This window comes from Bubalus kerabau, chromosome 9 (assembly GCF_029407905.1).
Source record: "Bubalus kerabau isolate K-KA32 ecotype Philippines breed swamp buffalo chromosome 9, PCC_UOA_SB_1v2, whole genome shotgun sequence".
Classification (NCBI taxonomy): domain Eukaryota; kingdom Metazoa; phylum Chordata; class Mammalia; order Artiodactyla; family Bovidae; genus Bubalus; species Bubalus kerabau.
In genome coordinates this window covers 108,124,629-108,268,807 of record NC_073632.1, presented here as the reverse complement: position 1 = coordinate 108,268,807, position 144,179 = coordinate 108,124,629, and the positions used below count along the sequence as shown (strand labels likewise).

General features: G+C 39.2%; 1 pseudogene; it reads right to left on the bottom strand.

Moving 5' to 3' along the window:
* Positions 1–48,426: 48,426 nt before the first annotated feature.
* Positions 48,427–136,095, bottom strand: LOC129659939 (regulator of microtubule dynamics protein 2-like; annotated as a pseudogene).
* Positions 136,096–144,179: the final 8,084 nt, after the last annotated feature.

Sequence of the window (144,179 nt, the reverse complement as noted above, 5' to 3'; positions counted from 1 at the left end):
TGGTGTTGGCCCTGGCCCTTGGTGTTTTCTTGGCACTGTATCCCTCTGATCGCTGCTGCTCTGGTCACAGGACACTCTACCTGTGTGTCTTCTGTCTCTTCTTAGAGACGCTCATCCATCATATTGGGCGTTCGTCATGGCTCAGTGGTAAAGAATCTGCCTGCAGTGCAGAAGATGCAGATGTGGCTTTGATCCCTGGGTCAAGAAGATCCCGTGGAGGAGAAAATGGGCAACCCACTCCAGTATTCTTGCCAGGAAAAAAATCCCATGGACAAAGGAGCCTGATGGGCAAGGATCCACGGGGTCCCCAGGAGTAGGACACGACTGAGTGACTGAGCACTCACGCGTATCACATTGTATCAGGGCCCACTTTCCCCCGTGTGACCTCATTCTAACTCGGCTACATCCGCAAAGGCCCTTTCTCCTCATAAGGTCACCTCCCCTGGTGCTAGGATCTGGATTTCAAGGTGTCTTCTAGGAGAAACAATTTAACCTAAAAAAGTATGTGACCCGGTGAAGACACATATGCTGTTTAGAGGGTGTATTAAATGTATTTCTCATCTCCTAGTCTCCTGCTCACCAATAAATTGGCATCTTGGGAGTTCTTCCCTCCCCTACTTTCTTAAGTTTTATGCTTTCAATCTCTCTTCGTATTTAACTTGGGAATTCAAGCACGTTTCCCACCAGAAAGAATAACTTTTATCTTTGTGTGCGAGAAAAAGCTAAAGATGCTTTGGCAACTAGTTGCATCTCCATGCCTCCTCCATCACCACGAAGAGACACTGCATCTCAACTCTTGGCACCATTTCTTGATTCAGACCTCCTCCTCCTTCTCCTCCTCATGGTCTAGAAATAGAACCGCACAAACAAGAGACCTACATACTGTCTAGAGTCTTATGAGCCTGTCTCCTGGACGAGTTGCTTCATTTCTTTCTCTTCTCTTCTAGCTCCTCTGAATACATCACCTTCCCCAACACAGTAAAGAGAAAACATCTGGAGAGGAGTTAAAATGAATGCAGCGATGAGAAGAGGAAAAATGATGCTTTCACTCTGCTGCCAAGGAATTCCTTCCTGGATTGAACCCCTTTCTTAGTCGAGGGCTGACGTGAAGCCCCTGGACAGAAACAAATTCACAGGCCTGCCCCTCAGGCTGTAGACAGAGACGTGTTTGATTTGCATGTTTGCTGAAACTTGGTTAACAGGCAGGATCTTTTCTTTAGCCTCTGAATAGACACTGAGGAATCTGCTAACGCAGAGAAGGAAAAATTCCACCCTGCTCACAAGTTGGTTTTCCCTCGCACCCATCCTATTTCTTCAGCCTGTGAGGTGCTGTTTGGAAAGACAAATGGATCATCACCCGGGAAGCTTTCCAAACTGCCTACAAACAGAAAAGAAAGAAAAGATAATCAGCCATATTAGGCTGGCCATATTAGCAAGCAAACTGCCTTCCCTCCCCTAACCACAGTGTCTGGGCTGAGGCGAGACAGAGCAGAGTTTTCTAGTTTCTCCTGGAGGGTTAGCTGTCTAGTCTGTGCATTTTCTTGGAACTGACCTCTATGTGTTCCCACCACTGGCTGTGCGGGTACACCAAGATCTCATCCATTCGCTGCACTAACAGGGAGTGAACGTGAGGGATGACAGGCAACCCTGGGTGTCAGGCATTTCTGCATCTTGGATTATTTGCTCCAAGTTAAAAAAAAAAAAGTATGCATGGTCATTTCCACTCCTCACACTCAATAGTAGCTAATGACACATCGCATGGCTCAGCTGCAGTCCTAAATGTGGTCGTAAACGACCGGACAAGTAACTAATGTAAAGGTCTTTGGAAAAGTTTCAGAACAGAGTCCCTGTGAACTATGGCTGTAAGCCTATGACATATTCCTTTAACTCAGAATTTACTTTGTGCTAGACACAGTGTAAACACTGGACAGCCGCTAGACAAATTATGGTTTTTCCAGTAATTATGTGCTGATGTGAGAGTTGGACCGTAAAGAAGGCTGTTTGTGTGTTAAATCTCTTCAGTCGTGTCTGACTCTGCGATCCTATGCGCTGTAACCCACCAGGCTCCTCTGCCCACGGGACTCTCCAGGCAAGAATACTGGAGTGGGTTGCCATTTCCTACTCCAGGGGACCTTCCTGACACAGGAAACTCATGTCTCCTGCATTTCCTGCATCGGCAGGAAGGTTCTTTACCATAAAGCCACCTGGGCTTCCCTGGTGGCTCAGATGGTAAAGCATCTGCCCACAGTGCTGGAGACCTGGGTTTGATCCCTGACTTGGGAAGACCGCCTGGAGGAGGGCATGGCAATCCACTCCAGTATTTTTGCCTGGAGAATCCCATGGACAGAGGAGCTTGGTGAGCTACAGTCCATGGGGTCACAAATAGTTGGACAAGCCTGAGCAACTAAGCACAGCACAGAACCACGTGAGAAGCCCAAAGAAGTCTGAGCACCAAAGAATTAATGCTTTTGAACTATGGTGCTGGAGAAGACTCTTGAGAGTGCCTTGGACAGCAAGGAGATAAAATAAAAACAGTCAGTCCTAAAGGAAATCAATCCTGAATATTCACTGGAAGGACTGATGCTGAAGCTGTAATCCTTTGGCTACCTGATGTGAAGAACTGACTTATTGGAAAAGAGCCTGATGCTGGGAGAGATTAAAGGCAGGAGGAGGAGGAGGGGATGACTGAGGATGAGATGGCTGGGTGGTATCACCAACTCAATGGACATGAGTTTGTGTAAACTTAGGGACATAGTGAAGGACAGGGAAGCCTGGCATGCTGCAGTCCATGGGGTTGAGAAGAGTCAGGTATGACTTAGCAGCTGAACAACAAGAGCACCTCTTTTGATCTTCAGCAAATGTTCATAAGAGTGGAACTGTTATCTGGGAAGAAATTGTGAATTAGAAAGATCAATCAATTTGCTCAAAAACACAGAGCTAAGTCCTGGGAAACTTGAAAATTAGGACCTCAGACTCAAAAATTCTTAAGTGAATCCCATAGAGATATAGAGATAATCTGAACTTGGGTAGGTCATTCCAAAACCTGTAGTTCTGGAGGTAATGGGGTTGGGGGCTGAGAATAGGAAAATACAGTTTTATTTGAGTGAAAGGCTCATTTGTGAGTCACAAATGACTTTTAAATGAACTTTTGATAATTTACATCCTCCAGAGCAAAAACCAGAAATAGAAGAAATTTTTCATTGCCTGAATTGTTTTTTTTTTTTTTTTTTAACTGGAGGCAGGGAAAAATTTGGAATGACCTGAAGACCACTTTCTTTGTGTGTATTTGAAAATAAAATGGGATCTTTGTCTAGAGCCGAGAGTGCAGGAATCATAGCCTGATGCCCATTCCTGAAGAGTTGTGCTAAACCTTTGAGGCAGGAACAAGACAAGATGACAGCTGAAATTCGGCCTGCTAGCTTGGAAGGTAGTTATTATGGGATGCGAAACCTATACTTTGAAAGCGCGACTGTTTTTATGTTTCCTGCCTTTTCTTGGCTGTTTCTCTTTATTCTCTGTCTCAGAGTTAGTTAAAAGTCCTTTGGAGAATTCTAACCTGCCTCAAATATTTTAAAGGGAACTGTTAAAGACGGTGCTGGCCTATATTTGGGAAGGTTTGTTTTAAACCACTGTAGTACTGGGTTTTTTTTTCTTTTTTAATTCACTTGCATTTCCATACTAAAAATGTGATATATGTTATTTGCAGGGAAGCAATGAAATAAAAGTAATATATGTATATTATATATAGGCTTCCCAGGTGACTCTTGTGGTAAAGAATTCACCTGCCAATGCAGGAGATGCAAGTGACTTGGGTTCGATCCCTGGGTCAGCAAGATCCCCTGAAATAGGAAATGTCAACCCACTCCAGTATTCTTACCTGGAAAATTCCATGGACAGAGGAACCCATGGGCTACAGTCCCCGGGGCCACAGAGACTCAGACACGACTGAGCGACTAAGCACACAGAACACTATGTAAATAAATATATATACATATATACGTATAACTCTTCCGTTTCTGTAAAACCTTTGTGAATATTGTGATGCGTATTCATCCAGGATTGTGTGCACATAAGTCTGAGTGTGCTTGTTTATTTAGCTAGAATGATAGCCCGGTGACAGACTAAATCATATAGCACACATTTTTTGTGACCTCTTTTTCATAAACATATTTTAGAAAATTAATTTAAATAACTACAGAGAGGTTAGTCCTATGAATATAATTTATTTTATTTATCTGATTCCTCACCTTTTCCAATCTAACTTGATATGTAAAGCTGTGAGGAACATAGATTGATTTCGGTATATGTTGCTTTTATATTCTAAGTAGGTTATTAAAATTTTCTCTGAACATCCTAGAATTCTCATTATTATCTATCTAAGTAAAACATCTTTTTAAAATGTGCGTGATTTTGTCGTTATAATTCCAGTGTTCCCCTTTCTCCATCTAGAGAGCCACGGTGACTGATCTCATTATACACCTTGTTCAGTGCAGGGATTAACACATCTGTTAACATGGTAAGAGTTGAAGAAATTGTTAGAGACTGTCGAAAAGTGTAGTCACTGCTAATAGTTACCAACTGTCATAATGCATTTAGCTTAATTTGTATGGAAAAGTGGTGTGTGCAACAGCACTTGCCAAGATGAGGTTTTGCCAACAATCATGATCGTTGTGGCTCAAAAGGTGTGATGGATTCCCACCTTGGGTCAGCTCGGACGTCTCCCCGTGCTTTCATTTCCGACGGTTAGCTCCGTCCTGGGGGCTTTCAGCTTTCCTCTGGAACATCTGGCACCAGCTACTGTCACACGCGCAACTCCTGAGTCAATGGGCCATTAGTTTTTGTGCAGAAATATGTGTGAATTTAGAAAAGGCACTCAGGAGCATCTGTAATGGGGGCCATGTGTTATCAATTGGAGAGCAGGGGGAAACTGGTTTTGCTCAGATCACGATCTTTCCCCACGTGGAAACCTCTGTCCTAAAGTAAACCAAGCACACAGAGGGGCTGTGTGCACAAGCGGATCGTCAGAGGTCTCTACCAGGCCGGTCCGAAGTGAACGCCATCACAGCATCATCAGGGGAGGATTCCCCATTCCTCAGGCATTCACAAACCCTGAGTAGAAGCAGACTTCCCTGACAGCAGAGAAAGCAGCTGCTTCTTGGAATAAATTTAGGAGTGCTGAGCAACTCCCCGTGACCCTAATAATTCCCCCTTTAGCAACTCATTCCCAGCATCGAATTATTTTCCAACCTCAACAGTCCTTTGCTTCTGTGCTGAAATAGTGATGCCCTTGGGAAAAATCATGTCTAACCTAATGATGACTATTTATACTGAATAAAATTAGTTTGTAAGATTTCTTGGTTTCCCAAGACAGCTCTGTGTATATGAATCAAATTTAGGAAAATGGGTGGATATACACTGCATTCTGATGGGATACATGAAATGGGGGTGGAGAAGTTGCAGCATGTATCCTATAGGGAGTCTGGAATGGACTGGTCACTCAGTTGAGAGCCTCAGGGTCCAAAAATCACATAGGCTCTGGTATTTGGGAGGGGGGATGGCTCCTGAAGAATAGTGTTGCCTGCTTTAAAGTTATCTTCCTTTGAAACTTTCTTCTATCCTCACCCTCCCTGGGAAGAGTTATCCTTCCCTCCAATTTGCTCCACAGTGCAACCCTGTGTTATAAGGTATTGCTGTGTTGTTCAGTCGCTAAATCATGTCTAATTTGTGCCTTCATGGACAGCAGCACACCAGGCTTCCCTGTCCATGCAATTTTCCAGGCAAGAATACTGGAGTGGGTTGCCATTACTTCCTCCAGGGGTTCTTCCTGACCAGGGATCGAACCTGAGTCTTCTGCATTACCTGCACTGCAGGTGGACTCTTAACCTGCTGAGCCATTGGGAAATCGGCAAATGAAGGGGAAAAAGTAGAAGTAGTGACGCATTTTATTTTCTTGGGCTTCAAAATCACTGCAGACAGTGACTGCATCCAGGAAATTAAAGGACATTTGTTCCTTGGAAGATGTAGTAGGGAAGGGGTTGAGCTGAGGGAAATCAGTAAGTTTCCCCAAGTTCTCCATTCAGGTGAGCATAAAATATTTCCAACTTCCCTTGGGTTTTCCCTCCCCACCTAGAAAACATTTCAGATTTTCTGCATATTTGGAGTGTACAAAGCAAGACTTTAATATCTGTGTTTTGATTCATTTTTCTGATTTCTCTATTCTGGGCAGAGGACGTCAGAGAGGGAAAGGTTGGGTTGTCTGTCCTAGACTTGCAAGGAGGTTCGGCTCCACCAGCATCTGTTCCATGACCTTGAGCAAAGCATGTAAGTGCATAATGGGTAATTGTAACAGGTCTGCAGAGGTATTTTGAAGGTATTTTGTCAACTAAACAAATATGCACAGCCTAAAAGTTGAGAGTTAGGTTTTACTCAGTGGGAATGTTAGGACTCAAGCCCGGGAGACACAGTCTCGAGTGATGTTGAGAGAGCTGCCTCTGAGGAAGCAGGGGAGGAGCCAGGCTGTATGCAAGTGTGCAGCAAGGGGCGGGAATATGAAGAGATTATTCATATTCCTCAGAATATTCCTCTTCAATCCGAATATGAAGAGATTATTGGAATTAAGAGAAAAGTGATCTTCTATGTATGAGAAGATGCAAATGCCTGGGCTTGCCAAAATCATTTCTTTCATATATATCCAGCTATCTGGGGCCAGTCTGGCTTTCTTTACGGTTCCCTCAGTAATTCCTTGTTTACATCCAGAGATGGCAAATGTGGTGGAAGATGGCTCCTCGCATCATCCCCACTCCTCAGCTCTTACGGGGGAAGAAGGAGCCGATGGCTTCCAACTAGCTGCTTTGCTTCACCTGGGCTCAGGAATTTGCAGTGGGAAAGGCTTGTTTACTAGTAGAGCCTAGAGCAGAAAATAGTTCATTTCACACACATAATGTACATGAAGTACAAAAGTTCAGGATAAATGTGGCGCCAGATAAAATGTAGCTGATGAAAGTCTTCACTTATTGAGTGCTTGCTACATGGCAGATACTGTGCTAATAATTTATGTATATTTACTCACTTATTCCTTACAATAACCTCCTCATACTATTATACTTTTACATATACTATTACCCTATTGTATAATATAGAATACTATTATGTATGGTACGTACTCTTATACTTTTATACCATTATAAATGTGCTATTATACATTTATATATTACAATGTACTATTATTAGCACTATTATACTTGCCATTATAAAGTACTATTGTAACTGCCATTTTATAGAAGAAGAAATTGAGATTCATAGGAGAAATGTGACCTCCTGTAGCTGTACAAGTAAGGTAGCAACATTGTTTTTCAAACTTTTGCAGGTTGAGTTCAGAGTCCTAGACCTCTACCCATACTGATTAATACCAGCATCTTTCTGGCTCATCAGCTGTGCTTATGCCTGCCTTGGTTTCAAATCACAGTAATCTAAAAGTCAGCAAGAAGATAATGAAAGGAATTTATGTTTATCATTAAGGAAAAAACAAAAAAAACAAAAAAAGGCTTTCAAGAGTGCCAATGTATTTTTTTTTTAATATAAGACATTCCATGAGATGAAATATACTCATAGTTTGAAACTGGCAAGTTTTAAATTGTGAGCCTGATACTTTTTAAATTTCAAACTTTGAAAATGAAGCTTTGAAACAGGAAAATTGGTCCTGTATACAACAATGAAAAGGAATCAGGATGAGTTAAATAAAGCCATGAAAAATTAAAAATGCAATTCTTCAAGTTTGTGAGAGCAATTCTTAGCTTTCATGGTATAAACATATGCACAAGAAAGAAAATCAGAACTGCAGAAGTACGGAAGAAAGTATAGTGAGTAGTAAAAAATGATCAGGAGCTATAGAAGTTTCATAGAGCAACACAAAAATTTCCAGAGAGTTCTTGAATTTTTAAAGATGTTTACAAAGTAGAGCTGGAAGGTCTAAAAATCTGTATCCTCTTAGTATTCCACTGAGGCTGTAACTGCATTAAATAATGAGTTAGACATTTGTAGGAACCACTTTGTGGCAATTGCAAAGCCTAAAGCATATTTAATTAAATTAAGTAATCTCTATCTAGATGAAAATAAATCATTTTAGTGCTGACTGTTTTTAATGATTCAGGCTGTCATTCAAAAAAAAAAAAAGATCGGAAGCTGGTAAAGTACTTAGAAGTCCATTTACAAGACTTTCATAGCAAAGCACTAATGGGATTTTTCTTGCCAGGGAAATGCCATATTTTATTAACAAATGATTCTGAAGCACTCCCAGTAATTACTAACATATATCACAAAATTTGCCAAAAAGGTGGGAAAAATACTTTAAACATATAAGCATCTTTTGAAAGGATAAAAACAGCTTTAGGGTATTTTAAAAATTATGATTACTTAATCCACACATAGGTAAACTTCTAAAAGAACATTGACAAGAGCCAGAAGAGATCTTTACTAAAATTTCTTTCATTTTGAGGTAACTAGACCTGCCTTTTGGTTTCTCAACAGAATAAGCACCCAGCAGTGAGGACTTAGGGTTGATATCAGAGTAGGAAGCAGCAGGAATGAGCCTCCCTATCTAGATAGCACTTACACTGGCAGAATCTCTGTGATGTAAGTACTTTGGAAACCTGGGTCCATTGAATGCTAACACACTCCAGAGGAAGACTTGGAAGGCAAATTGTGGCTAATGTGGTCTATTTTATCTCTTAGCACAGAAGCAGCTACTCATCCTCCACCCTACTCACGCCCATCACCTACCCAAGGTGGGCAAAGAGGCCCCTCCCTCTGAATATCGTGGGTGTGTGCCTCGATCACTGATAGCTGCCTCTGGTCAGAGAAGTGCAGGCAATGGCTGGGGAACCCTTGTTGTTGCATCTGCCCTGCATTGTGGAAAGGCCTCTCAATCAGACTAAAGTGACTTCCAGGGGAGTTAAAGGGCCAGTGACCTTTATTTTCTCTCACATTTTTGTCCCCTTTTGGGAGCCAGACATTAAAAAATGAGGACATTCCAAAGCTTCTGCATACATAAAGAAAATTAGATATCAATCATGTCTGTCCAGGGAAAGGCACAAGCTTAGAAGGAACTTGAGAAGACCTTAAGTTCATATATCAGGTTGATCCTTGGTACACTAGTAGCCTATGAAAAGTTTAAAGACACACACACATTAGTAACAAAGGCAGCAATCCCTAGAAGAGATGGAGATCTGATTTCCAGTTCCCACATCGTTACACTCAAATGTGTAGTTTTGAACAAAAAATCAGAAGTCAGACAAAGAAACAAGAAAGTGTGGCCCATTCAAAGGAGACCAAAAATCAACAGAAAATAACCTCTGAAAATGACTGATGATATAAAACAGCTGTCATAAAAGCTCAAAGAACTAAAGAAAATATGAAGAAAGCCAGGAAACCATGTATGGATACGGTGGAAATATCAATAGACAGACCACCTAAAATAGACATTCTGGAACTGGAAAGTACAATGAAATGAGAAACTGCCTAGAGAGATTCAAAGCAGATTTAAGCAGAAATGAGAAAGAATTGATGAACTTAAAGATATTAATAGGACCGAATTGATGAACTTAAAGATATTAATAGGACAGCAGAAATGGAAAGAAAGAGAAAGAGGAAAATATTAAAGAAAAGTGACCAGTGCCTAAGGAATACATGGGCCGGAAACAGATCCACGTGCACGCACACTGTGGGAGTCCCAGAGGAAAAGAGGGAGAGACAGGGCAGAGAGGACGTTAGAAGGAATGATGGGTGGAAATCTCTCAAATTTGATAAATAGTGAATATAAACAACTGAGAAATTTAAAGAGACTCAAATAAAATGAACTCTCCTTTCTTAAGCTCAATGACATCTTTAAAAACAAGTTGCCCACTGTCCCAGTGAAAACCAACAGCCTCAGAGCTCCCAAAGGTGCACAGCAACATGGCTGAAACTCCTGCAAAATTCAATTTTCATATAAATATCATCTTTAGAGTTCTCCAGTATTTCCCTCGGAGGAGGCAATGGCACCCCACTCCAGTACTCTTGCCTGGAAAATCCCATGGATGGAGGAGCCTGGTGGGCTGCAGTCCATGGGGTCGCTAAGAATTGGACACGACTGAGCGACTTCACTTTTACTTTTCACTTTCATGCATTGGAGAAGGAAATGCAACCCACTCCAGTGTTCTTGCCTGGAGAATCCCAGTCGCACAGAGTTGGACACTACTGAAGTGACTTAGCAGCAGCAGCAGCAGCAGCAGCAGTATTTCCCTGGAAAACCACGCTCATGAAGTTCGTCTTTATTTGACTTGACTTAGAGTTCACCCTGGGGTTTCCCTGGTGGCTCAGATGGTAAAGAATCTGCCTGCAATGCAGACGTGGGTTCGATCTCTGGATTGGGAAGATCTCCCGGGGGGAGGGCATGGCAACCCACTCCAGTATTCTGGCCTGGAGAATCCCCATGGACAAAGGAGCCTGGTGGGCTACAGTCTATGGGCTCACAAAGATCTGGGCACGACAGAGCAATAAAGCAAACACACATACACACAAACACACGCACAGAGGTCACCCTACGGGGACAGCCTTTCCTTGAGGGTGTTTTTTGAAAAAAATCAGCAGGAACTAATTAATATTGCAGCTGCCTATGTGGGTGATGACAACTGGGGAAAACAAGGAGCTGGAAAAGAATCTGTGAAGGAAACAGTGGAGAATGAGCTGTCCATAGGGAGTAGGTATGTACAAGGTCACACTCACTCCATGCACTTTGCACATGCCCAGGGCTGTGTGCAAAGGGGAAGTAAAGGCTAAGACCAAAGTGTAGGGCAGTTTCTGCCTCCAGGCTTCTGCGTCAAGGATTTCTGATTCTTGATCTGTTTCTCCATTCCTGCAGGAAGCTGTTCTTCCTGTGACCTCATTTCTCTGACAAATCTAAGAAGAGCTGTTGGTTTTCAGTTTGTTCAGCTCTTTTGTCGTGAGGATGGAAGGGAGAATGTCTGAGATCTTCGCCCACCGCAGGAGAGTATGAATGAGCTTTGAACACTCTCCAGCAAAGAGGATCAGTTATTAGTAAATCCCAAATTTGAATCATATCAACAAATCAGTGATTGGAGCACCTCACCTTTAAAAAATATATACATATATTTATTTCTCCCTGGTTGTGCTGGGTCTTCTCTAGCTGCTGCTCGTGGGCTTTCTCTAGCTGTGGCAAGTGGGAGCTATTTTCCACTTGTTCTCTTATGAAGAGAAGAAATGAATAAGGGGCTTCCCTTATTGTAGAGCATGGGCCCCAGGTGCAAGAGCTTCAGTAGTTGGGGGCATGGGCTTCGTTGCCCTGTAGCATGTCAAATATTCCCAGACCAGGGATCAAACCCATGTCTCCTGCATTGGCAGGTGAATTCTTTACTATCAGACCACTGGGGAAGTCCCAGAGCATTTCAGCTTTTAATATACATTCAATACATTAATAATAATTTAATGTGTCACAATAATTCAACTTTTCAATGTTTTTTAATCAGTTTTTCTTAATTTTCTATAGCATACATATGTATTCTGTTTCCAAGTTATCCTCATTGTAAAATCAGACTTTTAAGAATTTTGGGAAAAATGGAAGATGGGATATAATTTGTTGTTAATATTTTTGAGGAGAGGCCCAAACTGTTTCTGTATGATAAATTTATAATAAATTTATAAGTGCTTTAAAATCCATGTCTAAATGACATAAATAATTAAAGCATTCAACCAAAAAATGCATAATGACTTGTATTTCTATGACAAAAGCAGTAAAAATGGGAATATTGTTGCTCTGATGGATGCCTAAACATCAATCATGTATTTAATTTGGAAAATATTAATAAAGTGTATTGCTGCCCATCTCTAATAGTATTAATATTCTCAATTTGCTTCATATATTATTTATTACTTTTTTCCTGCTGCCCATCTCTAATAATATTAATATTCTCAATTTGCTTCTTATATTATTTATTACTTTTTTTCTGCTAAGAGTTTTTTTAATTTTTAATTTACTTTTAAAAATTTACAGTGGACTATAAATACCAAATCCTGTTCTGAGGCAGATGATGTCTTTCCTTTTTTTAAATTGGAGTATAGTTTATTAACAATGATGTGTTAGGTCAGCAGTCATCTGGACTAGATGCAATCTGAGCACACACATCATTGTGTTTATAACGAGGCATTTGATAACCAGTCACTTTACAGGTAATACAAAGGCAAGGGAGTTTCGAACGGGTAGGGATGATCAATGAGCAGAAGGGAGAAACCACCAAAGACAAATCAAATTGTGTTGCTCGGGGCAGGCCCTGAAGTGATGGAGTGACGTCTCCTACTGACATTGCTGCCGGGGGTTCGGTATGGTCATCGGCTCTGCTGGTGCGCTGCTCCAGGCCAGCCCCGGGAGTCTGGCGTCATTCACTGAGAAGTCATCGCCGAGCAAGGCCATGTCATCAGCAGTGTCAAATACCCCTTGGCTGTCTCTAGTGCCCAGAAAAGTTGTCCGACTTCATTTACTCACCTGTCCAGGCAGAACAACAAAGGAGGTGATGGTAACAGTGGTCCCTGTACTAGAATAGTCAGCCTTCTTAAGGAGAAGGAGAGATCAAGATTAGATAGCGAGTGAGACAAAGAGCATGTTTGGACAGATTCTTGCCACCCTATGGGCTGTGTAGCCCGCCAGGCTTCTCTGTCCCTGGGATTCTCCAGGCAAGATTACTAGAGTGGGTTGCTATGCCCTACTCCAGGGGATCTTCCTGACTTAGGGATCAAACCCACATCTCTTAGGTCTCCTGCCTTGGCAGGAGGGTTCTTTACCACTAGTACCACCTGGGAAGACCAAATAATATTTAGATACCACTAATAAAAATCATATACCTCGTGGAAAAATTGGGTTATATTTTTACTTATGATACTTGTTATGGTAGAACAGTAAACTTGATATAAATATATAAATTAAATTAAATATTGCAATTATATTACATATTTGAATACTGTTACACTTCTATTTGTATATGGTTATGCTTTTAACTTATGGTTTATTTCTGAGAAAAAATTATAAAAGTAATTTTTCTAGAAATTATTAAAATTTTACAGATGAAAGTGAAAGAGGAGAGTGAAAAAGTTGGCTTAAAACTCAACATTCGGAAAACTAAGACTATGGCATCCGGTCCCATCACTTCAAGGCAAATACAATGGGGAAACAATAGAAACAGTGAGAGACTTTAATTTTTGGGGGCTCCAAAATCACTGCAGATGGTGACTGCAGCCATGAAATTAAAAGACGTTTGCTCCTTGGAAGAAAAGCTATGACCAACATAGACAGCATATTAAAAAGCAGAGACATTACTTTGTCAACAATCCATCTAGTTAAGGCTATGGTTTTTCCAGTGGTCATGTATGGATGTGAGAGTTGAACTAAAAAGAAAGCTGAGCACTGAAGAATTGATGCTTTTGAACTGTGGTGTTGGAGAAGACTCTTGAGAGTCCCTTGGACTGCAAGGAGATCCAACCAGTCCATTCTGAATGAGATCAGCCCTGGGATTTCTTTGGAGGGAATGATGCTGAAGCTGAACTCCAGTACTTTGACCACCTGATGCAAAGAATTGATTCATTGGAAAAGACCCTGATGTTGGGAAAGATTGAAGGCAGGAGGAGAAGGGGATGACAGAGGATGAGATGGCTGGATGGCATCATGGACTTGATGGACTGAGTCTGAGCAAGCTGCAGTCCATGGGGTCGCAAAGAGTCAGACACAACTGAGTGACTTTCACTTTCACTTTAAACATTTCAAAATATATTGAAAATTTTCCATATCTTGTACTGGTGGAGAAGTTTTTTTTAAAACAAATAATATAATTCTTACTTGGGACTATAAAGCTTTGAAATATGCACACCCACAAAGACAAGGAGAAAGAGTTAAAGACAGGCAGAGTTTCTGAGTAACAAGGTTTTAAAGGAGATTTTTAGCATTTTTTAAATGGCAATAAGACTTTTCTTACTATTATAGGATGTTGTGGAGGAAATCACTCCTTTGCAACAATTAAAGAAGTAAACATAGTTTAAAATATATTTTTAGAAGATATGAAAGTCTGAATATTTAAGAGGACCAGAAATACTATAACATTTGTGCTCAGTCATGTCTGACGCTTTGTGACCTCATCTTCTCCACATGGGGATTCTCCAAGCAAGAATACTGGAGTGAGTTGCTCTTTCCTTCTCCAGGGGATCTTCTCAACCCAGGGATCAAACCCATATCTGTTGTGTCACCTACATTGGCAGGTGAGTTCTTTACCATTGAGCCACCTAGGAAACCCATTGAAATACTATAATTCCAGGTAGAAAAATGTTTTTCCTTAGTAGAAAGAATATTGGAAACATTTTCTTTCAGAGAATTTCTTGAAGGAGAAACAGGCTAAGAATCAGGCTTGCCATAGGCCGAAGGTCACTAAAAAGTTCTGATGGCCTCCAGGACTGACATAATGAATTAACATTAGAGGAACTCCAAATGCACACCCATGTTTCTTCCTGGAATATTTGGTAGATGTGGAGAAATGCAAACCTTCAGAATGGACTGGAAATGCAGATTAAATTATCTGTTCACAATGCTTAAGAAACAAAGTCTCAATAAAGAGACTCAGCTCCAAGGTATTTGAAAAAAGAACTGGACTGAAACTCATTAAAACTGGAATCCAACCTGGACACAACAAAATACATGACTCTATTGAATTAAACAGTCCTCATTCTGATCTGTCTAAAGAATAAATACAAAATAATGTATCTGTGGAGAAAAAACATTGATTTTCTTCTGTATAGTCTATTGAAACATGAACTCCACTGTAAATAATTCCAAGAAATGCAAAGATGTGGGAAAACGGAACATACACTTGAGCAAAACAAGTAATGGAGGCAAATCCACAGTTGGCTCAGAAGCCAGCCAGCGAGGACTTTAAAATAGATAATGTAAATGTGTCAAACTATGGAGACTGCTGTAGAAAATGGATTAAAAATACAGATTTTAATGAGGAGTTGTAATCTATAAAAATGGACCAAAAGAATATTATAGAACTAAATAATAAAACGTATCAAATGAGTGGTATTAAAATCATCCTGGAAATAGTTTTAAACAAAATTAGTAAAGCTAATTTTACTAGATCAATGGAAAATACACAAATTAAAGCACCAAAGGAGAAATAAAATAAAAGACAGAAGAAAGTAAAAAAAAAGGATAGCTCTGGTAAAATGGTCTCAGTTTCAGTTCGCTCTGTCCTGTCCAACTCTTTGCGACCCCGTGAACTGCAGCACCCAGGCCTCCCTGTCCATCACCAGCTTCCAGAGTTCACTCAGATTCATGGACATTGAGTCAGTGATGCCATCCAGCCATCTCATCCTAGGTCTTCCCCTTCTCCTCCCACCTTAAATCTTTCCCAGCATTGGGGTCTTTTCAAATGAGTCAGTTCCTCGCATTAGGTGGCCAAAATATTGGAGCTTTAGCATCAGTCCTTCCGATTAATACTCAGGACTGATTTCATTTAGGATGGACTGGTTTGATCTCCTTGAAGTCCAAGGGACTTTCAAGAGTCTTCTCCAACACCACAGTTCAAAAGCATCAATTCTTTGGTTCTCAGCTTTCTTTATAGTCCAACACACATCCATACATGACTACTGGAAAAAACATAGGACTAGACAGACCTTTGTTGGCAAAGTAACATCTCTGGTTTTTAATAAGCTGTCTAGGTTGGTCATAGCCTTTTTTCCAAGGAGCAAGAGTCTTTTAATTTCATGGCTGCAGTCACCATCTTCAGTGATTTTGGAGCCCCCCAAAATAGTCTGTCACTGTTTCCACTGTTTCCCAATCTATTTGCCATGAAATGATGGGGCCAGATGCCATGATCTTAGTTTTCTAAATGTTGAGCTTTAAGCTAACTTTTTCACTCTCCACTTTCACTTTCATCAAGAGGCTCTTTAGTTCCTCTTCACTTTCTTCCATAAGGGTGGTGTCATCTGCTTATCTGAGGTTATTTATATTTCTCCTGGCAATCTAGATTCCAGTTTGTGCTTCATTCAGTCAAACATTTCTCATGATGTACTCTGCATATAAGTTAAATAAGCAAGGTGACAATATACAGCCTTGACGTAGTCCATTCTTGATTTGGAACCAGTCTGTCGTTCCATGTCCAGTTCTAACTGTTGCTTCCTGACCTGCATACAGATTTCTCAGGAGGCAGGTCAGGTGGTCTGGTATTCCCATCTCTTGAAGAATTTTCCACAGTCTATTATGATCTACACAGTCAAAGGCTTTGGTGTAGTCAATAAAGCAGAGGTAGATGTTTTGTTTTTCTGTAACTCTCTTGCTTTTTTGATGACCCAATGGATGTTGGCAATTCGATCTCTGGTTGCTCTGCCTTTTCTAAAACCAGCTTGAACATCTGGAAGTTCACAGTTCATGTACTGTTGAAGCCTGGCTTGGAGAATTTTGATCATTACTTTACTAGCATGTGAGATGAGTGCAATTGTGTGGTAGTTTGAGCATTCTTTGGCATTGCCTTTCTTTAGGATTGGAATGAAAACTGACCTTTTCCAGTCCTGTGGCCACTGCTGAGTTTTCCAAATTTGCTGGCATATTGAGTGAAGCATTTTCACAGTATCATCTTTTAGAATTTGAAATATCTCAACTGGAATTCTATCACCTCCACTAGCTTTGTTCATAATGATGCTTCCTAAGACCCACTTGACTTTGCATTCCAGGATGTCTGGCTCTAGGTGAGTGATCACATCATCATGATTATCTGGGTCATGAGATCTTTTTTTGTACAGTTCTGTGTATTCTTGCCACCTCTTCTTAATATCTTCTGCTTCTGTTAGGCCCTACCATTTCTGTCCTTTTTCGAGCCCATCTTTGCATGAAATATTCGCTTGGTATCTCTAATTTTCTTGAAGAGATCTCTAGTCTTTCCCATTCTATTGTTTTCCTCTATTTTTTTGCATAGATCACTGAGGAAGCCTTTCTTATCTCTCCTTGTTATTCTTTGGAACTCTGCATTCAAATGGGTATATCTTTCCTTTTCTCCTTTGTTTTTCCCATCTCTTCTTTTCACAGCTATTGTAAGGCCTTCTCAGACAACCATTTTGAGCTTTTGCATTTCTTTTTGTTGGGGATGGTCTTGATCACTGCCTCCTGTACAATGTCACAAACCTTCGTCCATAGTTCATCAGGCACTCTATCTATCAGATCTAGTCCCTTAAATCTATTTCTCAGTTCCACTGTATAATCATAAGGGATTTGATTTAGGTCATACCTGAATGGTCTAGTGGTTTTCCCTACTTTCTTCAATTTCAGTCTGAATTTGGCAATAAGGAATTCATGGTCTGAGCCACAGTCAGCTTCTGGTCTTGTTTTTGCTGACTGTATAGAGCTTCTCCATCTTTGGCTGCAAAGAATATAGTCAATCTGATTTCAATATTGACCATCTTGTGATGGTCAGTGGAATTCTCCAGGCCAGCATAATGGGGGCGGGATTAGCCTTTCCCTTCTCCTGGGTATCTTCCCAACCTAGGGATCAAACCCAGGTCCCCAGAATTGCAGGCAGATTCTTTAACAGTTGAGCCACAAGAGAAGCTCAAAATGGTCTCACATATGTACAATTACAGGCTGAGAGATAGATTAAAACAAAATGAAATACCTAATATTTGACTGTACAATAATAATCAAATGTTAAAGCACTTTTAGACACATGATAGTCAATGTTGAACATTAAAAGTAAATTTCAGGAAGAAATGATACTGGAAAATGGAAATTTGTACACAAAGATGAAAGAATATTGGTTGTTTAAACAGAAAACAATAAGTTCATCTATTTAGATTTATAAGCTGTAGAAATAAAACACATGACAACATTAATGAAAAGATCCAAAGGAGGTAAAAATATTTAAACTGCTATAAAATGCTTGTAGTACTGTGCATGTGGAGAAGATAATAAATTAGGAAATCATTGAATAAGTTAAAGCATATACTTTAATTCTAGACTTTCAATTAGAAAATAATGATATGAAAAGTTATAAAGCAACACTGATAGAAAAAATATAATGAAATGATGAAAAATGCATGATTATTTCAAAAGAAAACAGGAAACAAGAAATTAAAAAAAAGATTTGGCAGTTAACAGGTTAACAGAGGAGCATGTTTAGGAGGAAGATTTCAGAAATGCTGAATTCTGTTGAGAGGAACAAGATGAGAATAGGATAGGATTTCCTGGATTTAAATAAGTAGCCTGGTCTTTGGATCTTTATAAGTGGTATTCATTTGCACTTGGGGAGAAAAAACATGAAAAAACTGGATAAAAAATGAGAGGTGAGGATAGGAACCAACTGCACTGATAACACTTTTTTAGAAGTTTATCTATATTTTTAGAAGCTAAGACGTTATCTGTGCAGAGATACAGATAAGAGATTCAGTACCAAGAGGCCATAAGAGATGGTGGGGGAAAAACCACAAATACTGGAGGTGTAGGTAGGTAATTTCTAACAGTTAAGACACTTGTGAAACCAGTCCTGCTTTTTTAGGCATACAGCACTACAAAAATACCCAGAAACATCTTTCCAGCTTCTTTGTGGTCATCACCTTTTACCAAAAATGTCAGCTCTCCATATTACCGTCACCACCACTTAGTTTGGCATATTATTGAACATTACATAAATGAAATCAGACAGCATGTGTTTGCTTATGTCTAGCTTCTTTCCCCCATTCCTCTATTTGTGAAGTTCCTATATTTCATGGCATTTTATAAAACACTTCATTCACTTTCACTGCTATATCGTATGCATTTTCCCCAATATACCACATTTTTCTGTTGCGTTCTATTTTGATAGACATTAGGTTGTTTCTGGATTTGTTCAGTAATGAATGAGATGCTCTAATATTCTCTAACATCTTTCTTTTGTAGAAAAATACTTTTATTTTTCTTGATTAAACACCAAGGTACAAAATTACTCCTCAAATGTTTGCATATATCTAGCTTAAAAAGACACTGCCAAACTTTATTTCCAGAATAATTGTACTGTTTTCAATTCCTGACAGCTTTAGAAAGATTTCAATTGATTCACGTTTCTACTAAAACTTTGTAAGATATTTCCTGTTTTCATTTTTATGATTCTAATAGGTAGGTAGGGGTATCTCGTTACAGTTTTAAATTGCCTTTCCCTGCTGAACTGTGAATGGAGTGACTGCTCATGGATTTGCTGTCCATTTGCCAGTCTCCTGTTGTCTAACATCTTACTGCAGAGGCTGGTTTTGCATCTGGCTTTGCATTTCCCACCATTGCTATAGAGCTGGGGACCATGTTAAGTGTGTGCCTGCACCACTTTCCTTCCCCCATTCTATTTGTCAGCCCACAGGCTGTGTTACTCTCTTAGAGACTGCAGGTATGCAAGTCCTCCTTTCTACTTGTGTAAGACCTCTACATTTCTGCTTCTTATCTCAGACCTCTGGATTTCTATAAAAATGTTGGAGTTGGCTGGTCAGTTTTCACACTCTTCTAGAAAAATTCTAGAATTTTAGAATTCCAGAATTCTGGAATTTTGTTTTGAATTGCCATGAATTTACAAATTATTTTGGGAATGATTTTTTTATAACATTGAAACTTTAATGCATAACGTGTACATTCATAAGTTTTAATCTTCTTTGACTATTTTTAGTAATGTTTTGTAAATTTCAGAGTAAAACCTACATACATCACTTTGTAGATTCATTATGACATTGTAGATATTTTTATATTGTCAGTGATACTGATTACATTTCAAAATTTATTTTATTCACATTTATTGACTTTAATTTGCATATTTCTTTATACTTAAATTTATTTGCTTATTGCTACTACAGGGAATATTTAATTTTTATTTTGAACTTACATGCAATGATACTGTTAAATTCACATATAAATTACTGTAATTTATCTACAGATAAATTATCTATGATTTATTGATTGTCTTTTGATTTCTATGTACACAAATATTTCATACACAAATAAAGACAGTTTTTATTTTTTACTTTTTATATCTTACATTTTAGTTATTTTCCCTGGTGTTGGATTTAATTTTCTTTCAGCTAGCAGGAAATGCAGGAGGTATGGTTTCAAGCCCTGGGTTGGGAAGATTCCTGGAGAAGGAAATGGCAACCCACTCCAGTATTCTTGCCTGGGAAATCCCATGGACAGAGGAGCCTGCTGGGCTACAGGCCATGGGGCCCCAAAGAGTCAGACACGACTGAGCAACTGAGCAGCAGTAGCAAGAATTGAGATGTTTTGGATTGGAGTTTCAGACTTTGTGAGTACTGGTCCGTTTTCATAGGCCCTGTCTCTCAGAGAAAAGCCACTCAGAGGTCTCAGCAGAAAACTCAGGGCATTTTTCAGGACCCTTCCTCTTTCAGTGGATCCGAAGGCCTGGTTTTGTTTATCTGAGAGAATTTATTTGTTTATTTGCTGTTGTTGTTGTTGTTTTTTTCCCTGAGAGAATGCCTAAAGCTCTTCTTGGGTTTCTAACCTCTATGCAGCAGCTTTCTCCTTATTTTCTCAACCTCTGACCCTTGAGCATTTTAGGAGTTAGACGTGACCTCCAGGACACAAGCCTTGGAGAACATGCATTGCGCGTGAGTTGGTTAGTGCTCTAATGGGGGGAATAGGAGAAGCTGCGAGCATGGAAGCGTGCAGTTGTACTGATGATGAACCAGGCGGTCCTGCTGCTTTCTCCATAAAGGAAGAGAAACATCAACCGAGAGTGGAAACTGGGCAGCCAGTAAAGTAAGGGTTCAAGAGAGTTTGGACAGAATGGATAAGTCTGAGAACTAGTAATCTTCACATGTCTGAAAGTGCACTTAATATAAAAGGCTGGTGAATTGCCAGACATGTTAATGTAATTTTCGTAAGGCAGTTTTCTCACCTGTTTTATTTATCCAGTTCATCTTGCAAGATTGATGTCATCTTAAAAAGAGTATCTATAAAATGTCTTTAAGAGCTACAAAGTGCTATAAAAATATTAAGATACAAAAAAAAATCAAGAGTAGTAATAGAAAAAGTGGGGTTTGGAAAATGTCAAGGGAAGTAGAATAGTGAGGAAGACCTAAATTCTAAATCTGTCTTAGAAGATAAATGGAGACCTAATCAAACATCTGTGTCTTACGGAACCGAATTTTCTGTCTTCAGTGAGGAGAAAGTGTACGTTTAATGCTTGCTTAAGGGTCAAGTCAGAGACCTGCTGTATCCACGCTAAGTCACCTCAGTCGTGTCCAACTCTTTGCAACCCCATGGACTGTAGTCTGCCAGGCTCCTCTGTCCATGAGATTCGCCACGAAAGAATACTGGAGTGGGTTGCGATGCCCTCCTCCAAAGGATCTTCCCAACCCAGGGATCAAACCTGAGTCTCTGAAGTCTCCTGCATTGGCAAAAGAGTTCTTTAGCACTAGCCATCTGGGAAGCCCACCAGAGGCCTGCTATGTACTAGGGAAGGAGTTTGGAATTCTAAACACCTAAGTGCCATTTTTAAGAGACTGTCTATTATTGATTTATTTTTGCCATTAGAGCATCTGAATATTCTGCATCTCTGAAGCAAAGATAAGATGAAAAAACAAGAGTTAAGATTCATTATTGTTATTATTGTTAGTGTATGTTTTAATAAATGCAAACTCTCAACCTACTGTCCCCAAAGGATTCTGCAATCACGAGGCATTCAGCCAAACAGTCATGTATTATTCATGAGGCCGGTTTGTTTGCTTTAAAAGAAATTTAAGAGCTGTTCCAACTGCATACTGCACCCAACCTCTGTATAGCATCTGTGAGCATTCAATTCTTCTTCGGTAGCCCTTTCATCTTGAAGGCTAAAGACTACGGTCTTTGCCCTCACTAGGCTTCTTGGAGCCCTGTACCATGTCTTAGTGTGTTCTCTCTGCAATGTGTTATCATTAAAAATGTTAACAACCACTTCAATCATGTTGAATTCCACCCTTGGGTTGAGTTCCCTGTGCATAACTCTGCTGTTTTATGAACTGCGGGAGACCTGCCTCTTGAAGTAGTTTCTGGAGGACAGGATCTATGTGTTCTTGTTCCTGTGCATGTGCTCAGTCATGTCCAACTCTTCTCAACCCCATGGACTGTAGCCCGCCAGGCTCTTCTGTCCTTGGGATTCTCCAGGTAAGAATACTGGAGCAGGGTGCCATTTCCTTCTCCAGGGGATCTTCCTGATGCAGAGATCAAATCTGTGTTCTTACATCTCCTGCATTGGCAGGTGGGTTCTTTACCACTAGCACCACCTGGGCATCATAGAAGGATTCAGGATTTTCTGAAAGCTACCGGATATGTCAGGTATCCAGGCAATAGGATTTATCAGTGCTTTCAACAGTGTATGTGCTGGGGAATATTCCATTGGCTGAATGTTTAGCCCATTTGATAACATATGAACTAGCACTTGTTTAGACAGTATGTATTGAGCATCTATAGACTGTAATATTTTATGCTTCTATTAAACTTCCAATAAGTCAATGGAGTATAAAGTATGGTTACTCCCCATCAATAATTTTTAATTAGCTAAAGAAACAAGCCAGGTGCACATAAAACAGTTTTCATAATGAAAACTCACTTTGCACAGAACTTAATAATTTACTAAGAACTTTTGTCTCATGGGAGCCTCATAAAACTTTTCTAAATTAAGTCAAAGCAAGTTCCAGAGTCTCTGCTTTAAGGGTTCTGAGAAACTGAGTTTCTGAAGTGCATACACATCTGGTAAACAGCAGAGCGGGGCCTCTAGTTCCATATGATTGACACCCCTCCCCTGGGGCTGTGTGACAGAGAAGGTCTGTCAGCGCATGTTCAAAGCAGTACATGCAAAGACACACCTGTGGGCTTGAACTTGGGGTGGCTGAGGAAATGCCATGTCATGTGACTAGAAGCAACATATCCTTGAGAAATGAGTTTAGACCCGAACTTAGGAAAGCATGCAAGCTTCTTGAGAGAAACATAAGTTGGAGAGGATATTCTAATTCAGAATATTGCAAGCTTGATCTTTTACTCAAGACTCCATTCTCCATGGAGAGCCCAGGGCTCTACCCCACGAAGCAGAGGTCTGGGCTTTGGATGTAGTAGATACAAAATTGGGAAAGAAAATAGGGGTGAATGAAGGTTTGCAGACAATGAGAGTCATTGCTGGGCTTAACTAGGGGATGGACAGTGTCAAAAAGGTTTCAGTTCAATTCACTGAAAGACGCTGGCAAAAGAGTGTTGATTCTATGGTGTCATATGCAGACCAAGATACATTACTTTCATAAAGTTAAAACATATTTTTAATCATCACCTTAGGAGAGCTGTCATTTTACTCAAATCTAAAAATCTGAACCCCAATTTCTCTATATATTTAGATTAGAAAGATGCAGCTGGGCTTTAAAATTGGCCCCATGCATTTTTTCCTTCCTTAATTTGGCAAAACTATAGCAACCAACTCTCGAACATTGGCCGACTTCCTTGTTTTCCCACAATGGAAGCTTTCACATCTCTTCCAAAAGGCTTATTCACAATTATGCAACCTTTTATGGAAGCTTCCTACAGAAAGTCACACAGAGCGATGCAGGCACCCCGTTTGTCTGGGTTCCTGAGGAGAGGCAGCAATTTAATGAAAACAAGGAAGCCAGACCACAACGTGAGTCCAATTTTAATGTGTGAGGCCAGTATACTAAAATATTAACAAGCCTGATCTCATCATCCACATTAATGAAAACGCAGTTAGCTAACATTCTAAATGCGCTTAATTTTAAAAGCACTCCTCATTCCTATACTGACCACATTATACTATTTTTTAATCTTTCTTTTTTCTTGAACCTAAGGTGATGGGTCAGAGAAAAATATGCTTCTTGCATTTACATTAAACAAAAGAGAATTCTTGAAAATAGCAATGAAATATCATATTTCCACTCTAAAATATTTAACATTATTCAGAGAAATATATTTAAATGAGGCTAGCAATGAAGCATGAAATATTTATTTCCCTGATACTGCAGCATTAACTCCCTTATTGTTTTGAGAACAACCTTCCAGAAGTTGCATTCAGACGAAAAGTTTAACCCCTTTAGATTTGCTGGCTGTTTAATATATTTCAATAATCATGTAATTAGCTCATCATCCCTTCCACATTCAGCATTTCCCTTCTAGCTACTTGCTTTGTTTACTTTAGGGACTTTCTGAAGTTCTGTGTACAGAATTAATAAGTGCAATAATTTATCTCCTTGCAGTTCACAAGAAGCCGTTCTGACTGAACGCCTTTATCCAATCTATGGTGTGCGATACCAAGGATGCTGTGATTCTTAGTGTTACTGATTCCAGGGATCAACTTAAAATATAGTTCACTTTTATTCTGTTACACTGTGATTTCTTAACCTATAGATTTTGTATCTGAAGTCATTTCCAAAGAAACTTTCAGTCCAGGACATTAAATAACTAATTAAAAGATCATGATATGTAAAATACATATTTTACATACATATTTGCAGATTTGAGATTGACAAAAAACAAGAGGACACTTTAAACATGTTTCTCGAAGAGATAATGACAAAAGTAAGTGGAATTCAGCAATTTTACATGAAAACAGATGATAACGCTCTAGGACTGTCTCTTCTTTCTTCTATTTAAAGTGTGTTCAGAGACTGAGAAGTTATGGAGGTTAAGCAAACAATATATCACAAATGTATTGCCAGAGACACTCAAGGGAGGGAGAAGTTCCTCTGATTCAAAAAGGTGGATGAAGAGACAAGTGGATACTTCCTTTGAATGAGACAAGGGTCTCAACAGAGAGAAAAATTTCCTAGTGATGAGAGAGGGTGACCCAAGCAACTGTGCCCAGGGTTAAGGCTACCCATATTAAGAAATGATTAAGATTGAAGGCGGAAGGAGAAAGGGCATGGCAGAGGTTGAGATGGTTAGATAGCATCACCGACTTAATGGACATGAATCTGATGAATTTGAGCAAACTTCTGGAGATGATGACGGACAGGGAAGCCTGGCGTGCTGCAGACCCTGGGCACAAGGGTCAGACATGACTTAGCAATTGAACAACAACAATAACAAGACATTAAGGTAACTATGATTGAGTCATAAAACCCAGTGAAGAATTTAGGGGGGAAAATGTATATAGATTTATTAGAATTTCCCCCAACTCTAAGAAGCCAAACTAAGAAAGTACCACATATTAAAAATGAAATTGAAATATGTTTCAGGTTAATTAAAAGAACTCTGAAATAATCAGAAATGTTCTAAAAATGTAATACACTGCCCCAGCAATAACACACCTGTCATAAATTGAGATGTTCAATTATAATTTATCATCCTTTGCCAGGTTCATTTCAGAACAGACTCAGAGAGTAACTGTGTGATTATGCATTACCTCAAAGTTCTGTTTTAATACTTCATCACTGGTTCTAAGTTTTCTTCTTTTTTTGCTTACTTTTTATGTGTTATGATAAATAGGTACTATCTTTGCAAGTTTTATAAGATGAAAGGATGATGCCTGACTTCACGTCAGTGAAGCACTTTGTAGCTTGAAACGTGACCAATTGATAATGCTCATCTAGTTCAATAAAACAAGTAAAGGAACCACTTCTGAAAACTGCATTTAGACTCACCATTATTGAAAATGCAGACATGACAAAACTGTCAACATTTAATTGCCAAACCTGAGTTGTTAATATTAGCATATTTATAATAGCTGTAGTGATTCTGCTGATAAAATAAGGCAAAGGGACCCTAAAATCAAGACATGATCAATATAGGCATGAAAAACAACTGAGGAAATTAAATGAGAGAGGTACATAAAATCCTGGTGCAATAACCATGTATCTCATTATTATTTTTACTTTAATTTGGTTATGACCTCCCAAGTAGACAATCTTAAACTTCCTTATGTAAAGTAATGGAAAAATTCCAATTGACATATTGTATTTTCATTTCTGTTCAATTGTTCATATTTTATATTTTTATTTTAGGTTGACCCAATGGCTTATTTAGAAGTGTGTGCTTAATTTCCAAGTATCTAGAGATTTTTACATTGTCTTTCTATTATTGAGTTTTAGTTCGATCGCATTATAGTAGAAGAACATACTCTATGTGGCTAAATTTTTTTGACATGCACTGAGATTTGTTTTATAAGCCAGAATATGCTCTATCTTGGTGAATGTTCCAACAGTGCTTGGAAAGAAGCTGTTTTCTGCTTTTGTTGGTAGAATGTTCTGGAAGGGTAAATTGGAACCTATAGATTGATGGTTATTCACAGTCTATGGAAAACCTCCTCTTTAGGCTTTTTGTTATGCTTTGCATCTTAGATATTTTAAACATCTTAGATATTTATATAACTTTCTTTTAAAAATGCAAGATGCATTGCACTCTATGTATAAGTTTAATATAGTCTTAATTACAGTGTAGATTCCCACACAGGTCTCCCAGGGGATTTTTCCAAAGGATCTTAAAGTTGCTTAAATGATTCCACTGCTGTGAGCAAAGGATTTCATTATCAAATGGCAAAATAAATGTAGAATCAGGTGATGGTAGTGAATTTCTTTACGGCTTTTCCAACCATTAACAGGCTAATATTGATGTTGATATGAAGAGGCGTGGTGGTCACTACAGAGTCAATAACTTATCTTCCAGTTGGGAAGGGTCTAGTACGTTCCTCGTACGTTCCTAGAAAGTGAACGTGTCTCGTTCACTTTCCCTAGATTCCAGATTTCACTTCCCCTAGTTCTAGATTCCCTGTGTCTAGTACGTTCCTAGAAAGTGAAGGTGTTAATGGCTCAGTTGTGTCTGACTCTTTGCAACCCCATGAACTGTAGCCTGCCAGGCTCCTCTGTCCATGGAATTCAGAATACTGGAGTGGGTTGCCATTTCCTTCTTCAAGGGATCAAACCCAAGTCTCCTGCATTGCAAGCAGATGCTTTTTCACCGAGCCCCAAGTAGCCACAAAACCTATTGGGAAGTCCAGTAAGTTGGAAGCGGCATCAATTTTCATGCTTCTTGTTTTTAAGGAGAGGAGGTGGGGAGAAATCTGGAAGGGCAAACAGATGATGCTGTTGTCCATGCTGCGATGGCCCATGAACTTTTGCCCATCACTGCTCCTTGATAAGAAAAGCTGCTGCGGTAAACTTGTGTGGCTGCCACCTCACGTTGGGTCACCACTGGGAGCCATTGTGCCTCCAGGAGCTCTGAAAGTGTCTTGTTCTTATCAGCCTACAAACTCCAGATGGATTTCTCCTGTCTTGTCACCAGAGGGCTTCCTTTGCTTTGTCCATTGCAGCAGGTTGAGAGCCAAAATGATAGTTGTATATTCTTTTTCCTTCCTTTTCTTTTCCATTTCAGGTGAAAGAAGTGGCAGAATAGGAAAGAAATACAAACATCCCTAGAGTCTCTCGTCCAGATTCTGAGAGGGACTGCTGCTTTCCACAGACCTATATTTCAGAAAGCTTTCAGCATTTTAAATGCATTCAATGTGTCTCACAATGTAAATGCCAGCAACTGCCACAGAAGTATCTCATAACAAAGCGTCTCCAAACTCAATGAGTTCATGAATATTCAGGACATTTGGCTGATCTAGGAAGTGTCTGCCCAGCTAAGCCCTACTTCAGGTTGTTGGTTTCCTAGGCTTGGTTCCATAGGATAGCTGGCTCAGGTGTGTTCCAAGTGTCTGTTACTGGACTAGAGTGAAGATGCAGCAGCTCTCTGGGCTGTGGTTTCCACTGTGAATCACTGTAGTGCAAGAGCAAAACCATCCAAAACAGCATCTTAGAGACTCTGCTCACATCTACTAACATTTCACTGACCACAGCAAGTGATGTAGCCCAGCGCCATCTCACATGGTGAAGAAGCAGGATGGGTGTGGGAAAGCTAGCAGTGGCAACCTGCTGAGCAATAACCTAAACTATTACATAAATCAGAGCATTTCCTGGTCTTTTCAATACACTTCTAATCTAACTTTCCTTACCAGATTCAAACAATTTATTTAAGGGGGATGTAAAAGGGAAGGAGATATTACACATATATAGAAAGAAGTCAATCAGTCAGTTCAGCCACTCAGTCATGTCCAACTCTTTGCAACCCCATGGACTGCAGCACACCAGGCTTCCCTGTCCATCACCAACCCCCAAAGCTTGCTCAAACTCATGTCTATCAAGTTGGTGATGCCATCCAACCATCTCATCCTCTGTTGTCCTCTTCTCCTCCTGCCTTCAATCTTTCCCAGCATCGGGGTCTTTTCCAATGAGTCAGCTCTTCACATCAGGTGGCCAAAGTACTGGGGTTTCAGCTTCAGCATCAATACTTCCAATGAATATTCAGAACTGATTTCCTTTATGATGGACTAGTTGGATCTCCTTACAGTCCAAGGGACTCTCAAGAGTCTTCTCCAACACTGCAGTTCAAAAGCATCAATTCTTTGGTTCTCAGCTTTCTTTGTAGTTCAACTCTCACATCCATACATGACCACTGGAAAAACCGTAGCTTTGACTAGACAGACCTCTGTCAGCAAAGTAATGTTTATGTTTTTTAATACACAGTCTAAGTTGGCCATAGCTTTCCTTACAAGGAGCAAGAGTCTTTTAATTTCATGGCTGCAGTCACCATCGGCGGTGATTTTGGAGCCCCCCCAAAATAAAGTCTCACACTGTTTCCACTGTTTCCCCATCTATTTGCCATAAAGTGATGGGACTGGTTGGCATGATCTTCATTTTTTGAATGTTGAGCTTTAAACCAACTTTTTCACTTTTCTATTTCACTTTCATCAAGAGGCTCTTTAGTTCTTCTTTGATTTCTGCCGTAAGGGTGGTGTCATCTGTGTATCTGAGGTTATTGATATTTCTCCCGGAAATCTTGATTCCAGCTTGTGCTTCATCCAGCCCAGCATTTCACATGATGTACTCTGCATATCAGTTAAATAAGCAGGGTTACAATATACAGCCTTGATGTACTCCTTTTCCTATTTGGAACCAGTATTATTCCATGTCCAGTTCTAACTGCTGGTTCTTAACCTGTATACAGGTTTCTCAGGAGGCGGTAAGGTGGTCTGGTATTCCCATCTCTTGAAGAATTTTCTACAGTTTGTTGTGATCCACACAGTCAAAGGCTTTTGCATAATCAAAAAGCAGAAGTAGATGTTTTTCTGGACATGCTTGTTCCATGTCCAGTTTTAACTGTTGCTTCCTAATCTGTACACTGGTGTCTCAAGAGGCAGGTCAGGTGGTCTGGTATGCCCATCTCAGAATTTTCCACAGTTTATTGTGATCCACACAGTCAAAGGCTTTGGCATAGTCAATAAAGCAGAAATAGATGTTTTTCTGGAACTCTCTTGCTTTTTCGATGATCCAAGTGACGTTGGGAATTTGATCTCTGGTTTCTCTGTCTTTTCTAAATCCAGCTTGAACATCTCTTGAGGTTCACGGTTCATGTACTGTTGAAGCCTGGCTTGGAGAATTTTGAGCATTACTTTACTAGCATGTGAGATGAGTACAACTGTGCAGTAATTTGAGCATTCTTTGGCATTGCCCTTCTTTGGGATTAGAATGAAAACTGACCTTTTCCAGTCCTGTGGCCACTGCTGAGTTTTCCAAATTTGCTAGTATATTGAGTACAGCACTTTCATTACAGCATTATCTTTTAGGATTTGAAAGAAAAGGAACACCATAGTTTCCTTATGATGACTTACAGGAGAGAGAATTAATTCAAGATAAATGATAGATGAAATAATTATAGTTGGGTAGAAAATTAGGGTGTAGATAATGCTTTTCCAAAATAAGTAAACAGGAAAGAGTGGGTAATTTGTTTTTCCTTTAGATTATCTCGTCTTTTATTAAGGTATTTAGATTAGTTGACAACAGGCAAGCCTAATGACGGTGCAGTGAACATGCCCTTATGTAAACCTCATGCATATCTATCTTGTTCTCTTCTGGCAAGTAACTGACTTATTTCCTTTTCTTCAAATGCCTTTAGTTTATTTCTTAAACTGAAATTTGTTCCTCCTGTGTTCAATATTTGATTGGATTTACTGCCTGAGGAAAAATAGATTATAAAAAGATCATCTAGGTTGTAACATTTTTAAATTGTGGAAAACAGTTAATTTCTCCCATAAAAAGTAATATATGGATTGATCAGAGGGATGACTGAACTCATGAATCTACCAGTCTCCCCCAGATATAATTTCTGGAGTGGGTGGAGGGGCGTGTTTAGAAAGATAAATCCAAAATAGCAAGGGAGAATGGACTGTCTTTAGGGGACCCAGAGTTATCGGTAATTTCTGAAAGGTGAGAAGAAGGTAAATAGGGCTGCAGAGGAGACCAGTGGAGGGGAGGACCAGTTATGAGCTGTGAGGCTGGCAGGTGGACAAGCGGGAAAGAGCAGTGTTCCCCGGGTGGAAGCCAGATGGCGGATCACTGGGAAGTAGAGATATATGTGCATAAAATAAAGAAGAGTGAATATTACTACATAGAATGATGTGTACGATTTCTGTTTCATAATTTTGCACATACATGCATTGAAAATGCCTAAGAAAATATGAAGAAAACATAAAGCACAAATTTTAGAACCACAAATATAATAGGAACACATTGTTTTTAAACATGGGATTATACATTTTCATTCAAATATAAAACTGAAGACAGAACCTGGAGTAAAGTTCTGAACAAAGCATTCTGTGAAGGAGTGGACTCAGACTTGAGAAGTCAAGATTCAGGTAATAATTTCACGTTATATCATATGACTTGTTAACAATGACAATGTCTGTGTATATATTTCATGTACTGAAGAACCATATAAAAGAGCAAAAATTAACACAAATACAAATCAATAGAAAGATATTTAGCAAATACAGAAAAACAGAAAATGAGCTTCTAAATATCTCTATTACTGAAAAAGGAGACCATAAGTATTTTGGTATGATTCTTTGATTACTTGAAGATTTTACATTATTTGGTTGTTTTTCTTGCTTTTTTTTTCTTTACAGTTTTGGCGGCGGTCACACTCATGATTATATGTGCTCCCGTCTAGTACGTACTGAACACATCCTGCTTGGTGTGCTACTTCCTAAACGTCATGACTAATTCCCAATTTTGCCAATTGAAATTCTGCATTTAAATCTTAATCCAGTCTTTCTTGCAAACCTACCTCTAATATATGGATTTGTATGTAATACAAATACACAGTTCATCAGCAATTAATTCATGTACCAATTAACTTGCCATTGAATTCCATTCCCTCTTGCTAAGTTTTCTTAGCAAGAGTGTGTGGAGTGTGTGTGTGTGTGTGTGTGTGTGTTCTCTTCACATGGAGGGCGAGTACTCTCCTCAGGACTGTGGTTAAAGTTGTAGTACCCAGGAGGTACAGAGTGGATCATTCTTGATGAAAAGCATGGATGGAAGGGAGGGGTAAATACAGGAAAGAGAAATGGAAGGAGAGAGGTTATTTTAATAAAAACAAGTAGGACCACATGGCTGTTAATGAAGGTCTGAGGACAGTGGAGTCAAAATTACCCGTCGGAAAATTTTGAGATGTGTCCCCCAACCTTCTATTAACCAGGGATTCGAGGCCAAGATAATGCGTGCATTTGGAAAAAACTCCAGACATCATTCCCGCAGACATCTTGACTTCTCTATTTTGTGATGTTTATTTTTATTTGTTTCGCTGCACCAGGTCTTACTTGGAGCACGAGGCATCTTCAGTCTTCACCGTGGCATGTGGGATCTCCTAGCTCAGCATGAGGGATCTAGTTCCCGGATCAGTGATTGAACCCACACATCCTGCATTGGGAATGCAGGGTCCTAGCCACTGGACCACCAGGGAAATCCCTTCACTCCTCTTTCCATCTTCCTTACTCGCCAGCTGAGGACCACTAACTCACTGAGGTCCATGCGCAGGAAGACTCGACATGCAGTGGCTGAAAGGACACGCTGAGGAGACAGGGTCACATCAGTCCTTGCCTCTTCCACCAGAACAAAACCCAAACACCTTTCCAGTGAGCTAATTGCCTGCAGGAATATTACCAACCAACTTAATATTTTAAGATCATATAAAGTATGTTTGCTGTCCAAAATAAAATTATATGAAATATAAATAATAAAAAGGCATCTAGATAATCTCTAAATACTTGGAAGCTATGCAATTCAATTCTAAGTATCTCAGAGGTCAAATGAAAATTGTTGTGGTTCAGCTGCTAAGTCATGTCCAACTCTTTGTGATCCCAAGGACTGCAGCACGCCAGGCTTCCCTGTCCTTCACCATCTCTCAAAGTTTGCTCAAATTCATGTCCACTGTGTCGGTGATACCATCCAATCATCTCATCCGCTGCCACCCTCTTCTCCTTCTGCCTTCAACCTTTCCCAGTATCTGCGTCTTTTTCTGTGAGTCAGCTGTTCGAATCAGGAGGCCAAAGTATTGGAGCTTCAGCTTCAGCATCAATCCTTCCAATGAATATTCAGGGTTGATTTTTTTTAGGACTGACTGGTTTGATTTCCTTGCTGTCCAAGGGACTCTCAGGAGTCTTCTCCAGCACCACAGCTCAAAAGCATCAATTCTTCAGTGCTCAGCCTTCTGAATGGTTCAGCTCTAACATCCGTACAGAACTACTGGAAAAATCATAGCTTTCAATGTCAGACCTCGGTCAGGAAAAAAAAATTAAATAGTTTGAATGAAAGTGAAAACATGATCTATCAAGCATATTAGAAAAGAAATAGGGGATATGATGCTGCTGGATACTACAGAAATTAAAAGGATGACATGGGGAAATTGTAAATAAACTTACATAAATTAATTGAGCACACACTTGAAATGGACAAATTCTTTGGAAGACAGAAACTTCTAAAATTTACTCTAAATAATAGATGGTGATTGCAGCCATGAAATTAAAAGACACTTACTCCTTGGAAGGAAAGTTATGATCAACCTAGATAGCATATTGAAAAGCAGAGATATTACTTTGCCAACAAAGGTCTGTCTAGTCAAGGCTATGGTTTTTCCATTGGTCATGTATGGATGTGAGAGTTGGACTGTGAAGAAAGCTGAGCACCAAAGAATTGATGCTTTTGAACTGTGGTGTTGGAGGAGACTCTTGAGAGTCCCTTGGACTGCAAGGAGATCCAACCAGGCCATCCTAAAGGAGATCAGTCCTGGGTGTTGATTGGAGGGATTGATGCTGAGGCTGAAGCTCCAATACTTTGGCTACCTGATGCGAAGAGCTGACTCAATGGAAAAGACCCTGATGCTGGGAGGGACTGGGGGGAGGAGAAGAAGGGGACGATGGAGGATGAGATGGCTGGATGGCATCACCGACTCGATGGACATGAGTTTGAGTGAACTCTGGGAATTGGTGATGGACAGGGAGGCCTGGCGTGCTGCGATTCATGGGGTCACAAAGAGTTGGATACGACTGAGTGACTGAACTGAACTGAACTGAACTGAAAGAATTTACATATGGAGAGATAACCAGAGCACCCTATACCTATCACAAATTAAAACTGTAGTTAAAAGCCTTCCTTAGAGCAAGCTCAAGGCCCAGCTGTTGTTGTTGTTTAATCACTTAGTCACGTCCAACTCTTTTGTGACCCCCCTGGACTGTAGCCCACCAGGCTTCTCTGTCCATGGAGTTTCCCAGGAAAGAATACTGGAGTGAGTAGCCATTTCTTTCTCCAGGGGATCTTCCCGACCCAGGGATCAAACCCGTGTCTATTGTGGGTCCTGCACTGGCAGGCAGGTTCTTTACCACTGAACTGTCTGGGAAGCCCAAGGCCCAGATGACTGACTGGTAAATTTTGCTAAACACTTAAGAAAGAAATAACAAAAATTATAAACAAACTCTTTAAGAAAATATAAGAGGCAAAAAAAAAGCATTACACCTCACCTTTTAGGCCAATATCACAGCAAGAGCAAATGAAAGAGAAAAGAAACAAACGAGAAAAACTAAAGACTAAGCTTCAGCCCATTTTCTATACGGACCTGGTCATATGCCACAGTAAGATTAATCAAGAATTTTATCCTTTCAACTTTTATACTTAGATTTGTAATAGATTTTTGTGAATGGTGAAAGTAAGCATTGGCTTTTTATTTTTTTCATGTAGATATCCAGTTGTTTCCGAATCATTTCTTGAAAAACCATTCTTTCTACTTAAGATTGGTTTGATGGCTTGTCTATATCAAAGGACTGCTTACCTCAGGATCTATTTGTGGGCTTCCTGTCCTAGTCCATTGACCAGCACCAGATTGTCTTGGTTAGTTTTACAGGAAGTCTTAAGAACAGGTATGCAAGTCTTCTGAGTTTATTCTTTTTTAAGATTTTTTTTTTTTTAAAGATGTTCTAAGCCCTTGGAATTTCAATAAAAGTTTTAGAGCCAGCCTGTAAATGTAAAGAAAAAGCCTGGTGGGATTATTATTAGGTTTATACTGAATCTACAGGTCAATCTAAAGTATGATATCTTGAAAATATTGAGATTTCCAATAGATGAACATGATTTTTTGCTAATTAATTTTTCTTAGTTTGTATTTTATAGTTTTCAAGACTCAAAAGTCTTTAAAAATTTTGTTCATACCTATTGAACACTTTCAGTGTAACTGTAATAAAACCTTTTGAAACTGTCATTTTTAGCTTTGCACTGTTAGCATCTTGTTGTTCAGCCATCAAGTCCTGTCTGACTCTCTGTGACCCCATGGACTGCAGCACACCAGGCTCCCCTGTCCTCTGCCATCTCCTGGAGTTTGCTCAGATTCACGTCTATTGAGTTGGTGATTCTCTCTAACCATCTAATTCTCTGCCTCTTAGTATACAGAGTGCAAATGATTTTTGAGTTTCAATGTTATGCTTTGTAATTTAGTTAAATTTACTTACTGACTTTATTACTATTTTATTGATTCTTCAGGAATTTTTATGTAAGATTATGTATCTATTAATTACATTGTAGTGAGAGAATGTACTCTGTAAGACAGAAATCTATTAAATTTATTAAGACATACTTTATGGCCAAGGATATGATCTGTCTTGGTCCAAATACCACATGCATTTGGAAATAATACGTTTTCTACAGTTGTTCTGTACTGGTATTCTACAATTAGGTCACGTGTTTAATAATATTGTTCAAATGATGTATTCCTTTCTTTTCATTTTGCCTAGCTATCTATTAATATATGAAAGGGGGGAAAGATTACCTTTTCACTGAAGAACATCTGTACTCTGTGACTATGTAACTATGTTTATGGACATTTTATTACATATTTTCTCTCTTGACTTAATGGACATGAGTTTGAGCAAACTCCAGGAGATGGTGAAGGACAGGGAAGCCTGGCGTGCTGCAGTCCACGGGGTTGCAAAGAGTTGGACGTGACTGAGCAACTGAACAATCACAACAAATATACATATATATGCATATATATATATACACAGATATACATATGTACATGCTAAGTCACTTCAGTCGTGTCTGACTCTGTGCGACCCCATAAATGGCAGCCTACCAGGCTCTGCCGTCCCTGGGATTCTCCAGGCAAGAACACTGGAGTGGGTTGCCATTTCCTTCTCCAATGCATGAAAGTGAAAAGTGATTATTATTATTTCTTTTTTACTTTACAATATTGTATTGGTTTTGCCATACATCAACATGCATCCGCCACGGGTGTACACATGTTCCTCATCCTGAATCCCCTCCCACCTCCCTCCCCATACCATCCCTCTGGGTCATCCCAGTGCACCGGCCCCAAGCTTCCTGTATCCTGCATCGAACCTGGACTAGCAATTCGTTTCTTATATGATATTATACATGTTTTAATGCCATTCTCCCAAATCATCCCCCCTCCGTATCCCACAGAGTCCAAAAGACTGTTCTATACATCTGTGTCTCTTTTGCTGTCTCGCATACAGGGTTAGTAAAAAAAAAAAAATAATAATAATAATAAATTAAATAAAAAAAAAAAGAAAGTGAAAAGTGAAAGTGAAGTCGCTCAGTCATGTCCGACTATTCGGGACCCCATGGACTGCAGCCTACCAGGTTCCTCTGTCCATGGGATTTTCCAGGCAAGAGTACTGGAGTGGGGTGCCATTGCCTTCTCCACATATGTATATATTTGAGGCAAATATATACAAAATATATAAAGCACACTTTATATGTGTATTTAATATATGTAATTTAGGTAATGTTAGTGACAGAATTATTAAAAATACTTGTGTTTAATTTATTTCTTTTTCAGTTACAGATTTTTCTGGAAAATATAGCTGGTTAGTCATGCCACCAGGGATTTCAGCTAAGTGGTAATCTCCTAAATTCCAGCCTCTCCCTATTAAGAACTGATCAAAGTGCTGTAAGATCAGCAGAGCAAAACCAAATTCAAGCAACGCTAACAAAAGACATTCTTTACTAAATTTTCTCTCAAATAGATAAGTTTACATGCTGCCTAACAACTATTCCATACTGAAGGTTTTCATTGTGGCTCAAATGGAATTGTTAGTATGTGTATTACTCAGGAGTTAAAATTTTTATTCTTAACAACTCAAGGCAGAGCACTCTGGATATACTTTATGTAAGCTGATAGTTGCTACACAATTTAAAATGTTATATTTCATTATTAATATATGCTAGAAAATAAATTTAACATTCTTCTTATGATGACATACCCTGTCATATCCTTATAGATACGTTTATATTGATTTAATAAATAATTTATAAAAAATAATTTAGGATAGCATTCTAATGCACATTTTTCTTTCTCTTTCATTTTTGATAGTAGCGGTAAAAAGGGAGCTTTGAAATTCTGCCTGGAATCTGCTTTTGTCTTAGCCTGATTACAACATTGTTATATATTAGGTGTGTTTATTTTCTGTCTCTCTGGCAATGAAGTAGTTCAGCAGTGCTTGGCCTCTGGGCAAAAAAAGACTATTGAGTTAGCCTTGCCTATAAATTGGTACCACTGGGATGGACGAGTACTTGTATTATTGTATTATTTTTCACAAGATGCCATATTCTGAAATACTTCCCATTCATCAGCCTAATAGCTCAGCAAGTATCTTCAGGAGTCTCTATTGTCTGGTCCCTTAGCTCTGGAGGTTAGATTGGTGATCATGAAGCCAGAGCTGTGGTTTTAATTCCTGTTAGGTTCTCAGTTAGAAAAAAGTCTCTGTACACAGCTACCACCTGTGCTTCTCACTTTGACGTCTCGTAGCTGCACATTAAGGGTTATAAAAGTGATATGTCACAGGAATGCAGATGACACAGTGCAATTTATCATTACTATTAGGAAAAAAATTCAAGGTAAATATTCCCTTGACTAGATTTTTGCTTCATTCTTACACAGGGAAGCCTATGTGTTCAATTGAAGCTACATATACTTAAGTGCATTTTTTCTGTGTGGTAAACTAAATATAAAGTCAATATTTTCTTTTGAGTTTGGAATATTAAAAGATAAAGCAGATTAATAGCTGAACTTTGGAATCATGTTAAAGCCCACTATATGCCATGTGCAAAGCACCCATAAATGCATAAGCCAAGAGGCTCAGAAGTTCCTTTACACTAATTTGAAACTATTATTTTTCCAGTGTTTTATAATGATATTTGGCCTTTTTTTTTTTTAACCAAGGTGCATTTATTATCTATTTTTTATTTATCTAGGTGACCGAGACCTGGTGTATCCTAAGGTTAATCTTCCATCTTTTCAGCAATTGCCCTTTTGCTATAATGATTCATAACTTTAGAACACTGCCCTTGCCAGCACCACATTTTGACTTCATTAACAAGGGAAATAGATTAAGCTCTTAACTTCTTCCTCCATCCATTTAGTCAGAAAAACCTGCCGGCCGCCTGCTTTCTTCTGGATGCCTTTGATTTCTTTCTCTTGCCTGATTGCTCTGGACAGAACCTACAGTGCTTTGTGAAACATGAGTGATGGCAGTGAGTGCTTCTGTCTCGTTACTAATGTAAGAGGAGAGGTTTTCAGACTTTTATCATGGAGTGTGATGTCAGCTGTGGGCTTGTAACATATGGCCTTTATTATATTGAGACGACTGAAGTTAGGGGTGACCTCTCCCATTGTCTTGATAGCATCAGGCCACAGAATTTGTTTTTATCATTTGCTGAAGTCTCAGTTCAGTTCAGTTCAGTCGCTCAGTCGTGTCCGACTCTTTGCGACCCCACGAATCGCAGCATGCCAGGCCTCCGTGTCCACCACCAGCTCCCAGAGCCCACCCAGACCCCTTATCCATGCATAAAAAATCATTTTTTCTTTCTTTTTGTTAAAAATATTAAGATGAAATCTATTTTTTTTAAGTTTTACTCTCCTGTGTGCTCAGTTGTCTGACTCTTTGCAACCCCATGGACTGTAGCCTGCTAGGATCCTCTATCCATGGGATTTTCTAGGCAAGAATACTGGAGTGGGTTCCCGTTTCCTTCTCCAAGGGATCTTCCTGACCCAGGAATCAAGCCCACGACTCTGGTGTCTGCAATGCCAGGTGGATTTTTCACCATTATGCCACCTGGGAACCCTCTTTTCTTTCCTGCTACACTAATATATTCCAATTTATTTTAAAAATACACATTTCCAAGTATATTTGTGGTGTATGCAGTTAACATTTTAAAGACTTGTCATTGGTGTGGACAGTTTTCCTCAGGACACCTCGAACACTTACAATCAGATCATAAAGATCATTTAAAATGCCATTATAAGAAGACAATGAAGTGGCAGATGGAGGGTTTTCGCTTTATTTATCAAACACCTTGTGTGCAAAAGCACGTCAGAAGATTACTGCCCAACGTGGAGGGACTGACAGAGATGGATCTCTTCACAGCCGATAGGAGCTGTGTTTCTGTGTCCCTGGGTGCTTTTCTGAGTGCCACTTGGGCTATCTGGTCAAATAAAAGAGAAAGTCCATCTGTGCCATCTACTGCTCGCTTCTTCTTCCAGGTCATTTTGACCCATCTGCAACTTTACTCTGTCACTGAACGTGGTTGTACAATTGTTAAGGGCACAGCTTTGGAAAGGTGACTAAAGCTGGACATTTTTCTACGAAAAAGGAGTGTTATTAATGCACTCAGAGAGAGAAAATAAATGCTGGGAACTTGTGGGGGTGTGGTATAGTTTTTACTGCCAGGAAATGGGAATAATCACCTTATTCATCTGTGTCATAAATATATGAGTCAACTGAGAAGCTTTTCTTTATCAAATGGCTGTGAAAACTGCTTCAGGACTATCCCCATCTCCTCCCAATTTTTATTTATGACAATTGTTAACTCCAGTTTGTTTTGGATTTCTGCTTCATCCTTCCCTTTTAAAGTTGGTGCAAAATAGAATGCACATGCTTTCCCTTAATAAGGTGATGAAGAGTATATAGTTAACTGGGAAGCCCAGGAATGTGAGGTTGTTTCTTATGGTAAGAGCCTGCATAACATGATGGAACTATGGGAGGGAAGGAGGCACCTGTAAAGCCACAAGAATTGACTGAGTAGCAGTCTTTTTTATGTTTTTTAAGATGTAGCTGAAACCACTGTAGTGAAGTGAAGTGAAAGTCGCTCAGTCGTGTCCAGCTCTTTGTGACCCCATGGAAATATAGTCCATGGAATTCTCCAGGCAAGAATAGAGTAGGTAGCCTTTCCCTTCTCCAGGGGATCTTCCCAACCCAGGGATATGAACCCAGGTCTCCCGCATTGCAGGTGGATTCTTTACCAGCTGAGCCACCAGGAAGCCCAAGAATACTGGAGTGAGTAGCTTTTCCCTTCTCCAGCAGCTCTACCTGACCCAGGAATCAAACCGGGGTCTCCTGCATTGCAGGCAGATTCTTCCAACTAAATTTCCAACTTCACAATTACTGATTAGCATTCAACTGAGAGTGTGTGTTTCTGCTGGGTTAAAAGGCATATGTGCTCAGAAATGAATTCTTGACAAGATAATTCTGAATCTTCAAAACAAGTGTGTAGGCAAAAGAGAAATTTTTAAAATATATATAGAGTAATTGAAAATAATGCTCTGATTTTACCAGATTGAGAAAATATGACAAAGTTAAGATGACAAAGGGGGCTTCCCAGGTGGTTCAGTGGTACATAATCCACCTGCCAATGCAGGACATATGGGTTTGATCCTTGATCCAGGAAGAGCCTACAGGCTGCAGAGTAACTGAGCTTATGCACCAGAGCTACTGAGCCTGTGCCCCAGACCCTGGGACCACAGCCACTGAGCCTAAGCACTGCAATTACTGAAGCCCACATGCCATACAGCCGATGCTCCTCAACAAGAGAAGGCCCCACAATGAGAAGAGCCTGCTACCACAGCTGGAGTGGAGGCCACACTCACCATAACTAGAGGAAAGCCCATGCAGCAGCGAAGACACCGCATAGCCATAAAGAAATAGAATTACTTATACAAAAAATCAGACATGCAATGAAGCAGGAAAGATGACCCACAACGAGACTAATCAGTCAATAGAAACAGACAGTAAAAAGGAACAGAAAGCGCTACTAGTGAGTAAAGACAGTAAGGAAGCTATTTTGAATATAGGCTGCATGTCAAGAGCAGATATGCATGCCCAAAATACTCAAATCAAAATTCTAGAGACTAAATGTATCATATAAAATATATGTCGAGTGGGTAAAAGTGTTAGACATTCAAGACCAAAAAGACAAATGAACTTAGGATGTAGTAAAAACAAACAAACAAACTCAGAAAAAACCTAAAGTGAGAAAAAAATGTACAGAGACTCAGTAAGATAGGAAGCATCAGGAGGCCAAATATATACTGGAACTGAATATACTAAATAAATTGGGACTCTAAAAAAAGGGGGATACAGGAAAATGTGTTAAGAATATGGCAAATTATTTCATGAATTAATAAAAACTGTAAATTCAGTTCAGTTGAGTCCCTCAGTCATGCCCGGTCACAGACTGAAGGACTGAACTGAACTAAACAGCAACGCATCAGGCCTCCCTGTCCATCACCAACTCCCGGAGTTCACCCAAACTCATGTCCATTGAGTCCGTGATGTCATCCAACCGTCTTATCCTGTGTCGTCCCCTTCTCCTCCTGCCTTCAATCTTTCCCAGCATCAGGGTCTTTTCAAATGAGTCAGCTCTTCGCATCAGGTGGCCAAAGTATTGGAGTTTCAGCTTCAGCATCAATCCTTCCAATGAATATTCAGGACTGATTTCCTTTAGGATTGACTGGTTGGATCTCCTTGGAGTCCAAGGGACTCTCAAGAGTCTTCAGCACCACAGTTCAAAAGCATCAATTCTTTGGTTCTCAGCTTTCTTTATAGTCCAACTCTCACATCCATACATGACTACTGCAAAAACCATAGCTTTGATGAGATAGACCTTTGTGGACAAAGTACTGTCTCTGCTTTTTAATATACTGTCTAGGTTGGTCATAACTTTTCTTTCATGGAGCAAGCGTCTTTTAATTTCATGGCTGCAGTCATCATCTGCAGTGATTTTGGAGCCCCCCAAAATAAAGTCTGTCACTGTTTCCATTGTTTCCCCATCTATTTGCCATGAAGTGATGGGACCAGATGCCATGAACTTAAGTTTCCTGAATGTTGAGTTTTAAGCCAACTTTTTCACACTGCTTTCACTTTCATCAGGAAGCTCTTTAGTTCTTTTTCTTGGGACTTCTCTGGTAGGCCAGTGGTTAAGACTCTGAGCTTCCCCTGCAGGGCGCACAAGTTCAATCCCTAGACAGGGAACTAAAATCCTGCATGCTGCATGTCATGGACAAAAAAATAAAATAAAAGCTGTAAATACACAGATGCAAAAAGCTCAATGAACCACAAGCAGCTGAAATATGAAGAAAAATACAGAACTGGTGAAAATAAAATTGTTTAAGTCTATAGAAAATTATTTTAAAAATAACATCCAAAAAGACCTACATACATAAGAAAAAGGAAAAGTACTACAGGGGATATCTCATCAAAAATCCTAGTTAGAAAACTGAGGATGACCACATTTATAGTAAAATAAGAAGAAAAGAAGAATTCTATACCTAGTCAATTTTTTTAAAATAAGGGTGATATTAAATGTTTGATGTACAGACAATTAACAAACTCATCACCAGTAACCAATGAAATATTTAGAAAGTCATTCAATCAAAAGACAGTTAGACCAGATGGAAATGTGGATCTATACAAATGATTTAAGATCACTAGGATCTATAAACTTCAGTAATAAGACATATCTTCTTATTTGAAGTTCATTTAAAAGATAATGGAGGTGCTTCAAATTAATAATACCAGCTTCCACATCAAGAAATAGAACGTGGATAACAAACTCAAAATGAACATAAGGAAGAAAATGAAATAGAAAATAAATCAACGAAATCAAAAGCAAACATAATGGAAAAATCAGTCAAACCGAAACCTACCTTTGTAAAAATAACTGAAATAACGACCTTTTATCAAAACTGATAAAAGAAAAAAAAAAGAGGAGACACAAATGGCTAATATCAGGAGTCCTGTAGAGGATAATGAGAAGAGATGCCAGAGGCTTTACAAGAATCACCACGAATACTACAAACACCTATCAGCACATGAATTTAGCAGCTTCGATAAAAGGGCTCCTTGACAACTACACATAACCAGAGTCCCTCAGGAAGATTCAATCCTGCCGAACATAAAAGAAGAAATAGCAATTCAGCACAGTCTGCACCAGAGATAGAATAGGAATGAACATTTTTCAACTCATTTCATGACACCAGCTTTGCCCTGATCTTAAAACTAGACAAAAAAAGTATAAAAAAAAAAAAAAACCACTATAGAATATTATCCTGTAAGAGCTTAGACACAAAAATCCTCAGCATAAATGATAGCAAATCAAATCCAGTTTTTTGTGTATAGATAGATTGATATAAATTTATATTGGTATAAATTTGGATGGTTGGATGGATACACACATTCATACATAAATACATAGACAACTAGAAATCTAAAGAATAGCATGTTTCTTTTGTGGCTCAGCTGGTAAAGAATCCACCTGCAATGTGGGAGACCTGGGTTCAAACTCTGGGTTGGGAAGATCCCCTGGAGAAGGGAAAGGCTACCCACTCCCGTATTCTGACCTACCCATTCCAGTAGCAACAGGTAGAACTGGACATGGAACAATGAACTGGTTCCAAATCAGGAAAGCAGTACTTCAAGGCTGTATATTGTCACCCTGTTTATTTAACTCATATGAAGAGTACATCATGAGAAATGCTGGGCTGGCTGGATGAAGTGCAAGCTGGAATAAAGATTGCTGGGAGAAATATCAATAACCTCAGATATGCAGATGACACCACCCTTATGGCAGAAAGTGAAGAGGAAATAAAAAGCCTCTTGATGAAAGTGAAAGAAGAGAGTGAAAAAGCTGGCTTAAATGTCAACATTCAGAAAACGACAATCATGGCATCTGGTCCCATCACTTCATGGCAAATAGATGGGGAAACAGTGGAAACAGTGACACTTTATTTTCTTGTGCTTCAAAATCACTGCACATTACTTTGCCAACAAAGGTCCATCTAGTCAAAGTTTTGATTTTTCCAGTAGTCATGTATGGATATAAGAGTTGGACCATAAAGAAAGCTGAGTGCTGAAGAATTATGCTTTTGAACTGTGGTGTTGGAGAAGACTCTTGAGAGTCCCTTGGACTGCAAGGAGATCCAACCAGTCCATCCTAAAGGAGATCAGTCCTGAATGTTCATTGTAAGGACTGAGGTTGAAGCTCCAATACTCTGGCCACCTGATGCGAAGAACTGACTCATTGGAAAAGGCCCTGATGCTGGGTAAGATTGAAGGCAGGAGGAGAAGGGGATGACAGAGGATGAGATGGTTGGATGGCATCACCGACTCGATAGGCATGAGTTTAAGCAAGCTCCAGGAGTTGGTGATGGACAGGGAAACCTGGCATGGAGTCCATGGGGTCACAAAGAGTTGGACACGACTGAAGCACTGAACTGAAAGAATAACATGCCACTAACAAGTCAGGTTTCTTTCCAAAATGCTAATGTTTTAAATTTTCAAAAATCAATTATATAGTCCATTATACCACCCGTCTAAGGAATAAAACCCCAAATGGTTGAATCAGTTAATAAAGGGAAGACATTTGGCAAATTATACCCATTCTTAAAACTCTTCCATGGCTTCTGATTGCTCTTAGACTGAAGAATGAGTTTTCCAAGTATCCCACAACTCTGTCGGGACTGGCCTCTGTGATCTCTGTGGTGCTACATGCCACAGTTCAATTACAGGCCCTGCTCACAGTCTCTGGGGACACGCTGTGTGTGTGTGTGTGTGTGTGTGTGTGTGTGTGTGTGTGTGTGTGGTCAGTCCCTTCAGTTGTGTCCACTCTTTGTGACCCCATGGACTGTAGCCCTCCGTGCTGCTCTGTGCATGGGATTTTCCCAGCAAGAATACTAGAATGGGTTGCCGTTCCCTCCTCCAGGGGATCTTCCGGACCCAGGGGTCAAGCACGCGTTTCTTATGTCTCCTGCATTGTCAGGCGAGTTCCTTACCACTAGCATCACCTGGGAAGCTCTTCTCAACCAAAACTGGCATGGCTTTGAAAGGCTTTCCCCGCATGTACATGTAGACTCTAGATTTAAATCTCTGTAGAGTTTAATCAGGAAGAGTTTCTTTGGAAGGTTAATGTAAGTGAATTCTCACTCTGTTAGAACTCTTTATCCCGAATTAATTTTATTTATTTTTTATTTTTATTTATTTATTTATTTTTAATTTTATTTTATTTTTAAACCTGAAACACTGTATTAGTTTTGCCAAACATCAAAACGAATCCGCCACAGGTAGAATTGTATTCATATGATAATTTAAAGCTCATATATACATTTGTACATGCTTATCTCTTTAGTTCATTCATCTAGCTCGTACTAGGCATTAGTATTGACATATTTACTGACTGAGCCAATGACGCACTTCATAATGAGCTCAGCATTAAAAGTGTTTCATTAACTGGAATGTCTTCACTTCTTATCAGGCAGGGTTAACACTCGGGGAAAGTACATGCTAAAAATAAGTATAATTGAATCTGTTTATTTTGCACTTAAAGAGACCTTTTATTTTAACTCCAATGCCATTTTAAATATATTTATTCATTTTTGTTGTTTGTTTATAAAACGAACATTTATTAAGTTCCTAATGTGTGCCAAGTGTGAGGGACCAACAGTGAATAAACAGACGGAATCTCTCAAATGTATGCAGCAAGCAGGCTTGTGGCTCTTGTTTGTTTGAAGAAGGAGAACACAATAACTGAAACGAACAGGTGTTTGTATTCTTTCTTCCTGGATAACGATAGTTAATATAAAAAAGTGCTATGCATGCATAGCTAAAATATTTAAATCATTTAGAAAGGAGTGAGATGAAAAATGAAAGAAATACCCCTACCCCAGTTCCCAGTTTATTCCCCTAAAGATGATCGCTCTTTTAATTTTCTTATAACTCTTCCTGGAAAGAAAGAAAGAAAAAAAAAAAACATATTTTCTTGCTTACTTAGGGAAAAGAGATGATAATTATTTACTTCTGCTTTTTACTGAAATCATAGCATGGAAAATTTCCATATTAGCACATGGATATTTACCTCATTTGTATAGCAATGCAGTATTCTGGATTCACTATAATCATTATAACAGCTCTCCTATTGAGTAGTTCCCTTTTTCTATTGTTTCTACTATAAAAGCATTTTAATAACTATGTAATAGGCTGTAACAAATAACTGGTCAGTGGAGAATGCCATAGAATAGTTAACATATTCCCAAATTATGATATTAAATGCTATTCTGATCCTGTGATCATAGCACAGAGTCCAGTAGTTCAGTAACTATTACTTCCCCATGTGTGGAAGGACCAGAGAGTCTATCATAAGATAGGGAGTGAGGTAAGCAGTCAAAAAAAATCACACTTGGAAAGTAGTTTTTCACTGTGTTCTCCTTTTCTTGGAGCAGAGATAAGTGAATTTCCATAACAAAGTCCCTGAAAAAAGAGACAGTATTCCAAAAAGTACAGAAGTATAGGGGAAAATCCCTTTTGCCTGTTTTGTCAACCTGGCGTTGGGGCAATGGAAATTCCTTTTGACCAGCAATTTGGGCTAAAACTCAGAATTTTCCACTGTCACCTCTCCAATGGTCACGTTTCCTTTGGAAGGCGGTTGATAAAAAGCTGAACAGTGATTCTGCTCAAGGTACCGGTGCCCTGCTTTCAAGGAGCTGTGGGAAAGAAGACAGTCCACAGAATGCGTCCCATGTAAGCGCATTGACAAGGAAATGAGAGCGTTCATCTGAAACAGCCACCAGATGCTGCGCGATATCCTGTCAACGTGGTTCACTTAATTCCGTCAAAGCCTCTCTGACAGCGTGCAGTTTTCTCTTGTAACTGTCAAAGCTGCTTTTGTATTGGCAGGCTCAGCAGGTATCACTTTTTAGTCTCCTTTTTATTCTTTTCTTCAAGCTCACATGATCACCCAGAGGCCATGAAGGACTAATCAATAAATCAACATGAAGGTCTAACGAAGAGGATACATATATGAGCTAACTCCTTTTATTGTTTTAAAATATCCTAAGGGGACAAAGGGCTTCCCTTGTAGCTCAGTTGGTAAAGAATCTGCCTGCAATGCAGGAGACCTGGGTTCGACTCCTGGGTCGGGAAGATCCCTTGGAGAAGGTAATGGCAACCCACTCCAGTATTCTTGCCTGGAGAATCCCATGGACAGAGGGGCCTGGCGGGCTACAGTCTGTGAAGTTGCAAGAATCAGACATGACTTTGTGACCAAACTACCATCAAGGGGACAAAACACAAGAAATGATATATTTCTAGCATGGTGATGCTTCACACCACTTAATTTCTGCCTTTTCATGAGGTTGGGAATGTGAGTTACATATTTTCCTTTTTATTTATTTATTTTAAACTAGAGAGTGTGTGGCTAAATATGTTGTATTCTTTCCTTAAATCTCCAGGATTTCTGACAACATTTTCCCTAGGTGTTGAAAGTGATGCTCTCTGAAGCTGAAAACTTTAAAGTTCTAATAGATCAATGTGTGGACATAGCAGAACCAACCTCAAGACTTAAGCTGTGAAAGAGAAGAACTAACAGAATGAAATATCAGTAATACAATTGTTCAGCTGGATTTTGACTTTAAACAATGTTGACACATAATATGTCAGAAAGTTTCTCAAAAATAAGATTCAGTCTCTTAAAGAGTTAGATTTTTAGAAACTTTTAAATTTGAAATTATTTAAATTCAAGAGAAGTTGAAAAAAAAGCAGCATTCCCACATACCTTTGACCAAGTTTCCTTAAATGATAACGTACAAAACTATTGTACATGTATCAACAGCAGCAATATGACATCGATACACCACATTTATGCAGTCTTTCCTCCCAATCCCACACCCTGGCAGCTATGGAGTTTTCTCCATCATTATGATTTTGTCATTTAAAGAATGTTATAAAAACTAAATGAAAAAGCATATAAGCTGTTTTAAACAACTTATCAGAGATAGACGTGGCATATCCTCAAGTCACCCATTTGGAATATACCATTCAGTGCATTTTAGGATACTCACAGAATTGTATAACCCATCACCATAAACTGATTTTAAAACATTTCACCCCAAAAAGAAACCCCATGCCCTTCATGACCTCCCCCATTTCCCTATTCAAAAAGCTCATACAGCATTAAGAAATCAGGAATTACTTTCTACTTTCGGTCGCCCTAGATTTTTATATTCTGTGTATTTAATATAAGTGGAGCCATACAATATATGGTCTTCTGGCTTCTTTCAACTGAAAAATAATGGCACCAAAGTTCACATTTTAGCATGCTACAGACTTTCATTCCATTTTTATTTTTGAATAATATTCTGTGACGTCTATATACCATATTTTCTTTATTTATTTATCATTCAATGGAAATTTGTTTGCTTATGGGCTGCTCTGACTGACACTACTGTGAACGACTGTTTTCACCTCGTGCGTCTGCTGCAGTCCGTGGGGTCGCAAACAGTCAGACACGGCTGAGCCACTGTACTGAACTGAACTGAACACTCTGTTATCTACTTGTTGAGTCTTCTGGCGGTGAAAAGTGGAGGTGAAAGTAGCTCCATCGTGTCCAACTCTTTATGACCTCATGGACTACAGTCCATGGAACTCTCCAGGCCAGCATACTCGAGTGGGCAGCCTTCTCCTTCTCCTGGGAATCTTCCCAACCCAGGGATTGAATCAGAGTCTCCTGCATTGCAGGCAGATTCTTTACCAGCTGAGCTATGAGGGAAGCCCGAGTCATCTGGTAACTGCACATTTTATGGGCAAATCACATCTTGCTCAACTTCATGCTATGAGTGTTAAGTAGACATATTTTCATTTTTATATTATAAATACCCAGGAATATAATTGTGGGAACATATAGCACATATTCAGCTCAATAAGAAATTGCTAAGAATATATAATTGGACTTGGAAAACCCAGGAATTGGTTCTTCGGCCTTAAGGAAATTTTGCAAAGCTTCCTGTATAGCTGAGGATGGTATTTTTCCAAACAGAGTAGCAGCCATGCTTTTGCTCAACCCAGTTCAGTTTTGAGAGAGTGTAACAGTATCTTCCGGAGAAGGCAATGGCACCCCACTCCAGTACTCTTGCCTGGAAAATCCCATGGACGGAGGAGCCTGGTAGGCTGCGGTCCACGGGGTCGCAAAGAGTCATACACGACTGCACGACTTCACTTCCACTTTTCACTTTCATGCATTGGAGAAGGAAAAGGCAACCCACTCCAGTGTTCTTGCCTGGAGAATCCCAGGGATGTGGGAGCCTGGCGGGCTGCCGTCTATGGGGTCACACAGAGTCGGACACGACTGAAGCGACTTAGCAGCAGCAGCAGCAACAGTATCTTCCCTTGTTTTATCTAGATGTTTCTCTAAGTAGATGTTTCTCTAAGTGTTGTTGGTATTTGATTTTGTTTTGTAAGCCCTCAAATTCAGATACACAGCCACACAAAACCACATGCCATAGATGACAATGTCCATCCTTGAATGTTCTCTTAATAGCTTTTTCACCACATCTTTACAATATTTGTATAATGCTTCTTTTCTTGTGCATTTGTAGATAGCTCATACATATCTCCAGAAGCAGGAGCAAATTCCCAAATAAACACCGTTGCATCTCTAAACTTTTCTTCCTGGTCACAAAAGTAGTTCAAACTCTCAATCTTGCTGGACTCATTCACATGTAAATTATCAGCCATCTGAAGAAGGGCATCTAAATTTAATTCCTCTGCATGGGTGTTGGATGTCTTAGGGACTGGAAAAGAACTTGCTCTTCAACAAATCAGATGTGGTCTACCGCAAATTTAAACTAATCAAAGTTTCCTTTTTTTTCAATTATCTTTTTTTTTATTTTTTTATGTGAGGGTAAAGTGCTCAGATTTGAAGGTAAAATCATGTTTCTGCAGGATATATTTCACTAGTAGAATGACAAAACTAATCATGTTATTGGAGAAATCTATTTCCCATATGTCACTACAAAATGATCTTTAAATATGTATGTTTATATTCTTCCCATTAATAATGTAATCTTCAGATATTTCTTTAAATAAAATATTTAGATCAATTCAATGAAATGAACTCTAGTGAGTGCAAAAAAAAAAAAAAAAAGAAAAATCGCCAAGCAGTCTCCAGAGTAGCTGTAATGATCTCTCATCTCCCAAGCAATGCATCAGGATCTAGTTGTTCCATATCCTCATCAGAACTTGGCATATGTGTGTGTGTGTGTGTGTGAATCATATGTATTTATCATACACACACACACACACACACACACTCACTAGTGGGAAAGAACCTGCCTGCCAATGTAGGAGACTTAAGAGTTTGATCCCTGGGTCGGGAAGATCCCCCTGGAGGAGGCCAGCCTACTCCAGTGTTCTTGCCTGGAGAATCTCATGGACGGAGGAGCCTGGCGGGCTGCAGTTCATGGAGTCACAAAGAGTCAAGCACAGCTGAAGCAACTTAGCACGTAAGCACATGTAATTCTTTAGGAATAAGTGGTATCTTATCATGGCTTTAATTTGCATTTCCATGATGGACAACGACATCAACAACTTTCCTGTGAACACTTGGTATTTCATATTCTCTTCCCTGATGTCTTGCACGTCTTTTGCTCATGTTCTAACTGAATTGTATTCTTACCGTATCATTTAGAAAATATTTTATAATTATGGAAACAAGTCCTTGGTCAGTTATGTGATTTGCTGATATTTGCTCCCCATCTGTGGTTTGCCTTTTCATCCTCTTAACAAGGTCTTTCAGAAATCAAATGATTTTAATCTTGGTGAAGCACAATTTCTTCATTATGTTTCTAATGGACTGTGCTCTTTAAAGTCATATTGATGAACTCTGCCAAATCTTAGGTCACATGTTCTTCTCCAGTGTTTTCCAAAATTATAATTATGCTTTTTACATTTGGACCTATAGGTCAATGTTTTAAATACAATGTAGTTTCAATGAAGATTGTTGCTTGTTTGCTCTGCTTACAGATGTCCATTTTTTTCCAATATGATTTATTTAATACATTTCTTCATTAAATTGCTTCTGCCACTTTGTTTAAAAATTGTGTGTGCCTACCCGGGAGAAATATCAATAACCTCAGATATGCAGATGACACCACCCTTATGGTAGAAAGTGCAGAGGAACTAAAAAGCCTCTTGATGAAGGTGAAAGAGGAGAGTGAAAAAGTTGGCTTAAAGCTCAACATTCAGAAAACGAAGATCATGGCATCCGGTCCCACCACTTCATGGGAAATAGATGGGAAACAGTGGAAACAGTGCCAGACTTTATTTTTCTGAGCTCCAAAATCACTGCAGATGGTGACTACAGCCATGAAATTAAAAGACGCTTACTCCTTGGAAGGCAAGTTATGACCAACCTAGATAGCATATTCAAAAGCAGAGACATTACTTTGCCAACAAAGGTCCATCTAGTCAAGGCTATGGTTTTTCCTGTGGTCATGTATGGATGTGAGAGTTGGACTGTGAAGAAGGCTGAGCGCTGAAGAATTGATGCTTTTGAACTGTGGTGTTGGAGAAGACTCTTGAGAGTCCCTTGGACTGCAAGGAGATCCAACCAGTCCATTCTAAAGGAGATCAGCCCTGGGATTTCTTTGGAAGGAATGATGCTAAAGCTGAAACTCCAGTACTTTGGCCACCTCATGCGAAGAGTTGACTCATTGGAAAAGACTCTGATGCTGCAAGGGATTGGGGGCAGGAGGAGAAGGGGACGACAGAGGATGAGATGGCTGGATGGCATCACTGACTCGATGGACATGAGTCTGAGTGAACTCTGGGAATTGGTGATGAACAGGGAGGCCTGGCGTGCTGCGATTCATGGGGTCGCAAAGAGTCGGACACGACTGAGCGACTGATCTGATCTGATCTGATTCATGCTCAACTATTTCTATTCTTGACAATGTTGACTATTACCTGAGCCCTTGTGATCCTGGAAAAGAGAAAAGGTTCAGAAATCCCCTCAACTTGTGTGTTCTCAGGAGGTGGATGTTTCATTTGAGGTCAGGGTGCTTTTCTGGAAGACACCTAAGGAGGTACACTGTGCCAGCTGGGGCTGAGTCAGCCAGAGTTCAAGTTCAAGGGCATCTTAAGGAAAATTGGATTCCAAGCTTTTTGTTCCCGTTGATCAGTTGGGACAAAGAGTTCAGATAATTATTCATAAGGAAAAGAACGGGAATTTGGAGGGACTATTTCTAACCTTGTCAGAGGTAAACAGGGTGGCTTCCTAAGGCTAGCCTAAGGCACAGGGCAGAAGGTGTACCTTTAGAAAACCACTGCTATGCTGGATATCAACTGCTTTTCATGAGAAAAGCAGATAACATCAGAGATGTGACCATATAAATCCTGAGTTTTAACCTATATTGTCGCTCAAAAAAATTGTCACCGCTTCTATACACGTTTAACAAAACATATAGAAAGAATTTTTCACTGTACACGTGTATATTATTGGAATATTTCTTCTCTTCTTGAAGGGGCATTCTTATGGAGAAGCTCCAAGGAAAGAGGAAGTATCTCCTCTTCAGAAAAAGAGAACATAGTTGGAAACAGACTACTTTCCAATGTGATTGCATAACTACTTACTCTCTTTCTTATGACTTCGGGTCCTTTAATCCATAGGGAAGTAAGTTAGAGAACTGCTGGACTCTGCTGATGGAAAGGACTTCAGACCAAAATACTGTTCACAGTATACCATCTATGATTTTTCTTTTGAAATGAATTCAATATCCTTCTCTGGTATTCCTCACTGATAAAATGTTTGTCACTACATATTACACATTTATCAAAATGATGCTATAATAGAAAAATAGAAAATTGGAGTTTCTCAATAAGCTAGTTATATTAATTATGGTATGTCCATAATATTGCATTGCCATAGAAATGAGATAGATATGCATTCATTGACACAAAATTTCCATATATAACTTCACTGAAACATGAGCATGAACAATTATCATTCATTTTCTCTAGCTAAATAGAATATATATTTTTTTCTTTTTTTCCAGAAAGAAAGAAAAGGCATATAGACCATACTTAAAGGAAGTGAATGAGATTACCTAGACAGAAACAGTTTTGTAGGAATGGAGAAAAGTTCAAGACTAATCTAGATAGAAAATAAAAAAAAAATAACAAATGATCTAGGAAAAGGTTAACCTGCAGGGATCAGAGGAAAACTATGGAAATGTGATAGCATGAAATCCAAGCTCAATGGTCATTTCAAGAAGGAAGGTATCTTAATTGCTATTGTGAGGGTTCAGAATATGAAGAGTGAGGGAGTGTTTTCTGGAGTTACCAGCTATAACATCTCCCTGGGGAATAAAATGAACTGGGGATTGATTTAGAGAGAAGCAATGGAAAGAGTGAGTGAAAGAAACTTTCAGAAGACTGCTGTTAAAGAATAAAACCTTGTAAGATGGTAATTGGAGAGAGATATAAAGCCCAAAGAGAAGTTTATTTGCTTTAATGAGACATTCTAAAATAGGCTTGCATATTTAAGGGAAAGAAATCAGGAGAGAAAAATAAGTTTATTCAGTAGGTGAGAAATTGGGAGCCAAAGTAGAAGGAAAAAGATTCTGTGGTTGACAGAATAATGCCCCCCAGATAGATCCACACCCTCATCTCTGGAATCTGTGAATCTGTTACTTCGATGACAAAGGGAGCTTTGCAGTTGGGGAAAGGAGCTTCAGATGGAGAGATCACCCAGGTAGATCCAATGGAATCATAAAGGTCCTTAAATGTGAAAGAGGGAGACGGGAAAGAGAGTCAGAGGAGGAGGCGTGATGACAGAAGCAGAAGCTGAGTGATGTTCTTGACAGCTTTGAAGACGAAAGGCTGTCAAGGGCCGAGGTGTCTCTAGAAGGTGGAAAAGGCAGAGAAACAGTGTCTCCCCTGGAGCCTCAGGGAACACAGCGCTGCTGACACCTTGATTTGAGCCTCTTGAGACATAGTTTCGGAGAAGGCAATGGCACCCCACTGCAGTACTCTTGCCTGGAAAATCCATGGACAGAGGAGCCTGGTAGGCTGCAGTCCATGGGGTCACACAGAGTCGGATGTGAATGAAGCGACTTAGCAGCAGCAGCAGACATAGTTTGAGTTTCTGGTGTGTGTGTCAAGTCGCTCAGTCATGTCCGACTCTTTGCAACCCCGTGGACCGTAGCCCACCGGGCTCCTCTATCCATGGAATTCTCCAGGCAAGAACACTGGAGTAGGTTGTCTTTCCCTTCTCCAGGGGATTTCCCCACCCCAGGGGTCCAACCCACATTTCTTACATCTCCTGCATGGGCAAGCATTTTCTTTACCACTAGCACCACCTGGGATTTCTGCCATCCTCCAAATGATGATAATATATTTGTGTTCTTTTAAGCCACTACTTTTGCCTGATTTGTTTCAGAGACAGTAGGAAGCTGCTGCAGCTTCTGTCTGGTCTATTTCCCTTAAAGGTTTCACATCTGAAGTGTGTTTCTGGTGGTGGGAGATTATATTTCTTACTGACTTCTTTATTCATAAAACTATTTAATTAAAAGTACAAACTTGATTCTTACTGAGAAAATTGCTTTCTCTTACATACACATGTGTGCTCAGTCACTCAGTCATGTCCAACTCTTTGCAACCCCAAGGATTAAAGCCGATCAGGCTCCTCTGTCCAGGAGATTTTCCAGACAAGAATACTGGACTGGGTTGCCATTTCCTTCTCCATCTCTTACATATAAAGGCACCATTAAATATCTACACAATTAAAATATTTTGTAGTCAGGTCAAAATTGACCCGTATAAAGTCAGATGTTTTCCTGTTGCTAATATATCATTTAAATATTGCAAACAAATCTGATACTTGTTTCTTTTTCTTATCCCCCAAAGTTAATAATCGTTTGTAAAACAAAATCCCAAGAAATTCCTGATAATGCAGTCCTAGAAGGGAATTCACAAGAGTGATATTTGACACTCTTCTCTGATATATTAGGCATCAAGGGTGATCTTCGGGATTTAGTTTTTGTTCAGTCACCATATCTTACCCTTTCCAACTCATCCTCTGTCACCCCTGATGGTTGGATGGCATCACTGACTCAATGGACATGAGTTTGAGCAAACTCTGGGAGATGGTGAAGGACAGGGAAGCCTGGAGTGCTATAGCACCTGGGGTCACAAAGAATCAGACACAACTTAGTGATTGAACAACAACAGTCTTACCCTTTCAGCCCATAAGTAACACTGATAAAACTGTCCAACAGCAGATGCCATATATGCACAAGGGGGATCCTTGTCTTCTCCTGTCTACAGTTTTTCAGGACACTAGTGTTGAGAAATGATTGCACCTTTATTTAAGTTTCCATCATGCTATTATAAAATTTTCGTAATGAATAGTTATAGATTTACTTTTATTTTACCTAAAAGATGAATCAAGGACAGGAATATTCATAATTAATTTTTGCATTTCTAGCTCTAAGCACATTACCTGATATAGAAGAGGCACACAGCAGAACATGAAGCTGCATACAGGAAGTGTTTGCTATGGGTTTACCATAGTGTTTGCACAGTACTGCCTATCTCTGACTAGACTTTTATACCTGTGTGAGAAAAGTAATAACAGTACCTACTTTGTATGCCATGTTGAATATTATAGGCAACATTGCATATAAAACTCTCAGCACAGTGTCTAACATAGCTTGCCTTCAGAAACAGTTAGCTAAAATCACAATCATCCTGCAAAACCATAATCTGATAACTAATGAATATTGATATTGTTTCTACATGATTTTCTGAACTGAAATTCTAAGGAACAAAATAAGCTATATTACCTATCACATTTTATATGAGATACTTAGTTGAAGGCAACAAATAAAGTATGAATAATTTAACCTGAAGAGGAATGTATTAAAAGGATATTAAGTGATTCACAAATCCTCTAGGAAATCTAAGGAACAGAATTTGGAGGCTACATAAAAAGAAATAATAATCTAAATCCAGTCAGTAAAGGACTTCCCTGGTGGGCCAGTGGTTGACTCTGAGCTTCCAATGCAAGGGTCAGGGGTTAGATCCCTGGTCAAGGGACTAGGACCCCATATGCTATGAAGTGAAGTGAAGTGAAGTTGCTCAGTCTTGTCCAACTCTTTGCGACCCCATGGACTGTAGCCTACAAGGCTCCTCTGTCCATGGGATTTTCCAGGCAAGAGTACTGGAGTGGGTTGCCATTTCCATCTCCATAGGATCTTCCCCAACCCAGGGATCAAACCTGGGTCTCCCGCATTGCAGGCAGACGCTTTACCATCTGAGCCACCAGGGAAGCCACATGCTATGGGGCATGATCAAAAAATTTTGAAAGAAAAAAATCAAGTCAGTGAAGTACTGGCTGCAGATGTAACTTTTTCTACTAAAAGCATCTCACCAACAGTGGACAACACAATATAGATCTAACCTCTAGTGTGTGTACTTAGTCGCTCTGTCATGTCTGACTCTTTGCAACCCCGTGGGTGTAGCCTGCCAGGCTCCTCTCTCTGGGGATTCTCTAAATACTGGAGTGGGTAGCATTTCCCTCCTCCAGGGGATCTTCCCAACCCAGGGATGGAACCCAGGTCTCCCGCATTGCAGGTGGATTCTTTACTGTCTGAGCCCCCAGGAACATGCATGTAACTGCTGTCAGTGTGTTCCACCCATAGCAAGAATGGGTCCTGCTCAGTCACACTGTTTATGATTCAAAGTGTGGGGTCGGCATGTCCAGTTTGAGTTGCTATGTCATGTTCCCTGCTTGCCTGCAAGAGAGGCTGGGACATGAAACCTGGCATTTGTGGTTTTTATTGGGGGGGAGATGAAGTTTTGTTTCCTGCAATGTAATTCCCCAACCACAGAAAGGCAAATCCTCCTTGGAACAGCAAAAGGAAATGGAAAAGTCCTCTGAGTCTTAGCATGTGCTCATATGTAGAATTCATAGTATTTCAAGGAAAGGCCAATTACAGTTAAAAATATACTAATCCACTATAAAACACAGGCTTCCTGGATGGAACAGTAGGTAAAGAATCTGCCTCATATGCGAGAGACACGGGTTCTATCCCTGGGTCAGGAAGATCCCCTGCAGTAGGAAATGGCAATCCGCTCCAGTATTCCAGCCTGGAGAATCCCATGGACAGAGGAGCCCAGCATAGGGTCGCAAAGGGATGGATGCAACAGAGCACACACTCTATAGCAGAGGGTGTACACTCATAGGTACATAGGTGTATACGCACACCATGCGATGCTCTGCGGTGACCTAAATGGGAAGAAAATCCCCCAAAGAGGGGATAGACATATGCATATGGCTGACTCACTTTGCTGTACAGCAGAAGCTAACACCACATTGTAAAGCAACTATGCTATAATAATTTTTCAAAATATACTATCTTAGCTTTAATCATATATCAGATATAACAGTCAAAGATCTTTTCAGCGGTAGACTAGCCCTCACCTTCCTAAAAACCAAAGTGCTTTTCCCCCTTCACCCTTGCTCCAAATGTTTGCAGTTCTCTTTCTCCCCTGCTCTTGGGCTTAGGTGAGCTGTGGCTCTGGAGTGATGGCTGAGACCAGGGTGCCGTGACTGGCAGGCTCCCAGTGGCCGGTGAGTGGCTGAGACAGGCACTCAACCCAGACATATTCTAAAATCCCAGGAGAAACCTTAGAACCAATCCTGCATTTGGACTGTGGATATTGTATTCTCTCCCTTGTTCTACACTCAAGTTATCCCCAGATTTCGCTCAGAAGGTAACCAAATTTAACCTGTGCCTCTGACAGGAAATGCATGGAGCCTGCACAAACACCAGGAAATTGAGTGAAGCCTTCACTTGAGCAGCTTTTTAAAGCAATTCTTTAAAATTTACCACTGGCCTTTTGTATTTCCCAGGGGCATCTTCCTGAATGTTGTTCCAAAGAAATAATGTTTCAGGGTTGAACATGGTGAAAGTGTAACTAGAACGGATGTGAAATTCTTGACAAAAAGGTTTTCTCGTGAGTGTTTCACAAGTAATATAATGAATTCTCACTATAGTCTCCATAAAGAGTCAAGTTCCTTATTATGGTAAGGTATTCTTATTCACTCAGAGTTAGAATAATCAGAGGAAGCACCATATTTAAATATGGATCATTCTGTGTGTATATAAATATTCATATTATACAGTTTATGAGTTACACCCTATGTCACTAAGCCCAGGGGTACAGTAACATAATTTAAAATACACATTCCACATTTCAACTTTTAAAACATTTAAAGTCAATATGAAATATATGTTAACTAGTAATGTTAATATAACTTTCTCTTGCAATAGTCATGTGTGCACATATATATGAATATTAAATATATGAAATATTAAAAAGTATTTTGTTAAATATATTCTTATAAGAGATAAAACTGCTTTTTATTCCAAAAATATTAAAAGCATATTAGCTGTCGATGTATGGTAGATTAAATTTATTTCTAATGAATTAAAATTTAAAGCAAAGTTTAAAGATTCTTACATACTGTTCTGGTCGGAAACAAAAATAAGTCATGAATCTACTCAGCAAAAATCTCTGGAGTCAATATTCCTCTAACTGTGAATGCCAGTTTCTGATGGTTTAGAACACAGATTTATTGAGGAGAACCTTGCTAACGTGAGGACCTCTGATCAGTAGCACGTTCAGCAGATCAAATAGGAAAAATCTAGAATTTACATGAGAGCTAAACATTTAGTTTACCTCAATCTGGACTTGGTAGTGCCTCCTATTTCCCTGAAGAATAAAGGAAATGGTGAAAGAAATTGTGTGCATATATGACACCAGGGGAGGGACACACACATCCCGAGGACACGCATCCTACATCTAGGGTTCAAAGTTCAACCAGTAGGCCCTTTATGATGACAAGGGTAAAACACAAAGCTCTTAAGCCGAGGCTTCTAAATACAAACGAAAGAAGTCCCAATTAATTTATTTATCAGAAAAAATCACAGATACACAATGACAACTGATATTAGAACTATCATATAAACTATATAAAATAAATGTTTGATATACTTAAAGATTTGGAAAACTCAGCAGTGGCCACAGGGCTGGAAAAGGTCAGTTTTCATTCCAATCCCAAAGAAAGGCAATGCCAAAGAATGCTCAAACTACCGCACAATTGTACTCATCTCACACGCTAGTAAAGTAATGCTCAAAATTCTCCAAGCCAGGCTTCAGCAGTATGTGAACTGTGAACTTCCTGATGTTCAAGCTGGTTTTAGAAAAGGCAGAGGAACCAGAGATCAAATTGCCAACATCCGCTGGATCATCGTAAAAGCAAGAGAGTTCCAGAAAAACATCGATTTCTGCTTTATTGACTATGCCAAAGCCTTTGACTGTGTGGATCACAATAAACTGTGGGAAATTCTGAAAGAGATGGGAATACCAGACCACCTGACCTGCCTCTTGAGAAATTTGTATACAGGTTAGGAAGCAACAGTGAGAACTGGACATGGAAAAACAGACTGGTTCCAAATAGGAAAAGGAGTACGTCAAGGCTGTATATTGCCACCCTGTTTATTTAACTTATATGCAGAGTACATCATGAGAAATGCTGGGCTGGAAGAAGCACAAGTTGGAATCAAGATTGCTGGGAGAAATATCAATAACCTCAGATATGCAGATGACACCACCCTTATGGCAGAAAGTGAAGAGGAACTAAAAAGCCTCTTGATGAAAGTGAAAGAGGAGAGTGAAAAAGTTGGCTTAAAGCTCAACATTCAGAAAACGAAGATCATGGCATCCAGTCCCATCACTTCATGGGAAATAGATGGGGAAACAGTGGAAACAGTGTCAGACTTTATTTTTCGGGCTCCAAAATCACTGCAGATGGTGACTGCAGCCATGAAATTAAAAGACGCTTACTCCTTGGAAGCAAAGTTATGACCAACCTAGATAGCATATTCAAAAGCAGAGACATTCTTTTGCCAACAAAGGTCCATCTAGTCAAGGCTATGGTTTTTCCTGTGGTCATGTATGGATGTGAGAGTTGGACTATGAAGAAGGCTGAGCGCCAAAGAACTGATGCTTTTGAACTGTGGTGTTGGAGAAGACTCTAGAGAGTCCCTTGGACTGCAAGGAGATCCAACCAGTCCATTCTGAAGGAGATCAGCCCTGGAATTTCTTTGGAAGGACTGCTTCTAAAGCTGAAACTCCAGTACTTTGGCCACCTCATGCGAAGAGTTGACTCATTGGAAAAGACTCTGATGCTGGGAGGGATTGGGAGCAGGAGGAGAAGGGGATGACAGAGGATGAGATGGCTGGATGGCATCACTGACTCGATGGACATGAGTCTGAGTGAACTCCGGGAGTTGGTGATGGACAGGGAGGCCTGGCGTGCTGCGATTCATGGGGTCGCAAAGAGTCGGACACGACTGAGCGACTGAACTGAACTGATCCTTAAAGAAATAAAGTTGACAAAATATAATGAAGGAAAGGAGGATATAATACGTGACAGCAAATTTAAATCTGAAATAAACAAACTATAAAATGAAAAATAGAACAGAAATCAAGTAGCTGTGCACCAAAATAAACATCACTTAAGAGAGAATTAGAGATAGATTTGAAAAACTTAAACAGATGGCTTGAAGAAATTGTACAGGAAATGCTCTGTAGAAGAGTGGGGGTATATCTTAAAGAGACTTAAAAAGATACATAAGAGTGTGTAAGACGTTCTAGCACCATTTCAAGACTCCAGTTAGAAATAATAGAGGACAGGAGAGAAGGACAAATTGGAAGATGTTTCCAAATCTGTTATATACAATTTACATATTTAGGAAATTCACTGAATCCAAACCAGAATATTGGTGTGTGTGTGTGTGTATGTATGATATGTATACATACATATATTATATAAATATAATTTTTAAAAACTTCACTCTCATGTGATTATGAAAGCTGGCAGGTCTGTACTCTTCAGGGCAACCCATAGGCTAGAAACAGGTGGAAGTTGGCACTTCAGTCTTGAGACAGAATTTCTTTTCACTTTAAACCTCATTTGTTGCTCTCAGGGCCTCTAACTGATTGGATGAGACCCACCCACATTATTAAGGATAATCTCTTATCCTGAAGGCAAGTGATTGTAGATATAAACCACACATACAAAGCAGAGAAAGTAATAGAGAAAATGAAGAAAATGAAACACTTAAAATACCAATAAAATTGATGACTTTAGCAAGACTGACCAAGAAAAAAGATTTAAATTACTAAAATCGGGAATGATATAGGGAAAATTAGAGGTGGATTTACAATATAAAGGTTGTAAGGAAATACTCTGAGCAATTGTATGGCAATAGATTATATAATACAGGCAAAATGAACAAATTCTTAAAAAGATGCAAGCTCCCCAAACTGACTCAGGGGACTTCCCTGGCTGGCCAATGGATAAGACTCTGCTTCCAAAGCAGGGGACTTGGGTTCAATCCCTGGTTGGGGTACTAAGATCTCACATGCCATACTGCATGGTCAATAAATAAATAAATTAATTAATTAATTAAAAAAAAAACTTCCTCAGAAGACACAAACCTGAATAGATCAGTAATAAGTGTACAGACTATTTTAAACCATTTTCCCACAAAGAAAAATCCAAACCTACATTACTTTGTTGGTAATGATTACTTAAAGAATTAACATTAAACTAAAAGAAAAAAAAAAGAAAACACTTTCTGATTCAATTTTATTGAGATCAGTCTCATTTGATAGCAAAATATTACAAAAATATTGACATAAAATACATCAACAAATTTCTAGAAAAGTGAATCTAACATATCAGAATGATTATACAGCGTGACCAAATGGAATTTGCCACAGAATTCTAAGTGTGGCTTAACACACAAAAATCAATCAGTATAATATACCATATTAATAAAAGGGAAGTAAACATACAATTGTAATAGACACAGAACAATCATTTGATAAAATCCATTACTCTTTTATGAAAAAAAAAAAAAAAGTTGAATAATCCCCCTAGGAATAGAAACAAACTTTCTGAGCTCAACAATAGGATATAAAAAAATAAAACAAAACTCACTTTATCAGTTCAGTTCAGTTTAGTTGCTCAGTCATGTCTGACTCTTTGTGACCCCATGAACCACAGCATGCCAGGCCTCCCTGTCCATCACCAACTCCTGGAGTCCACCCAAACTCATGTCCATTGAGTCAGTGATGCCATCCAACCATCTCATCCTCTGTTGTCCCCTTTTCCTCCGGCCCTCAATCTTTCCCAGCATCAGGGTCTTTTCAAATGAGTCAGCTCTTCGCATCAGGTGACCAAAGTATTGGAGTTTCAGCTTCAACATCAGGACTGATGAACACCTTCCAATGAACACCCAGGACTGATCTACTTTAGGATGGACTCACGTTATGCTTAATGGTAAATTCTTGAAAGCTTTCCTTCTATGACCAGAAATAAGAAAAGATGATATCAGAAGCCATCCAGGACATTATAAACAACAGAAATGTCTTTCTCAAGTTATAAACAGCAGACATATATTGGATTGTCCAAAAGTCTGCAACATCTTACAGAAAAACTGAAGCAAGCTTTGTGGCCAGTCAGGATTTCTCACAGCTTTACAGTCTGGGCAGTTGGAGATCAATACGCTGGTGGAGTCTGTGTCTGGTGAGAGCCGGATTCCTGGTTTAGACTCCTTTCTTCTTGCTGTGTCCTCACAAAGCAGAAGGGTGGGAGATCTCTCTGAGGGCTCTTGTATAAGCCTGCTGATCCCAGTCATGAGGGCTCTGAATTCATGCCTTAAACATCTCCTGAAGGCCCCATCTCCAAAAATTGCCACACTGGGGGTGAGAAATATTCAGTATGCAGCAGGTTTAAAAGAATTTCTGTCCTTAAAGTACATAAAAAGATAAAAAGAAGAACGAAGTTGATGGGAATCTATAGGGCTTTTACTTTACTTCTCCCACAAAGGGAAAGGAGAGAGACAGATCTGGTTTACTGGCAAAGGGCTTAGAACTCGGAGTAAGAGATTTTGGTTTAAAGCCTGGTTCCTGCACCAAGTGTCAATCATACTATTTCTGAGGCCCCAATCTGAGCATCTATCTAAGCATCATTTTTGTTGTGTCAATCAGTCAGGTCCGATTCTGTGACTCCACGGGCTGCAGCCTGCCAGGCTCCCCTGTCCTTCACTATCTCCCGGAGCTTGCTCAAACTGAAGTCAATTGAGTTGGTGATACCATCCAACCATCTCATCCTCGGTTTCCCCCTTCTCTTGCATTCCGTCTTTCCCAGCATCGGAATCTTTTCCAGCGAGTCAGCTCTTCACTTCAGGTGGGCAAAGTATTGGAGCTTCAGCTTCAGCATCAGTCTTTCCAATGTATATTCAGGGTTGGAAGATTGCACACCAAGCTAGTAGGATGTTAAATAAAACAGGCTTTCTCCTCTCACCTCGACAAATATACTTTTATAGCACTCTGAAAGGCTAGGACCACATTGAGACTCCTTGGATTTCTCCCCAAGTTTCTGGCCCAACACCCCTTGTTCTTGCTTCTGACTTTATGCAGCATCACAAGGAGTCTGATGTGCATGGACATGGACACCCATCTGCACACCCAAGCTGAGTCCCCTTGGATTCAGTGTTAAAAGTCGTGAACAGTATGGATTATCCTTGGGAGGAGAAAAGATCCATACTGATAATGGAACTGAGCTTAGATCATTTGGCCGAGGATTTAAGAATTCAGGATTCTTGAACCTGAACCTGGTCTACAGATGGGCATAGTAGCTCTGTGGGAGCTTTGCTGCTTAAGACTCCCTGCCAGGAGAGAAGCATGGTCAGAGAAGGGCCATCATGGAGGCTTCTGAAGTACAGGTTTCTCTTTGTGTCCAAGGAGATTACTGCTTCCACCAATTGCCTGTATAATGTTTTGTTATCCTCAGGTGTAGAATGGAGATGATATTCAACTCATTGAATTATGAGAGTTAAAGAAAATCAAAGATTAAAGAAAAAATATTATATCAATATATTGCCTGCTACATAGAGTAATGACTTATCTTTCTCTTTTCCTCTTTTCATTGTTACCTTAATTTCTCCCAGATTACTCTTTTATGTTCAGTTCAGTCACTCAGTTGTGTCTGACTATTTGTGACCCCAAGAACAGCAACACGCCAGGCTTCCCTGTCTATCACCAACTCCCGGAGTTTACTCAAACCCATGTCCCTTGAGTCGATGATGCCATCCAACCATCTCATCCTCTGTCATCCCCTTCTCTTCCTGCCCTCAATCTTTCCCAGCATCAGGGTCTTTTCCAATGAGTCAGCTCTTCACATCAGGTTTCCAAAGTATTGGAGTTTCAGTAATAAGACTAATATTAGTGCTTGATCCTTAGGACTGACATAACACATACATCATATAATATGTGATAATGAAGCAAGAGATCTATAAGTGGTTTATATGATAGGGCATGGCAACCTACTGCAGTGTCCTTGCCTGGATAATTCTGCAGAGGAGCCTGGCTGGCTACAGTTCATGGGGTTGCAAAGAGTCAGACAAGATTGAAGTGACATAGCACACAGCACGCGCTAGTCAAGAGAAGAGGCACTGAATTGGAGAAGAAAGTTTCTGCTTGGGAAAACCCAAGTGGAGTTTGTAACTACATGGGAGTTTCTGGTAGGATCATCTTGATATTTATCTTTTCCTGCAAAAATGTTTCCATTGGTTGACCTAGAAATTAGTTCTTGCCTTAGTTTTAGCCAAACCTGATAATATACACACCCAATTTGGAAAACTCACCAAAGACTTATCACATAATCCCCGATAATATGTGTCAGGGAGATTTCTGGTTGGTGCCAGTCCTCAGATGTTCTGATTTCCCCTGGCCAGCATAAGCAGATGGCATCGTTCAGAGAAGTTGGCCTGGAGATGTAATTGGAGAAGTCACTCTACGTGCATGTAATTTGAAAGCTGCCTGGATCCTGATAAAACAGGAGTCATGGTGGGATTTTGACGCTTCACAGGAGTCAACAGAGTGAAATATTCTCCTTAAGTGAGTCCTGAATGTCTTTCATGTCCAGTCATGGTTCCCTATATATATGTGTGTGTAGAACAATATGAAACTCTCTCATCATTTTTACAGCAGCTTTAGTCAACCACCACTGCAGCTCTGTACTCACCCCATGCTCCCAACAGCATCACCAATGTATATATGTATCAATAAGCAATATATCCTCCAGAAGGGTCTAGAAAGTGCAGCAAAATCTGATTCATGGAAACCACTCAGATATTGATGTTTTAACTGACAGTTGGCATGAAATAAAATAATTACTGGGTTTTGCAATGTTAATTTAAAGCATTATATTAGATTTTGGAAAAGTCAATGCATCTGATATAAACCTATTTAGTTGAGCCAATAAATTTTAATGAAGACCTTTCTGGATACAAATAGTAAAGGAATAAACTTTAACAAAAATTTTAATCTTCACCAACCCAGCTTTCTCCAACCAATACACTTTTTGTCTTGATTCCTTTTTAGTGAGAAAAACTGACTTTCCCCACCTCCCCAAGTACCTATCTCATGATAATATATTCTAAAATAATGAGGCTATATTGCTGTGGCTCACTTATTTTAAAAGAAATATGGTCAACATGTAATCCATTATTTGGTTTATGTGACGAGAAATTGCAATGAAAGATAACCGAGTATATTATTTTCCACATTTTAGAAGAATCATTGCTTAAATTGCAAGGTAATGTTAAATATAATAGACAAATGTACAGAGGTCTGTGTGCGAAAAATATTTTACTTTCTCCACATAGTGTTCTGAAAACATTAAAATTCAGTTAATTCGGGAGAATCAATCAAAGGCTCGTGTTTCACAACGCGTTGTGCCGTATGCATGCGTATGTCCATGTTGGTGTTTGCACGGAGAGATATGGCTGGAGAGAGAGTGAAAGATAAGGAGCCAGTACACATCGAAGGAAACAAAAAAGAGAAGTGAAAAAAAGCTTTCCTGAATTTTCAAACTTTAGGAAAATTACTCAAGTCTTTGCTTCCCAAAAGGCAAAGGGAAGATATCTACTAAGGAACCCAACAGTACTATTCTCCTTTCAACCAGTAAAGCAAAGTAGGTAAGTATAATCAGAGGTGAATGCAGAAATCAGAGCCAAGGAATGTTAAATTAGAAATGCAAAATGCCTGGTGATATTTTAACACACAATACCTGAGAGCTTTATTCATTTTCCCTTCTATTTTAAGGGATCTTCACCCTTTCCATGTCAAGAATTCCCAGCTAGGGCTTAGGAAAAGAGGAAGTCAATGGTTGGTTGCATTAGCTTTTCTATTTCAAGCTGTCACAGCTGCAAAATTGCTCAATGCGACTCCACAGGGAGTGCTACCCAGCTATGCAAATGAATTCCAACATGGGCCAGCACGGGGAGAGGGGGTGACTGTGGAGGCTGAGTGACTGCCACCAGTCGTCTGACGGATTGACTCAGACCACCAAGGAGCCAGAGCCATTGATTTCTGCTCATCTATCTCATCGTAGTGACCTCTCCCTAGAAGGAAGGAAAGGAAGAGCAAAAGAGAGGTACAGAGAGAAAATAAAATTAAAATGTTTCTTTCCCTCCTTCTTTCAAATACCTTTATGATCATGTCATTTCCCTTCACCGCATATTTAACTCATATCAGAACCAGGTTAATAACTAGTCTTTACTTTTTCTCTGTCCTAATTATGTGACTTGACTTGTATTTGTGTCATATTCTTCAGAATTTACTAATTTGAAGAATAGAGATAACGAAGAGTTGCTCTAGTTTGATGTAAATTCTAAACCATGCATGCAGAAGATATAAAATATTGTCAGCACTCTTCCACTAAGAAACTCCAGCCTCATGCTATTTTCCATTTAGCCAGGAGCTCCTTGCTTTGGTGAAATAATCCCTTATTCCTTCATTTTTGATGGATGAGAGATTACAGGAGAAAGGAGAAATGAAGTGTTAGTGATGTCAAAAAAAGGAGATAGAATTAAGAAACCCAAATGTCCCAAAGCAGTTCATAGAACTTTCAGAATGCAGTCTAGAATGTGCTTATTTCAAAATGTTTTTGTTCTCTTCATCTTCTCTGTTTGAACTGTTCTAGGTCATTCTCCCTTATGGAAGCAGATTTTTCACAGAGAAGAACTATGTCCTCTGAAAAGTGAAAGTGTTGGCCACTCAGTTGTGTCCAACTCTTTGTGACCCCTTGGACTGTAGCCCTACAGGCTCCTCTGTCCAAGGAACTCTCCAGTCAAGAATGTTGGAGTGGGCTGCCATTAGCTTCTTCAAGGGATCTTCCCAACCCAGAGATCGAACTGGTGTCTCCTGCATTGCAGGGACATTCTTTACTGTCTGAGCCACCTTGGAATCCCAAGGTTCCCTCTATTTAAGAATTTAAGAGCTATCTCTCTTGTTTAAAGAGTTACAGTGAAGGCAACAATGGAATGCAAAAGCAGGGTGGATGTACAGCCAAGTTTGTTTAGCTTTTCCTGGGGGATTCACACTTCCATTTTCAAGACCTCTCTGAAATTCTCAACTGTTTGTTTGAAAATTCCTTTCTTCAGTTGTGTTCAGTTTGTAAGCACAATTTAGTGGCAGTATAGAGGACAATGTATATGGTTGAAGGAGGGTTTTTTTTTTTTAAATAGGAGTTTTATTCTTAAAAGAATCTGTATGCAGTGAAAGGCATCAGAGGAGAGATGACATCAGGATGAGGCCATCAAATCTACTTTCAAGGATTCAGAGAGATATAAGGCAGTGGATAGTAGAATTAAGCTAAAATTGACAAAAGCCCTTCTAAGAATCCTCAGTGCCTGGCACTACAACTGCCTCACACAAAGACCACGTATAAAAGAACGTGTCTCAAAAAGATTTATGGATGGTCCTTTCGGAGCACTGTGCAAGTTTCTATTATATTCATAGGAAGCCAGAAAGGATTTAAGAAGGATAGATAAAAGAAAACTCTACAATTATATTAGACTTAAAAGGGCCAGAAGCAGTTTGTGCTTAATAAAGAGAATTAATTAGTGTTGTGCTCAATTCTAGAGCTAGTGAAATTAGGACTTCTCAGGCAGAAACTGAGTCAATGGGGGAATTACACTGCAAGAAATAATCAAAGACAATTTTCAGACTGAGGACTGATCCTAGATGAAAATACAAAATTTTAGAAGACATTGGATATCACTGAAAGTGCAAATATGTGGTCTTTGACCAAACAAATATGGTCTTTTTTTTCCCCCCTCAAGAGCCAAGATAATTTAATGAGGGATAGTCTCTAAACATATAGTTCTTGGAAAACTAGATATTTGAAAAAGAATATTTGGCTTTTATCACACAAAATAAAACAAACAATATTGATCATAGCTATGTAAATCTATAAAAATTTCAGAAGAAAATTTTAATTTTCCACCTTATGAATAGAAAAAGGAAGAGATAATTAAATTAAAAGAATAGAAGCAGTGAAGTAAAAATATAAAAGAAGTAAAAAATAAAAAATAATGAAGCATTGGATGTCAAGATCGCTCAATAAAATCAAGAAATTTCTATTTAGACTGATCGGGAGAGTAAGAGCAAGGATAAAAATGACCAGTATTAAGGATTGGACACCAGTAGAGACAATAAAAATATTTTTAAAGAAATAGAGAAGAGCATGAAAAAATTTATTATAGTACATTCACCAGCTTAGATAAAATAGACAATTAGCTTCATAAACATAAGCTCTTCAATAGCCTATTAAAGCTTGTTATCTATAAATAAATAAGTAGCCTTATTTAAATCCTATTAAAATTGCATAAGTAAATTTTTTTTTCATACAGAATAACTCAGACTAAGATGTCAGTGCTCATGAAATATGTCAAACACTTAGGGAAGAAAAAAGTGTCAGTATATGTATCTTTTTCTTTTTTTTAATTCAGAAAATGGACATGGAAGGGACACTTCTAGACACATTTATGAGACAAGTATAATCTTGCTTGTAAACCAGCAAAAGGTATTGCAAAAATAATTCAGGTCAACATCACTCAATATAAAACCAAAGACCTTTAACAAAATGCTAGAAAATTAAAATCAGTGATATATAAAATGAATAATATGTTCTACTTAAAGAAGTTTATCATAGAAATGCAACATTTGTTCAACAAATCTGCTGCAATTCATGGGGTCGCAAAGAGTCAGACACAGTGAACTGAACTGAAAAAAAAAAACTCAATAAATGCAATTCACTAAATTAAGGGCATTTAGGAGAAAAATATAATGAATGAATAGATTTTTAAAAAGCACATCTGACAAAATTTAAAATGAATTCATCTTACAATTTCTCAATGAAGTAATAATATGAAGAAGTGTGCTTAACCCGATACACGCTTTCTACAAAACCTTCAAGCCACATTGTATTTATGAGTGAATGTTTTCTTCTATATTAAGACAAGACAAGATGTCTCTCTTCACTACTTCTATTTAACTTTGTGCTTGAGTTCTTAGTGCAACAGGAGAAGAAAACTATAGCATTACCAAATAGAAAGAAAGCAATCAGTTTCTTTATTCACTGGTGATGCATACATATGTGCAGAATATCTTAACAAACCCATCAAACAGCTGGCAGGACTGAACATGCTTATCTAGTAGGATCAGATGTCCCAAATTCATTGTATAAAGATCTAATGTCTTTTAGTATACTAGCAACGAACATTAGGAAATATATTTCCATTTATATTTCCAAGTCTAATTCTATCCCAATCATTCTCTCCTCTTTTTCTGGTCCTAACTAACCAGTCAGTTAGTCAGTTCAGTCGCTCAATCATGTCCTATTCTTTGCGACCCCATGAACTGCAGCACACCAGGCCTCCCTGTCCATCACCAACTCCCGGAGTCCACCCAAACCCATGTACAGCAAGTCAGTGATGTGATCCAACCATCTCATCCTCGGTTGTCCCCTTCTCCTCCTGCCCTCAATCTTTCCCAGCATCAGAGTCTTTTCAAATGAGTCAGCTCTTTGCATCAGGTGGCCAAAGTATTGGAGTTTCAGCTTCAACATCAGTCCCTTCAATGAACACCCAGGACTGGTTTCCTTTAGGATGGACTGGCTGGATTTCCTTGCAGTCCAAGGGACTCTCAAGAGTCTTCTCCAACACCACAGTTCAAAAGCATCAATTCTTCGGCGCTCAGCCTTCTTCACAGTCCAACTCTCAAATCCATACATGACCAATGGAAAAACCATAGCCTTGACTAGACGGACTTTTGTTGGCAAAGTAATGTCTCTGCTTTTGAATATGCTATCTAGGTTGGTCATAACTTGCCTTCCAAAGAGTAAGCGTCTTTTAATTTCATGGCTGCAGTCACCATCTGCAGTGATTTTGGAGCCCAGAAAAATAAAGTCAGTCCCTGTTTCCCATCTATTTGTCATGAAGTGATGGGACCAGATGCCATGATCTTAGTTTTCTGAATGTTGAGCTTTAAGCCAACTTTTTCACTCTCTTCTTTCCCTTTCATCAGGAGGCTCTTTAGTTCTCCTTCACTTTCTGCCATAAGGGTGGTGTCATCAGCATATCTGAGGTTATTGATATTTCTCCTGGCAATCTTGATTCCAGCTTGTGCTTCCTCCAGCCCAGTGTTTCTCATGATGTACTCTACATATAAGTTAAAAAGGCAGGGGACAATATACAGCCTTGACATACTCATTTTTTTGGAACCAGTCTGTTGTTCCATGTCCAGTTCTAACTGTTGCTTCCTGACCTGCATATAGGTTTCTCAAGAGGCAGGTCAGGTGGTCTGGTATTCCCATCTCTTGAAGAATTTTCCAGTTTTTGTGATCTACACAGTCAAAGGCTTTGGCATAGTCAATGAAGCAGAAATAGATGTTTTTCTGGAACTCTCTTGCTTTTTCCATGATCCAATGGATGTTGGCAATTTGATCTCTGGTTCCTCTGCCTTTTCTAAAACCAGCTTGAACATCTGGAAGTTCACAGTTCATGTATTGCTGAAGCCTGGCTTGGAGTATTTTAAGCATTACTTTACTAGCGTGTGAGATGAGTGCAATTGCATGGTAGTTTGAATGTTTTTTTATATATGATCAATAATCTGATAGTTTTATATACTTCTGTACCCTGATTAGGTTTTTTGAATGTTACCTATAATATTCAATTTTGATAATTTCCATTTACTTGTCTTCAAATTTACTAATCCTATTTTCTTGGTATTAATTAAATCTATTTCATGATCATTAACTTTCTGGCATTGTATTAATTATAGAGTGCCTGCTTTTTGTTTAAGAGATTGCAATTATCTTTTAACATTCTCTCCTTTTTAACATCCCGATTTCCTTGTCTTTTCTCCTATTAAAAAATATGTATTTGAAGTAAAGATTATACCTATTAACTTCAGCAGATAGACTGTCTATGCATTCACTTTTATTTATGTTTTTCTCTTGATCACAGTTTTTATTTTCTTGGCCTTGAAGAAAATCCTTTCTTTGTCTCATAATATCTAGTAGTCGAAATTGTTATTGTTCTTCCCCAGACCGTGTATATTGTTTTACCTGTTACACAGGTCGGATGAGGAGATGAACCAATCAGTCAATTAATAATACATCTTGTCCACAATTGGGGTGACGTTTCATTTAAATTTCGTCTAGTTCTAATTCCAAATGGTTTGTGGGGAAGAACTGTAATTCTATGGCACATTGCGGAGTTTTCGTCTTCTAAGCACCCAAAGTTGATGAGAGATTAACTTTGCTTCCCTGTTCTGCTTTCTAACCACTGGACTGCTAGGGAATGCCCAGGAACTCTAGGCTTCCCACATGGCACTAGTGGTAAAGAACCCACCTGCCAATGCAGGAGACCTAAGAGACATGGGTTGTAAAGAACCCACCTGCCAATGCAGGAGACCTAAGAGACACGGGTCGGGAAGATCCCCTGGAGGAAGGCACAGCAATCCACTCCAGTATTCTTGCCTGGAGAATCCCATGGACAGAGGAGCCTGGGGGGTTATAATCCATAGGGTCACAAAGAGTCAGACATGACTACAGCAACTTAACACTGCCTTTTTGATACTGAAAGCTCTTTCCTTCAGAGTTCTTGAAGTTTGCTTTTGCTTCCTGCACCACACAAGTTCAACATCTTGGGGTTGTGTTAGAAGGGAGAATTGTATATCTACAGTATAAGAGTCATCTGGTGTGTCTCTGACTCTTCAGTACCAGCAGAAATGGGAAGTGTTGCTCTGAGTTTCTGGCCCAGCCATTCAGACTTGATAGACCCATCCTTCAAATAAAGTCCCTTTGAGATAAATTATGTCTTTGGGGATCTTCTAGCTTTGAATCTTTCACTCCATTCTTCCAGTCATCAAATACTATTGTGCTAATACAATATAAATACTAGTATTCTGTTTAATTATTATTTTTAATAATTGCATATTATGTTTTGATATAAAGCAATATATAATACAGGGGGAAAAAGAAAAAGTAGAATTCAGTCATGGGTTTCCTGAAAGATAACTTAGCCAAAATTTTATATTTTGGTAAATTTTATGTTTCACAACAGCTCCTGCATTTATTAAAAGGAAACAGTCATTAGTCTCGCATATTCAAAACACAGCATTCATATGAACCGTGACCACTGAGCCACAAAATAAATTTCACAGTGTTCATTCCCTGGGGAATTTGCTTGTCGTTTTCTTCAGGTTTTTTTTTGTTTGTTTGTTTTGTTTTTGTGCAATTCTCCTGGGTTTGCATCTTTTTGAAAGCTCACAGTACAACTGAAGTTACAATTTAAATGTAGATAATGCCCATAGCAAAGCTGGTAATAAGAGATGCTAATTATTGTGTACCTACTGTTCCTACTCAGTACTTATATTACTGTCATCTAATTCTCTCCTGTAGTTTATGAAGTAGGAATATTTGAAAATGCAAAACTAAAGCCTAGATGAGGAATAGCTGGCCTGAGGATATATGCTAATAGCAGTATGATCCTGAGAGTAAAAGAAGGACCTGTGATCAAAAGTGCCTCCAATAATAGAGCAGCAACTTAAGGTCTCAGGTGTGAGGCAATAGCTCCCTCCAGCCCTGCTGGGGTCCTGAATATCACAGCACAGTAATTGTTGTTCACAGTGATGCTCCTAAGAAAATCAAATGAACAGATAAGATAATATTTATTGTTTAATAAACTGGGGGACAATGAAATGCACTTTAGAAATATGCAATTACTTCCAGAATAGTCAGATTTCATTATGTAGTAGATAATAACAATTTTAAGTTATATGTGGAAAATGAAAAGCAAATTCTGTAAAAGAAATGATATCAAAGTAAGTACACATCAATAGGATTAATATGGCTTTTTAAATTTTTTTTTTACATTTGTGACAAGGCAGTATATTGTCCCCTGCATATTTAAACCACATGCAGAGTACATCAGGCAAAATGTCCGGCTGGATGAAGCACAAGCTGGAATCAGGAGTGCCAGGAGAAATATCAACAACTTCAGATATACAGATGATACCACTCTAATGGCAGAAGTTGAAGAGGAATGAAAGAGCCTCTTGATGAGGGTGACAGGGGAGAGTAAAAAAACTGACCTGACACAACATTAAAGAACTAAGATCATGGCATCTGGTCCCATCAACTCATGGCAGATAGATGCGAAAACCATGGAAACAGTGACAGACTTTATTTTCTTGGGTTCCAAAATCACTGCAGATGGTGACTGCAGACATGAAATTAAAAGACACTTGGTCCTTGGAAGAAAAGCTATGACACAGCTAGACAGCATATTAAAAAGCATAGACATCATTTTGCCGAAAAAGGTCCATATAATCAAAGCTATGGTTTTCCCACTAGTCATATATGGATGTGAGACTTGGACCACAGAGAAGGCTGAGCATGGAAAAATTGATGCTTTTGAATTGTGGTGCTGGAGAAGACTCTTGACAGGTCCTTGGACTGCAAGAAAATCAAACCAGTCAGTCCTAAAGGAAATCAACCCTGAATATTCATTAGAAGGACTGGTGCTGAAGCTGAAGCTCCAATACTTTGGCCACCTGATGGAAGGAGCCAGCTGATTCACTGGAAAAGACTGTGATGCTGGGAAAGATTGAGGGCAGAAGGAGAAGGGGGCGGCAGAGAATGAGATGATTAGACAGCATTATCAGCTCAATGGCCTTGAATTTGAACAAACTCTGGGATATAGTAGAGGACAGAGAAGCCTGGCATGCTGCAGTCCACAGGGTCACAAAAAGTTGGACGCAACTTAGCGACTGAACAAAGCAACATTTGCTTTTCACATTTTCTATTTGAAGGCAGGAAATAAAATCCATAGAATTTTCTTTCAGTTTTAAAAAAAATAGAGATGCATTTATGGACATTGTGGACATCTCAGCCTATCACAAGAACACTACTTGTGAGACCCTCATGCTTATCAAAACCTATGTTTTGACACAGATAATTGCAGCAAGACTTTTCAAACACTTATTATTAGTTTATTATTATGGGTTGTCATTAAAAATAATGGGATTCCTAATTGTAAGGATAGACCAGGGTAAGCTACAGTAACTACACCCATGTAATGTCAAGGGGTATCAACAACGGGAAAATGTACTTCCCGCCTCCACTGTCTGTGCAGGTCAGCTGTTCTCTGTCTCTTTGTTAGTTCAGCATTGCAGATGGCTTTAATGTTATGGTAGCTAGGGATAGACACCTGCTCCCAAAAGTCAAAGATGAGAGAAGTCTGGAGAGTCCAGAACTAGCAATCCAATGAGGTCAGTTCACATGGCCATACCTGATATTGAGATGGTGGAGAGCATCCACAGCCCTGTGCTCGAAAGGAGAGGAACAGAGAACACTGCTGAGCAACGTTAACATCGACTGCCAAAGCACGATGTTTTGTGCTTTTCACATACGTGAAAAAACGATACCCTGTTATTTACTCAGCAATTATTTTAATCTTCTGAAATGGACCTTGCTATGCTAGGAACGACTAAGGTTTCCTCCAAAAACAATATTTTACAAAGAGCTTGAGAAATTTGTTATAAAGCTAAATGTCTGAAATTAAGAAATTAAATATCAAACTTATTAATTGTTTAGTATGGACTTAATTGATATAGTAATATTTATGTATTTAAATTTTTGTATTTAAATATTTTTATGTATTTAAATATTTTTGGAATATATTTGATTTACAATATAATGTTAAGTTTAGGTGTACTGCCTGGCAATTCAGTTATATATATATTCTTTTTCAAATTCTTTTGCCCTATAGGTTATTATTTTAATATACTATTCATAGCTAAAATTACAAGGACTAATTTGATTCTTCATAGAATAAAATTTGTATAATTTTTTAGGGTTAGGTTAGACTTAAGAGACATATCCTCTTAGTGGAATGTCATAAAATATTCAGTAGCACAGAAGATGCTTAGCCTGGTTATTTAAGAACTTATAAAAACCTTACTTACTGTCTAGAACTGTTAATGTGATGAAGAAAAATAGTTTAGTTGAAGAAAGCAATACATCCCCATTTTTACTTGCATGCAATATTGAGAAATATTCTTCTAATTATTTAAAGAATAAGAATAACAATGTACTAATAATAAGCAGCATGCACTACTTTAGATAATAATCCAATATCTATTTTAACTATTCTAACCTAATTAATGTTTTTTAAAATCCGTAAGAACCATAGGTTAGATAAGCATACTAAAAGTCTGGAAATTTTTAACTTCAGATAAATGTTTCCTGAAATATAGAATAAATTTTGATTTGATGATGTTTTAAATTAGTTAAAATATTCATTGCAATGAATTTAATGAAATATTACTAAATTAAATGAGCATTTATTCTCCATTTTTAACTTATCAGAGAATTTTTAAAAGCAAAGCTGACTCCAGAGATTGGGGAAAAAAGTTGTTTAAAATACATATATCTTTTAGAGAACTTACATTTAGAAGACATAAACAATCCCCTGGAGAAAGAAATGGCAACTCACTCCATTATTCTTGCCTGGAGAATTTCATGGACAGAGGAGCTTGGCAGGCGACAGTCCATGGGATTGCAAAGAGTCGGACATGACTAAGTGACCAACACAATGCACACAAATAACCCCCAGTGCTCAGTAACAGAGATATAATTTTAATTAAAAATGTGAACATGCAGAAGGTTCACAAAGATGATGCAGAAATGACCAATAATCATATCAACAGATACTCAGTATCACTGGTCATCTGAGAAAGAGAAAATAAAACTATTGTGAGATGCCATTTCACATCAAAAAGAATGTCAAAATTCAAGATAATGACTAAACCAAATGTTGGGAAGATGTGGAGCAATTACAACCTGTATACATCCCATTTTTACTTGCATGCAATATTGAAAAATGTTGCTCTAGTGATTTAAAGACATAATTAGAATGACAATATACTAATAACAAACAGCATGCACTACTTTAGGTAACAATCCAATACTTACTTTAACCATGCTAATCTATTAATGTTTAAAAAACTATAAGAACTATAGATTAGATAAGCATACTAAAAGGTTGGAAATCTTTAACTTCAGATAAATGTTTCCTGAAACATAGAATAAATGGGATCACAAATGGGGCAGCAATCTGCAAAATTCTTACCAAGCTAAATACACACTGAGGTTGTGCTCAATCGTTCATCCCTTTCCAACTCTTCATGACCCCATGCACTGTAGTCTGCCAGGCTTCCCTGTTCATGGGATTTCCCAGGCAAAAATACTGGAGTGGATTGCCATGCCCTCCTCCAGGGGATCTTCCCAATTCAGGGATAGAACCCACGTCTCTTGTGTCTCCTGCATTGGCAGGAGGATTCTTTACCACTGAGCCACCAGAGAAGCCCACACTGAGATTGCTGCTGCTGCTGCTGCTGCTGCTAAGTCACTTCACTCGTGTCCGACTCTGTATGACCCTGTAGACGGCAGCCCACCAGGCTCCCCAGTCCCTGGGATTCTCCAGGCAAGAACACTGGAGTGGGTTGCCATTTCCTTCTCCAATGCATGAAAGTGAAAAGTGAAAGTGAAGTCGCTCAGTCCTGTCCGACTCTCAGCGACCCCATGGACTGCAGCCTTCCAGGCTTCTCCATCCATGGGATTTTCCAGGCAAGAGTACTGGAGTGGGGGTGCCATTGCCTTCTCTGACACTGAGGTTATGAGTCAACAATTTTACTTTTAGGTATCTGATTAAGAGAAATGGAAAAATGCTTACCTAAAGACTCATGTAAAATTATTCACAACAATTCTATTTGTAACAATCCTCAAACTGAGAAAAAGACAAGTTTTCATCAACAAGAAAATTATTTTTAAAAACCCAAACACAATGGAATACTCACTCAGTAATTCTTTTTTAAATGAACTACTGGCAAAAGCAATAACTTGGAGGAATCTAAAACAAGTTAAATATTTATATGAAGCTGTAGAAGAAACAAGATTATTTTACAGTAATAAAAATTCGAACAGTGAGTAAAAAATTAGAGAAGAGGAATACAAGGAAATCTGAGGAGATGGATGTATTCTCTGTCTTGTTTGGATGATGCTAAAATGTGTATTTGTCAAAATTGAATTGTACACTTAAGACATGTGCATTGCACTATCTGTAAACTTTACCTCAATTAAAAAATACAAATTTAAGAATTACTGCTTCATTATATTTATTTGGATGTTTTTTATATCTCCGGTGTGTGCATGTTCAGTCACTCAGTTGTGTCCAACTTTTTGTGATCCCATGGACTGTACCCCTCCAGGCTACTCTGTCCATAGGATTTTCCCAGCAATAATACTGGGGTGGGTTGCCATGCCCTTCTCCAGGGGATCTTCCTGAACCCAGAGATTGAAACTGCAAGTCCTGCATCTCCTGTATTGGCAGGTGGAGTCTTTCCTACTAGACCACCTGGGAAGCCCCCAAAGCATGCCTAGGCAGCAGGTATAGTCCTAAAATTTATATACCCTATACCTGTCCACATAGTATGTGGTGGATTGAATCTTTAGCTTCAAGTCTTAAGATAGTCTGCCGAACTCTTCTGTCCATAGGATTCTACAGGCAACAGTACTGGAGTGGGTTGCCAATTCCTTCTCCAGTGAATCTTCCCAACCCAGGAATTGAACCTGTGTCTCCCGTGTCTCGTGCATTGCAGGCAGACGCTTTACTGCTAAGCCACGGGGAAGGCCATCTCTCTGGTAGTAATCAGCTTATTTAACAAGTTATCCATTTCTGCATTTTAGCATTACAGTGATAGTAAAGTGTTGAAGGCTCAGAATTTCAGGTATCAGAAACAGAAAAAGTCAATAGACAGGCAAAGGCCATATCCAGAACATTAAAGAACACTGGTTTGAGTGCATCCTGCTGAGAAAGGGAGTCCTGGGGGTTCAGCGGGGGAAGTTGGAGCCAGCATTCAAGGACTTTCAGGTTTAACAGCACTTGTAAAGATGTCCTGATAATAGTCATTATTTTTCTTTGCCTTGTCTTAACCTTAAACAAAAGCCACAGTTGGAAAAAAAAAAAATCATTGAAAGTTAACACTTGCTTCTGATATTCCTGGCATAAGCCAACATAAACAGTACATTACCTTGTATTCAAAGCACCAATGCCCCATTAAAGGAGAGCCCTTTGAGGAATTCCATATGGTTTGCAAAAGCTTGATTACAGTAGCTTTTCTGAAGGTTAAAGTAAGATCTTTTTCGAATGTTTATGTGAACACAAATGCACACACTTTCAAATAGACATGGACATTTAAACTTATATGTACACTAAATTCTTGGTATTTATCCAACTACTACAAATTGAATAATAATTTAAGCTTTTTATTTTTCAGGAGTGGAGAAGAACTTAAGGATGCATATACATGTATTTTATTTTATTTTTTTTTAGATTTTTAAAAAAATTTTTAAATATAAATGTATTTATTTTAACTGGAGGCTAATTACTTTACAATATTGTATTGGTTTTGCCATACAGCAACATGAATCCATCACGGGTGTACACGTGTCCCTATCCTGAACCCCCCTCTCGCCTCCCTCCCCGTACCATCCCTCTGGGTCATCCTAGTGCATCAGCCCCAAGCATCCTGTATCCTGCATCGAACCTGGACTGGTGATTTGTTTCTTATATGATATTATACATGTTTCAATGGCATTCTCCCAAATCATCCCACCCTCTTCCTCTCCCACAGAGTTCAAAAGACTGTTCTATATGACTGTCTCTTTTGCTATCTTGCATACAGGGTTATCATTACCATCTTTCTAAATTCCATATATATGCGTTAGTATACTGTATTGGTGTTTTTCTTTCTGGCTTACTTCATTCTGTATAATAGGCTCCAGTTTCATCCACCTCATTAGAACTGATGCAAATGTATTCTTTTTAATGGCTGAGCAATACTCCATTGTATATATGTACGACAGCTTTCTTATCCATTCCCTGCTAATGGACATCTAGGTTGCTTCCATGTCCTGGCTATTATAAACAGTGCTGTGATGAACATTGGGGTACACGTGTCTCTTTCCATTCTGGTTTCCTTGATGTGTATGCCCAGTAGCGGTATTGCTGGGTCATAAGGCAGCTCTATTTCCAGTTTTTTAAGGAATCTCCACACTCTTCTCCATAGTGGCTATACTAGTTTGCATTCCCACCAACAGTGTAAGAGGGTTCCTTTTTCTCCACACCCTCTTCAGCATTTATTGCTTGTAGACTTTTGGATAGCAGCCATTCTGACTGGTGTGAAATGGTACCTCATTGTAGTTTTGATTTGCATTTCTCTGATAATGAGTGATGCTGAGCATCTTTTCATGTGTTTGTTAGCCATCTGTATGTCTTTGGAAAAATGTCTGTTTAGTTAGTTGGCCCATTTTTTGATTGGTCATTTATTTTTCTGGAATTCAGCTGCAGGAGTTGCTTGTATATTTTTGAGATTAGTTGTTTGTCAGTTGCTTCATTTGCTATTATTTTCTCCCATTCTGAAGGCTGTCTTTTCACCTTGCTTATAGTTTCCTTTGTTGTGCAGAAGCTTTTAATTTTAATTAGGTCCCATTTGTTTATTTTTGCTTTTATTTCCAATATTCTGGGAGGTGGGTCATAGAAGATACTGCTGTGATTTATGTTGGAGAGTGTTTTGCCTATGTTCTCCTTTAGGAGTTTTATAGTTTCTGGTCTTATATTTAGATCTTTAATTCATTTTGAGTTTATTTTTGTGTATGGTGTTAGAAGGTGTTCTAGTTTCATTCTTTTACAAGTGGTTGGCCAGTTTTCCCAGCACCACCTGTTAAAAAGATTGCCTTTTCTCCATTGTATATTCTTGCCTCCTTTGTCAAAGATAAAGTCTCCATAGGTGTGTGGATTTATCTCCAGGCTTTCTATTTCTATTTTGTTTCTCTTTTGTTCCATTGATCTATATTTCTGTCTTTGTGCCAGTACCGTACTGTCTTGATGACTGTGGCTTTGTAGTAGAGCCTGAAGTCAGGCAGGTTGATTCTTCCAGTTCCATTCTTCTTTCTCAAGATAGCTTTGGCTATTCGAGGTTTTTTGTATTTCCATACAAATCGTGAAATTATTTGACCTAGTTCTGTGAAAAATACTATTGGTAGCTTGATAGGGATTGCATTGAATCTATTGATTGCTTTGGGTAGTATATTCATTTTCACTATATTGATTCTTCCGATCCATGAACATGGTATATTTCTCCATCTGTTAGTGTCCTTTTTGATTTCACCAATGTTTTATAGTTTTCTATATATAGGTCTTTAGTTTCTTTAGGTAGATGTATTCCTAAGTATTTTATTCTTTTCGTCGCAATGGTGAATGGAATTGTTTCCTTAATTTCTCTTTCTGTTTTCTCATTGTTAGTGTATAGGAATGCAAGGGATTTCTGTGAGTTGATTTTATATCCTGCAACTTTACTATATTCATTGATTAGCTCTAGTAATTTTCTGGTGGAGTCTTTAGGGTTTTCTGTGTAGAGGATCATGTCATCTGCAATCAGTGAGAGTTTTACTTCTTTTCCAATCTGGATTCCCTTTATTTCTTTTTCTGCTCTGATTGCTGTGGCCAAAACTTCCAAAACTATGTTGAATAGTAGTGGTGAAAGTGGGCACCCTTGTCTTGTTCCTGACTTTAGGGGAAATGCTTTCAGTTTTTCACCATTGAGGATAATGTTTGCTGTGGGTTTGTCATATATAGCTTTTATTATGTTGAGGTATGTTCCTTCTATTCCTGCTTTCTGGAGAGTTTTGATCATAAATGGATGTTGAATTTTGTCAAAGGCTTTCTCTGCATATATTGAGATGATCATATGGCTTTTATTTTTCAATTTGTTAATGTGGTGTATTACACTGATTGATTTGCAGATATTGAAGAATCCTTGCATCCCTGGGATAAAGCCCACTTGGTCATGGTGTATGATCTTTTTAATGTGTTGTTGGATTCTGATTGCTAGAATTTTGTTAAGGATTTTTGCATCTATGTTCATCAGTGATATTGGCCTGTAGTTTTCTTTTTTTGTGGCATCTTGGTCAGGTTTTGGGATTAGGGTGATGGTGGCCTCATAGAATGAGTTTGGAAATTTACCTTCCTCTGCAATTTTCTGGAAGAGTTTGAGCAGGATAGGTGTTAGCTCTTCTCTAAATTTTTGGTAGAATTCAGCTGTGAAGCCGCCTGGTCCTGGGCTTTTGTTTGCTGGAAGATTTCTGATTACAGTTTCAATTTCTGTGCTTGTGATGGGTCTGTTAAGATTTTCTATTCCTTCCTGGTTCAGTTTTGAAAAGTTGTCACTTTTCTAAGAATTTGTCCATTTTATTGGCTTATAATTGCTGATAGTAGTCTCTTATGATCCTTTGTATTTCTGTGCTGTCTGTTGTGATCTCTCCAATTTCATTTTTAATTTTGTTGATTTGATTTTTCTCCCCTTGTTTCTTGATGAGTCTGGCTAATGGTTTGTCAATTTTATTTATTCTTTCAAAGAACCAGCTTTTGGCTTTGTTGATTTTTGCTATGGTCTCCTTTGTTTCTTTTACATTTATTTCTGCCTTAATTTTTAAGATTTCTTTCCTTCTACTAACCCTGGGGTTCTTCATTTCTTCCTTTTCTAGTTGCTTTAGGTGTAGAGTTAGGTTATTTATTTGACTTTTTTCTTGTTTCTTGAGGTAAACCTGTATTGCTATGAACTTTCCCCTTAGCACTGCTTTTACAGTGTCCCACAGGTTTTGGGTTGTTTTGTTTTCATTTGTTTCTATGCATATTTTGATTTCTTTTTTGATTTCTTCTGTGATTTGTTGGTTATTCAGCAGCATGTTGTTCAGCCTCCTGGAGGCATGTATTTTAAATAATATATTTTATATTGATAAAAAAGTGATTATAATTCTTTGTAAAGGCTTCCCAGGTGGCTCAGTGGTAAAGAATCTGCCTGTCAATGCAAGAGACACAGGTTCAATACCTGGGTTGGGAAGATTCCCTGGAGAAGGAGATAGCAACCCACTACAATATTCTTGCCTGGAGAATCCCACAAACAGAGGATCCTGGCAGGTTACAGTCCATGGGTCACACAGAGTTGGACACAACTGAGTGCTGTGTGCAAGAATATTTCTTTGTAAATGTGTGTTTCCCCGAGTCTATATATATATATATATATATATATATATATATATATACACACACACACCAATCATTAAGATTTGTACAGTGATTTCTTGGTGCCAGAAATTCTTCTATGCATTAACTAAAGCACACAACGGCCTTAACAAAGAAAACAGTATTATGATTTCCAGTATATTGATGCAGGATTTCTAGTTTTCGTGCTTTTTTGACCTTGGTAGTGTTCCTCTTTTATTTCTATGTGTGTGTGTGTGTGTGTGTGAAAATCACTCAGTCATTTCTGACTCCTTACAACCCCACGGACTGTAGCCCACCAGACTCCTCTGTTCATGGAATTCTCCAGGCAAGAATACTGGAGTGGGATGCCGTTTCCTTCTCCAGGAGACCTTCCTGATCCAGGGATCAAACCCAAGTCTCCTGCATTTGGGGCAGTTTCTTTACCACCTGAGCCACGAGGGAAGCCCTTAATTTCTGTATCCTCAATTTATTGGGGAATTGCAAAGTAATCACTTTTATAATTCTCATAATATTTTTATTAATACTTGTTAGAGTAATTTTCTAATAAGATTCTTTCCTTTATCTGTTTGCTCATTCATACAGATCATATAGGAAAGTCAAAATGAATGCCCAATTTTAAGGCAAGAGAATTGTTTTTCTAGCATCTTCAGAGACAGCTAGTTCATAGGCAGATGCTTTACCATCTGAGCCACCAGGGAAATCCTATTTAATATAAGTTATGGCTTAAATATATTTAATCTGATAAAATCCTTTACATATAAGGAAAGCCAAAACCCTTTCTTTATACATATTGTTATTATTATATTTACAACATTTCCATATCTTTGTCAGTGAGGGCTCTTTCAAGCTGGCTTCTTACTCCTTTTGACATAAACCTGGCAACCTTTGATCATTTCTTTGTCTAATGTTCTTCTTGCACATTTCCTTCTCAAAATTTATGTTCATCTGTTTCTTCAAGAAGTTCTGGTTTCTTTACATAGAAAATGGCATTTCATATTCAAATCTAAAGTCTATGGGCATGACATGTTTTTGTCTTTGGACTCTCATGAATTCTAGGGTCTTCATTGGACTGAGCTTCAGCGCAAAGCCAATCTGGATCTTCTATTTAGGATCTTACAAAGTAGAGTTGAGAGGCCTTTGGGCTGCACACTTATCTGGAGGCTCAAGTGGGAGAGTATCTCCAGGAGGTTGGGATCATCAGAAATATGCTAGAGTCCAATCATCACATATTTTAATGTTGCTGCTGCTGTTAAGTCGCTTCAGTCGTGTCCGACTCCATGCGACCCCATAGACAGCAGCCCACCAGGCTCTGCTGTCCCTGGGATTCTCCAGGCAAGAACACTGGAGTGGGTTGCCACCTCCTTCTCCAATGCATGAAAGTGAAAAGTGAAAGTGTAGTCGCTCAGTCGTGTCTGACTCTTCGCGACCCCATGGACTACAGCCCACCAGGCTCCTCCGTCCATGAGATTCTCCAGGCAAGAACACTGGAGTGGGTTGCCATTTCCTTCTCCATTATATATAATGCATATAACATATATGATATATATATATAATATATAATGTATAACATATAATGTATAATAAACACATATGTAAATAATGTATAATGTTATGTATATAGCATAAATTATAAGGTATATATATATATATAATACAAATATGTATTTACCTAATAGCTACCCCATACCTTGTCAGTTTATGCTTGCTTTTCTAATTCTCAGGACAGCACAGCTTCTATTCTATGTCTTCAACATCACGTCTGTGTCTGTTTTCACTTACATTGAGAATCCTAGTTGTCAGGGTCACAGGAGATGACAGAACTGGAATATCTCATCATCACACATACAAATCTCTCAGAATAACCATACCAATACTATCTCACTAATCTTGATAGCTGAAGTAGGTTAGTTTATATACTCTATCTTCATATTCTATTTTTACATTTGTGTACTATATTTTCAGATCATATGGTTTTCTACATGCTGCTGTTGCTGCTGCTAAGTCACCTCAGTCGTGTCCGACTCTGTGTGACCCCATAGACAGCAGCCCACCAGGCTGCTCTGTCCCTGGCATTCTCCAGGCAAGAACACTGGAGTGGGTTGCCATTTCCTTCTCCAGTGCATGAAAGTGAAAAGTGAAAGTGAAGTCGCTCAGTCGTGTCCAACTCTTAGCGGCCCCATGGACTGCGGCCTACCAGGCTCCTTTGTCCATGCGATTTTCCAGGCAAGAGTACTGGAGTGGCTTCCCATTTAATCGTAGTTTTGTAAGCAATTCTGTATTTAATGCTATCCATAAGTCCTCTTGCCCTGGTGGCTCAGAGGTTAAAGCATCTGCCTGCAATGTGGGAGACCTGGGTTTGATCCCTGGGTCAGGAAGATCCCCTGGAGAAGGAAATGGCAACCCACTCCAGTATTCTTGCGTGGAGAATCCCATGGATGGAGGAGCCTTTTGGGCTACAGTCCACGGGGTCACAAAGAGTCAGACATGATTGAGCGACTTCACTTCATATGTGCTTATGTCGAAGACTCTTCATTCACTTTGCTTTTATGACACTCATCCTTCAGTAGATGGATTCCTCATGCGGAGTCAGTATTGCATCCTTTATAGAAAACATGAACTTTTATCTGGAAAATTGGCATATTTTTTAACCAAGTTGAGTCTGCATTTACGATTGTCTCATCATTTCAGTTTAGATTCAGGTGGACCCTTCAAATAGCTATTGAAGAAATAGGTGTAGCTATTTCTTCAACTCATGGGCATTTTCCTCTGTTCTTTGTATAATTCTTATCTTCCACATATATATTCTTTTTCCTGGAACTTCAACTACTCACAATCTTTTACATCTTCTAAGAATCTTATAATTTTCATCACTTTATATTTTCTCTTTGTTCAATGAAATACCAATTTCATGTGATTCTTGAGGTTACACAGGTATGAATAATGATGATCCCTATCTTTATTTCTTCAGTTGAATTTATATCTGATAAATCATGTTTTTTAATCTACATAATGTCTTTTTAATGATTCTCCTAAACCTCCTTTTTCTTTTTTTATCTGCTGAATGCATTGTTTCTGTTTTTGTTTATTTTATGTGTCAACACTTGGCTGAACCATGGTGCCCAGATATGTAGTCAAACATTATTCTGAATGTTTCTGTTATGATCTTTTGGATGAAATTAACATTTTAATTGGTGCACTTCTAGTAAGGCAGATTGTTCTTTATAATGTGTGGTCTCATGCAATAACTTGAAACCTTAGCTCCACTAAAGATATCCCCCAAGAAAGAGGGGATTCGGTCAGGCTAATGGCCTTTAAACTAGAACCAAAACAGGCTCTCCCTTGGATCACCAGCTATGGTTTTTGCTTCCCTGGAGAACCTTAACTTATGAGATTTCCTATAGCTGCCATGTTTTGCCAGTTCTTGAGTTTGTTCCAATCTTTTTCTCTCTTGTTGCTATTGGATTCTCTGGTTTATGATGTTTTTCCCAGATTACTCACTGGGGCTCACATTTGTTTACAGGAGTAACTAACTAATCCAAGAGTGGAAGTCTCAAAAATGGGGAAAGGCAGAGTAAGACTCTTCTAGCTTGAAAGAGTGAAACGGGCAGGATGACAACACAGCCAAAAAAGTGTTACTCATTCTCCTCTTCTTTTCTTCTGTTGGGTTTCTCTGCCTGCAATGTGGAAGACCCGGGTTCAATCCATGGTTGGGAAGATCCCCTGGCGAAGAAGATGGCAACCCACTCCAGCATTCTTGCCTGGACAATCCCATGGATGGAGGGGCCTGGTGGGCTATGGTCCATGGGGTTGCAAAGAGTTGGATATGACTGAGCAACTAACACACTTTTTTTTCTATTGGTCTTACAATGTCCAGCTCAGTTGACCTGGAACTCCTTAGCCTTCCAAGAGTAATGTTGTTTGGTCGTATTCAGGTAGTACCAATATAGAATCTGCACAGGGCATTGCCTATTTCTGTAGAAGAAGCTTTCCCCAGAGTCACTGGCTTTGCATACCACGTGCCAAATTTGCCTTTGGTGTTATCCAAGTTCTGTACATCCTAAAATCTCTTAGAATAAGGCTAAATATACAGTTTAGATTTTGCATAAGACAAGGAGGAAGACTGCCTTACTCATAATTTATCCTCAAAAGTATTTTTTTTACATTCTCTGAGTACATTCTTTGCTGTTTCTCCCCAAATTTCCTATTATAATGAAATCTGTTCTAAGACTAGAACACCATTTAGCATTATTCATTCATCTTTCATTTCACTATTAAGTAGACATATTGACATACTGTTATCAACTACATATTGTAGGAAGACACAACACAGGTAAGAAAATAGATAAGTAAGAATTTTAAAACAATGTCAAAAATCCTCTCAGAGCTATAAGCTAACATTTCTAAGGATATCCAAATGATCTTTCCAAAACTGATTTTTTTTAAAAATCTTCCAATTTTGCATTGTGTTCTTTTTCTGATTTATAAAAGTTTCATTAAGTCATTTGTCAAAGTTGTCACTAAGGACAGCAATATTTTTAATTTGGAAAATTGAAACAATATTTTTTAAAGAGAAGCTAGTTGAAACACTGAAATTTATATCAAATGTTGGTTTTGGTTTCCAAAAATTGTCCTAAGAATAATAATTTGGAACGATCAGGGTCATTTTAGTGGGTCAATACATGTTTGATATGTTACCCATGAAATATACCATTTACATGAGGGTAAAATCTAAGCTATATTCCAGAGAGTGTAGGCTGAGAGAGTTGTGTTGGCTAAATTTCCTAAGTAAGTGGAGTAGAAACAATTGGAACTATATGGGAATTGACCTGGAAATACATTAAATCCAGGAGGAGGAGATGGGAACAAGAGAGAAACACTTAATATCTCACTGGAGAGAAGCTTTCTAATTATGTAAAATGTTTCTGTGGAAAATTTATCCCCTAAGGAAATAACATGAGGTTCTGAGACTGTGTTTCTGACATAGGCAAGTAAGTTTCTATCAAAAATACTATAACTACAAGGGAACGAATTTCTTAGGAGAACCTATATACCAAACTAAGAATCTGTATATTTAATAAGCAATATATTTAAGTAGATATTCTTTAGTTGGGTTTTTGAGATCGAAATGACAGAGAGGGGTGGGTGCATGACATGTCTTTAAGGATGGCGCAGAGTCCCAGGAGAAATCTGGCTTTCCGTCTGCTGTAGTTCTAAACCAAGTCAGTTTCAAGATATGAGTATATTACGAATAATGTAAAAAATATGTGAAGTTATCAGAAGCTAAACATGATTATTAGAAGCTTTCTGTAAGAAAGCTAAATTTACCTAATGGCTTCCTATCAGTAGTCATGATGTCTGATGAGTTTTTGGGTGACTGGAAAACTACTTTCCAGAACATAACAGATTTTTCTTAAAATAATTTCAAGAAAAGATATAGAATTCAAAGATTTTTTTTAATTCTCAAGATTTTTAAGCTATAAAAGATTGTCTATGATAAATGAAGAGTAATACATAGAAAAGCATTCAAAACATTTCTCTAGCACTGTTGAAGGATAACACAGTGTAGCTGAGTTTTGCATGGATGTACACGCAGTCACCAAGTCTTATCTGACTCTTTTCGGCCTCATGGACTGTGGCTTGCCAGGCTCCTCTGTCCACGGGATTTTCCAGACAAGAATTTTGGAGTGGGTTGCCATTTACTCCTCCTGGGGATCTTCCTGACCCAGGAATCAAATCTGGGTCTCCTGTGTCTCCTGCATTGGCAGGTGGATTTTTTACCACTGACCCTCTGGGAGAACTCTAGCTGAGTTTTGACTTCCCATTTAATTAAATCCTCATCTATTCCTTCACATCATGGTTTTATGACTCCAGTGTCTATTAATAATCTGCTGCTACAGGGCTCTGAAAACCCAATAATAACACAGAGAAATACCTCAACAAATTAAAATGCTTATTCTATCTCATTCTCTGATCTTTTTTTAAGAAAGAGACAATGAAAATAGAGTTTTCTGCCTTTCTCTTCTCCACTATGGTAAAAATATCACATTTTTTTTCCCGTTTCACCAGTACTTTTAAATATGAAGTACAAAACCATATTCTTGATTAATCTTGGTTGATAAGTCATCTGTTCCATGATCTTCCTCAATATCATAGGTATAAAATTCACAACAATGTTTCCAATTATGGCACTCATTATGTAGATAGAGAACCAATAGATTGAAAATAAGGCAAAATGCATGTTGGGTGTGATGTGTAAAGTGGCCTGCGTGACACAGTCTGGTGTTCAATTAAACTCTGAATAGCCTGGTAAAGAAGGAAAATGTGTTTAACCTGAGGATACTGCAATTCCAGGACAAAACCAGAATCCAAGGGAACAGTCCATCACTGTTCAGAGAGAAGTTTGCTCAAAAGAAAGAAATCATAATTATTTCTTCTGTAAGAGACAGAGAATAACCAGCTTGGAAAATTTTAAATAATTTCATTTATAAAAGACTGCTTTTTATTTTTATTACAGACATTGAGAAAATTCACACATAATATATTTCAAAGTTTACATCTGTTTAGTAATTTTGTCAATTCAAGCTTCTAGTTCTATCATATAACAAAAAACAATGGCTTCTTCTTAAAAATGCAAAATCAGTCAGTCATCTTGAGACTTTTTCCCTGTAATATTGCTGTATGGAGTCTACCCTTTTAATTTCCATATTTTCAAGAAACATGAGAATGTCTCTCCTTACCGAAAGTGGACTGTGAACGTGTTATTATAAACAGGAGCCTTAGCCTACATCTCAGAGTAACAGGTTACACAGCATGACCTTAATCATGAAATACGTCAGGACTAGTTTGCAAGGAAATTTTTAAGTGCCAGATGATCATAAAATTGAGACACTTTCACTAATCCTTCCTTCCAGATTAGAAAGTGTCCTTTAAAATGTGGAGAAACACTTCACATATTTTATGACTCATTTCAGCTGCACGGTTACTGTCCATGTTTTAGGATTTCATTTGGCTTCTAAAGTACTGACAATGAGGAAGTGAGGATCTGGAGGACATCTTTTTAAGGTATAGCTGAGGATTTTCTTAACTTAAGGGGAAACTATGGGAGGCCATGCTTGTACTCAGTTTCGTGCATACACACACACACACACACACACACACACATACACCACAGCTTTGCTTGCACTCAGTTTTGTGCATACACAGACACACACCACAGGTTTGTTTGTACTCGGCTTTGTGCATACTCACACACACACATACACACACACACACACACACCCTAAAGCTTTGATTGCCCTGCCCACACTGAGCTGGGATATTTTGTTTCCTTTTCATGCATCATTTACAAGTTGCCGCCATGATTCCGCAACATCTGCACATTATTCCAGCTCGCACAAAGTGAATTCGAAGGGAAGAGATATGTTCTGTGATGTCTACGCATGTTTGCTTGTGTCTATTGATTGCTTTTAACAAGCAAGCCAAGCAGGAAGAAAGATGAATACATTGGGTAAGTGACAGAAAGTGCACGGGTGTGCGGATGGGGGGACGTTCCACCTCGCTCAGATTACAGCAACAGCCTGACAGACATGCTTTGTATTCTAAACTTCTTTCCACAGTAGATACCTATGCCTAAGAGCCTACCTGGGACATCCCAGGGAGTTCTGGGGTAGAGAATCTGCCTGCTTATGAAGGAAATGTAGGCTCGATCCCTGGGAGGGAAGACCCCCTGGAGAAGGAAATGGCAACACTCTCCAATATGGTTGCATAGGAAATTCCATGGACAGAGGAGCCTGGTGGGCTAGATAGAGTCCATAGGGTCTCAAAAGTGTCAGACACTGTTGAACAGCAACAACAACAAGAGCATACCTATGAAACAACTAGGTATAAAGAACTTTAATGACTAAATATTAAAGGGAAAAATGGAGAGATATTAAAATTATCAAAGAATTGAACAATCACTTCACGAATTAAAAGAAACAAATGGCAAAGTAGAACCTGAAGTACACATCCATAGTGTTTCAGTTCAGTTCAGTGCTCAGTCATGTCCGACTCTTTGCAACTCCATGAACCACAGCACGCTAGGCCTCCCTGTCCATCACCAACTCTCGGAGTCCACCCAAACCCATGTCCATTAAGTCAGTGATGCCATCCAACCATCTCATCCTCTGTCATCCCCTTCTCCTTCTATCTTCAATCTGTCCCAGCATCAGGGTCTTTTCAAATGAGTCAGCTCTTTGCATCAGGTGGCCAAAGTATTGGAGTTTCAGCTTCAACATCAGTCCTACCAATGAACACCCAGGACTGAGCTCCTTTAGGATGGACTGGTTGGATCTCCTTGCAGTCCAAGGGACTCTCAAGAGTCTTCTCCAACACCGCAGTTCACAAGCATCAATTCTTCAGCACTCAATTATAGTCCAATTTTCACATGAATACATGACCACTGGAAAAACCATAGCTTTGACTAGATGGACCTTTGTTGACAAAGTGATGTCTCTGCTTTTTAATATGCTATCTGCTGCTAAGTCGCTTCAGTCGTGTCTGACTCTGTGCAACTCCATGGACGGCAGCCCACCAGGCTACCCCATCAGTGGGATTCTCCGGGCAAGAACACTGGAGTGGGTTGCCATTGCTTTCTCCAATGCATGAAAGTGAAAAGTGAAAGTGAAGTTGCTCAGTCGTGTCCGACTCCTAGTGACCCCATGGACTGCAGCCCACCAGGACCCTCTGTCCATGGGATTTTCCAGCAATAGTACTGGAGTGGGGTGCCATTGCCTTCTCCAAATATGCTATGTAGGTTGGTCATAACTTTCCTTCCAAGGAGTAAGCGTCTTTTAATTTCATGGCTGCAATCACAGTCTGCAGTGATTTTGGAGCCCCCCAAAATAAAATCAGTCACTGTTCTACTCTTTCCCCATCTATTTGCCATGAAGTGATGGGACCAGATGCCATGATCTTTGTTTTCTGAATGTTGAGCTTTAAGCCAACATTTTCACTCTCCTCCTTCACTTTCATCAAGAGTCTCTTTAGTTCTTCTTCACTTTCTGCCATAAGGGTGCTGTCATCTGCATATCTGAGGTTATTGATATTTCTCCCAGCAATCTTGATTCCAGCTTGTGCTTCCTCCAGCCCTGCATTTCTCATGATGTACTCTGCATATAAGTTAAATAAGCAGGGTGACAATATACAGCCTTGACATACTCCTTTTCATATTTGGAACCAGTCTGTTGTTCCATGTCCAGTTCTAACTGTTGCTCCCTGGCCTGCCTTAGTGTTTAAGAGAATGCAAATTTAAGATTACTTTTTCATGATAGTTTAGAAATCTGACAATGCCCATGCCTGGAGATGTAGAACAACTAGGATTCATTTCTTATTGTGTGGGATGCAAAATGATATCAGTTCAGTTCAGTTGTTCAGTTGTGTCTGACTTTTTGTGACCCCATGGACTGCATCATGCCAGGCTTCCCTGTCTATTACCAAATCCCGGAGCTTACTCAAACTCATGTCCATGATGCCATCCAACCATCTCATCCTCTGTAATCCTCTTCAACTCCTGCCTTCAATCTTTCCCTAGTATCAGGGTCTTTTCCAATGAGTCACTTCTTCACATCAGGTGGCCAAAGTTTTAGAGTTTCAGCTTCAGCATCAGTCCTTCCAATGAATATTCAGGACTGTTTTCCTTTAGGATAGACTGGTTGGATATCCTGCAGTCCAAGGGACTCTCAAGAGTCTTCTCCAACACCATAGTTCAAAAGCGTCAATTCTTTGATGCTGAGCTTTCTTTATAGTCCAACTCTCACATCCATGCATGACTACTGGAAACATCATAGTTTTGACTAGATGGACCTTTATTGGCAAAGTAGTCTTTGCTTTTTAATATTCTGTCTAGGCTGGTCATAGCTTTTCTTCCAAGGAGTAAGTGTCTTTTAATTTAATGGCTGCAGTCACCATCTGCAATGATTTTGGAGACCAAAAGAATAAAGTCTCTCACAGTTTCCATTGTTTCCCCATCTATTTGCCATGAAGTGGTTGGACCAGATGCCATGATCTTAGTTTTCTGAACGCTAAATTTTAATCCAACTTTTTCTCTCTCTCCTTTCACCCTCATAAGGATGCTATGTAGGTCATCTTCACTCTTGGCCATTTGAGTGGTATCATCTGTCTGAGGCTGTTGATATTTTTCCCGGCAATCTTGATTCCAGGTTGTGATTCATTCAGCCCAGTATTTGGCATGATGTACTCTGCATATAAGTTAAGTAAGTAGGGTGACAATATACAGCTTTGTTGTACTCCTTTCTCAGTTTTGAAACAGTACATTGTTCTATGTAACTGTTGCTTCTTGACCTGCATACAGGCTTCTCAGGAGACAGGTAAGGTGGTCTGGTATTATCATCTCTTTAAGCATATTCCATAGTTTGTTGTGATCCACACAGTCAAAGGTTTTCACACAGTCAATGAAGCAGAAGTAGACATTTTCCTGGAATTCCCTTGCTATGATCCAAGGAATGTTGGCAATTTGATCTCTGGTTCTTCTGCCTTTTCTAAATCCAACATGTACATCTGGAAGTTCTTCGTTCTTGTACTGTTGAAGCCTAGTTTGAAGGATTTTGAGCATAACCTTATGAGCATGCAAAATAAGCACAGCTGTGCAGTAGTTTGAACATTCTTTGGCATTGCCCTTCTTTGGGGTTGGAGTTAAAACAGACCATTTAGTAAGGAATTTGTTTCTTTTTATCCATTAGTGGAGCAAAGCTTTTACACTTTAAATTTTCCTTGTTTAGTTGATTGCAAAATAATACCTTTGCATGAATGGCTTAGCATAATTTATACCATAATTTTAATTTTATCTAATTTTTAAAGATACCTATAAAGATACAGTTAAATTGCTTGCAGAATGTTGGAAAGATATTTTCTTCCTAGAAGAATGGTTATGAATGCATCATATCCTAAATATTTTATTTCACAAAATTACAATGCTTCATGAATAAGAGGTTTTAAATTTTTTTAAATTGGAGTATAATTGATCCAAAATACTCTTTTGGATTCTGCTATACAACAACGTGAATCAGCCATAGGTATACATATTCCCCCTCCCACTTGAACCTCCCCCCCAACCACCCTGAGTTGAGCTCCCCGTGTTATAGAGCAGCTCCCCACTGGCTCTCTATTTCATGCATGGTGGTGTATATACATCAGTGCCTCTCTCTCAATGTGTCCCACCCTCCCCTCCTTCCACTGTGTCCAAAATGTGTTCTCTATGTTTGTGCCTCTATTTATGCCCTACAAATAAATAAGGAGCATTTGAAAGCATCTCATATATAAGAATATATATACAAATATAACAATTAACGAATATATGAGATGTTTTTAAATACTCCTTATTTTATTCTTTTATCAATGGTAAGGATGGAAGGAGGAATCCATATAAATGAAAATGCCACCAAAATAGTTCCCTAATAACTTGATGGTATTTACACTTAACACACAGTAGAATTTACCTTAGTCGTTTCTATTTTTTTTCTTAATCTTATCTCAGAATTTATATTTTTCCAATATCCAGTTTTTTTCTCAGATTGTCTTCCCAAGTATACTGTACAAACTTAGGTTTTAAAATCCAAACCATATGTGGAGGGGATGAGTGTCCACAGTAATGACCTTGACCAGCTGGAGAGACATGGTCAGACTTTGTCATTTAGGTGGAGCTTTTTTAGTAATTTTTTTTTTGTTTTTTTAGATTAATTTATTTTTTAATTGAAGGATAATTGCTTTACAGAATTTTGTTGTTTCCTATCAAATATCAACATTAATAGTTTTTTAAACACAAAAATCTATTAAAACCAATCAATGCTTTACATTGTTAAAAGAAAAAAAAAATTATCATTCTCAAATAGTGTCTTTTTAACTGCTCTGCGCTCAACTGGTTAAAATACTGAAATGCACTAATGGACATTTTATAGAATATCTCATTGGAGAAAATTGGATTGGCACTTAATTTTGTTCAACAGTAAATGAGCGTCTATACTGCCTATTGCAGGAGAGGAAGTATTGTACACTAACTTAGCTTTCTGTCTACAGTATAATTGTTAAGTGAATATTGGATTTGTATTTTTACTTATTTTATTTACGTGTGTCACTTACAACCCCAGAAAAATTTTTAAAAATCCATCTTAAATGGTCTTTGCTTCTCAGATAGCATCTTAGCTGGTTACTACAAATGCATAGACAAGGCTGCTCTGATATCTCTCCAAGATGTACTGCTGGAATACAGTGTTGTTGTTGTTGTTTTTTTTTTTTAATCACAAATACTGCCTTTAATTAGTTAGCTTCTTTCAGTATTCACTTAGCAGAAACTGACAAATCCATGTTGTTGTCTAGTCTCTAAATCATGTCCAACTCTTTTGCAACCCCATGGTAACCTGCCAGGTTAGACACAGCTGTCTAAAGAGGATCAGAATGATCGTTGGCAACACTGTGGTTGACACTGTTTACTCTGATATCTTTCTAATGGTCACCATTTACTGGGAGGATGGGGGAAGCATAACCATTTCTAGAATATGGAACATAAAATCTACCTGCTGGAATAATACATGCTATCTCATTTCATCAGGTTTTTCTGAGTGAAAGTCTCAGGGTTGCACTCTTTACACAATTCAGAGAAAACACAAGAATTTGTTTCCCATTATATGCCTCTTTTCAAGTGCAAAACAAGAAGACAGCAAACTCACAGACACTCATACCCACATAGACGGCTCCCACACACATACCCACTCTCACATACGCACAGGAGAGTCCACTAACCAGGACCTGGGAGAAGCACGTGGCCTTAGAGTTCAGCTGCAGAGGGAGGTCTCCTCATCTCCTTTCCTTACCAACTTTTTCCTTGATAAATGTACTTCATTAATGCTCAATTCCTTAGAATCAGCATTGGAATTAAAAAAAGAAAAAACAAAACAAAACACCTTATCATGAATCGTGTGAAAGTGTTAGTCACTCAGTCGTGTCTGACCCTTTGTGACCCCATGGACTGTAGTCCACCAGGCTCCTCTGTCCATGGGATCTCCCAGGCAAAAATACTGGAGTGGGTTGCCATTTTCTTCTCCTTCTCCCTTCCTGCCAAGGGACTGAGCCCACTATTGGGTGGGAAATAATCCTAAAGCTACACTTGTTAAGCTTGGATTTCATCCATCACGAGCGTCTTGTCTACATTTAACACCGGGAGTACTGGGAACAAGATATTTTCTCATGAGGTAGCTATGTCTATAGGAAGTTCTTACATTCACTCAAAGCACATCTCCCTATATGTAAATTCTAACCTGCAGATAACAGCCCTGCCTCTTAGGACAGTGCAAAAGGCTAATTCCCTTGTATGGGGGGGCAGCCTTTCATATTCCCCCAACATGACCTTTTTTTGCAAACAAAATTTATCTCTACAGCTTCTTATAGGAAAAAATGTGTTGCTTCATCATGCTGGTGTTGGTATTTAAAATATGTCCAATTTTCCTATCTTCATCTTCAAATGTGTTCTCTAATAACAATCATTCTGGAGAAGGCAATGGCACCCCACTCCAGTACTCTTGCCTGGAAAATCCCATGGATGGAGGAGCCTGGTGGTCTGCAGTCCATGGGGTCGCTAAGAGTCGGACATGAGTGAGCGACTTCCCTTTCACTTTTCACTTTCATGACTTGGAGAAGGAAATGGCAACCCACTCCAGTTTTCTTGCCTGGAGAATCCCAGGGGCAGGAGAGCCTGGTGGGCTGCTGTCTATGGGGTCACGCAGAGTCGGACACGACTGAAGTGACTTAACAGCAACAACAATCATTGGAGATGCCAGAATTTCTAGAAAAATATTTGCGTTTTGTTTTAAATCTCAATGATCTGATAATTGGTAGTTTATCTCCTAGGCTGCATTCCTGTATTGAAATATCAGAAAGAACTGAGATAAAGATGTTATTCTACAGAATAAGATATTGCGTTCCTTTGGTGTATGTAACATTGCTATGATTCAGTCACACCTTTATAAGTTTATTTGCTCATCAATTTATTCATTCATTAGAAATATACAAGGCTATATGCTAGTTTTATATGATATATAAAAAAGAGTCAGTCATTGATCCTGGTACCAAGAGATCATAGTCATTAAGAAACATAAGGTGCATTATGGAAATAAGAAATGTGGTATAGATTGTAATTTGTGTAACCTTACTCCCTTAATGTTGACTGTAATTCATATACTGGAAGACTGCTTTTAGGTGGGAGTCTATTTTATTCTTTTATGTTTAGACTATTATCCAATGTAGTATTTGAATCATTATATATAACCCTCTGTCTATATTTTTAAGCTCTTTTTGATTTGGTGGTAAATTATTAAAGATAGAAATTTTGTTGTAAAGCCGAAAACATTTTAAAGTGTATTGTAGTATATTGTGTATTGGCATTTTTATAATCATAGTCTCCAAATATATAAAAATCTAAATATAGGAAATTTACAAAATGACATTAATTTATACATTGTATAATACTTTTACTTCATTGTTAATGAGATGTTATCAATACTGATGCTTGTACTGGTCCTAACAGACCCTCGAAATTTATGTTCTACAATCCAAGCAAACAAAACCAAACTGTATCGAGAAAATATGCGTGTATCCAGGCACTGAGAAGAGTTGCCTGTTGTGGGTGTTTAGCCTCTAAGTCATGTCCGACTCTGCAACCCCATGGACTGTAGCCCACCAGGCTCCTCTGTCCATGGGATTTCCCAGGCAGTGGGTTGCCATTTTCCTCTCCAGAGCATCTTCCCGACTCAAGGACTGAGCCTACTTCTCCTGCGCTGGCAGGTGGGTTCTTTCCTGTGGGCCACCAGGGAAGCCTGATAGAAATGAGTAGATTTACATTTATTCTTCTCGAAAAGCTTACAAAGTAGATAGTGTTAGTCCCAATATTACAGAAAAGGTAGTCAAATTTTAGATGTTTGAATCATGGATGCTGACTATAACTAGTAAATTTCAGATCTAATTTCAGATAGACATGGGTTAAATATTTTATTTATTTATTTTTTATTATTATTTTTTTTACTTTACAATATTGTACTGGTTTTGCCACACATCAACATGCATCCAGAGATCAAGTCATTTAGACATTTAAGGTGCATTTGGAAATAAGAAATGTGGTAGAGATTGTCCTTTGTATAACCTTAGTCCCTTAAGTTTGACTATAATGATAATTCATATATCGAAAGATTGTTTTTAGGTGGGAGTCAACTTTATTCTTTTATGCTAAGACTACTTTTCAGGTAATATTTTCATTCTTACTAAAACCGCTCATCTTGCCAGAATTACTAGGGGATTGTAGGATATGTGAGCAGAGAAGGGACTGTTCTCACGTGCTGCTTATCATGGTGATTATGGTAGTCAGCACCTGTATCTAAGACCCTTAGAGAAGGCACATGGAACTGACATTCCTCATTCACTGAAGCTTATGGTGAGAGCATAATCATTAGGCCTTTTATTTTTTAAGAAGGTTTTTACTGGAGTATAGTTTTCTTAAAGACATAAGCCTGAAATTCACACACTTATCAAAGTAAACTGGGAGGACTTGATTCAGATCAATGCTAAAGCAGCTGTGATGAAAAACATTTACCTGTAAAACATTTTACTGTAAAACAGTTAACACCCAGATTTTTTTTAAGTTTGAAAGTTGTGGAAATGTAGCTTCAGGCTTTGCTTTCTTTAATGTATTAGGATAATGAAGTTAGTGTCTATGTTTCTGGAAAATGGATGATGACATTCACTATCGATCTCTGGACAGGTTGAGAACAATATTATAATAATCCATACCAGTCAGCTTGACCTTTTACTGATTTGGCCTTTACGTTGAGTGGGAGTGAAAGGAAGAATAAAACAAAGGTGTCTCCATGAGTGAAGTATAACACAGGGCTTGTCACATCCCTGGACTTTATTATTATTTATCATGAAAGCACAGTGATCCATCAAGCCTTTAATCTCATTAGACACCTGTAAATCAGGAAGACAGACCATGGTGAAGCTTCACAGGATCTGCTTAGCAATAAACTTTAAACATTTTCCAAGGTCTTTATAAGAAAATGGGCCTTAAAAGCAATAAAAAGGCTGCAAATACTTGTCACAGCTCAAATATCACCTCTGCAAAGGTTTCTGGGATCTTCACAGGTATAATCGATTGCTCCGTTCTACATATTGTGTCTCTATTATAGGTCACAGATTAAATTCAGAGAGTAGTAACCCTGTGAAGGCATTAAAGTGGCAACTAATGACTCAAAGCTCATTAGAGGGACAGGGAGCTTTTTTTAGAACATCTGCCTCCGCCAGTAGAATATAGTTACTGGACATTAAACCTGGTCCACCCAACTATGTCTATAAACTGCACTTCACATCACAGAATATTAATGAATGAAATGGTCCAGGTGAGATCAGGGGAAGAACAGAGAGATGCACAATTATGAGCAGCATTTCAGGCTCTGAAATGGGTAAAGAGGCTATTGAGGGAGGAAGGCAAGAGTCTACAGACGCACAGGTGAGGCAGCATAGGAAAGAGTGAACTGACAGTCAGAGAAGGAGTGTTCATTTTACATAAAGGCAGCGGTAGATCTTCAATGCAGGCTCAGGAGTATTTAATTTTAAAATTTTAAACTAGCTGTCTTTCCAAACTCATGAAGATTGCGGTTGCTCTTGCTGCCGATCTCTAAACTGCACGTCTTCATGATGTTCATGATTATTGCTGTTTTTGAGCCTCACAGATGTCATAAGCATGTATAGAGCAGATCTAAAATAAGCATTAAGCAGCACTGCTCAGTTTTGAAAAGTTTAGAAGCTCGTGCCAGCAGGCGAGTTTCAAATCCTGTCTCCATCACTGTGTGACTGGGTACTGTCACCCTGTATCTTTAAGCCTCTCTGGTAAATGAGGATAATAAGAGTGTCCACTGGGAAAGTAAATAGAAGAGCAAAGATTTCTATGAGAAAAAATTCAAGACTGTGCATTGGTCAAGAACTAGACGTAACGCCAAAAGCATGATCCATAAAACAAAAACAAAAGGCAAACTGGATTTCATGAAGATTTAAAACCTTTGCACTTCAAAAGACCCTATTGAGAAAATGAAGAGACAAGTCACACACAGAAAGGAAACATTTACAAGGCATTTCTCTAATAAATAACTTGTATCCACACTATATAATGCACTTAACAATGAAAAGGAATACAATAATTCAGTTAAAATGGAGAAAAGATTTGAATGGATATTTCACCAGAGAAGATACAGTGATGTCTATTAACGCATGAAAATGTATTCAAATGTATTTGTAGGGAATGCAAATTAAATGAGATACCACTTCATGTCTATCCACGAAAAGGACCATAATTTAAAGACCAAAAACAACAACAAAAAAATGCCTCCTGCTCCTGAGGAGGAAGAAAAATGAAAACTTCAACATATTCCAGGCAGAAATAAAGAATGTTACAGCTGCTTTGGAAGCAGTGTGGCAGTTTTTTAAAAAGTTAAACACAAATCAGTGTATGGTGTGTTCATAAAATGGCATGCTATTCAGCCGCACACACACAAATTACAACTATTGATAAATGCTACAATGCGGATTAACCTCACAACTATTATGATAAATGAAAGTGATATAAACCAAAAATAAAATAAATATATGGGAATGGATTATATGAATCACTTTATATGAAGTATACAGAAAATGCAAATTTCTAGAGACAGACAACTGATCAATGGTTGCCTTGGGCTTAGACTGATAGCAGATAATTGAAAATAGATTCAAGGGCATTTTGAAATATTCTAAAACTACTGTGGTAATGTTTGCACACTTTATAATTTTACTAAAATCATTGGATTCTACATAGAAAATGGGTGAATTATGTGCTATGTAATTTTTCTCTCAATAAAGCTCTAAAACATACATTAATGAAAAAAGAGTAAGCAATACTAAAAAAGTGCCACTTACTCTAGAAGGTTTATTAAAGCTCCTAAAAATAGGCATATATGCACAGTATAACCTATAACAGTAACAGCAAAATACTACTGACTTTATGGAGATTTTACATTAACTAAGAGGCTACATGTAAATTATGAAGCTCCACTGCACTTTACAGGAAAGGCATTTGATAAACATTTTATTGTGAGTGGTTATCACTTTTAAACTATTCAATAATCATTTATATACATATATGTACAAACATGTTAATATCAGTTTACATATTTAAATATTAATATTTCTCATTTGAATTCTTTCTCTTAGCTCAAAACTAGATTTCTTTTCCCACTCAAATGGGGTTCACAAAATCGCACATTTACTCACTTAAATTATCACAGTTGTTTTATTTTTATATAAATTATTTTATAATAAACTTCATTCTTCCTAAATATTCTTTCTTTTTTTTTTTTTTTTTTACAAAATCTGTGATAGAAACAAAACAGATTCCGAAATGCTGAGGAATGGTTTGAATGGTTGAAGAGTAATAAATAATAAAATTGGAATATTGTTAGAAACTTATGCCTCCTATTTGCCACTTGCAAATGCCAACTGATAGTTCTGCCCAGAAGTAACTGCAATTCTGATCCTTGTGTTAGTTATCCCCTTACTGTTCTCTACAGGTTTAATAGCTAAGTGTGTGTGTATGTGTGAGTGTGTGAGAGAGATTAAAAGATGTGTTGTTTAGTTTTGATTTTGAGCTACATAGGAATGCAACTGCACTCATGGATTTTTGTCTTTTCACTCAGCGTTTCATGTTTAAGATTAGGTCATTTTACAGGTAGTCAATCTAATTCTTCAAGCTTATTTTATTTTCACTGATGATAGAATTCTATCGAATGGATTCTTTGCAGTCTTGTATTCATTAGATAGGCCATGTAGGATGTCCCACATTTAGTGCTTATAGACAATGCAGCGATGAACATTATTCCATTCCCTCTTAGTATCTAAGTGAGATCATCTCTCTCTAGTTCACTGCTGAGGAGTAGCATAAGCATAAGTTCGTATTTATATGTTACGTCAAATATTTTCCACTTTGCTTGTACCGCTGACACTCCAATCAGCAATGTCTGTGAGCTCTAGGGTTCCACAGTTTCACAAACATTTGGTATATTTAACAGCTTAAACGTTTTGCCAATCTGGACATTGTGGAATGGAAATCCATTATGTTGTTGATTTGTACTCTTCTGAGTATTACTGGATTTGAGCATACTTTACAATGTTGCTTAACCATTGCATCTCCTTTTCTGTTGAAGATTTATTTCCAGGTAAATGGCTTCCCTAGTGGCTCAGATGGTAAAGAATCTCCCTTGCACTTCTGGACACCTGGGTTCGATCCCTGAATTGAGAAGATCCCCTGGAGGAGGGCATGGCAACCCACTCCAGTATTCTTGCCTGTAGAATTCCATGGACAGAAGAGCCTGGTGGGTTACAGTCCATGGGATCACAAAGAATCAGACACATCTGAGTGACTAAGCACACTTAATAGAAGGGCTACTAAAATATTTTACTTAAATATTTTCCTGTTTTTTGATACATAGAAATACATTCTTTTGAATCTTGATATTACATTCAGGAATTGTGCTAATTTCCCTTATTAATTTTACTAATTTATTTGTAGATTCTTCAGGGTATTTTAGAGACAAAAGGTAAGTAATGTCACTTTCCTTTCTACTTTTATAATTTCCCATCCCCTTTACTTACTGAACTACCTAGAAATATAGAAACTGAAAGTGAAGTTGCTCAGTTGTGTCTGACTCTTTGTGAACCCATGGACTGTAGCCTACCAGGCTCCTCCGTCCATGGGATTTTCCAGGCAAGAGTACTGGAGTGGGGTGCCATTTCCTTCTCCACAGCATCTTGCCAACCCAGGGATCTAACCGAGGTCTCCCTCATTGTAACCAAGACGCTTTACTGTCTGAGTCACCAGGGAAATAGAAGTAGTGGTGGAAGCACTTAGTGTTGTTCTCAGTTTTAAGAAAATGTTCTTTTATGAGTTTTTACTGATATTATTTGAAATGTTTCTATCAGTTCAGTTCAGTCGCTCAGTCGTGTCCGACTCTTTGCGACCCCATGAATAGCAGCACACCAGCCTCCCTGTCCATCACCAACTCCCAGAGTTCACTCAGACTCACGTCCATTGAGTCGATGATGCCATCCAGCCATCTCATCCTCTGTCGTCCCCTTCTCCTCCTGCCCCCAATCCCTCCCAGCATCACAGTTTTTTCCAGTGAGTCAACTCTTCGCATGAGGTGGCCAAAGTACTGGAGTTTCAGCTTCAGCATCAGTCCTTCCAATGAACACCCAGGACTGATCTCCTTCAGAATGGACTGGTTGGATCTCCTTGCAGTCCAAGGGACTCTCAAGAGTCTTCTCCAACACCACAGTTCAAAAGCATCAATTCTTCGGCGCTCAGCCTTCTTCACAGTCCAACTCTCACATCCATACATGACCACTGGAAAAACCATAGCCTTGACTAGACGGACCTTTGTTGGCCAAGTAATGTCTCTGCTTTTGAATATGCTCTCTAGGTTGGTCATAACTTTCCTTCCAGGAGTAAGCATCTTTTAATTTCATGGCTTCAATCACCATCTGCAGTGATTTTGGAGCCCCCAAAAATAAAGTCTGACACTGTTTCCACTGTTTTCCCATCTACTTCCCATGAAGTGATGGCACGGGATGCCATGATCTTCATTTGCTGAATGTTGAGCTTTAAGCCAACTTTTTCACTCTCTTCTTTCACTTTCATCAAGAGGCTTTTTAGTTCCTCTTCACTTCCTGCCATAAGGGTGGTGTCATCTGCATATCTGAGGTTATTGATAAAAGTGCCAAATTGCCTCTTTCCTTCAGATTGGCTTTGCCTTTCCATAATATCTCCCCATGTCTGTTGCTTAATTTATTACCTCTTACTATTTTCTCATTTAAAGTTTAAGAGAGCAATTTTGCCAGTAAATTTAAAAAAATCATCTGGTTTTTTTCTGTGTAGCATTTTTAATGATGCCTTGTTTTTGATATTTCTGATTTTCATTATTATTTCTCCTTTAATTTGTGAGTTATTTAGAAGAATTTCTAGTTTTACAATATATAAGAATTTTGGATATGGAAAGTGAGATAAAAGATAATATCTATATGACACTAATTCTTTGAAATAAATTGAAACTTACTGAATTTACTAAATAATCTAAAATAGAGCAAATTGTATGTAATACACCATTTATGGTTGATAAGCACATTGATTTCCAGTAGTCATGTAAGGATGTGAAAGTTGGATTATAAAGAAAGCTGAGCACTGAAGAACTGATGCTTTTGAACTGTGGTGTTGGAGAAGACTCTTGTGAGTCCCTTGGACTGCAAGGAGATCCAACTAGTCCATCCTAAAGGAAATCAATCCTGAATATTCATTGGAAGGACTGATGCTGAAGCTGACATTTTGATACTTTGGCCACTTTATGCGAAGAACTGACTCATTTGAAAAAACTCTGATGCTGGGCAAGATTGAAGGCGGGAGGAAAAGGGGAAGACAGAGGATGAGATGGCTGGATGGCATCACCGACTCAATGGACATGAGTTTGAGCAAGCTCCAGGAGTTGGTGATGGACAGGGAGGCCTGGCATGCTCCAGTCCATGGGGTCACAAAGAGTCGGACACGACTGAGCAACAGAATGGAACCGAACTGAAAAAAGTTCATAATTTTAGAGTTCATAGTTTTAGGGTTCAGTTATATATATATACTATGATTAGGTTCCTTGCCATAAAATCTGAACATTTTATACCTTTACTGATTTTTGTTTTCTTGATCTATTAGTTACTGAAAAAGTTCTCAATCTGTCAGATTTTCTTCTGTATCTCTAAGCTGTGTTATTAAATGCACACTATAATTATAATTATTCATTAATTATATTCATATTCTTATCTTAATTACAATTACATCTTTCAGCTATATTAAAATTTATCATTATGAAATATGCAACAATGTTTACCTTAAACTCTATTTTTGTCCAGTAAGAAAGAATTATACCGGCTTTCTTTTTGCTTAGTATTTTCTCAGTAGATTATTTCCTAGCTTTTTTCTTTCAACATTTTGATAACATTATAATTTAGATATATTTTTGTAAACAACATATAGAAGAGTTTATTCCATTATTTGTGGGAATTTCTTTACCAAATTCTTGACAAAATTTTGCCTTTTAGCTGCATTATTTAGTCCAATTACATATGTCTTTACTGTCGTCTTTGTGTTTTTTTCTAAAAGTAGATCTATTGTCTAATATTTTAAAACCATCTTTTTTCCTTTTGAATTTAGAATTTTAGCTCCTGCCAAGTTTTTAATTTATTAATTCTAAAACTACACTTTTTATTGGTACTCCTGTGCCGTGCTGGTCATTCTACAAGGTCTAATACTATCGACGTCATTATGCTTTCCAGTAAGTGCCAAGTTGGGACTTACTACCCCGTCATGCCCTATAGGATCGTGTGCTGTTTTTTCATGTATTTTAAAACATTGTTCAGTTTTTAACATCACGAGATATTTTGATGTGTGCTGCATTGTATACAGTTTTAATTGGAATTAAAGTGTTTCATCAGTTCTGAAATTTTCCGAATTGTTATCATCTCAATTGCTTCCCTGACTCATTTTCTATCTCCAGTCTTTCTCTTCCAATTAGATGAATATGTAAATGTTCTTTGAAGTTTTAATAGCATCTACTTGAGAAACTGCATATACCTGGGTATTGTTTGACACTTTCTCAATGTCTTAAATAGTAATTGGTCACTTTAGACTATCAGCAGTTACTTTCGTTAGGTTATATTTTTCTAGGAAATTGTCCATTTCTCCCAGGTTTTCAAAAAAATATGGAGACAATTGATCAAACTACTTAATATCTATGTTTGAATTACCTCTAATTCTGTGATTACTAGCTCATTCTCAGTTATGAATTTATGAAATTATTTTTTATCAAGATAGCTAGTGCCTTCTCTATCTCAGTATTATTTTTCCACAGAGAAGCAGAAATTGATTTTATAGGCAATTTATTTCTAGAAGCAGAAATGTATTTTTTAGTTATTACATCCAAGTTCTAATTATTAACTTAATTCTGCTTTGCTATTATTATTTCCCATTTCATTTAGTTCTTAAAGTTTTTCCAACTCTTTAAATTGAATGTCTAACTTCTTTTGAAATATTTGTTATATTTTAAGCATTTAAGAATTCATGGCTATGAAACTTTCTGTAAGTTTTACATTACTAATTTTAAAAAGTACTTTGGAACATGGGTTTTGAATACAAATTTTTTCTGATGTGATCAATTTTCCTTTTAATCGGCGTCTTTGCACTGCTTGTTATTTTTTTTACTGATATTTTTATTATAGAATAAATATATTTATTTATTTGGAATGTTTTGATTATTTTCTTATAGATTCTTTGTATTTTATCTTTATAATATGGTCAATACTTTGTTGTGTTGTGTTACTTTATGAAATACTAGAATATCAAAGATTACATTTTTGTTTTGTATTAACCTTAATATATTATATAATTTTACTTATATTTCTTAACAATTATGTATTGATTTCCTACTTTGAAGACTGATGAAAATCACCCAACTATTTTTCCTCATTTTTGCTGTCTGACTTTGCTTGGTTATAGCACAATTCAAGGGTTATTTTCAAAGTGTGGCTCATCTTTTAATGAATAGTGTGGAGAAAGGCAGAGTTGGAGTACATGTCGGTTAAGCTGTCAGACAGTCAGTTTGGAGTTTGGTCAGTTTTTTTCTTTGAATGTTTTCCCATCATTTATCTGCCTAGGGCTCTGCCTCCACTCAGGCCATGGAGAGTCTTCCTGACTTACCCTGAGCTCTATATGTCATTTTTTAGGGGTGATTTAATAGCAACTTTATTTAAGGTGATAAGCATCAGTGGCTGCCTAATCTGGTTTTGCTGTTTGTTTGTTTTTTTTCCTGTTACACCCATCATACTAACAGCAAGATGTTGGACATTTACATCTCCATGTCCCTTTCTTCTGCAAAGAGTTAAGCAGTCTTCAATACAACTGGATCTTTCCTTCCCAAGTAAGGAATTGTCTGATGGGCTCTGTGTGTGAGTGTATGTGTGTGTACTCAGCCATATCCAACTCTGCAACTTCATGAATTGTAGCCTGTCAGGCTCCTCTGTCCATGGATTTTCCAGGCAAGAATACTGGAGTGGGTTGCCAGTTCCTTTCTAGGGGATCTTCCCAACCCAGGGATCAAACCCATGTCTCTTGCATCTCCTGCATTGACAGGCATATTCTTTACCTCTAGTAATCCTTTACTAAAATAATCTTCCATATGTTATTAGAAATTTGAACTGAGAAAATAGGGTTTTGGTTTTTTTTTTTGGAAAAGTAGAAAGTCAAGATCATAGGTAGCCACATTATTTACCATTGCAAATTTAAAATTAGAAACTTTCTGGGTCAAGTTCTAGTTACTATAAAGTGTATTCTTAAATGGTTGAAGCTAGATTCTCACTGTGTTTCTCCAGTGAAGTATTCTTTAGTTCAGTTCAGTTCAGTTCAGTCGCTCAGTCGTGTCCGACTCTTCGCGACCCCATGAATCATAGCACGCCAGGCCTCCCTGTCCATCACCAACTCCTGGAGTTGCCTCAGACTCACGTCCATCGAGTCAGTGATGCCATCCATCCATCTCATCCTCTGTCATCCCCTTCTCTTCCTGCCCCCAATCCCTCCCAGCATCAGAGTCTTTTCCAATGAGTCAACTCTTCTCATGAGGTGGCCAAAGTACTGGAGTTTCAGCTTCAGCATCATTCCTTCCAAATAAATCCCAGGGCTAATCTCCTTCAGAATGGACTGGAAAAGGTCAGTTTTCATTCCAATCCTAAAGAAAGGCAATGCCAAAGAATGCTCAAACTACCACACAATTGCACTCATCTCACACACTAGTAAAGTAATGCTCAAAATTCTCCAAGCCAGGCTTCAGCAATACGTGAACCATGAACTTCCTGATGTTCAAGCCTGTTTTAGAAAAGGCAGAGGAACAAGAGATCAAATTGCCAACATCCGCTGGATCATGGAAAAAGCAAGAGAGTTCCAGAAAAATATCTATTTCTGCTTTATTGACTATGCCAAAGCCTTTGACTGTGTGGATCACAATAAACTGTGGAAAATTCTGAAAGAGATGGGAATACCAGACCACCTGACCTGCCTCTTTGAGAAATTTGTATGCAGATCAGGAAGCAACAGTTAGAACTGGACATGGAACAACAGGCCAGTTCCAAATAGGAAAAGGAGCACGTCAAGGCTGTATATTGTCACCCTGCTTCTTTAACTTATATGCAGAGTACATCATGAGAAACGCTGGACTGGAAGAAACACAAGCTGGAATCAAGATTGCTGGGAGAAATATCGATAACCTCAGATATGCAGATGATACCACCCTTATGGCAGAAAGTGAAGAGGAACTAAAAAGCCTCTTGATGAAGGTGAAAGTGGAGAGTGAAAAAGTTGTCTTAAAGCTCAACATTCAGAAAATGAAGATCATGGCATCCGGTCCCACCACTTCATGGGAAATAGATGGGGAAGTATTCCTCTGTAATCTTTAATCATGGACTATTCCTCCTACCGAGATCTTGCTTTGGGGAAAGCTCTGGGTTCAGAGTATCCACAGTCAAGCACTTCCACTCCACTGGCCTGGTGACAGGTCCTAACCCGGGAGGAGAGCCATGCCTGCCTCCCTCATGGTCCCTCTGGACTTGTTTCTTTTCTGCACTCTTAACACTGCCAGTAAAGATTGTTTACTCCAAAAAACAAAACAAAAACATTCTTAGGGTGCTCCTTTTTTTCTTTATGCTATGCCTTGATTATAAACCAGCCAAATAATCTGGGCAGAAGTAGGGTCACATAACAAATTATTTTATTCATTATTTCATAATTAAGTGAGAAAGAATGCATGTTCCTTGCTCTAATAGAACTGCATGCTTATTTTAAAGGGTTATTAATTCACTGTAAACTGCGTTGAGTCTTCTGACACATCTCCTCTGTTGGTAGTATTCTCTGCAGTTTTACATAAGGCTAAGAGTGTGTATATTTATTATCTACTTCTCAACCACTCAGAAATAAAATTATAATTTTCAGTAGCCTGGCACTAGGGTTTATTGCAAACACAGAATCCCAAGCTAAAAGCTATCACTGTTTATCTATTTTTATTCTTTTTGGTTTTTTTTTTTTTTTGGTTTTGCTGATAGTGACAAATTCTATCAGAGTTGGTTTTGTTTTGAAAACCAGAGAACAACCAAAAATGACTTCTACATTCTTGAATAGGTACACAGCAATATATTTCATAGTAGGAAATGTGTAGCTTTTCTGACTGCTGGCAATGAAGCTTTGACACTCGTTTATATGAGTCACACAGAAATCAAGAGCAGTAAGTGCCACACTAACATGGCACTTTATTTTATGTAGCTTTTAAATTTGAAATCTAACCCAAGAGTAAGACAAATTAGTATGGTTTCAAGAAGGAAAAAGAAAAGGTAATTATGAAATTGTAAAGAACAGGTGGTTCTTTTATATTAGCAAGCTCAAAATGGATGGAAAGTCGTTGAATCAAGAGAAGAAAACTGTGCTAGGTGACTTTGAGTGCTAAAGAGAGGACTTTTACACCCCCAGCTCTAATGGCTAGTGTTGTGGAAGGAAACAGCAGCATGAAAAGACGGGATACAAAGCAATGAAGGGCTTATATGATGGGAAAGCCATCAAAACTCATTAGAAAAGATTCTAAAGTTAATTAAAAAGAAACACAAATAACTCAATATTTTATTTCTCTTTCCTGTCACTAACTTGAGATTTCAGTTTGATTTCTAGCAATAAACATGGATTTACATTAGTCTGCCCCCAACTGGAAAATTGTGTGGCCACTGACACAAGTCTCTTAAAGTTACCCAGCAGTAGTGAATAAACTGAGCACACTTCATCCTCAGTTACTATGTAAAGGCCATCCACTATTTCTGTTTCCTGTAGAACTGGACTCAAACTGTGCCATGCCAGGAAAAAACAACAACAACAACGACAACAAACAAATGGAATCAGTGACAGACTTTATTTTCTTGGCCTTCAAACTCACTGGGGACAATGGCTGCAGCCATGAAATGATGAATGGATGAGAAAGCTGTGGTACATATACACAATGGAGTATTACTCCACCATTAAAAAGAGTACATTTGAATCAGTTTTAATGAGGTGGATGAAACTGGAGCCTGTTATACAGAGTGAAGTAAGACAGAAAGAAAAACACCAATACAGTATACTAACGCATATATATGGAATTTAGAAAGATGGTAACAATAGCCCTGTGTACGAGACAGCAAAAGAGACACTGATGTATAGAACAGTCTTTTGGACTCTGGGGAGAGGGAGAGGGTGGGATGATTTGGGAGAATGGCATTGAAACATGTATAATATCATATATGAAATGAGTCACCAGTCCAGGTTCGATGCATGATACTGGATGCTTGGGGCTGGTGCACTGGGACAACCCAGAGGGATGGTACAGGGAGGGAGGAGGGAGGAGGGTTCAGGATGGGGAACACATGTATACCTGTGGCGGATTCATGTTGATATATGGCAAAACCAATACAATATTGTAAAGTTAAAAAATAAAATAAAAAAAGAGTTTTAGCAGTTAAAAAAAAAAACAAATCTCTTGTTCTTTGAAAGAAAAGCTATGACAAACCTAGACTTATGTATTAAAAATCAGAGACATCACCTTGCCAACAAAAGTTCATATGGTCAAAGCTATGGTTTTTCCAGTAGTCATGTGCAGATGTGAGAATTGAACCATAAAGAAGGCTGAGTGCTGAAGAACTGATGCTTTCAAACTGTGGTGCTGGAGAAGAGTCTTGAAAGTCCCTTGAACTGCAAAGAGAAAAAAACCAGTCAATCCTAAAGGAAATCAACCCTGAATTTCATTGGAAGAACTGATGCTGAAGCTGAAGCTCCAACAGTTTGGCTGCCTGATGCAAAGAACTGACTCATTGGAGAAGATCCTGAGGTTGGGAAAGATTGAGGGCAGGAGGAGAAGGGAGCAACAGAGGATGAGAAGGTTGGGTGGCATCATTGTCTCCATGGACATGAGTTTGAGCAAACTCTGGGTTACACTGAAGGATAGGGAAGTCTGGTGTGCTGCAGTCCATGGGATCGCAAAGAGTCGGGCGCACCATGCGCCTGAACAACAACAACAAAACCAGCCGTACAGGCGTTTTGCATGAATGACAGCAAGGAGTGGTCTTGACCAAGAGGGCTGAAAATGAAGGGTGGGATGTTCTAATTTCTCCAGATTGCACCGATATTTTAGGAATGATGGCATTATTCTGAGAGTAAAATGTGGCTGTGTGTAGGGTATTTTGTGGTGGGGCAGAGAAGGAAAGGCTGCTTCAAGTCAAAACAAGAAGGGAAGGGGCACCAAAAACTCGCTTCCAGTTGAAGCAGAGGAACTTCCGGCCTTGTGTTTCAGACCCTGAAGCCTGGTGCAAAATCTTTTGTCAAAAAGGCTCTGTTTATTTTCCCTTCAGTAGAGAAATACATTTATAACCAATAGAAAGCTTGAAAGAACCTAGAGTAAGACCAATGCATCCTATTTTCACAAACAAGGACACCTGCCAATCACCAGCTGCTCCCCATCATCCCCGTGGTCTGCATCACACCCCATGGCTTGGAACAGCTTCTGGAAGAAGATGAGATGGAGAAATGCCATGCCCTGCCCTTGGGGCAATTTGACTATGTTGTCATTTGTGTTGTTTTTATCTTTCCTGCTTGGATTTGTCAGTCTTTTTGCATCTACAGTTTTATAGTTCTCATCTGATTTGGAAAAATTTCAGTCATTATTCCTTCAAATACTGTTTCTGCTCCTCCCTTTCACCTCTCCTTTAAATAGCACACTATACTCCTTGATATTGTATGCAAGTCTCTGAGGATCTGCTTATTTCAGCCTTTTTTCCCAGTGTCCTATATTTTGGTTAACTTTGATTGCTATGTCTTCAAACTCATTATATATTTCCCCTGCAGATTCTAATATTCTATTAAGTTAATTCACTGAAAATTTCATTTCAACTCTTATATTTTTTCTTCCCTAAAAGTCCCACATATTTCTTTTTATATCATTTATTTATCTCCTTTAAATACTTGAATATAGCTATAATCGCTATTTTAAAGAATTTGTCTCTTATTATATTATCTCTGGAATTTCTGAGTCCCTATTACCTAACATTTTCCATTTATGGTTCACCTTTTTTCTGTTTCTTTGCATATCAAGTGATTTTTAAAAATAGATTCTGGATATTGTGATATTACAATTTTGAAACATTTCTTCAAATCGGGCTTCAGTTTGAGATGGCAGGTGATTAAGTTATTTGTAGGCTGTTGTTGTTCAGCTGTTAAGTCATGTCTGACCCTTTGTTACCCCATGTGCTTCAGCACACCAGGCTCCTCCATCCTGCACTATCTTCCAGAGCTTGCTCAAATTCATGTCCACTGACTTGCTGATGCTATCTCTCCATCTCATCCTCGGTCACCCCATTCTTCTTTCCCAGCATCAGGATCTTTTCCAATAAGTTCATTCAGAGGATCTGCTTATTTCAGTTTTTCATCCAATGTGAAGCTATAGTTATGGGAGGGACAAGTCCAGGGGCAGCTACTCTTTATCCCAGGAAGTAAATGCTGAAACTTAAAACTTTTGCAGCTTTTTTTCATGTTCTGATAAGGCAACTCTGGACTGGCCGTATGTTACCTCTAGTTGAATCTGACACAGAAGTGTGACCCTCCTAGGATCTCAGCAGAGAGTTGAATAGTCTTTCATCACCCACACTGGTTGAGGGGAAACCAGACATCTCAGACCCCCACGTGTTTGCCTGATCTGGCCGCTTATGGCTGCAGGTAGTTTCTCCTTGCTGGTCTCTACAAGTGCACATCTCAGGATCCAGGCAAGAATTCACAGGGCCACTGTGTGGGTCCCTGAAGCTCTTCCTCTGCACTGCATCTTCCTCTCTGGAACTCTGCAACTCAAATTCCAGCCATCAGCACTCCCCCAGACACCCCTTTCTTCCTTGTCAAGTCAGCAAAACTCCAGACTCTAAGAATGGCTCCCACAAATGCTGTACTAAAGGACATCTAGCAAAATCGGAGTGATGGTAGGACACACCTCATTGGTCTCCTTTTTCCCAGGGTTGAATCCTTTTCCTTCTTCGGTGCAATATGTGAAAAAGTTGTTTCATATATTTTGTCAAGTTTTCTAGTTGTTTACGACAGTTCAGACACCAGTGAGTCTGTAATAACATATCCAAATTTGAGAACATTTCAGTCACTCTGTCACGTCCAACTCTTTGTGACCCCATAGACTGCAGCAAGACAGGATACCCTGTCCATCACCAACTCCTGGAGCTTGCTCAAACTCATGTCCATCAAGTTTGTGATGTCATCCAACCATCTCATTTTCTATTGTTTCCTTCTTTTCCTGCCTTCAATCGTTCCCAGATTCAGGGTCTTTTCAAATGAGTCAGTTCTTCACATAAGGTTGGACAAGGCAATGGCAACCCACTCCAGTACTCTTGCCTGGAAAATCCCATGGACGGAGGAGCCTGGTAGGCTGCAGTCCATGGTGTCGCCAAGAGTTGGAGACGACTGAGCGACTTCACTTTCACTTTCCACTTTCATACATTGGAGAAGGAAATGGCAACCCACTCCAGTGTTCTTGCCTGGAGAATCCCAGGGACAGTGGAGCCTGGTGGGCTGCCGTCTATGGGGTCACACAGAGTTGGACACGACTGAAGCGACTTAGCAGCAGCAGCACATAAGGTAGCCAAAGTATTGGAGTTTCAGCTTCAGCATCAGTCATTCCAATGAATATTCAGGGCTGATTTCCTTTAGGATTGAGTGGTTGGATCTCCTTGCAGTCCAAGGGACTCTCAAGAGTCTTCTCCAACAGATCAGATCAGATCAGATCAGTCTCTCAGTCATGTCCGACTCTTTGCAACCCCATGAATTGCAGCATGCCAGACCTCCCTGTCCATCACCAACTCCTGGAGTTCACTCTGACTCATGTCCATCGAGTCAGTGATGCCATCCAGCCATCTCATCCTCTGTTGTCCCCTTCTCCTCCTGCTCCCAATCCCTCCCAGCATCAGAGTCTTTTCCAATGAGTCAACTCTTCCCATGAGGTGGCCAAAGTACTGGAGTTTCAGCTTTAGCATCATTCCTTCCAAAGAAATCCCAGGGCTGATCTCCTTTAGAATGGACTGGTTGGATCTCCTTGCAGTCCAAGGGACTCTAAGAGTCTTCTCCAACACCACAGTTCAAAAGCATCAATTCTTCGGCACTCAGCCTTCTTCACAGTCCAACTCTCACATCCATACATGACCACAGGAAAAACCATAGCCTTGACTAGACGAACCTTTGTTGGCAAAGTAATGTCTCTGCTTTTGAATATGCTATCTAGGTTGGTCATAACTTTCCTTCCAAGGAGTAAGCATCTTTTAATTTCATGGCTGTAGTTACCATCTGTAGTGATTTTGGAACCCAGAAAAATAAAGTCTGACACTGTTTCCACTGTTTCCCCATCTATTTCCCATGAAGTGATGGGACCGGATGCCATGATCTTCATTTTCTGAATGTTGAGCTTTAAGACAACTTTTTCACTCTCCACTTTCACCTTCATCAAGAGGCTTTTTAGTTCCTCTTCACTTTCTGCCATAAGGGTGGTGTCATCTGCATATCTGAGGTTATTGATATTTCTCCTGGCAATCTTGATTCCAACTTGTGTTTCTTCCAGTCCAGCGTTTCTCATGATGTACTCTGCATATAAGTTTAATAAGCAGGGTGACAATATACAGCCTCAGTGTACTCCTTTTCCTATTTGGAACCAGTCTGTTGTTCCATGTCCAGTTCTAACTGTTGCTTCCTGATCTGCATACAAATTTCTCAAGAGGCAGGTCAGGTGTTCTGGAATTCCCATCTCTGAAGAATTGTCCACAGTTTATTGTGATCCACACAGTCAAAGGCTTTGGCATAGTCAATAAAGCAGAAATAGATGTTTTTCTGGAACTCTCTTGCTTTTTCCATGATCCACTGGATGTTGGCAATTTGATCTCTGGTTCCTCTGCCTTTTCTAAAACAGGCTTGAACATCAGGAAGTTCACGGTTCACATATTGCTGAAGCCTGGCTTGGAGAATTTTAAGCATTACTTTACTAGTGTGTGAGATGAGTGCAATTGTGTGGTAGTTTGAGCATTCTTTGGCATTGCCTTTCTTTGGGATTGGAATGAAAACTGACCTTTTCCAGTCCTGTGGCCACTGCTGAGTTTTCCAAATGTGCTGGCATATTGACTGAAGCATGTTCACAGCATCATCTTTCAGGATTTGGAATAGCTCAACTGGAATGCTATCACCTCCACTAGCTTTGTTTGTAGTGATGCTTCCTAAGGCCTGGTTGACTTCACATTCCAGGATGTCTGGCTCTAGGTCAGTGATCACACCATTGTGATTATCTGGGTCGTGAAGATCTTTTATGTACAGTTCTAGAATCAATTCTCTGGCTCTCAGCTTTTTTTATGGTCCAACTCTCACATCCATACATGACTACTGGAAAAAACATAGCTTTGACAATATGGACCTTTGTCAGTAAAATAATGTCTCTGCTTTTTAATATGCTGTCTAGGTTGGTCATAGCTTTTCTTCCAAGGAGCAAGCATCTATTAATTTCATGGCTGCAATCACCATCTGCAGAGATTTTGGAGTCCAAGAAAATAAAGTCTGTCACTGTTTCCATTGCTTCCCCATCTATTTGCCATGAAGTGATGGGACTGGATGCCATAATCTTTGTTTTCTGAATGTTGAGTTTTAAGCCAACTTTTTCATTCTCCTCTTTCACTTTCATCAAGAGGCTCTTCAGTTCCTCTTCATTTTCTGCCATAAGGGTGGTGTCATCTGGATATCTTAGGTTATTGATATTTCTCCTAGCAATTTGGATTCCAGCTTGTGCTTCATCTGGCCCAGCATTTCCCATGATGTACTCTGCATTTAAGTTAAATAAGCAGGATGACAATATATAGCTTTGATGTACTCCTTTCCCATTTGGAACCAGTTCATTGTTCCATGTCCAGTTCTAACCTTTGCTTCTTGACCTCCATACAGATTTTTCAGGAGGCAGGTAAGGTGGTCTGGTATTCCCATCTTTAAGAATTTTTCCACAGTTTGTTGTGATCCACAGAGTCAAAGGCTTTAGTGTAGTCAATGACACAAAAATAGATGATTTTCTGGAATTCTCTTGCTTTTTGTATGATCCAATGGATGTTGGCAATTTGATCTCTGGTTCCCCTGCCTGTTCCCCTGCCTTTTCTAAAACCAGCTTGAACATCTGGAAGTCCTTGCCTCACATACGGTTGAAGCTTAGCTTGGAGAATTTTGAGCATTCCTTTGTTAGCATGTGAGATTTGTGCAATTGTGCAGTAGTTTGAGCACTCCAGTACTCTTGCTTGGAAAATCCCATGGACGGAGGAGCCTGGTAGGCTGTAGTCCATGGGGTCGCTGGGAGTCGGACAAGACTGAGTGACTTCACTTTCACTTTTCACTTTCATGCATTGGAGAAGGAAATGGCAACCCACTCCGGTGTTCTTGCCTGGAGAATCCCGGGGACGGGGGAGCCTGGTGGGCTGCCGTCTATGGGGTCGCGAAGAGTCGGACAGGACTAAAGTGACTTAGTAGTAGTAATTGGACATTCTTTGGCATTGCCTTTCTTGGGGAATGGAATCAAAACTGACCTTTTCAAGTCTGTAGCCACTGCCGCGTGTTCCAAATTTGCTGACATATTGAGTGCAGAACTTTCACAGGATCACCTTTTCGGATTTGAAATAGCTCAGCTGGAGTTCCATCACCTTTACTAGGTTTGTTTGTAGTAATGTTTCCTAAGACCCACTTGACTTCACATTCCAGGATGTCTGGCTCTAGGTGAGCGATCACATCATCATGGTTATCTACATGATACCTACATTGATTCTTTTCTCTCCTGCTACATTGATGCATTGAGATACCTACATTGATTCTTTTCTCTCCTGTGATCTTTGCAGTTATAATGATTTTTCTACTTGTGCACTTTGCATAGAAAATAGGTGTTTGTATTTTCACTTTATTTTTAAATAATTGATGCAAAAAATAGTTTGAGTAATATGTCTCAGGTCATACAGCTAACAGGGTTTAGAGCCATAATTCAAATGGATGATGGTCTAATTAAAAAATAAGCTTACTTTTAACATCTGTGATATAATAACCTAAATATAGTCATAACTTATGCAAATAGCTTAAAAGCAAAGTTTTAAAAACACACAGTTTTGCAAGGAAAACTTTACAAACTGAAAAGTATTATGGAATATAAGGATGGTAATAATCTTGAGGATAATCATGACTTGTGAAAAAAGCTTTTAGGTGAATTATGCACTTGTATTTTTTTACAGTCTGAGATATATTTACATATAAAGAAACATTTTCTCATTTAGAGTGTTGTCCAATGAACTCATTTATTTCCATTATTTTTTAATTTATATTTTTTATTGAAGGATAATTGTTTTACAGAATTTTGCTGTTTTCTGTCAAAGCTCAACATTAATCAGCCATAGGTATACATATATCCCCTCCCTTTTGAACCTCCCTCCCCTCTCCTGCCCCATCCCACCCCTCTAGATTGATACAGAGCCCCTGTTTGAGTTTCCTGAGCCATACAGCAAATTTCCATTGGCTATCTATTTTACATATGATAATGTAAGTTTCCAGGTTATTCTTTCCATGCATCTATCCTCTCCTCCCCTCTCCCCATGTCCATAAGTCTATTCTCTATGTCTGTTTCTCCATATTTAGTAACTACTATGGTAGGCTCAGAGGATAAAGAATCTGCCTGCAATGTGGGATACTAGAGTTTGATCCCTGGGTTGGGAAGATCCCCCAGAGAAGTGGATGGCTACCCACTCCAGTATTCTTGCCTGGAGAACTCCATGGACAGAGGAGCCTGGTGGGCTACAGTCTATGGAGTTGCAAAGGTTGGACATGACTGAGCGACTAACACACACACACACACAGAAAGCTCAGGAGAGACTGAGAAAATAAAGCACAGGCCCTACCCTGCAAGAGGTGAAACTTAGAGCAGTGTTACCCAGTCCCTTCTTAGACTTTTCCCTATGATTCCCAAGTGGGTCCTTCCTATTTCCTGGCAATTCTATTCATTTATATGAAGTACACTGCTTCTCTCTGATGTATCTATTTTACATCTTCTCCTTCCTCTCAAATGCCCAGCGTTCCTGCTTCCACTTCACCATTAGTTCATGACATTTCATCTACTTTTGCTTAGAAAACAGGAGCTGCAGGAAAATCAAAAGTCCATCTCCCTGGGTACCAAGGTGCTCGCTTTCTTTCTTGTTAAAGTGGATAGCTGCTCAGGTGCATTTCCCACTATCCTATTTCTGCTCTGGATTTTATCGATTCTTGCTCTCCCTTACCCTTTAGTCCTTTAATTCTCCCTTCTTCCTATAGCATCCTTGCTTTGTCCCTCTTTACTGGATCTCATTTACCACACCAAAAAACATGTCCTTAAAGAAACAATTATATAAACGTGGAGACATCGTCTGTTCTCAGAATATGTTGTAACTCCCATACGTGTTCCTCTTCATAGCACAGCTCATTAGTAGGGTTGCTTCCAACACCTGCCCCCACTTTCTCAGCCCTCTTTACACCCCACATCTCTAGTGCTCCTGTTTCATAAACCTGCTCATGTCGAAGGCACCAGTACCCTGTATCTTTCCACATCTAGTCAGCAGTTTGCACCATTTCTTCATTATTCACTTTCTTGAAGCGCGATCCACAGGTACCCTTCCAGAGCACCATGGTCATGGTTTTTCTTTTCTCTGTTCTCAGTTTTATTTACTGGATCATCCTTTGCCTGGCCTTAAGTTGCTTGGCATTTCTCTTTTCTCTGTACATATTTACTTCCTGGAATGGCTGTCAAGTTTACATTTCCAGCTCAATCTCTACTATGTGTCAAGTTCTTCAATTTAAGGCTCTCCTCTCTGATGTCTTGTAGGCCTATTCACGTTAACTTGTCCCCAAAGGAATTCTTCATTGCGCCAGCATGCCCCCAGTGTCGTAAATGTCACTAATGTCTATCTCAGAGCTAAGGTTCAAGACCTAGAAGTCATACTTCATTTGCCGTCAATCATCCAGTGTTATCAGCTCTTCCTTCAAAATATTTCCTGGATCTACTTATATCCCGTCATCCTCTTTCCTGTGACTTAACTGCAAGGCACCAAGACCTTCAACTCAGTTATTTCTCTCTTTGCTTCAAGTTCTGATTTTCTGGAACTCTCTACTTCATTCAGGACACAAAGCAGCATTTCCCCAAATTAAACCAGGCCATGTTTCATCACTGCTGAAAACACTATAACCACATCTATCACACACAGAACTAAATCCAAGCTCCTCCGAGTGGTGGCCCTTGTCTAAGCTCTGATTTCATCTCTCCTGCTGTGTTGATCATGTTTGGAAATTGCCAGGCCTGTCTCTGCTCTGGGGCCTTGGCATCAGCCCTTCCCATGACTGGAAAGGACTGTCCGAGATATTTTCATGGTTTGTGCTTCACTCTGTTAGTACCCGGCCCCAGTGTGATTCTTCAGCTTGATTTCTGATCCTGTAGTTAAAACATTACATGTCCACACTGGCCACTTCCTATCACAGTGTCATTTTTAAAAAAATTTTCTTAGCGTTTATCACTACTCGAGGTTTCATTATATATTTTTCTAGTTTTTTTTTTTTTCCACTGTTTCAATTCCGTGAGGAAAAAACACAATTTTCTCAACTGCTATTTAGGATCTGCTGCCTCTAGCCTTGAGGACTGGACTCCACAGCTTATCCTGAAAATCCTCTTAGCCCTGGAACTGCTACTTTTAGCACTGCCAACGCTGCCTTTTGCAGAAGTTTGTGTGGCCCCACCAGCATCGCCAGAATGGTCTTCACCACTCCTGCTTCCTGCAGTCGCTGGCTCTGAATCTGCTTCACAATTAGCTTAGAGACGGAAGAAGAGAAATTGAAGCCAGAGAGAATCCTATCAATGACGACAGAGAGACTCTTAAAACCTTTAAGAAGCAATTAATTTTACACACCATAAACAGAATGAGTAATATAAGAACCAAAAAAAAAAAAAAAATTCACTGAATTAAGTCATCTGACCACTTACAATCTGGATAATAACAATTGTCATAGATTGCGAAAATCAGACACCAGATTTCAATGTGATGAAGGGGAAATGCAAGAAATAAGTATTGACTTTTATTTATAAAGCTTCACAGAGGAGAGAGAAAGGAGAATGAGGAGAGGAGGAGGAGGAGAGTGAACAGAAAGTCTTTGTTTCACGACAGGAGAGAAATGCCTGTCTATTTACTATGGGGAATGGGGTAAGAACTGATGGAGATAAATCTTAGGTCCTGGGAGGAGCCATTCCAGTAGCTAATGTTTAATAATCCCCCAGAGGAGTTACAGGGGCTTATTTTAAACACATTAGCATATGAAGAGGGGAAATGGAATCTTCCACTGAAGCTAGAAGAAGGAGAACAGAGACAGATCTCCATAGGGTCTGGATTGACACAGGTTCTGAAGTGACAGGGAGTGCAGTTTTTTCCTGTCCTCCACTTCTGGTCTGTATTCTGTTTGCAGTAGGAAATGTTCCCTCCTAAGAGTTTTAAGAGAGACAGAAATAAGCAACTAGGAGTACATAAAAGAAGAGCAATTGAGTTTTAAGTAATCATCAGAGACTGAAGACTATGAGTTCATAGTGGTTCTGTTCTGTGGTTTTTCATCGCTAAGCAGCCTTGTTATAGGAAGGGAAAGATGGATTCTTTAATTAATAGATTCACAGGATGTTAATAGACATGGTAACCATATGATAAGAGGTTATCAGAAACAAAAATATTGATAATATGGTTGAAGTGCTGAACCTTTGTGACTAAATTGATCAGGGAGGGTGGTGAAGCCAGAACAGAACTAAACTATTGAGTTGAAATGGAGAAAGAGATTGTGGCTCTCCACAATGGAAGAATAGTGATCCCAGTGGAAGTGGACAGAGATGCAGTGAGCAGAGGGCAGCACAGACCTAACTTGAGACACTGAAACTTCTGGAGTTTAAGATGTCAGAGAAGTGGTAATTCTGGGTTAAGAGATGGTCAAGAATATGGTCACATAATCAGGTGACTGAAGTCAAATGATGTTTGACAGTTTCTAAGGTTGGGTGTTTTTTTTTGTTGTTGTGTTGTTGTTTAAGTATAGAATAGTGTCCAACAGAGTTCAAATGGCTGGAGGAAGTAAGAGGTGAGAAGTTGAAACATGGAGGAAAATTCCAGAGAAATATGAAATGGGAAAAGTGGAATGGGAAAGATGAGCATTGACAAAGGATTGCATTTAACCAAACCCCAAGATGACACAGGAGGAAGAAGAGTAAGATTCGCTAACTTCTAGTTTCCAAGTGGAGATTTGGTGGAAACAACTTTAAGCTTAATATGAACTGTCTCCTGTAGTCTTCAGAACTTGAAGGTATCTCTTATTTTCCAGAAAAAAAAAAAATGTGGATGGGCATCAGAGGAACTTTCAACAGCTTCAAAGGCAATAAAATAGGGGTTTTGCAAGATGCATTACATTGTCTTAGAAACAGTCTACCATTAGTGGGTGAGACCGTTTCTCAAGGAACTGGCCATGATGTGAACTGGCCACGTCAGCTTTGGTCTGGGAAAGACAGCAGCTTTTTTGGGTTTTCATTGTGAGGGATGGGTGTGGACGCAGGATGGGCTGTTTTTCCTCTCCTTTATGGATCCCAGCATCCCGTCAGGTTATAGCACTGAATTTGACACTACCTAACGGCATCACTGTACGTACCTTGCTTGTCATCGCTACCAGAGAACTTGACAGGTTTTGTACATCAGTAACCAACTGAGATCAGATGACTTTGATTTTGAAATAAAAGTTCTAAATTAAAAAAAATGTCCTAACGTAATAAAGATTGATATTTACATTTTACTACTTATTCATCTAATATTAAAAGTTTTATGTCAAAATAGATTTGTATAAAGCCAGAAATATTACTAGTATAGCCAAGCCTTACTTTCCCTAGGATTTGTTATTTATAATCTCATATTTCCCTATGAAACTTAAAGAATACACTTTACATTGTTCACAATTTTTAAGGACAGAGTGCAGTTGAGTATGCGATAATATACTCTTTGTGACCCACAGCACTAGCCTGCCAGGCTCCTCTGTCCAAGGGGGTTTCCAGGCAAGAATATTAGGGTGGGTGGCCATTTCCTTCTCCAGGGTATCTTCCCAGATTAGGGATCAAACATGTCTTCTGCATTGGCACACAAGTTCTTTACTATTGAGCCACCAGGGAAGACCTTGCTACTCCTTAGATATTTCAAATAAGGTCTTGTAAAGCTATCACTCAGGTACCCCAACTTACAGGCAGGATGAGGGGTAACCCTGGGTAGATATTAGCACTTGATAAGTTGTGCAAAGGTTCTGTTAGTGAAACTTCAGTAGAACTGCTCATATGAAATCTGGTCACCTGTCCTCTTGTGGTTTTGATGGCATTGATTACAGTGTAGTTGTGCCATATTGTTAAAAAAGTAAGCTTTCTTTTTTTAGGGTATGAAATATTCTTTTTTAATTGTTGGAATCTCAAATATCAATAAGGAAGTAACAGAAAAATCATAAATATGAATGCAAATGTACTTCAGTTCAGTTCAGTCACTCAGTCGTGTCCGACTCTTTGCGACCCCATGAACCACAGCACGCCAGGTCTCCCTGTCCATCATCAACTCCCAGAGTCCACCTAAACCCATGTCCATTGAGTCAGTGATGCCATCCAACCATCTCATCCTCGGTCATCCCCTTCTCCTGCCCTCAATTTTTCCCATCATCAGGGTCTTTTCAAATGAGTCAGCTCTTCGTATCAGGTGCCCAAAGTATTGGAGTTTCAGCTTCAACATCAGTCCTTCCAATGAACACCCAGGGCTGATCTCCTTCAGAATGGACTGGTTGGATCTCCTTGCAGTCCAAGGGACTCTCAAGAGTCTTCTCCAACACCACAGTTCAAAAGCATCAATTCTTTGGTGCTCAGCTTTCTTTATAGTCCAACTCTCACATCCATACATGACCACTGGAAAAACCATAGCCTTGACTGGACGGACCTTTGTTGACAAAGTAATGTCTCTGCTTTTGAATATGCTATCTAGGTTGGTCATAACTTTCCTTCCAAGGAGTAAGTGTCTTTTAATTTCATGGCTGCAGTCACCATCTGCAGTGATTTTGGAGCCCCCCAAAATAAAGTCTGACACTGTTTCCACTGTTTCCCCATCTGCTTCCCATGAAGTGATGGGACCGGATGCCATGATCTTCGTTTTCTGAATGTTGAGCTTTAAGCCAGCTTTTTCACTCTCCTCTTTCACTTTCATCAGGAGGCTCTTTAGTTCTTCTGGCAAATGTAGAAGGGGCTGCAAACATAATGTGAGTATGTGTGTTTTCGTTTGTCTGTGCATGTGTGCGTACTAAAAAGAATAGACTCTTACTTCACATTTGGAATGCACCCTCAAAGGAGTGTTCACTCCTCACATTAAAACTAACTTGTTCCAATGGGCCCTTTACAGGAACTCCCAGGAATGCTGAGTACAAGTGCGATGACCACTCATCCAAAATTGTGCAAAACCAGGATAAGTGGTGGAAGAGCCTGGACCAGAGCTGAGAAGACACCTCCACTCCTAGTTCTGCCATAGCCTTGTGATAGCTTATGCTGTGACCTGGCTTTTATAAACTATTGTTTACTCATCCAAAAAGCAAAGTGTTAGAATTTGATAATCCCCTACATCGTTTTCCATATGATACTACTCAAACTGCTTTTTAATTTAAGAGGAAAAAAGCAGAGATATTTATTTCATAACCTCCAGATTTTACCAAACATATCATTATATTTTCCTCTTCCTTGAGAGAAGAAAGCAGAATATATATATATATATGTATATGTGTATATATATATATGTGTGTGTATATATATATATATATATATATATATATATATATCAGAGAAGGCAATGGCACCCCACTCCAGAACTCTTGTCTAGAGAATCCCATGGATGGGGGAGCCTGGTAGGCTGTAGTCCATGGGGTCGTGAACAGTCAGACACGACTGAACGACTTCATTTTCACTTTTCACTTTCATGCATTGGAGAAGGAAATGGCAACCCACTCCAGTGTTCTTGCCTGGACAATCCCAGGGATGGGGGAATCTGGTAGGCTGCCATCTCTGGGGTCGCACAGAGTTGGACACAACTGAAGTGACTTAGCAGCATATATATATATATATATATATATATATATATACACACACACACCTATATAGTTCAAGTGGGCTTCCCTGGTGGCTCAGATGGTAACGAATCTGCCTGCAATGTGGGAGACTGGGTTTGATCCCTGTGTTGGGAAGACCCCCTGGAGGAGGGCATGGCCACCCACTCCAGTGTTCTTGCCTGGAGAATCCCATGGACAGAGGAGCCTGGTGGGCCACAGCCCATGGGGTCGCAAAGAGTCAGACACGACTGAACGACTAAGCACATGCACACATAGCTCAAACACAGCTTCAATCACTTAAAACGCCTGTAAACGCACTGAAGTTATTGGAAGTGGCCAGTGATTATTAGCATATGGTCAATTTTTTTTTCAACTTGTATTTTTCCTTCATGGACTTAAACATGTCTCTTTGCATGAATGGTGGAGAAATAGACACATCTCCAGATATTTGCATGTTAATTGACTTTCATTTTAGGTGTGAATTAAACGAAAACACAAAAGAAATATTAAACTCTATACAAATTTTTATATCAAAACATGCTACCAAATCTGAAATTCATCAGTGCAAGGGAAAAAAGTTAATTTGAGTGAGGTTATTATTAATCTTCAATATATAATTTATGTATTTCCTGGCATTTGGCTGGATTCTATAATTTTTTACTACATTTTACCACTGTGACATGTGCAACCCCATCTATTCCCACTTTCTTCTGGTTGGAACATTAAATTATATTTGGTCTTTCCCAATCTTATCTCTACATCCCTGGAGAAGTGGGGTCATTCTACCTATCCCTTAGATTCTGAGAATTCCAAAGCACAATTATTATGTTCAGAATTAAGAGCTGCTTCTTTCAGTTAGAGAAGAAGATGGGTAATGATTTTTGAGTAGTTTTCTTCCTTTTGGAGTAATGACAGTTGAGAATGGAGAGCTACAGAGCCTAGAAACTCTCCTATTTATGTATGAATAATATAAAATAATTTAAAGTTTTTCTCTTATTTATCTTATAAAACAGAGAAATAATGAAAGCAATCATTATAGTATCTGCTCAGTGACAGAAACTGATAGCCAAGTTGTGACTTTTTTTTATATAATATTCAACCATTCTCAGATTCTTCAACCCTCTGAGATAACTGTTTGTACTCCAGTTTGAGAGATGAGATTTAAGGAGATCAAAATGTGCCCAAATTCTCAGCATCAAGGTTTGGATTTGAATTCAGTTGGAATGGAACTGAATGGATCCGTGCTTTTAGGCACTTGTGTATACTCTTCACATCAGAACAAAGAGAACCAGGATAAATAAGAACATACAAGAACTGTTGAAACACAGCAATAGTTCTTAGGATGGCTGCATTGTAATGTTTCTCCAACTACAATACACCAAAACTTGTAGCTCTTCAAAGTGGACCCTCATTTAATGAACAAACACTTGCGTGTCTGCAGTTTAGCTCGGTTGTTGTTCCGTTGCTCACTTGTGTCCATCTCTTTGTGGCCCCATGGACTTTCCCAGCATCAGGGTCTTTTCCAATGAGTCAGCTCTTCACATCAGGTGGCCAAAGTACTGGAGCTTCAACTTTAGCATTAGTCTTTGCAGTGAATATTCAGGGTTGATTTCCTTTAGGATTGACTGGTTTATCTCCTTGCTGTCCAAAGGACTCTCTTAACTTAATTAGGCAAACCTATATTGGAAACCTGCTGTGTTCAAGGCAGATCACCAGCAATTAAACAATAGCATTAGTAAGACAGTTTCCACCCTTGAGTAAATATGGTTGCATTCATTATGATCTGACAGTCAAGAGTGGTATAAAAGAGAACCAAACAAAACACTTTATTAAAAAAGAGAAGGAAGTGCTATCTTCTTACTAAAGGGAAGGAAGGTTTTATAAGGGAAGCAACAACAGAGCTGAATCTTGGAGGTTATATTCAAAGGCCCTCTGTCTTGGTTAATTTCCAGTGTGATCTTTTTAAGCCTGAATAAACAGTGAACTATAAATGAGACACCATATCGTAGTGGTTGGCTGAACCCACATCCTACCTAAGCCTCTGATGATTATACAGTCCTTGACCAGTTGGATAACCTTTCTCCATTTGTTTTGCACTTGTTCCTCATAGTATTTGTAAAGCAGGGAGCAGAGAAGGAGAGGGATGGACTGGAAGTTTGAGATTATTAGATGCAAACTATTATGTTTAGAATGGATAAACAACAAGGTCCAACTGTATAGCTCGGGGAACTGTATTCAGTATCCTGTGATAAACCATACTGAAAAAGAATATGAAAAAGGAATGTGCATAACTGAGTCACTTTGCTGTATAACAGAGACTGGCACAGCATTGTAAATCTACTATGCTTCAATAAAATGCAAGGAAGAAAGAAAGAAAGAAGAAAAGAGAGAAGGAAAGAAAGAAGGAAAATTCCAGTGGAAACAAGCAAAAATATTGGGCAGGCTGAAAGGCTCATGCAGGGTCTTATCTGAATGTTCAACAGGGAAAGGACACTGTGCTCTCCCTATTTCTGAAGATGTTTCAGTTTTTTTCATCAAAAATCTTTAGCTATAAATGAGAAACTTTTCATTGCTGTGCCTTGAAGATGCTAGTTTGAACTAAGAAAGAAGCAGAGATGGGTCAAAGAGAAGTGCCCTGAAATTGCGATGTGACGAGCAGAGTGGAAATCTTGCTCCCACTCCTTTCCTTTGTTTCCAGGAGCATGGTGACTCAGACCAGGGCCAGGTTAAAACTGTCAGGCAAGAACCCTATCATTGCCCTTTTCCAAACGTAATTGTTCTCTCTCCTAAATCCACGAGAGACAGTCAGAAACACAGCCACGAATCAGGGAGCCAAAATAGCTGCTAATTGCTACTCCTAAAACAATGCAGTCTCTAAAAGAAAAATCCTGGGAGCTAATTAAAAGCTGTGGAAATATCTTCACGGTGCTGGTGCCTCTGTGCTTCAGTGATGATGACAGCATTTTTGAAAGAGCTCAGGCACCAGCAGTGGCCGCTGGGTGGGCTATGGAAAGCCGTCCTGCACTGTAGTGGCCGCTGGGTGGGCTATGGAAAGCCGTCCTGCACTGTAGTGGCCGCTGGGTGGGCTATGGAAAGCCGTCCTGCACTGTAGTGGCCGCTGGGTGGGCTATGGAAAGCCGTCCTGCACTGTAGTGGCCGCTGGGTGGGCTATGGAAAGCCGTCCTGCACTGTAGTGGCCGCTGGCTGGGCTATGGAAAGCCGTCCTGTACTGTAGTGGCCGCTGGGTGGGCTATGGAAAGCCGTCCTGTACTGTAGTGGCCGCTGGGTGGGCTATGGAAAGCCATCCTGTACTGTAGGGAAAAGGTGCACAAGTAAAATTCACGAGCTGCATGTTGTTCACATCAAACTTAAAGAGGTTTTGATCGACTGTGTTGGTGCTATTTTTTTCCCACTTTTTATCATTTATTTTGATATTTAAAACATATAAAATAATATAAAATTAAAACCAGAATGCCTATATACATAGGAGAAAGTTTTACAGAGTTTTGAGTACAATAAAATGTATTTCATAAAACTATCTTGAATTCAGATAGACTTGGATAAATTTAATGCAGTTGAATTGGTCAGTGATTGCTTAACAGGACTTTGCTAACATTCAACAATACAGTCAGGTCTAATACGATTTAAATTTAGTTCCATGGTATTTTCTTCCCTAAGCTGTTGTATGAATTAGCGCTGTTTAGTGAAAGGGCTCTGAATAAAGGGCGGGAGCGCTGAGTCTGTAACCTTGAGGAAGGACGCAGATCCTCAGGGCTCCGGTTTCTAATCCATGAAAGGACTCTGGACCCACATCTTTCAGGCTGCGTTCCATCTTCTGTGTCTGCGAGCTAAGTGGCTTCGGTCGTATTCAACTCTTTGCAACCTCATGGCCTGTATATCCTGGGAGGCTCCTCTGTCCATGAGATTTCTCAGGCAAGAATACTGGAGTGGGTTGCCATTTCCTTCCCCAGGGACTCTTCCAGACCCAGGGATGGAACCCACGTCTCCTGTGTCTCCTACATTGGCAGGCAGGTTCTTTACCCCCAGTGCCACCTGGGAAACCCAGCTTCCTGGATGGCTCAAGCAGTAAAGAATCTGCCATACAGCAGATGCCCGTTCGATCCCTGGGTCAGAAAGATCCCCTGGAGAAGGAAAAGCAACCCATTCCAGTATTCTTGCCTGGGAAACCCCATGGACAGAGGAGCCTGGAGGGTTGTAGTCCACAGGGTCACAAAGAGTCAGACACAAGTGAATATGTCTGCACTGAGTCAATTAGATAGTTATGCAGAGGGGAAATGACCTCTTCCTCATGGCTTACTACAAAAAAAAAAAAAAAATCAAGCTGCTTTCAGTCTAGTGATCTCTGATTAGTGTGATGCAACTAGTCAGAGGAGACAAGTAACCTTTTCTTATTTGGGAAATAATAAAGACTTATTCATATTTCTAACCAATATACCATTTAGCAAAAGACCATTTGTGACTTTTTAAAACTTTTTTTCAGTATTTCACTTCTTGAATCTAGTCTTTGCAGGACTTTGGGTTCTGCTACTTTGTCTTCACCAGATACAACTATAACGTCTTGAGTTTACTAGTACACAGGAGAACGGGAGAAACTCCGGGCCTAGGATGTAGTACATACATGTTTGTATTGTTTTACCTCTTTGAGATACTTGCTGCATTTTCCTCTTTTCCTTAGTTTCAGAAGATCCATCCAATGACCACTCTCAGTGATCAGATCCATAGACCAATAGTTACCTTCCTCACGAAGACTGTCTTGTAAAAGAATTTCACTGGTTGAATTTACGGGAGATTTTATTCAATGCTACTGTGATGGGGGAATGAGACAAAACTCAACTCTGCTGAAATAAAAAGCAGGATGGTTGTTAGCTGGAATGAACTAGTGGAAAAGTAAGCACTGCAGGATATTAGGGGAGGTTGGTTGCCAGGGGGATGCTTACATCTTGAAGTGGCAGCAAAGTAACTTACAAATGCAAGTTTTCTAAATTAAATTCTGAAAGAAAAGGGAGGCAAGGGGCCCTATAAAAGTCAGAAGAAAACTGTTCAGTCAAGCTGAGGGGAACTTCACTGTGTCTTAGTCAAGATAAAAAGTGCTCTGAGAATGCTGAGAAAGGGAAGAGTTTTCTGGCTTAGATGAAAATCAGGTATTTGGAGAAAGACTTAAATAATGAACTGTCCCCCATTGCTTACCTCCGTTTTGTAGTAACTGATAATCAAAGTTTTAATGGGCACTTTCTTATGAATAAGAGGAAAAGAAATTGTAAATTTGGAAGAATTTGACTCATGACTGTGTGAAGTGGTGGCCTAATTACAACTAAATGTGCTTCTCAAGTTTTCTTTCTCTGCATAGTCTATGCAATGATTTTAATGACCATGAATGCCACATAAATGGCGTGGTTGAGTAACGGAGAAGGAGGCAGGTGATGGCAAGTAAAGGAAAAGCAGGGACAGAGAGGAGAGAGACTCCTGGCTGGCTGAGACCTCCACCTTGTGGTCCAGCCTTACCGGGTGTTGAAACTCTGTAGGTGCTAAGCAGATACGTTCCATCAGCAGCATCTGGGAACCTGGGGATGAATACTGGGAGATGCTGTTGAAGACAAGCTGATCTGGTTGGTTGGAAGAAAGAGGAGAATAGGGCAACCTATGGAAGAAGGATCCCTGCAGAAGTTATTTTATATTGTGTGTTTTCAATTTTTTCTACAGCTTGAGTGAAGGATCAGTGGATAAAGTATTTAAAAAGCTTGACTAAGAATGCCACACTACTCAATTCCTAAAAGGCAGTTGCCTTTGCAAAGACCACAAACCCACACATACACATTTGTACACACATACACCTAAGACTAATATTAAAACAAAATAATACTTATGTTTTCTGTTCCTTTCTCCCTTTTTAAAAGACTTAACCTATGCAACACTAACTTTGCAACATTTTTATGTCATATTAGTGCTTCTTCACAAATCTAGGGAAGTGACTCCAAGCAGAAGGAAAAAGAACAAGCATGTCTTAGATATCTTTGGCTTTATGGCCAAAACTGGCCTACCCTGATTTCAGTGTTTATTTGAAGTCATATCTTTCATCCAAGCAACTTTTGTTGTTGTTTAGTCGCTAAGTCATGTCCAACTCTTTGCCACCCTATAAACTGCAGCACACCGGGCTTCCCTGTCCTTCACTATCTCCTGGACACTATCTCCTGGAGTTTGCTCAGACCATATGCATTGAGTCAGTGATGTCATTCAACCATCTCATCCTCTGTCACCCACTTCTCCTCTTTCCCTCAATCTTTCCCAGCATCAGGCTCTTTTCCAATGAGTTGACTCTTCACATCAGGTGAGAATGTGTACTTTACTATGTTATATAGATGTTGCAATTTTTAATATGAAGGACAGTGTGGATTTCCCCAACTTTGAGTAAAATAGACAATACAAGAAGACACACAGCACGTCCCCTGTCTTCAAGGGCTCTCTTCTTCTCATCATTTACCTTGGAGGGTGGGGAAGTCCATGCACCTCATTCCGGACTTTTCAGCTGGCAACAATATCTTTGGTTTTAAATTTAAGAAATCAATGTTTGGATAAGAGAATCTTACTTAATATTACATATATTTTAAGGTGCATGTTTTCTGAAAAATATAGTACATTTATCAAGTAAGTTAAAACCTTTAATGCATGTTTTCAAGCACATTCAGATGGAGAAGATAATAAACCTGTCCTGAGCAAGTTTCCATGCCTCCCAGGTTACTGTTCCCAACAATGTTAATGATTGAAGAAAGCTTCTTCACATTCAGGCCTCCTTGGGCCCTTATGCAAATCAAAGATTTTTGTCTCAACCATTTGCCATGCATGTGTTAGTTCATTTATTTATTAAACCTTTCTTGAACATTAATTAGGTGCTAGTTATAATGTCAAGTACTTAAAATATGATAAATAAGGCCCCAACTTTCAAGAAGTTTACAGCCGGATAGTTAAAATATGTTTAATTTCCATAATGAACAGAGGAAATAACTCTGTTCATTATGACAATATTCAAATAAAGGACCACATGCCTGCAAAGTCAACATGCCAACTGTTATTAATACTTGCCTACTATTCTTGGTTTTCTTGATCTAGCATATTTAAAGGTTCAGCAATGAAAAGATGATAATATACACTAACACATTAGCATTATACAATAGTTAGAAAGCAGTGAACAATATTAAAAGTTCAAACCATTTATTCTCAGGAAGAAATAAGAGTTAATCGCTAACACAGTTCTCCAGAATCACATTAATTCTGTCCGCTAGAGAATATATTTATTTGAATATATTTTTAAAAGGCCACACATCTTCCAAGAATTCAATGAAAGTTATAAGAAAACCTGCTTTGCTTGATTTCTTCTTTGTGATATACTTAACACAGTTACCTCACTGGAGAAAAGGGATTTAACTGATAAAAATAATAACTACAAATGGTAAGCTTTCTTGGTGGTGGTGGTGGTGGGGGGGGTTCTAGCTGATCAGTAAACAAAAACCCTCAACAACCAGTAGCTCCTTCAGCTGAAAATGCAGGATTCAAATTGCCTTGTGGTGTTAGTTAATCTTCTTAGGAATGCCTCATTCTGGTAAATATCCCCCCAAATGTCTCAACCTTACTATTTTGTCCTGTGGAAAAAGAGGAAATATGGAAATATAGATTCTCTACCCCATTTCACATTAAATAAATCCCGAGGTATGTCAGGATGAAAGAACTCTGAGTGCATTTCAAGTTCAATGGCAGCTGTACTGCTCTCCAGCAAGCTGACCCGGCCATGCGACTGCAGAACAAATTTACCAGCATCTAGAACTCCGCCAGAGATAAGTAGGTGCTACCTTCCAAGTGGAGGCTTCAAGAAAATCCTGTCATCTGATTATGCAACTAAGCAAAGCTAAACTACAGAATAAGCATCATATCAAAGACATGAAACAGAATTGTGTCAGAGCTTAGCAATGAAAAGTACTGAGTAAGAAAAACTGTTTTATTTTTTTAAGAATACAAATTTCATCAAAGAATGTCCCATATTTCTTTAGTCTGAAGAGGGAGGTTGTGTTATTTATATCATTTTGTGGAACCACTAAAATAACCTCTGACAATGGGATGGCATGTGTCTTTAAAAGCCAGCTGAGATAGTCTCTTAAAATAGTTTACCAAGCAACAGAGTCAAAGTGTTGGGGAATCTGCTCTTTAATGCATTAGAGAGTCTATTCCTATGGCACTTAAACTAGCCAAAGTAATAAATACAAAATGGTAATTTTTCTCCATGAGCTGCTCCTACCTCTCCCACTTGATTTTGTTCCCACCCAGGAGTAATATAGCACTGCGTGCTTGCAGGCTCCTGGATCCATGGGAGAAGGCAGCTGCGCTCTGCCACTGGGTTAAATGTTCTCAGGAGAAGGCAGCGATGACAATGAACCCCTCTGTTGCCTGGGCACCGCCTGTCTCTAGTTCCAAGGAGTGAGTACCCATGGGGTGTTTCCAGGGCATTGAAACTTTAGACTGCAACAATAGAGTGCCTGAATACTCTTTATGCCCAGTCCAGACCCGCCCTTTCTTTTCCCAGCCCTCAATCAGGCAGGGAAAATGCTGACCAAACATGAATTTCTGTGTTGGCTCTGCCTGTTTAAACAACACAACCACTATTAAAGAGAAGCATTTCCAAAGATGAATCAAGGAGCTTATTTGAGATAAAAGATGCATTCTGATAGACAAAGCTATTAAGAGACATGTTAAAAATTAAGATATGTGTGTGTATGCTGCATGCTCAGGCATGTCCAACAATTTGGGACCCCATGGACTGTAGCCTGCCAGGTTCCTCCATCCATGGGATTTTTCCAGGCAAGAATAGTGGAGTAGGTTGCCATTCCCTTCTCCAGGGATCTTCCTGACCCAGGGATTGAACCCGTGTCTCCTGGAAGTCTCCTGCATTGCCGGTAGATTCTTTATTGCTGACCCACCAGGAAGATAATGTGGGACATCATAGAACTGGTCCATTGCAACCTCTTTGAAGATAAGTCATCTTCTGGAAAATCTCAGAAGTTGTCATTTAATGTATACATGTACTGTTGATAGCTTTGCTTTTGTAATGGTGAAAAGTAGATGAAATAGGCATTGACATTTTATATTGTTGAACTTATAATAGATCCAGAGTTTGAAAATCTGACTCTTTCTATCATCATCATTTTTTTCTGCCAGTTTTAACTTGTCCCTTATTAACCTCCTATGGACAGAGGTTCATGACATTGTACAGGAGGCAGTGATCAAGACCATCCCCAAGAAAAAGAAATGCAAAAACACAAAATGGTTGTCTGAGGAGGCCTTACAAATAGCTGTGAAAAAAAAAAGAGAAGGGAAAGGCAAAGGAGAAAAGGAAAGATATATCCATTTGAATGCAGAGTTCCAAAGAATAGCAAGAAGAGATAAGAAAGCCTTCCTCAGCAATCAATGCAAAGAAATAGAGGAAAACAACAGAATGGGAAAGACTAGAGATCTCCTCAAGAAAATTAGAGATACCAGGGGAAAATTTCATGCAAAGATGGGCACAATAAAGACAGAAATGGCATGGACCTAACAGGTGCAGAAGATATTAAGAAAAGGTGTCAAGAATACACAGAAGAACTATACAAAAAAGATCTTCATGACCCACATAATCACGATGATGTGATCACTGACCTAGAGTCAGACATCCTGGAATGTGAAGTCAATTGGGCCTTTGGAAGCATCACTACGAACAAAGCTAGTGGAGGTGATAGAATTCCAGTTGAGGTATTTCAAATCCTAAAAGATGATGCTGTGCAAGTGCTGCACTCAATATGCCAGCAAATTTAGAAAACTCAGCAGTGGCCACAGGACTGGAAAAGGTCAGTTTTCATTCCAATCCCAAAGAAAGGCAATGCCAAAGAATGTTCAAACTACCGCACAATTGCGCTCATCTCACATGCTAGTAAAGTAATGCTCAAAACTCTCCAAGACAGGCTTCAATAGTATGTGAACCATGAACTTCCAGATGTTCAAGCTGGAATTAGAAAAGACAGAGGAACCAGAGATCAAATTGCCAATATCCGCTGGATCACTGAAAAAAACAAGAGAGTTCCAGAAAAATATCTATTTCTGCTTTATTGACTATGCCAAAGCCTTTGACTGTGTGGATCACAACAAACTGTGGAAAATTCTTCAAGAGATGGCAATACCAGACCACCTGACCTGCCTCCTGAGAAATAAGTATGCAGGTCAAGAAGCAAGAGCTAGAACCGGACATGGAACAATGGACTGGTTCCAAATTGGGAAAGGACTATGTCAGGGCTGTATATTGTCACCCTGCTTATTTAACTTATATGCAGAGTACATCATGAGAAATGCTGGACTTAATGAGTCACAGGCTGGAATCAAGATTGCCGGGAGAAATATCAATAACCTCAGATATGCAGATGACACCACCCTTATGTCAGAAAGCAAAGAAAACCTAAAAAGCCTCTTGATGAAAGTGAAAGAGGAGAGTGAAAAAGTTGGCTTAAAACTCAACATTCAGAAAACCAGAATCATGGCATCTGGTCCCATCACTTCATGGCAAATAGATGGGGAAACAATGGAAACAGTGACAGATTTTATTTTTTTGGACTCAAAAATCATGGCAGATGGTGATTGCAGCCATGAAATTAAAAGATGCTTGCTCCTTGGAAGAAAAGCTATGACAAACCTAGACAGCATATTAAAATGTAGAGACATTACTTTGTCAACAAAGGTCCATCTAGTCAAAGCTATGGTTTTTCCAGTAGTCATGTATGGATGTAAGAGTTGGACTGTGAAGAAAGCTGAGAGCAGAAGAATTGATGCTTTTGAACTGTGGTGTTGGAGAAGACTCTTGAGAGTCCCTTGGCATGCAAGGAGATCCAACCAGTCCATCCTAAAGGAAATCAGTCCTGAATATTCATTGGAAGGACTGATGTTGAAGCTGAAACTCCAATACTTTGGCCACCTGAAGCAAAGAACTGACTCATTTGAAAAGACCTTGATGCTGGGAAAGATTGAAGGCAGGAGAAGGGGAAGACAGAGGATGAGATGGTTGGATGACATCTTTGACTCAATGGACATGAATTTGAGTAAACTCTGGGAGTTGATGTTGAACAGGGAGGTCTGGTGTGCTGCAGCCCATGGGTTTGCAAAGAGTTGGACACAACTGAGAGATGGAACTCAACTTAACTGAGTCGCTTATGTGAATATTACTTTCTTATGAGAGAGTAAAAAATATAATTTGATGATTATATTTTATTAAAGGTTGAAAGATTATCCAAATGCCTGTTAGTTTAAATATAATTAATGTGTAAATAAATATAGATCTCTATTTTTGTTTTCCAATATTCTGAATACTCGCAAAGAAAGAGATTCTGCTTCTGAATAGGAATAGTAAGTCTGGGAAGAATGTCCACCTAACGGGAAAATAATATCCAGAGAAATTACAAATTCATAATGTTTCCTGAATCTCAAAGTGACCTGTGCCAGCAGGGCTTCCAAGGTAATCCGATGAAAGCCAGGTGCCTTCCAGGAACCAGAGTGGCAATATTCACTTACCTGCGTCAGAGCATGAGAGGGACTGATGCTGGGCACCATAAAAATGAGTAACGAGTTCATATGAAATTTTTAAAGAGTTTCTAAATGCCAAGATTGAGTGTCTCATAGTTTTGGCTGCCATAACTAAATACTATAGATAGAAAGCCTTATAAAGAGTAACCAGTGATCACAGTTCTGGAGGCTGGAATTCTGAGATCAAGGTGCCAACAAGGTAGGATTCTGCTGAGAGATGACTTCTGCATTGCAGATACCACCTTTGCATTTTATCCTTACTTGGAGGAAGGGGAGTGGGGGTTTCCTGTGGTCTCATTTATAAGTGCCCTAATCCCATGCATGAGGACTCCACTCTTAGGACCTAATCACCTCCCTGTGGCCCGACCTCTGTCCCAAAACCATCACATCAAGCGTTAGGATTTCCACCTATGAATTTCAAGGGACACAAACAGTCAGTTCGTTGGTCACTGCAGTGAGCGGGTGTGAGAATCTGGAAACCCGGGGAGCCTCTTGTCCCAAGATCACTGCTAGACAGGCTGGCAGCAGTGATGGGATCTCAGGCCAAGTCCCAGCCGTATTTGGGATCAGCTGCGGCGCTTGAGAGCTTCATTTTGAATTCACCGTCTTTCTCGACACTTTCAAGGGCTGGTGGTAAGTCCCTCGCAGTTGAGCTTCACTTTCTTTGTGTTCAAGTTTCTGGTCTGTTTGGCATTTCATACCTCGATTCCCTGGGTTTTGAATGGAAAACCAAAGCTCCTGATTCCCAGATTCCTTGCTGGGCACTGTTGTAGTTTTCCACTTGTTTGGAATCCTTCCCCAGCTCCATGCTGGGACCTGGGGGTGGCATGCGCAGTTCTCCCTTTGTTCGAGAGGTGTTGAGAGGTTTGTTTCTTGAGGTTTGTTTGTTGAGAGATTTGTTGAGAGGTTTGTTTGAGAGTCCCCATTCTTTGAGAGTCGCCATTCTTTGAGAGGTGTTCGTTCATTCCCTTCCCCTAGTCTGCAGTTTCATGGGAATTGGCAGTGGGTAGGGACCAGGACTGGAATGGGTCCAGGAACAGACTGGGTCCAATTTGAAATTTAGACTAGGTTTGCGATCATATTAGATTGGGTCCAATTGGAGCTGGACCGAGTCCTCGAGGCCTCAGGTAGATACTAAATAAAGGCCAGTTGCTAACAGCAATCTGAAGAAAAGCAAGTGGCAACATTCGTGCACAGGAGTCCCAGCACTTCAAGGGTGCCAGGCCTCACCCCGCTTAGGCTTTAGTCTGACTCGGAGACAACCACAAGGGCTTCACAGGTGGAACTACAGGTAAATAATCCACCAGCCAATGCAGGAGACATGAGATGTGGGTTCAATCCCTGGGTCTGGAAGATTCCCTGGAGGAAGGCATGCAACACACTCCAGTATTCTTTCATGGAGAATCCCATGGGCAGAGGAGCCTGGTGGGCTACAGTCCGTGGGGTCACAAGGAATCAGACATGACTGAAGTGATTTAGCACACATGCAGGAGACAAGCAAAAGCCAACTAAAATAAACAAGACTCTTCATATCCAAAGGTTTGTGTGAACCACCTTCAAGCACTTATTTTATATTTTATGCTCATTTTATATTTGACAACTGTAGCCCCAGAAGTTGTGCATATCTAATAAGATGGCAGGATTTTACTAAAAATAACTTAGAATTATTATAACCATTAAGAGGAACATTACAAACAGTTAAGATCATTTTAAAATTCACTTAAAAGCATGAACTGCCAAGTCAGACAAAATGGAATACCTGTTTTAATAAGTTTGCAGAAGCCTCCAGAATGTTTCAGAATTCCACAATGGCCTCATTGAAAGATTTGTTGCAAAAAACTGATGAAAAATTAAAGAGATAAAAAATGGCTAAAACAAAAACTACAACCCAGTTCTTTGGGGAATTGGAAACCACTGCTTTTGTCTTGCAAATCTCTGCAAAGCCAAAAGTGTGGCTCTAGAATTGTAAAGTTAAAGTGTTTCTTTTGTTTGTTTGTTTGTTTTCCCAATCCTCCAAATTTCACCTATCTCTCTCAAAATTGAAAAATTCAGAATTGGAGACAGAATTTTCCTGCACATAATCAGCCTTTGTGGATGTGGATTTCCAGCCTGTATTCTCCAGAACCTAAGAAGCGTTCTTTGAAATGCAAACTAAACTTTTGTCTAGTCAGAAGGGGAAAAAGACAGAGGAGACTTTTTTTTTTAAATTGGGCTAATGGTAAATATGGTAAAATATTTACCATTTTATTTACCATATTTACATTTCCACAAATAGTAGTAACTATAAAGTCTCTGTGCTAAGTCACTTCAGTCGTGTCCAACTCAGTGCGACCCCATAGACGGCAGCCCACCAGGCTCCCCTGTCCCTGGGATTCTCCAGGCAAGAACACTGGAGTGGGTTGCCATTTCCTTCTCCAATGCATGAAAGTGAAAAGTGAAAGTGAAGTCGCTCAGTCATGTCCGACTCCTAGCGACCCCATGGACTGCAGCCTACCAGGCTCCTCCGTCCATGGGGTTTTCCAGGCAAGAGTACTGGAGTAGGGTGCCATTGCCTTCTCTGAAGTCTCTGTATCTGGTTATATATAAGTGTGTGCATATCTATATAAGTATGTTGCAGATTTGTGATGTTTTTTAACTTCTGGATGGCATTGCTAAAATTAATTTATAAAAGAGCTCTAGTTGATTTGAAGTCAAGCTCTTGGAGGAGCGGGCATCAACAGAAATTAACCCAGATGCTTTTCAAGTTCCTATGATCTGGCATAATCGTGGTAAATAAAAGCCAGTAGAAGCTGGTCGGTGTAACTAAAGCAAGTATGCATCATAGTTATCACACTGGATGTGACACAGGGAAAGGAGTTTTGTGTTGTGTGTTAGCCGCTCAGTTGTGTCTCACTCTGTGAGACCCCATGGGCTGTAGCCCACCAGGCTCCTCTGTCCATGGGATTCTCCAGGCAAGAATACTGGAGTGGGTTGTTGTGCCCTCCTCCAGGGGATCTTCCCATCCCAGGGATTGAACGCGGGTATCCCGCATTGCAGACAGATTCTTTACCATCTGAGCCACCGAGCCACCAGGGAAGAATAAACAACTTTTATTCTGAGTTTATTAGTCAAATCAGCTCCTGCAATCTCTGTCACAAAATATGTCAGTAAAAATAACTCAGAATGACAGTTGATCTTGTCAAATGTCTCATGAAGCTTAGGGGAATGATCTAAACATAATTGTTAAAAGCAAGTGACAGACATAGAGACAAAAGCATTTTAGATGAAATTTTTAGCTTATTATATTATGTATTATATAGACTTAGAATAACCTCCAAAATCTTTTTGGTAACTTGAAATGTCAGAGTTTTGCTAAGCTAAATTAAATGATAGAAATTTGTTAAACATCTACATCATTTCCAAGTAAAGATAAAATACTGAAACATTAATGACAGAACATATGGGTTCTCTACTTTTGACTTCTTATTACAGAAGAACTAGATATTTGGGTCTACAAGAATATATATCTGGTGCCATGCTGAGAAATTTTCTAAGAGCATGTTTCTAAAAATTATAACAAGTATTTATAAACTTGGCAAACCACAGAATTCTAACCTAAAAGACAGTTTATAATTGTTTACTTCTTTATTTTTGACTAGAAATTAAGGATTTCAGGTTAAAAATTCTAATATATGTAATTAAAGCTACTAGAATAATAAGGCAAACAGCTCTGCATGCAGGAAAGATAGGATATGTTTTTGCTTTTGAAAAGATATGAGGAATGACGATGCTTTTTGTTAAGGGAATGAGAGTAATTTTGTCTAAACTAGAACTTCTGATTATTTTGATATGGGAAGAAGAAAATTAAAGACAAACTAAATGGATATGGAAAGAAAGACAGAGAAAAAAGAGAGAATTTCATCTTGTGTAATCAAAATGGCCCCAAATGAATATACATTATAGGAGTGTTAAAAATAATTTTTAGTATCCATAATGTGGGTTGGCCAACAGTTTTGTTTGGGTTTTTCAGTGAGATTTAGGGGAACTGAATGAACTTTTTACCCAGTCCAATACTTATATAAAACTAAACTTGATTTTCTATCGTCTGCTAAAAGGAGAGAGCTTTCTTGATTGCTGGTTCGCTGTTCATAAGAAATTGTAAACAAAGGTTTTCTTTACCCTTTAAATGGTTTGCCTTGAAAACAAAGGTTCTGTGTTTTATCAAAATAATTTTCTGTGTCTGCTGTCTTCATCAGGTCTTTGATTACTTAGGAAAACTGAGTCCTCTTCATGTTAAAAGAGTTAGTTTCATTAATAGGTAGTTAAGTGTTAAGTTTTATAAAGTTCTGTGCTCCTATTTAGGCAAGTGTTTTAAAACTTTAAAAGAAACATTTTTGAAAAACTTCCCAAAATTCTAAATGAAGTCTTTTTGACCACAATCTAACTTTGAGATTTTTCAGAGGGCCCTAAAATATTTTAAAAGGTTTATTCTCTGTATTTATAAAAAGAAAGCTATTAAACTAATGAGATGTATTTCGTATATTAAAGTACAAGAGAGGCATTGTCAAATAAGAGATGCCAAACCTTCCTTACTTATATTTGTGTAGATAGGTATCAATAATACAAATATTTTAGAAATTGTGTAAAATTTCTAGAAATCTAGTATGCCCTGGTACAATATTATCACTTGTAATTCTAGTTACTATCTTTTTTTTAAAATTTAAATTTATTTATTTTAATTAGAGGCTAATTACTTTACAATATTGTGTTGGTTTTGCCATACATCAACATTAACATATTGGATGATGCCTCACCTATCAAAAAATGGACAACAAGAGAATGATCTATCTTGTTGCTATTCTGTATCTTCCTATTGTTACTCTGGTAGCTTTTGAAAATGTTGCTATCAAAACTGAGCTCTCACTACAAGGAATGGACTTGAATATCAGGAAAATCTCTTCGCCCATGTTCACCCAAGGGCAGGTGTAGAAAGGTGGTTGGCACATGTGGATGAAGGCCATTCTGCTTCTGAAAAAATAACTACCCTTTATTGACAATTTTTTCCATTCTAATGTCCTTATAATGTGGCATCACTCTGTTCCCGAATTGGAGAAATTAAGATGGATAAACAGTGGCTATAAATGAAGTAAATAGTCAGGGAATGTATGGAAAATCCAAGATGGCCTCTGGTTCACCCCTACATCCTGTCAACCCCCCATTTATCAGATCTTACACTCCTTCACCCACCATGGTGAATTTAACAACAACAACAAAAAACTACTTTTGTTCTCAGAGGCTAAGGCCTCTTGACTCTGGACCCTTGAACACCTGCAGCTGGGCTTCATTGAACTGTCACTTGGGATGAGTTCTCAATATATTCTTATCATTGTACATATGTTTTCCAGATAGGTTGAAGCCTCCCACTGCTGCATAGCCAACATCTTCACAGAGGAAAAGAAACTTAGAAAATATGCTTCCTTCTAGGGGCATACTTTCCACAATCTCCAGTGATAAAATTGGGAGAATTATATGTGCCTTAACAAAAACCTTGCAAGTTTCTTGGAATGAACACTCTTCCTATCACCCTCAGTCACCAGGAAAAGTTGGGAGAACTACTGGATTAAACTGGATTTAAGCAGAACAAGAATGAATAACGTGGGGCTGGAGGAACTGATGAGATGATTATAATTGTTATGATTTAAGTGCTTAAAATATTTCTGGGCTTTTAATGTTTTTTCCCAAATTTAAAGAAATCTTTCTTGTAAGCACTCAACGATTTGGTAAGCTTTATCTTGTGAACAATCCCTGGTAGTTCAGCTGGCAAAAAATATGCCTGCAGTGAAGGAGACCCTGGTTTGATCCCTGGATTGGGAAGATCCCCTGCAGAAGGGGACGGCTACCCACTCCAGTGGGCTTGGGCTTCCCTGGTGGCCAGGTGGTGCTAGAGTGGTAAAGGACACACCTACCAGTGCTGGAGACGTAAGAAATGAGGGTTCAATCCCTGGGTTGGGAAGATCCCCTGGAGAAGAAAAGGGGAACCCGCTCCAGTATTCTTGCCTGGAGAATCCCATGGACAAAGGAGCCTGACAGACTATAGTCCACAGTGTTGTAAAGAGTTGGACATGACTGAAGTGGTTTCACACACACACACACACACACACACACTCCAGTATTCTTGGGCTTCCCTGGTGGTTCAGACGGTAAAGAATCCACCTGCAGTGTGGGGTATCCGGGTTCAGTCCCTGGGTTGGGAAGATCTCCTGGAAAAGGAAATTGCAACCCACTCCAGTATTCTTACCTGGAGAATCCCATGGGCGGAGGAGCTTGGTGGGCTACAGTCCATGGGTCACAAAGAGTCAGACATGACTGAAGCAACTTAGCACAGCATACCATCTTGTGGCCAAATATGAAAAATTTACTTTTTCTCCCTACCTGGCTCTTCCAGAATTCAAGTATCCTCAGGGAGTATTATTTTCATGTCCCTTATAACAGGACAGAGTACAAACATTGACCGTGGTACTGAGGCTTAGACTGAAATGGTATTGAGAAGAAAGTATGAAAATACCTATGAAAAGTTTCAGCAAAGCCATCTTAAAAAGGAACTTTTATGGCCGGTTACTATGCTTGTCACATTTATATAAATAATTAGGTCAAGTTTAATACAAACAAACTAGCTTTACTGGGATTATCTTTGTCAAAAATTATGGTGATAGTAGAGAGAGATATTATGTTTCCACTTCTGCAAATATTAAGGTTCTAGTCCTGGTAGGCTGCAGTCCATGGGGTCGCTAAGAGTTGGACACGACTGCGCGACTTCACTTCCACTTTTCACTTTCATGCATTGGACAAGGAAATGGCAACCCACTCCAGTGTTCTTGCCTGGAGAATCCCAGGGATGCGGGAGCCTGGTGGGCTGCCATCTATGGGGTCACACAGAGTCGGACACGACTGAAGTGACTTAGCAGCAGCAGTCCTGTTAATTGTCTTTGAGGTTTTGTTCATGTGTGCTAAGTCGCTTCAGTCGTGTCTGACTCTTTTGTGACCCAATGGACCAGAGCCCACCAGCCTCCTCTGTCCGTGGGATTCTCCAGGCAAGAATATTGGAGTGGGCAGCCATTCCCTTCTCCAGGGTATCTTCCCAAATCAGGGATTGAAATTGGGCCTCTGCATTGCAGGCAGATTCTTTACCAACGGAGCCACCAGGGAAGCCCATATTTAGAGATGGAGCTTTGAAAGAGGTAACTGAGGTTAAATGAAGTCACAAGGGTTTGCTGCAATTTGATAGGATTGTTCTTAGAAAAAGGAAGTGACTAAACAATGCATACACGAGGAAGAAAAAAAAAAAAAAAGACCACACAGTGAGAAGGGAGTTATCTACAAGTCACAGTGAGAGGCCACTAGAGAAACCAATCCTGACAACACCTTGATGTTAGACCCCAGCCTCTGTGATAAATACAGTTTACCACAGTTTACCCATCCTGTGGGTATTTCTGTTCTGGCACCCTAGCAGACTGATATATTATCTCTGCAATGGTATTCTGAGAATTCTTGATCTACCTGTAAGGCTTGAGACCCAGAGAGTGCTATAATTTATTACCTGATATTAGCAGGATCGGTATTATTGGATTAGTTGGTGATACTGAACTTTAGGAATATAGGCTTGATCAAGTTATTGAAAATCTTGAGTATCACCTTTGAACTTATATTTAGAGGCTAGTACAGAATTTTAGAAGACCCATGAGCCAGGAAAATGACATAATCAGAATCATACTTCAGACAAATAAATAATATCTAAGAGCTATAGTATTAAAAGTCTTGCCCTTGGGAAATCAGTCTGATAGAGAATGATGCTGGGATGAAAGGGAGGCTATGGTTCAGCTGGTGTCGCTTGGCTAGACACCTGGATGTTGATTGTAAAGGAAACAGAAGTTATAACTGGTGCTGAATTTTCAAGGCTGGTTTTTAGGGTTTGGAGTGAGAATGACAGTCTATAAGGAAGTCCTAATCACATGGGGCGTAGGCTAGGGCAAGGCAGGAGCATAGGTTCTAACTTATGAATTTAGTCGATTGCAGCTTTTTGCTGATATTGATTGATCATGAGTAAAATGGAAATTATATCTTGCCTCCTTATGCCAAAGAATTTTGATAATTAAATGGGATTCTGTGAAACTTCTTTTTGTAAAGAATAACTCACGCTATTAAAATTCCAAATATTAAAATACTAAAGTGGGGGTCCTTATTGTTTTAGAAGGCACGGAAATCCTGAAGGTAGAGCCAGTTTCATAATGTTGCGCACTTCTTATATTGGTGGTAGGATAAAGATGACAATTCTATTCTGTGTAGGCTGCCCACAATAGAAAGGAACTCTCAGGCCTCCGGACCTGACGGCATCAAGAGCTTTGAGGATGAACATGCTGGCTCTGACAGGTACCTGTGCAGAACTGATGTGAAGAACTCGGGGAACAGAGCTGGTGGAGCCAACAGCAAATGCAGGAGGGTTTTAACTGTGGCGGGAAGTGGAGCTGTGATGTGTGCAGAAGAGCCTGGCAATGCTCAAGCTAACCTCTGGGCTCATCCTGCTCAGCAAATCAGTTCTCAGGCGGGAGACTGCATAGAGATGGCTCCTTGGCAGAGAGAGGAGGCAAGAACTTGGCCCTGGGTGTCAGGAGAGCCAGGCTGCTTCTGTGGAGGGCTGAGTCCTTAGTCCTCCCCGCTAAGCGGCAGCAGCTGCTCCGTGCATTCCCAGAGAACCACTTCTGCAATCAAGGAGTGAGCAGAAGCACAAGTGAAAATGGCAGATTTCATGGCCCTTCTGGTGGAAGCTGCTGCTGCCGCTAAGTCGCTTCAGTCGTGTCCGACTCTGTGCGACCCCATAGACGGCAGCCCACCAGGCTCCCACATCCCTGGGATTCCCCAGGCAAGAACACTGGAGTGAGTTGCCATTTCCTTCTCCAATGCACGCTTGCATGCTGTGTCACTTCAGTCGTGTGCAACTCTGTGCGATCCCATAGACGGCAGCCCACCAGGCTCCTCTGTCCACATTCTGGT